Source organism: Jaculus jaculus, chromosome 3 (assembly GCF_020740685.1).
Source record: "Jaculus jaculus isolate mJacJac1 chromosome 3, mJacJac1.mat.Y.cur, whole genome shotgun sequence".
Classification (NCBI taxonomy): domain Eukaryota; kingdom Metazoa; phylum Chordata; class Mammalia; order Rodentia; family Dipodidae; genus Jaculus; species Jaculus jaculus.
In genome coordinates this window covers 172,690,578-172,831,738 of record NC_059104.1, presented here as the reverse complement: position 1 = coordinate 172,831,738, position 141,161 = coordinate 172,690,578, and the positions used below count along the sequence as shown (strand labels likewise).

At 46.0% G+C, this 141,161-nt stretch overlaps 6 protein-coding genes, 1 non-coding gene and 1 pseudogene across 11 annotated transcripts; 2 read left to right on the top strand and 6 right to left on the bottom strand.

Annotated features, from left to right (window-relative positions):
- Window positions 1-32,752: 32,752 nt before the first annotated feature.
- Window positions 32,753-33,216, bottom strand: LOC123459497 (annotated as a pseudogene).
- Window positions 33,217-36,268: 3,052 nt separating this feature from the next.
- Window positions 36,269-47,746, bottom strand: Cckbr (cholecystokinin B receptor). 3 transcript variants are annotated; one of them, XM_012950729.2, is made up of 5 exons: window positions 47,542-47,746; window positions 39,314-39,565; window positions 38,907-39,156; window positions 38,483-38,655; window positions 36,269-38,060 (listed from the first exon to the last, which is right to left on the bottom strand). In XM_012950729.2, exons 1-5 carry the CDS (start codon window positions 47,687-47,689, stop codon window positions 37,522-37,524), a joined length of 1,362 nt encoding a protein of 453 aa, XP_012806183.2. In that variant the 5' UTR covers window positions 47,690-47,746; the 3' UTR covers window positions 36,269-37,521. The 3 variants fall into 3 exon arrangements, with proteins under 3 accessions (XP_012806183.2, XP_004650995.2, XP_045001685.1); XM_004650938.3 differs by having other exon boundaries at window positions 38,498-38,655; XM_045145750.1 differs by lacking the exon at window positions 47,542-47,746 and adding an exon at window positions 45,537-45,668.
- Window positions 47,747-63,326: 15,580 nt separating this feature from the next.
- Cnga4 (cyclic nucleotide gated channel subunit alpha 4) lies at window positions 63,327-68,824 on the bottom strand. Its single transcript, XM_004650939.2, has 6 exons — window positions 68,524-68,824; window positions 68,305-68,406; window positions 68,025-68,131; window positions 67,162-67,807; window positions 65,113-65,462; window positions 63,327-64,450 (listed from the first exon to the last, which is right to left on the bottom strand). The coding sequence occupies exons 1-6, from the start codon at window positions 68,583-68,585 to the stop codon at window positions 63,993-63,995; spliced, it is 1,725 nt and encodes a 574-aa protein (XP_004650996.1). The 5' UTR covers window positions 68,586-68,824; the 3' UTR covers window positions 63,327-63,992.
- A 5,605-nt stretch (window positions 68,825-74,429) lies between these two features.
- Window positions 74,430-101,822, top strand: Fhip1b (FHF complex subunit HOOK interacting protein 1B). Of its 3 annotated transcripts, none has more exons than XM_004650941.2 (13): window positions 74,430-74,522; window positions 75,041-75,183; window positions 88,794-89,122; window positions 89,257-89,895; window positions 90,230-90,388; window positions 90,560-90,646; window positions 90,849-91,016; window positions 94,229-94,308; window positions 94,682-94,845; window positions 95,254-96,045; window positions 98,546-98,724; window positions 98,884-99,046; window positions 101,307-101,822. In XM_004650941.2, the coding sequence occupies exons 3-13, from the start codon at window positions 88,985-88,987 to the stop codon at window positions 101,663-101,665; spliced, it is 2,928 nt and encodes a 975-aa protein (XP_004650998.1). In that variant the 5' UTR covers window positions 74,430-74,522; window positions 75,041-75,183; window positions 88,794-88,984; the 3' UTR covers window positions 101,666-101,822. The 3 variants fall into 3 exon arrangements, with proteins under 3 accessions (XP_004650998.1, XP_004650997.2, XP_045000896.1); XM_004650940.2 differs by having other exon boundaries at window positions 94,682-94,887; XM_045144961.1 differs by having other exon boundaries at window positions 94,682-94,887; window positions 101,224-101,313.
- A 301-nt stretch (window positions 101,823-102,123) lies between these two features.
- C3H11orf42 (chromosome 3 C11orf42 homolog) lies at window positions 102,124-105,883 on the bottom strand. Its single transcript, XM_004650943.2, has 3 exons — window positions 105,812-105,883; window positions 102,504-103,299; window positions 102,124-102,254 (listed from the first exon to the last, which is right to left on the bottom strand). The coding sequence occupies exons 1-3, from the start codon at window positions 105,881-105,883 to the stop codon at window positions 102,124-102,126; spliced, it is 999 nt and encodes a 332-aa protein (XP_004651000.1).
- LOC101607298 (olfactory receptor 52B2) lies at window positions 103,023-133,079 on the top strand. Its single transcript, XM_012950116.2, is given in 7 exon segments — window positions 103,023-103,067; window positions 122,318-122,383; window positions 132,036-132,232; window positions 132,234-132,617; window positions 132,619-132,809; window positions 132,812-132,916; window positions 132,919-133,079. Coding segments are annotated over 5 exon segments (1,008 nt in total). The 5' UTR covers window positions 103,023-103,067; window positions 122,318-122,383; window positions 132,036-132,065.
- LOC123459637 lies at window positions 106,468-106,574 on the bottom strand. The gene has a single exon (XR_006636396.1). It is a non-coding gene; the product is annotated as a U6 spliceosomal RNA (small nuclear RNA).
- Window positions 111,494-112,471, bottom strand: LOC101617657 (olfactory receptor 52W1). Its single transcript, XM_004650944.3, has one exon. It carries the CDS (start codon window positions 112,454-112,456, stop codon window positions 111,494-111,496), a length of 963 nt encoding a protein of 320 aa, XP_004651001.2. The 5' UTR covers window positions 112,457-112,471.
- Window positions 133,080-141,161: the final 8,082 nt, after the last annotated feature.

The window sequence follows — 141,161 nt, the reverse complement described above, 5'->3', positions numbered from 1 at the left end:
TCATAGCCAAATAAAATACTTAAAAAAGGGCCTGGAGAGATGGCTTAGTGGTTAAGCGTTTGCCTGTGAAGCCTAAGAACCCCAGTTCAAGGATCAATTCCCCAGGACCCACATATGCCAGATGCACAAGATGGCACATGCATCTAGAAGTCATTTGCAGTGGCTGGTGGCCCTGGCATGCCCATTCTTTCTCTGTCTGTCGCTGTCAAATAAATAAAAATAAACAAAATTTTAAAAATATTTTAAAAAGATGTCTCCCTTAGTTCTAAATATTCCACTATCACATCTTGTCAGCACCATGGTCAAGACAGGATTCTTTTTTCAAATTTATTTATTTCATGTATTTGAGAGACAAATAGAGAGAATGGGCCTGCCAGGGGCTTTAGCCACTGCATACCAACTCTAGGTACTGGGGAATTGATCATGGATCCTTTGGCTTTACAGCAAGTACCTTAACTTTTAAGCCATCTCTCCATCCTGAGACAGGATTCTTAACTGACTTAAAAGACTTCTCTCCACCTTATTTTCTCTCACAAGAATCTATGTGTGGCATAAACGGTAGTTGTTTTAAGTTTCCTTATTTTACCCCTGGCATGCTGCTTGACTGAGCCTCTTATCATACTGGCTTTGAGAGAAGAGTCCTAGAAAGGAATTCTGTAGGAAGGTTATGAAGTGGCCGTGGTACCCATGGTATTCATGGTCTCACAGTGGCTGATGCTACCTACACAAGACTTGCGTCATAGGAGGAAAAGATGATGACCTCAAAATAGAAGAGAGACTATTTGGAAAGAAGAAGGGGTTCAGTGGAGAGCGGACTTGGGAAGGGGGAAAGGAACGGCTGGGGGACAATGATCATGCATATTGTCTGTCTGTATTGAAGTTATCAACAAAACGTAAAAAAAAAAGAAAAAAAGAAAAAAATCATGGTGACATTTTACCTTCTGTGAATGGAGTTAATCTCATTACTTCAGTATCCATGAAGATTATACAGATTAACATAATTAGTAGTTTACACTTTTTTTAAAGAGACAAATCACACATTTAACCAGAAGCCATAAGATTTGCACTTTCTCAATTTCTCACATATAAAATCACACATTCATTCTGGTCAAAACACACTCTTCAAAAATAAGTTAGTTATATTCATGAATGAACAGTTCATGTTCCAAACTAAGTAATTTTGAACATTTGCATAGAGGAATCTATCCAAGTCAACATCTTGAAAATGCTGTCATATAATTCAAGGTCAGAATCTATCTCTCCCATCCCATGCTCCAGCTCCACTTCTGGGAGACATCTTTTTCCTGCATGGATGGACTGAAATACTAAGCATACACATCTCAAGCAGAGTAAGTCAGAGTTAAAAGCATCAGTTTATAACCTAACAAGTGTCTATAATGTCAATGCTTTAACCTTTTTACAATATCTCCCTTCTTCCTTTCTTTTTTCCTCCTTCCCTCCCTCCCTCACTCCTTCTCTTTCTTCCTCCCCCTCCTTTCTTTCTTTCTTTTTTCTTTCCTTTACAGATGGTCAGTGAATTTGGAGAAAATATATATCTCCATTACAGTTACTCTCACATCTAAAACTTGATTTCTATCCAATTCCCTAGGGTTCTTTATTAGTTTCAATTCTGTTTCCAAGTTGTGATATTTTGCACCAGACATAGATTATTTATTCTTTAATTTGGTAAATTTCTCTTTGAAAGTGGCAGATTACTATAAGGATCTCAAGTAATTGTTACGTCTCAAAACACACAAAGAAACAAAAAGGTATACACAGCATTAGCAAAAAGGCAAAGCCAAACAAAACAACTAAACCCAAAGCAACAACAAAGGAGCTAGCAAGCAGACAAAAAATAAGTATCTGTCAAGAAATACTTTAGAAAAACAATGTCCCTGCCTGGTAATCTCCCAGAGGACATGCTTTGGTACGGGGAGCGTGCTGGTCTGTAGATGATGGCATAGACTCAACAGAGGCCATAATGGAGCCTGTGGGGGGTGTGAGATACAGCCGCTGAGGGGTGAAAAACTTCCCCACACCAAAGCAGCTTCTGGTGATCTAGTGAACTGCTCAGAAAAAAGTTGCATAGGGCCTTCCATGTGTCTCAACAAGAATACTCACCATAAGTGTTAGCCAGGGAGGGTTTATTTATTTTTTACTGCTATTATTATTTTTTCAATAAGGTGTCATGTAGTTCAGACCAGTGAATTTCCTGTGCAGCCAAGAATGATCTTGAACTCCTGATCCTCCTACTTCCTAATACTGGGATTACAGACACGCATGTACCACCATACTCAAGACAGGTGGTATTTTTGCTTGCTCGCTTGCTTTTGTTTTTGAGGCAAGCCTTTATTGTAGCTCAGACTGTTTTAGAACTCCCTCTGTAGCCCAGGCTGGTCTTGATCTCATGGAGATCCTCATACCTCAGCCAGGGAGCTCTAACCAATTTAATAAAATAAGAAGTTAGTCTAAATATTTGAAAGCATGTCAATAAAGTGTAGACTTTGAGAGAAAATATAGAATCATATGAATTACATGGATCTACTATGCATATACATATGAATATACTGTTATATACATGTACATATATAATAGAAAAATATTTTGGTAGGGAAATGGGGATATGTATATCTAATATTATATACTTCTCCAATTGTTGGCACACATACATATTAATTTTAATAAAAAGAAAATGAAAAACTACCTAAACCAAATCCAGAAATCCTTAGGCTGCAAGAAAAAAAACAGCTCTCTGTTTCTTCCTAACTTTTAAATTTAAATAAATATATCATGTATTCATTGTCAAAACAAAATTACATTTTTCTTTTAAAAAGACATATCAGGGCTGGAGAGATGGCTTAGCAGTTAAGGCACATGCCTATGAAGCCTAAGGACCCTAGTTTGATTCTCCAGGTTCCATGTAAGCCAGATGCACATGGTGCATGCATCTGGAGTTTGTCTGCAGTGGCTGGAGGCCCTGGTTCACCCATTCTCACTCACACTCTATCTCTAATAAATAAATAAAAATAAAAAGTATTTTAAAAAGACAGGCTTTGGGTATGTGATCCTCTTGTTTTTATCTTCCAGGTGCTGGGATTGCAGACATGCACCACCATGCCTGGCTCAAACAGCTTATTCCTTAATCAACATGTATAGATATTTCATAGTAGAAATATGAGCAGAATATTTGAATCAAGAATTACAGGGCTGGAGAGATGGCTTAGCGGTTAAGCGCTTGCCTGTGAAGCCTAAGGACCCCGGTTCGAGGCTCGGTTCCCCAGGTCCCACGTTAGCCAGATGCACAAGGGGGCGCACGCGTCTGGAGTTCGTTTGCAGAGGCTGGAAGCCCTGGCGCGCCCATTCTCTCTCTCTCCCTCTATCTGTCTTTCTCTCTGTGTCTGTCGCTCTCAAATAAGTAAATAAATAAAAAATGAAAAAAAAAAAAAGAATTACAGCATAGGGCTGGAGGGATTGCTTAGTGGTTAAGGCATTTGCCTACAAAGCCAAAGGACCTAGGTTCGATTCCCCAGGACCCATGTTAGCCAGATGCACAAGGTGGCATATGCATCTGGAGTTAGTTTGCAGTGGCTGAAGGTCCTGGTGCACCCATTCTCTCTCTCTCTCCCTCTTTCTCTCTGTCAAATAAATAAACAATAAAAATAAAATACACCATAAAATAAATCCTTGCTTTTACTTTCTGTTGCTGTTGTTTGTTTTCAAGACAGAATCTCATTCTAGCTCAGGATCACCTGGAACTGTGTAGTCCCAGGCTGGCCTCTGTAAGGGTCTGAGAATTGCTAAAGAAAAACCCCAGATTCAAATAGTATGTAAAAACAAAGAGCGTTTATTCTGCAGAATCAGCCAGCATGCGGGGGTCAACCATTCGTACAAAATGGTGACCCCGAGAGGAGCTTGCAGGCTCCTTTTAAGCACAGCTGGAGGAAGTTTGGAGGGCTTAGTCTTTTCTAACATGGTTGGCTAATTTGAACAGTAACTGTACTTGTATTCTTTTGATTGGTCCTAAGGTTTTGGTGGGCTAGGTCTAGGGGAATTTCAGGTGGGCTAGGTAATTTTTAAAATGATTGGCTAGGCAAGCAGCAGTTATGGTTGTGCATCTCTGGTTGGGGCAGAAGGCACAAAAGGGACATGTCTGGACATGTCCAGGAACTGACTCAGCCTCTGGGTGGCTATCTTCCAGCCACATATCAGGGCAGGCCCTTCCCAGAAGTCCTGCCTGCCTCTCTGGGAAACTGAACCGTAGGCCTAGTTAGAGTGGTGCCTTACTGAAGCCTGTCATGGCATCAGTTTGGTCCCTTCAGCCTCAAACTCACAGAAATCCTTTACTTCTGGAGCTGGAGAGATGGCTTAGTGGTTAAGCACTTGCCTGTGAACCCTGAGATCTCCAGTTTGATGCTCAACTCCCCAGAACCCACTTTAGCCAGATGCACAAGGGGGTGCAGTGCATCCTTCGCAGAGGCTGGAGGCCCCGGTGCAGCCATTCTCTTTCTCTCTCCCTCTGCCTCTTTCTCTCCTTGTCTGTCACTCTCAAATAAATAAATAAAAATAAATGACAACAACAAAAATAAATCCTTTACTTCTTCCTCCTGAGTGCTGGGGTTCAAGGCATGTTCCACCACACCCAGATCTTTTCTCTTCTGTAACTATCCATACCACATACAAAGCTGTCATGGGAAATCTTTTCTCTGGGGTGATGTAAACACATGTCTTCCCCCCCTAGATAGGGCACAGATGACAGACCAAAGGACAATTACTCTAAAACCAGTTTGTGTGAAACATTGAGTGTTTTGGGGTCACTTAGAGAGCAAGGTGAGGGGTTGCTTTCAGGAGCAATAGATGACTCAAACCCAGCCACACCAAGAGCAGCCTCATGGCATCCTGGATGATGACCTCACCGTAGCTGCTTGGACTCAAAGGCAGCTGTATCAACAGAAAGCCCAGTCTAATTCCCCAGGACCCATGGAAGCCATATGCATAAGGAGCTATATGTGTACATGTGTCTGGAGTTCCTTTGCAGTGGCCAGAAGCCCTGGCATGCCCATTTTCTCTCTCTCTCTCTCTCTCTCTCTCTCAAATAAATAAATACATAAAAATAAAATATCTTTAAAAACCAGGCAATCAACATAGGAGACAATACATACAAAAATATCACCTCTTGGCTTGAGTGTTGGCTGAGTGCTTAAGGCACTTGCTTGCAAAGCCTAATGACCCAGGTTTAATTCCCCAATACCCATGTAAAGCCAGATAATGTGACAAAAAATGCATCTGGAGTTCATTTGCATTCTCTGTGTCTCTGCTCAAAAATAAATAAATAAAAATAATTAAAAAAAAAAAAAAAAGGATGGGCCTGGTGGCACACGTCTTTAATCCTGGCACTCAAGAGGCAGAGGTAGGAGGATCACTGTGAGTTCAAGGCCAGCCTGAAACTACATAATGAATTCCAGGTCATCCTGGACTACAGTGAGACCCTACCTCCAAAAACCAAAATAATAACAATAATAACAATGTAAAAAACCACATGTACAATAATGGAATTTCATAAGATTTTCAAAATAATTTTAATAATACAAAAAAGTATCAAAATATAATAGTTAAATATATCAGGAAAGTAAAGTCTTTACACAGAATGGTACCAGCTATGTTTGAGAATCAAACTGCAAAACAGGGAAAAGACTGGCTGAAGACATTGGCAGTGATGAATCACACTCTTGTTTCTCGATCAAGTTATGTTTCCAGTAAGTATATATTACTTTCATAAACAGTGAAGAGTAAATATTAAAAATTTTATGCAACACTAAAAAGTAGGCCCACGTAAATAAAACCTGCCAGAAAATGAAATAAAATTTGAAGAGCTCAAGTCGATAGAGGTTGAGGAATTTCTCTGCTGACTCGTGCATAGTTCCAAGAAGAATTGAAGAGACTTAATTTATTGAGTGCCTCAGTGGATCTATAGAGGCTGGCAAATTGAGACGGAAAGTTTTATTTTCCTAGTACCCACATTAGGAATTTTCAGATTGTGCTGAGAAGCCCCAAAAATGCTGAGGCTGTGTGCTATGGTCTGCCATTCCTCCCTGACAGAGCTTCAATAATGGAGTTCTAAATCCCAGCTGGGCAGGCTCATCCCAATCACATCAGCACACACAGGGAAATAAAACTACAGGCGCCAGAGTTACTCACAGGGAGCTAAAGCTAAATTAGGAGGTGACGGGATGGGGGCGGAGATGATGGCATGCATCCCAAGCGCTGCTTTGCAAAGCACAAAGACGGAGGCTGCTCAGACCAAGAGCGAGAGCGAGAACAGACAGAATGTCACATCGGGTGTCCTCACTGGAGGAAAATAAGGCAAGATGGCAATGTTCACCAACCTCTTTTATCCTCAGAGTGCCACCCTATAAAGTCACCACCTCTTGAATATTCAGTGTATCATTCCTAAGGCCATCACTCAAAAGGAAGCTTACCACCTTAATTCATTTTCATTATTTCTTCTTTTTGCTTTGTGTGTGGGTGTGTGTGTGTGTGGCACCCCATACACTTGCGTATAATGGGAGGCACTGGCCTCCGTTACAAATGAGTGTGGCCATGCCCAGCTGTTTACATAGGGTAATGGAGATTGGAACTTTGACTGTCTCAAGACCCCTTAGGCACTGCCCTGCTTGAGTTATCTCTCCGTCCTTTTTTCATTACTTCTATTGACCCTGGATGCATTGTCTCGGTTCCTAATATTCAGATATGTTTTTTCGTCCCTCCCAGATGTATCCCATATTCAAGTAGTTAGCACATCTTGAAAGCAAGCCATCCAACAGTCTATGAATACATCTGCTGATTTCTGCTTAACTGCCATTGTCATAGTTTAGAATCGTGTCATCTCTGAAGCCATTTCTATATCAAATCTATTTGATACCGAGTTAGTCAAAATCCTATTCCTTTTATTTCAGTTTTTTAAAATATATTTTATTTTTTATTTTTAAATTTTTATTTATTTATTTGAGAGAGAGAGAGACAGAGAAACAAAGAAGCAGATAGAGAAAATGGGTGTGCCGGCCACTGCAAATGAACTCCAGATGCATGGGCCACCTTGTGCATTTGGCTTTACATGGGTACTAGGGAACTGATCCTGGGTCCTTTGGCTTTGCAGGCAAGATACTTAACCACTTAAGCAAACTCTCCATCCCCAGGAGGCTCTTTAAAAATGTAGGTCTTGGGCTGGAGAGATGGCTTAGCAGTTAAGCGCTTGCTTGTGAAGCCTAAGGACCCTGGTTCAAGGCTCAATTCCCCAGGACCCGTGTTAGCCAGATGCATAAGGGGGCGCATGCATCTGGAATTCGTCTGTAGTGGCTGGAAGCCCTGGCGTGCCCATTCTCTCTCTCTCTCTCTCTCTCTCTGCCTCCTTGTCGCTGTCAAATAAATAAATAAATAATAAATTAAAAAAAAAATAAAAATGTAGGTCTTACTGGGCATAAAGTAGCTCATGCCTGTAAGTTCAGCACTTTGGAGGCTAAGACAGGAGGAGTGCTGTATGTCTGAGGCTTTCTTGGGCTACATAGTGAGTTCAAGGTTAGCCTGGGCTAAGGAATGAAACCCTGTCTCAAAAAAATAACAGAAAACCAAACAAAAATGGAACTGATGTATCCTCTCTAAATCATAAAATCTACCTGAGAATCCCTGTTTCCCCTAAATTGCCAGTGTGACAGAAATACATTAATAGGGATGGAGAGATGGCTCAGTAGTTAAGGCACTTGTCTGCAAAGACTAAGGACTTGGGTTCGATTTCCCAGTACCCACATAAGGCCAGATGCACAAAGTGTTACATGCATCTGGAGTTTGTCTACAGTGGCTAGAGGCCCTGGAATAGCCATTGTTTCTCTCTTGAATAAATAAATCAACATTTTAAAAAGAAAGACATTAATATTCAGTCTATTCAAAATGCACTGGGATGATCCACTGCTTTTTTTTTTTTTATAACTGCCTGATTGCTGGTACCTCTGCCTGTCTATGAAGTGTTATTTTATTTTATTTTTTTAATGAGGCACTACTTGTGTACTTTCAAAGACAGAAGTACTTGACAGTCCAAGTTGAGGATGACTGAGGTTATATTTATGAACTAAAGTTCCCAGAAAAGTGCTGTGTCTGTTGTACCTACTTCCAGCAAGGCTGAATGGACTGATAAAGCTCCTGTGATCACAGAGAGATGGAATGTTGCAAGACCAAAGCCCAGTTACCTCTGGCTACCTTTAACCCCTTGATAGTCATTATCACCCTTCTTTGTGTCTGACTAGCATCCACGGGACTATCAGTAAATCAGGTGAAACCTTTTTGGAATGTACTGACAGATCCCCAGCTTCCACCAACCCAAGGACTAAGAATGTCATCAGAAAGCAGGTACATTTCAGGAAGGCACCAAGCTTTGGAGTGACTGCATATTTCCATACTTGTTTTGTTTAATTTAGCATTATAGAATTGGGCATAGTGGCTCATGCCCTTAACCCATGACTCAGGAGGTAAAGCAGAAGGATCCAGAGGGTCAAGATCCTCCTCAGCTACATGATGAGTTTGAGGCCAGTATGGGCTACCTGACACCCCTGTGTCACTCATTGATGAAGAAACTGTGAAGTGTTACCTGTCCAGAGGAGAGTCATAAGTGCACGCATATGTGCAGATCTGGAACATTAAAGTGAGTGTGCAAGTAGCTAAGGTTTTAAAATTTTAAGTTTTAAAATTTATTTATTTATTTGAGAGAGAGAGAGAGAGAGAAAGAGAGGGAGAATTGGCGCGCCAGGGCCTCCAGCTACTGAAAACGAAATCCAGATGCATGCGCCCCCTTGTGCATCTGGCTACTGTGGGTCCTGGGGAATCAGACCTGGGTCCTATGGTTTTGCTGGCAACCGCCTTAACCGCTAAGCTATCCTTCCATCCCGTAAGGTGGAGTTTTTGGTTGTGTTTTGCCCTGGACAGAAGTCATTTGCATCTCTGCAGACAGGAGTGATTCAGCATTGCTGTCAGACACCCACAATTTGCAAATCTGCGAAACAGCTTCCTCAGAATCAGAACCAGGCAGCCCAGCTGTGCACGAGAGCCACAACACCCAATTTTCCATTTAACTGCAAGTTTTTCCTTCTAGCATCCCCACTTTTGATTTTTTAAAAAAGTGTCTCAAAAAGTCTTGATCACAAAATTAGCCTGGCTTCATTAGAATTGGTATGATTTGCATAGGTGCAGCTAGAATGTTAATTTACCATCTGGGTCCCTTTTATGTTTACTGGAAGTTTCTGTCAGGAATCTCAGCTTAAAATGCTTTTATAAAAATCAGTGTATTTTAATTATACATAGTAATACATTTCAAAAGAATATTTTCATACAACGATATCATGTACTTTGACCTCTTCCTCGAATACACCACCTCTCTCGTTGATTCCTTTAACCCCTCTAGACACTCACTTCTACATTCATGTCATTATATATCTGTAGGAATGTAAATTAAACCAAAAACTATGAAAATCAGTACAGAGACTGCTCAAATCCTAAAAATAGATTTACTACCTGACCCAGCTATACCACTCCTGGGTACTTGCTCCAAGGACATTAAGAAAATTCTACACATCAATGTTTATTGCAGCACTACGAAATCAAACCCAGGCGTCTGCTTGGACTTCTAGAGGCCTCTTACTTTGCTCTCCTGAGGCCGCAGACCAAGCCTGAGGAACTTTCTCCCTACGATTTCATCAGCAGTATGTTGACATTTTGGAACCTCCCTTTTTTCTTTCTTCTAATTCTTTTTTTTTTTTTTTTAAGTTTTCTAGCCCAGGCTGACCTGGAATTCACTATGGAGTCTCAGGCTGGCCTCAAACTCACGGCGATCCTCCTACCTCTGCCTCCCGAGTGCTGGGATTAAAGGTGTGTGCTAGCTACCATGCCCAGCTACTTATCTTTTTTTGTGGGGGGGAATTTTTGTGGTAGGAACTCCTTTTTTTTTTTTTTTTTTTTGAAGACAGGGTCTCATGTACTTAGGTGGCTTGGGACTTGCTGAGTAGCCGGGCCTGACCTGGTCTTCTACTTCAGCTCCAGGGCTGGGATCAAAGGCTTGGCTCCCCTCTTGTAAGTTTTCACAACATTCCACAGCTCATGACCTGCCATGGAAGTGACCTCCTCACCATTTCCAAGGTGGGGCCCTCCCCATATGACAGGTTCAAGATCCATTTTCCTCAAGGGCTTTACCTGCATTGGCTCCATGAAGCCAACCTTCACCTCCTAGAAGCAGCCTATCAGGTCAGGTGCATTACCATATTTGGTCAAGCCCCTGTCAGAGGGAATCTTTATTAAACTTATGAAAATTGTTGAGCAGATCACAAGAATCATCTCACAAGACCTTCATAACAGGAGGAAAAGATGATGACATCAAAATAAATGAGAGACTAATTGAAAGGTTGAGGGGATATGTTGGAAGGTGGATTTGTAAGGGGAAGAGTGGGGGTGGAGGGAATTATCATGGTTTATTGTCTATAATTATGCAACCTATCAATAAAACAGTTTGAAAAAAAATCCATCAGAGCTGGAGAGATGGCTCAGCAGTTAAGGCACTTGCCTGCAAAGCCTAAGGATACATGTTTAATTTTCCAGATGCACGAAGTGACGCAAGCACAAGGTAGCAGATGGTCAGTAGGTGGCGTGTGCTTCTGGAGTTTGATTGCAGAGGCTGGAGGCCCTAGCATACCGACTCTCTCTCTCTTTCTTCTCTCTCTCTCTCTCATAAAAAAAGACCAGTATGTTGGGCTTGCCTAAAAAAAAAAGAAAAAAAAAGAATCAATTGTTTGCAATAAAACCAAACAAGAAAGACCCATAAACTACCACTCCATCCTTTAGGTATAAGAATATTTTAGTTAAGTCACTTTTTAAAAACTACTTTTCTGATTATGTTTTAATTTTTTTGTGGAACTAATGATCAAACTGCAGACCTCATGCATGTTGGGCAAGCCCTGCACCACTGAGCTACAACGCCCACCTCTGCGTTTAGGATTCTTTTTGTTTTGTTTATTTTTATTTACTTATTTGAGAATAAGAGACAGAGAGAGAGAGAGAATGGGCACACCAGGGCCTTAGCCACTGCAAACGAACTCCAGACACATGTGTCACCTTGTGTATTTGGCTTACATGGGCTCTGTGGTGTCAAACCTGGGTCCTTAGGTTATGCAGGTAAGCGGCTTAACTGCTGGGCCATCTCTCCAGCTCCTTTTTTTATGAGAGGGGGAGAGGGAGAGAGCAAGAGAGTGAAAAGAGATTTCAGTTCTTAAGTATGGGACATCGCATTATGGAGGACTGCCATCGTGCCCTGTTTAAGAAACCTTTATATTGGGCTGGAGAGATGGCTTAGCGGTTAGGCGCTTGCCTGTGAAGCCTAAGGACCCCGGTTCGAGGCTCAGTTCCCCAGATCCCACGTTAGCCAGATGCACAAGGGGGCGCACGCATCTGGAGTTCATTTGCAGAGGCTGGAAGTCCTGGCGCGCCCATTCTCTCTCTCTCCTCTATCTGTCTTTCTCTCTCTGTCTGTCCCTCTCAAATAAATAAATAAAAAAAAAGAAACCTTTATACATTCCAAGGACATCTTCCTGACCAGTCTGTGCTCGCCGACAAGAACATGGGCTGTTGCTGAGCTTAAAAATTGAGGAAATTCAGCCTGGCGAGATGGCTCATGCCTTTAATCCCAGCACCCGGGAGACAGAGGTGGGAGGATTGCTGAGAGTTCGAGGCCACCCTGAGACTACATAGTGAATTCCAGGTCAGCCTGGGCTAGAGGGAGACCCTACCTCAAAAAAACCAAAAAAAAAAAAAAAAAAAAGAGAGAGAAATTCAGAAGAAAATGTGGCCTGTTCAGTATGTTTTTGGACCAGTAAGACAGTGCCCATTTGGGGCAATAATGCATAGCCAGAGAAAGGGGCGCAGGGGCTGTCTTCTAGCACTCCTGGGTAAGCTTGGTGTCTCCTGTGAGAATGACAGAAATATCACTCCTGACCTTTAACAAAGAAATGACAGAAAAGCTTTGGAGAAACAGGGTCTCTGTGAACCTACTGTTTATTACTTAGGCTATAGAAGGTTTATCCATTCTTTCCCTGGGTGTTGACTTGAATTAAACTGGACAGATCCTGGACATTCCTCTGATGGCTAATATTATTATCTGTTACCTTACCTTGTCAGGATCTGGGATTACCTGGGAGACAAACCTCCAGACACACCTGTGAAAGGAATTTCTATAGTGGGCCAACGGAGGTGGGAAGACCCACCATAAATGTAGGTGGCACCATTCTATGGGCTGGCATCCTGGATTGAATAAAAAGGAGAAAGGGACTGAGGCCAGGCATTCCTCCTTGCATCCTGACTGCAGGTGCGACATGACCAGCTGGCCCTGGTGTCTTGCTACCCTGACTGTCGCAGCATGGAGCACATGGTGTACTATACTCTCAAACCGAGAGCCAAAATAAACCCTGCCTTCCTTAAACTGCTTCTCGTCCGGCATCTGGTCACAGCAGCAAGAAAAGGAACTCATACCACGTCTATCTTTTTACACCTATCTAAAAGGCAACCGTCTCCCGATGTCTTCCACAGCGGCTATCACAGGGGCACGTTGATCCTGCAGCCTGCTGCTGCTGGGGATGCCCAAGGGTGCTCACTGCGGATCTCAGGTACGTAGCTGCCTTCACCGAGCAAAACTCTCAAAAATAAGCCATGCTAATTGGCTTTCTTCCGTGCGGATCACAGCCAGATGCTGACATGTTTTGAAACGCCTGAAGTACTCTTTGAAGACAATCTCTCCAAACCCTTTCTTCCTGTCAAGTCGGAGGGTCTGTCTTGGGGCTCATCCGTGGAAGACCCATCCACTGTATTTCAAGTCACATACTCTATGTGATTTGCCCTATCCAGTCTGGTTTGAAGTTTACAGAAATGGGGTGCAGGTGATTTAGAACTAGATTAGGAATCCTCAACTACATGGTCACATTTTACTGTGATGAACTTTGTTTCATGTAGCCCAGCTGCGCACAGAGGATATCACAAAAAAGCTGCTCCCACTTGGTTACAAAAACAAAACCCAAAATGAACTTAGGTCTTTGTGTTTCTGATAAAGGATATTAAAGAAGGAGATAAGAATAATAGTACTGGCCTGGAGAAATTGCTTAGAGGTTAAGGCACATGCCTGTGAAGCCTAAGGACCCTGATTTGACTCTCCAGGTCCCACTTAAGCCAGGTGTACCTGGTGGCGCATGCGTCTGGAGTTCGTTTGCAGTGGCTAGAGGCCCTGGCTCACCCATTCTCACTCTCTCTCTCTCTTTCTTTCTCTCTGTCTCTAATAAATAAATACAAATAAAAAAATTTTTTTTGAGGTAGGGTCTCACTCTAGCCCAGGCTGACCTGGAATTCACTATGGAGTCTCAGGGTGGCCTCAAACTCACAGCAATCCTCCTACCTCTGCCTCCCGAGTGCTGGGATTAAAGGTGTGCACCACCACGCCTGGCTATAAAATCTTTTTTTAAAAAAAAGAATAATAGTCCTGCTCTTAGCACCTAATTTAAACAATTGTTACACTAATTGGAGTATAGAAACATTTCTTTTTTCATGGCAGGGTCTCACTGTAGCCCAGGCTGACCTGGAACTCACTCTGACTCCCAGGTTGGCTTCAAGTTTATGGCAATCCTCCTACCTCAGCCTCTTGAGTGCTGGGATTAAAGGTGTGTGTGTTCTACCATGCCTGGCTAGAAAAATGCTTGCCCCCCCCTTTTTTTTTTTTTTTTTTTAGGTAGGGTCTCACTCTAGTCCAGGCTGACCTGGAATTCACTCTGTAGTTCCAGGCTTCCTCAAACTCACAATCCTCCTACCTTTGCCTCCCAAATGCTGTGATTAAAGGCATGTGTCACCGCACCCAACTGTATGTATATATATACATACATACATACATACATACATACGTACATATTTATGTATTTATTTGCAAGGAGAGAGAGTAGGCTTTGCAGGCAAGCACCTTAACTGCTGAGTCATCTCTCCAACCCCCATCAGCTTCTTGACTAATAGTGTTGGAATCATGATTCAGCCACTGCTACTGTCCTGAGGTGGTTTACACAATGACACCAGAAGCCTGTGCGCGAGACACATTCATCAAAGTGCCGATAGGTCACAGTCCAGCCCTTTCCCGAGGCTCTGAGGCCGTCCTTCTCGTTGCAGACAAGGAGGCGCAGAGCCTGTGGTCGACTGCAGATTCCTTTGTATTTGTTGTGGCTGCTGCCCAGCAAGTGCTTGCAGATTCTTGGAGGAGTTCATAGGTGAAAGAAAAGAAGACCTTATCTCTAGATGGCTGAGACTCCACATGACTGGCTAATTGCTGATAATTTTCTCATAGAAAAATATGATGAGGGATGGAGAGATGGCTTAGCGGTCAAGGTGCTTGCCTGTGAAGCCTAAGGACACAGGTTCAGTTCCCTAATACCCACATAAGCTTGATGCACATGGTAGTGCATGCATCTGGAGTTCATTTGCAGTGGCTAGAGGCCCTGGTATGCCTCTCTATCTGCCTCTTTCTCTCTCTCAAATAAATACATAAAAATAAAATATAAAAACATATTGAAAGAAAGATCTGATGAGAGTTCATTACAAAAATAAAATAATTGATAAGGAAATTTGTTTGTCTGTACAACCAAATCTGAGTTGATCCCCTGCTCCCCAAAGCATTAGATAACATGGCTACAAATTTAGTGATTAAGACTACTTTGAAAAAAGCTGGGTGTGGTGGCCCATGCCTATAGTCCCTGCACTTGGGAGGCAGAGGTAGGAGAGTTGCCATGAGTTTGAGGCCACCCTGAGACTACATAGTGAATTCCAGGTCAGCCTGGGCTAGAGCAAGACCCTACCTCAGAAAAAGAACAAACAAACAAATAAACTATTTTTGAAGATAGTGACTATTATACCAGAATCATAAAAACTAACAACTTTTTTACAGAGGAAATATGTGGATATATCACATATACAATTTCTGAGTCATAATATATGTGTGAAAATATCACTACCTGTATTAAGAATATACTAGGAGAATCAAATAAAGAGATACAGATCATACCTTAAACATTTGTACTTTACTTACATAGTTAATTTTTTAAAAAATATTTTACTTATTTGAGAGAGAGAGAGTGTGTGAGAGCGAGTGAGAGAGGCAAATAGAGAGAATAGGTGCACCAGGGCGTCTAGCCGCTGCAAATGAACTCCAGACGCTTAGCACCACCTTGTGCATCCGGCATACGTGGGTCCTGGGGATTCGAACCTGGGTCCTTAGGCTTCACAGGCAAGCTTCTTCACTGATAAGCCATCTCTCCAGCCCCTAAAACATTTTGACACAGGTCTTCATGTAGCTCAGGCTGGCCTTGATCTCAGTACGTAGTTGAGGGCGACCTTTAACTCCCTGGACCCCGACCTCCAGCTCTTGCGCGTCAGGGTCGCTGTGCCTGGTTTCTGAGGTGCTGGGGATCAAACCCAGGGCTTCGTGCATGCTAGGCGAGCGCTGTGACAACCAAGTTGCATTCTCAGCCCCAAGAAGGGGCTTTGAAAGATCATTTGGAAAACTCTGTTCCTTAGAACTTAAAGGAACAAAGTGGCTGTATCCGACCGATCTCAGAAGCTCCTGGTGAAAGGCTGCGCTGAAGTTGGTGCACAGGGAAGAATGAAGAGGTGCGCGGTCACCGTGGTCACAGCACGACGGGGAACCGAAACAAGGAACAGGAAGGCTGTTTCCAAGACCCCCCACCCACGTGGTCTTCCTGCCGGGGGGCTGCCAGGTAGGGCCCAGCAGGGAGGTGTGACCACGCAGTGCTTCCAGCGAAGCGAACCCCAAGGGCGCCTGTGTGCCCGGTGGACACCCGCCGGCGCAGTTAGCTCTGGTGGTGGGGCAGTAAAAGAAACAGCTAATGGGAAGAAGGGCTCATTGCAGCTTAGAGTTTCGAGGGGGCGTTTCATTACCGCAGAGGAAGCATGGCAGGGCAGACCGTGCGCTCACACCTTGTCCCACCTCGGCTGCAGGAGAAGGCGGTCTGAGAGAAGATAACTCTTTATCTTTTATTTTTGTTCATTTTTATTTATTTAGTTGAGAGCAACAGACAGAGAAAGAGGCAGATAGAGAGAGAGAGAGAGAGAGAGAGAGAATGGGCGCGCCAGGGCCTCCACTGCAAATGAACTCCAGACGCGTGCGCCCCCTTGTGCGTCTGGCTAACGTGAGTCCTGGGGAATCCAGCCTTGAACCGGGGTCCTTAGGCTTCACAGGCAAGCGCTTAACCGCCAAGCCATCTCTCCAGCCCCGAAGATAACTCTTAACCCCCAGTGGGCTAATAACCATCAGGACCCACCCTCAGCGATTCAACTCTTCCAGAAAGGCCCCACTTTCCAAAGGCCCCGTGTTGTTCCCAAATTTCCACTGGCTGGGGACCAAGTATTCAAAAAACGCTCGAGAGGGCTGGAGGGATGATGGCTCAGCGGTTAAGGCGCTTGTTTGCAAAACACATGGTGAGCCTGTGGGAGACATTGCTTTCAAATCACCGTGGACCTTCGTGCACCAACACCACCAGACGCCATGGCGCCCCAAGAGGAGTCTGAAGACACAAGGAGCCCATGCTCCATGCCAAACAGGGGAGGAGAGGCAGAAGTATTAGGGGGGACGCCACAGACGCCACCTGAACCTGTGCCAGCCGCCCCTGCCGCCGGCCCCTTACTTCAGTCAGGGAAGAAATATTTGCCTTAAATGAAGTTCAGAGTTTTGATTGTTACTAGGACGTTTCAACTACTGAACTGAAAATAACTCTAGGACTGAAAAATGTTTCAGTGTTTAGAAAAGCTATGAGAAGACACCTGAAGTTTTATTGGGGGGCACAAGGAAAAACTAGCTCCTAAGCAGAGGGAGCAGAAAATAAAGTTACCTTTTCCTTTATTTTGTTTTTTACTTCACTCTATCAAATGCTACCCTCTTAATTTTTTTTTAAATTTATTTATTTATTTATTTGAGAACGACAGACACAGAGAGAAAGACAGATAGAGGGAGAGAGAGAGAATGGGCGCGCCAGGGCTTCCAGCCTCTGCAAATGAACTCCAGACACGTGCGCCCCCTTGTGCATCTGGCTAACGTGGGACCTGGGGAACCGAGCCTCGAACCGGGGTCCTTAGGCTTCAGAGGCAAGCACTCAACCGCTACGCCATCTCTCCAGCCCTACCCTCTTAATTTTAATGACCAGAGAAACAAGCGTTCTCCAGAGGAGACATCCTCTCTCCCTCTCAACCTCCTCTATAGGAGTTTAGAAATTTCTGTACTCAGCTCATCCAACCAGAGAAAGACTGCAGGCTCTGAAAAAACTAATCATCCCACGATGCTCAGGATGGAAGATAATAGTGGATTTCACCAGTGTGTATTTTACATAGTGTGTATGTGTGTGTGTGTGTGTGTGTGTGTGTGTGTGTGTGTGTGGTGTGTACATGCACATTTGTATGGATGTGGGTACACATGTGTGCCTGCATGTGGAGGCCAGAGATCCTCCTCAGACAGGGCCTCTCAGAGAACCTAGAGCTCACCAATTTGGCTACATTAGCCAGCCAGAAGGCCTTGGGGATTCTCATGTACCTGTCATTACAGGTACATTTTTGTGGTTGCTGTGGCTCTAAACTCAGGTCTTCAGGCTTTGGTGGCAAGCACATGACCTACTGAGACATCTCCCTAGCCCTTCCTCTGGGGTGAATTTTTTAAATGATTAGGGAGTCTGCAGTAAATTGATGGTGAGCTAGTGATATGAAATCCCTGTGCAACGGCTGCAGCCAACTCCGGGCCACCGGCTCAGCATCCTGAGTGGCTTCCATGATAAGCAACATGTGAAAGAAGTGAGGAAGGGCTGGAGAGATGGCTTAGCGGTTAAGCGCTTGCCTGTGAAGCCCAAGGACCCCAGTTCGAGGCTCGGTTCCCCAGGTCCCACGTTAGCCAGATGCACAAGGGGGCGCACGTGTCTGGAGTTCGTTTGCAGAGGCTGGAAGCCCTGGTGCATTCTCTCTCTCTCCCTCTATCTGTCTTTCTCTCTGTGTCTGTCGCTTTCAAATAAATAAATTAATTAATTAAAAAAAAAAAAGAACTCAAACATAAAAAAAAGAAAAAAAAGAAGTGAGGAATTCCGTGGTCAAAAAAAAAGAACAATAGAATAAAAATATACTTTATATTACTATATGTCATTGTTTCTGAAACATTCATGTAGGTAGAAATTACCTGAGGATCTTGTCAAAAAGCATAGGTTCTGATTTGGAAGGTCTGAAATGGGTCAAGGTCCTTTATTCCTAAAGACTTCCAAGCTGAATCATATTTTTATTTTAATTAATTAATGAGAGAGAGAGAGAGAATGGGAGTGCCAGGACCTCTAGCCACTGCAAATGAACTCCAGACACATGTGCCAACATATGCATCTGGCTTACATGGGTACTGGGGACTCGAACCTAGGTCCTTGGGCTTCGTAGGCAAGTGTTTTAACGGCTCAGCCATCTCTCCAGCCCATGGATCACATTTTGAAGAAGGGAAGGCATTGAAGATAGAAAACAAAGGGACTTGGAAGGAAGCAAGCTGGAGATTTAAGCAATACAGACAATTTACCCAGTGTGACTAGGCTGGTGAATATTGGTTGAGATCAGGATTTGAACCCAGGCATAACCTCTGGTGGGAACACGGAAAGGGTTTTCAGAATGCAGAAGATTCAGGAGAAGGAGGTGCACCAATACCTTGAGCTAGTAGTTATTAAGGTCACCATCACCACCTCCTTATCTTTTTTAAAAAAATAAACAAATATTAATGGTAACAGAGCTCTTTGGGCTAGGTATCAATTAAAGGGTAGCAAGATCGTAGAGCTTACCATGTAATGGGAGAAAAGAACACATAAGCATGTAGTCTGAGACAGCCGTATGCGCTAGGAAGAAAAATTAAAAGAGCATATAAGAGAAAACGATTGGAGGACAATTTAAGCTAAGAACAGAAAAGGATTCTCTGTGTAAAACATACTTAAATACAGACCTGATGAAGGAAGATAACGAGTTAGTCAAATGGAGAGGAGGAGAAAATGTTTTGGGGAGCAGCACTTGCTTATGGAAAAAGTTGTTTCTGATTGAAGAAGCAACAGGATCTTTGTTTTTCTTCTTTTGAGACAGTCTTGCTATGTATATAGTCCAACCTAATGTTGAACTCACCCAGGCTGGCCTTGAATTCTCAGTTCTCCTGCCTTTGCCCCTGAATGCTGAAATCACAAATGGGTGAAGCCATGCTCCACTCTGAACAGGATTTTTGAGCAGATGGAAGACACCGAATCTGTGCACAGGGCTCAGAGCAGGCGAGGCGGTGAAGCCGCAGGGGAGCAGAGGCAGCTTCTACCCATCCTTTATCGTTGGTGTGTTGTAGTCACCTCCTCCGTACCTGCTGGGGTAAAGCACCTCACCAAAAGCAGCTGATGGGAGAAAACTTGTTTGTTTTAGCTTACAGTCTTGATGGAAAGCTTCATGGTGGCAGGGGGCAGTATTCTATGAACAGAAGCTGGACATCCCCTCTGCCACAGCAGATGGAAAACAGCCGTGGGAGGGTGAGTCCTTGACCACTGGCAAGCTGGGCCTAGTAAGTCTCAGGGTCCACCCAGCAACACACCTCGTCCACAAGGCTCCACGTCCCAAACTGCCATCAGGTGGGGATCAAGTATGCACATCTGATCTACACCACCATAATCCACCAGGGTGAATTATCAAGGGTTTGGGCGCTTGGGGATTCAAGTCTCAGGGTTTTCTGGTCAATTGTGGAGTCATAGAGCGACTCTTGGAAGTGTCCGGACTGTCTGTTCTGGGGAGTGAATGTCTTTTTTGTCTCTGGAAATCCTAGTCTCAAAGTGGACTTCTTGGGTTTTCATTGCCTATTCTCATCCTTTCTTTCCTCTAACTTGACAAGACCAATTGCTGGGCTTTTATTTTTACATTTTATTTTATTTTATTTTATTTTATTTTATTTTATTTTATTTTATTTTATTTTATTTTATTTTTTGAGGCAAGCTCAACAGACTGGCCTTTTCTTTTTTCTTTCTTTCTTTTTTTTTTTTTTTTGTTTTTTTGAGGTAGGGTCTCACTCTGGCCCAGGCTGACCTGGAATTCATTATGGAGTCTCAGGGTGGTCTCTAACTCATGATGATCCTTTCACCTAGGCCTCCTGAGTGCTGGGACTAAAGGCCTGCACCACCACACCCAGCTCTTTTCTTTTTTTTTTTTTTTTAATGAGAGAGAGAGAGACAGAGAATTGGCACACCAGGGCCTCCAGGCACTGCAATTGAACACCAGAGTGCGCCCCCTTGTGTGCATGTGCAACATCACGTGCTTGCGTCACTGTGTGTCTGGCTTATGTGGGACCTGGAGAGCCGAACATGGGTCCTTAAGCTTCACAGGCAAGTGCCTTAGCTGCTAAGCCATCTCTCCAGCTCTTGCTAGGCTTTTAAACCATCCACTCATTTCCACCTGCTTTTTTCTGCTTCCTCATTCTCAGCATAACACTTGGCCTGAAGTTAAGAGAAATAGCTCAATTTTCTGCTATTATTTTACCAAAGCGGATACTTTCTTGTATTCTTGTTTGAGATGGGGTTTCACTGCGTATCTCAGGTTGGCTCTGAACTCACTATGTAGCTCATGTTGGCCTTGGACTCACATCAATCCTCCTGCCTTAGCTTCTCGAGTGCTAGGATTATAGGAATGTGCCACTACGCCTGGATTAAAGCTGGTAATTTCTGCCTTTTTAAAATTAGTGTGTGTGATATGCACATGTGTGTGCAGATGTGGTGCCCTCGTGTACACAGAGGTTAGAGGAGAACAGAGGGTAGCCCCTCTATTGCTCATCCATACTCTCCTTGAGACAGTATTTTCACTGATTCTGGAGCTCTGGTGGTTTGCTGAGCCTCAGTGATTCTCTGGTCTGTGTGTCTCACGGGACTGGAGTTACAGATGTGTGTGGCCACAGCCAGCTTTTTACATGGGTTCTTTTTACATGGGTTCAGTGGCCTCAGGACCTTCTGGTTTTCATGCTTCTCAGGAAGTACTTTTAACCTCTGAACCATTTCTCCAGCCCCTGCTCAAAATGATTTTCCCTTCCTGAAATTCTATTTTCTTTTCCCCTTAAAATATGTATAGTGTGTGTGTGTGTGTGTGTGTGTGCATGTGTTCATGTGTAAGTGTGGGAATGTGCTGTGTTCATGTGGAAGTCAGAGGACAACCCTCAGTTGGTTCGCTGTCCACTCCCTTTTAGGCAGGGTCTTTCCCATCACCAGGAGCTTCTGAGCTTCCAGGCTTCCAGAAAATTCTCTTGTCTCCACCTTTCATCTTGCTGTCAGCATGCAGTGATTACAAAAGTTCTTAACTGCTTCCGGCTTTTTATATGGGGTCTGGGGTTTAAACTCTGGCACTGAGGCTTGAGTGGAAAGCACTTTATACATGGAGTCATTTCCCCAGCTCCTCATGTTCTTTTGATATTCATATGAAGCACACACTTTCCAGAGCTCTGGGTGATGGCTATCTCAGAGGATATTTCCCTCACCAAGCCCCACATCCACCCACCTCCCATCCAATGCAAGCATAGTAAGCTTTCCTTACAGTATTTCACATACATTTATGCCTTCCAAAAGTGGATGAGTCTCCAGGCATGGGTGATAGTACATTTACAGACCCTAGCTTCTTGCCTGCAGTTTCTCCTTCTATAGTAGGGAGCATTTAATAAATATTCACTCGGATTGATCAGTATCTTGGCCAGTTTTGGGACCTCTTATTTCCTAGGTTTATTCCCAGTAGTTGTGAAGGTAAGCATCACTTCAATGTTTGTCAAAAAGTTAGAATCCTGGATTTTTATTTAAATCTAAAGAATCAGTGATTCTTGAAAGAACCCAAAGCTAACCACTGCTCTAGGTCATTCTAAATTTCACCATGATGGAAAATGTGGTCACAGTGCATTGCAGACTGGGCAATGACCAGGACCTCCCCAAGCTAGATGTTTGCTCCATTCACTTTTTTCTCTAGTGACTGAGGAGGTGTGACTGCAATCATGCTCCTCGTCCTGTGGTTCTCAGCCCTTTAAAGCTGGAGGGAGGAACTGCAGGCTTGATGTAGACATATTTCAAGATGCTCGTCTGCAGACCAGGATGAAAAAAAGGTTAGCTTACATAGAACAGACTATAAATCCAAATTTGGAGAGGATAAGCCTAGTATAGGGGTACATGAACTACACCAGGAGCTGTTAGATGTTTTGTGTAGAACCTGATACAAACTCAGCCCTCGTTGGCTATCCTCATAAAGTTGATTTTGTTTCTCCATTTGTAGACGAGGACAGTGAGCTTCAAAGAGGGCAAGTCATAGGGTGAAGTAAGCTCCCAAATGTTGTCCATCCATCTAATAAATATTAACATACCTTTCCTTTTATTTTTTGGTTTTTGAGGTAGGGTCTCACTTTGGCCCAGGCTGACCTGGAATTCACTATGTAGTCTCAGGGTGGCCTCGAACTCATGGCCATCCTCCTACCTCTGCCTCCCAAGTGCTGGGATTAAAGGCGTGCACCACCACTCCTGGCTCTTCTTTCTATACATATTTTGTGTGTGTGTGACAGAGAGAGAGAGAAAGAGAGAGAGAGAGTTGGCACACCATGGCCTCCAGCCACTACAAACTCCACATGCATCACCTTGTGTGAATGTATAACCTGTGCACATGTGTTGCCTTGTGCATGTAGTTTACATGGGTTTTGGGAAGTCAAACCTGTGTCCTTAGGTTTCTCAGGCAAGCACCTTAACCACTAAGCCATCTCTCCAGCCCTAACGTACCTTTCTTTAACTATAATCCATCTTTTTCTCACACAGCTTTGAAGTTGTTTTCCTCTTTCCCTTTGGTTTCCTAGTTTCATAACCCGTGTAAATGCAAGGTGGCTTGCTGGTAATCCCAGCTCATGGGAGGTGGAGACTAGAGATCCTTGGGGCCAAGTTGGTGAGCTCTGGGTTCACGTGGGAGACCTTATATCATTAAATAAGGTGGAAGGTTATTGAGGAAGTCAGCTATTGTTGCAGTCAGGTTTGCATTGCTGGCAGAAATCACCTGACCAAGAGCAGCTTGTGGGAACAAACTCGAGGGGAAGCTTCATGATGGCAGGAGAAAATGATGGCATGAGCAGAGGGTGGACATCACCTCCTGGCCACCATCAAGTGGGCAACAGCAAGAGGAGAGTGTGCCAAACACTGGCAAGGGGAGACAGGGTATGACACCCATAATCCTGCCCCCAACAACACACTGCCTCCACGAGGCATTCATTGCCAAATCTCCATCAGCTGGGACCTAGCATTCAGAACACCTAAGTTTATGGGGGACACCGGAATCAAACCACCACATACTGGCCTCTGGCCCCCATAAACTGATATCCATACATGATGTAAAATACATAATGTATTTAGTCCAACTTTAAAAGTCCCCATAGTTTCTATCAATCCCAATTATGTTCAAACATCCCCACTGTCCAAGGTCTTTTAACTGAGCCATAATACCAAAAAAAATCCCCCCAAAACCTATACTGGCACAGAATAAACATTCACACTGCAAAGGATGGTACTGGACATATTGAAGAAATACTCAAACAATACATGATTTAAACAGGGCAAACACCAAACTCTGTAGCTTCAAGTCCAACAACTTTAGCCAGTGACAAGTCTCCAAGTCTGATAATTCTAGCCAGCAATAAGTCTATGGAGTTGCAATTCTGCCCCTCTAGCTAGGCTACTCATAGTCCTGGAAAACTTCATCTGGAGCTGGCAGCTTTCCTTAACAGCTGTCTCATGCTCCTGGAATCTCCCCTGGATCTCCACTGTAATCCTTGGTTCATCCTCAGGGCCCCATGGGGTCTCCATGCAGGCTTTCAGCAAACCTGCTTCACACTGCCCACGGCCATTTCCAAAACACAAGACTGAGTTGCAAACTCAATGACCCTCTCTTTCCTGCATTTCTTATGCTCCACAATACCAGGTAGGGTGCCAATTTGTTAATCCAGTGGGGAAGGGGAATAAAGCAGATTTTGAAGAACAGGACACTCTTTGAGCACTCAGGCCCTTTCAAAAGAGTCTACATTCTTCCTGTTGCCCCAGTGCAGGTCAGCTGGCCTGATCTTAAAGTTTGTAATCTCTTAATTGCAGCTGAATGGACAGCATTCACCCAAAGATTTTTGTTCTATGCCTTATCTCTCTGTTCACACCAGTTCAGTTCTATGCAAAGAACCCTGCACAACTTCTTAGGACATGGACATAACAGCAAGCTTCTCACACAAACTGCTAGCCCAGTCTAAGCAAAGCTCTTTCTCACCCTCATAACCCAAATATCACAGTCCATAGTTCCTACTGCATTCAGGTCTTTCAACTCTGACCAGAATAGTCCATCAAGCTGTACTTACAGCAGTGCAAGGCATCTCTTAGGCCAAGGTTTCAAATCCTTCTACATTCCTCTTGAAAATCAGCTCTAAAAGGCCAAAGCCACACAGTCAGGTGTCTAACAGCAATCCCACTCCTTGATACCACTTTACTGTTGCAGTCAGGTTCGCATTGCTGGTAGAAATCACCTGACCAAGAGCAGCTTGTGGTTTACAGGCTCAAGGGCAAGCTCCACGATGGCAGGGGGAAATGATGGCATGGGCAGAGGGTGGACATCACCCCCTGATCAACACAAGGTATACCATAGCAAGAGGAGAGTGTGCCACACACTGGCAAGGGGAAATTGAGTATAACACCTGTAAGCCCGCCCCCAATAATACACTCCTTCCAGGAGGCATTAATTCCCAAATCTCCATCAGCTGGGCACCTAGCATTCAGAACACCTAAGTTGATGGGGGACACCGGAATCAAACCACCACAGGTGTTGTGGTGCATACCTTTAATTCCAGCCTTTGGGAGGCAGAGGTAGGAGGATCACTGTGAGTTCTAGGCCAGCCTAGGACTACAGAGTGAGTTCCAGGTCACCTTGGGCTAGAGTGAGACCCTACCTTGAAAACAAACAAACAAGAATATAAAAACAAACAAATAAACAAACAAACAAGCAAACAAACCACCCATAAAACAAAGTCCCAGATTCTTCCCTAGGTTTAGCATTCATGAACTAAATGATCTATTTCTGCCCATCACCACCGCCCACCCAACCCAGAGTCACTATTGATCCTTCTCTTATAAACCATGTTTCCATCATTCTTTCATTGTTCACCTTTTATTCTATTTCTAACTGTCCTCCATCTTCCCTCTAGTCCAGACACTCTTCCTCCTTGCTCCTCTCCCATCCTGCATACTCATTTTAGCTTGTGACCTTACCAGCTTTTTGTATGCCAGCCTCTTTCCCTTCTTTCACCCTTCCTGGCCTCAGCCTGTGAAGTTTTGGGTTCTCACAGTCAAGTTTGAGAAGTTTAAAGTTGTTGGGTTTTCCTGGGCAGAGATGATGTGTCGTGTGTGTGGGCGGGGGCGGCGCAGTAACAGAGCCACAGCCCCTGAACAGGCGGAGCACACCTGGCTTTCCCTGAGACTCCCCAGAAACGGTGACCCACAAGTCAGCATCCCAGGAACCAGAAGTGTGGAGGGCCTCCCTTGTACACATTTGGCAGTTTTGCATTTCCTTTTGAACTGGCTTGAGCTGGTTTCACCTTCAAGCTTTGACCTTGAAACAGCTTTCAAGCAGGAAGTCTTACAAAGCAAGGACCTGGCAGGCCACACCCTGTAGTAGGAGGTTTCTCCTTGCTTATGTTTTATATATATTCTCTGTGCAGAATAACCATTCTATAATTAAGTTATGACTGTTAGGATTATAAAAGGGTTATTTGAGCAATGTAGTAAACTACTGGTTTACTGGTAGTGGCAAGAACCCACAGTAGTTTCTCTTTTAGAAGCCTAGATTTGATCCTTAACACCAACACCCAGTGCTCTATAATGGAAGAGAGAAAGAAAGCAGAGGCAGAGGGCACTTCCTAGTAAAAATTATACCTTGAACACAAGTATATCGTTTTCCCCATGAAAACTACAGAAAAGGGATTTTAATATAAAAACCCCTACAGCATGATTTGTAACATGGGTGAAAATGAAAGGAAGTTGGGCAATAGGGCTTTTTCATCTACCTTAGGCCAAAATATATACTATGTCCCCAGCCCCTCGCTCCATCTCTCCTTGGGCATTATGCCAAGAATTAATTGCTCTGACCACCTTAGCTGTGTTTAAAGGGATTTTTTTTTGTAGTGCTAGTGATTGAAACCAGAGTCTTGTACATGCTTGGCAACGGCTTTACCATTCAGCTATATTCATAGCCCTAGGATCCTTTTTTTTTTTTTTTTTCTTAAAGGGCTCAATCCTCACAGACAGATAAAGTGATGGCAAAATGTTCGAAACTAAAGAGATAGATTTGTGTTTACTGATCTCATAGATTAATATAAGCAGAATCCCAGCACTGCTGGGTCAGCCAGGACTGGGCACCATTAAATGACAGGACACTCAAAAGCCCTAGGAATGTGATGGGTCAAGGTATCTCCACTAATGAAAGTAGCGTGAAAGAAAGAATAAGAGGTTGGTTGAAAACTGTTGAGAAGGCGGCAGATTTCTAGACTTCCTTCCTAACTCTACTTTTTTGCTCAACACACAGAACACTGGCGACATTCTGTCTGGAGAAGGCAAAACTCAGGGTCCTGGAGGCACTGTTGAGAGCAGGCTATCATAAAACGAAAGTAAGCTTAACTGTGCCAATGCATACTAAGTGCCTAGTTAGGCAAGCCCAGTCCCGTCTTCTGCCCCTCACTCCTTAAAAGCCAGAAGTGAGTTTTTAAGCATTCTCTGGGAGATCTGACCAGTCCCAAAGGAAAGACGGGAAGGTCCTGATATTTGAAATTCCTCCTAAGAGCCTGTCTGGTTTGCCCTGTAATGAAGCTTCACGTTGACAATCTCCATCTGTTTTATAGGAATTAATGAGTCACCGAGAATAATCAGGCAAAATCCACTTCAAAGGGAGGGAGAGAGCCTTTATTCATGCTCGGACCTCTGTTGACTCATGACAAAAACCGACAGAGGCCCTGAACTCAGATTGTGCTGGGCTTACACACCTTTCACAATCCTTTGAATTCTCTTGTGCTCGGAGGGTGGCGGTGGCGGTGGCAAGATTTACATCCATGAGTGTCGGGTTCTGTCAAGTAAGGTTAAGTACAGGCAGCTGTCTCCTGAGATAAGGTAGTCACATATTGTCCAAAGGGATCGGGCTCAGGGTCACAGAATTCCTGTTTGCTACTATCAGAGGAATCTCCCCGCTGCAGCTTCAGAGGAGGGATGTGTGACGTCTATCACTTCACTGGAAGTCCTAGGAGCATTTACATTTCTTATAGCTACACTGATTATATTCCCTCTAAACTAATGTAATCTAGAAGCATTAGATATATGGCATTCCTTCAACACATCCATGTCTCAGCACTTCCAGTTGCTATTCAGTCTTGCGCCCTTGAACGACGCCTCTCACTTTGTGTAGGACTGACGCATGGAAACAGCGAACTTCCATCGCTGACAGTGAGCTCATCCTGGGTCCTAAGTGAAGGAGGGATGGGAAGTCAAATCACTCTCCCTCACAAAAGCAACACTTCCCAAACGCTGGAGAAAATGAAAACCAAAAACCAAAAAACAAAACTCCATCTAGAATTCCACACGCATCCAAGTTATGAATCTAGCTCGAGGGGAGACTTGGGCATGGTCATACATGTAAATATTCATACACGTAAAGCATTAAAACTTCACTTGTCACCCACACTCTTGGCAGAAGCTTCTAGGATTTGTTAGGACCAGATTTATGGCAAAGTAAATGAAATGCTTGCCTTGGTTGCATAATTGATACCCAAAAACACAACAATCATGATAAAGAATATTTTGATTAAATAAATGAAGACATTGGTTTGTTTAATGTGTATATATTTGTTTCTTGGTTGGTTTTTTTTTTTTTTTTGAGACAGGGTCTGGGTATGCCCAGGCTGGCTTCGAACTCATAATCATCCCTCTGCCTCCTGATTGATGAGATTACAAGTATATATCATCCTGTGCTCCTTTCTTTTCCTTCCTTCCTTTGTTTCTTTCATTCATTATTTAGGCGGTGCTAGGGATTGAAGTCAGGGCTTCATGCCTGCCATGCAAAACTCTATCCCTGAGCCACACCCTCGGCCATAATAAATATTTTTAAAAATCAGAATTGAATAAGCTATGAGAGCCAAATGAGGCATCTAGCTGGTAGCGTACTTGCGTACCACACGCAAAGGCCCGAGTTTGCTCTCCAGAACGTCATAGACTGGGCATGGTGGTTCATTTCTGTAGTTCTAGCATTCAGCAGGTGGAGGCAGGAGGATCACAAGTTCAAGGTCATACTTGGCTACGTAGGGAGTTTGAGGTGAGCCTGGGCAACATGAGCCATGCCTTTAAAAATAAGATATGGAAATAATATTAAAAAATGGGAAAAAGCCGGGCGTGGTGGCGCACGCCTTTAATCCCAGCACTCGGGAGGCAGAGGTAGGAGGATCGCCGAGAGTTCAAGGCCACCCTGAGACTACATAGTGAATTCCAGGTCAGCCTGAGCCAGAGTGAGACCCTACCTCAAAAAACCAAAAAAAAAAAAAAAAAAAAGGGAAAAAGATTTGACAGTGATTCCTTCCAGGCCTGGGAAATGGGGTACAGCAAGACGGGGGGGGGGGGAGCTGGATTGCTCTTTATCTTTATGTGCATCTATATTAAAACATACTATAAGTAAATCAGTGTCTGACACGGAGGCTGAAATATTCATGCGGAAGGCGCAAGTTTACTGGGCTTCATTATATAAATGTAATGATTTGTGTCATTTTTACTTTGAAGTGTGTAAGTGGTGGATTGTAGAATTGCCTCATTCCCAGGGCCTGTAGTATTCACACAGAGCTCGCACATTTCCTAAGAGAGACAGCTACTCCATCTCACACAACCCTCACAACCGGTAGCCAGCAAGAATTAAGTATCCACGGGTGAGAGAGATGACAGATGAGGGAGAACAGGTCTCCAAAAGGAAAAGGAATCAAAGAGAGCTGGTCTTTCTGCGGTCGGTGACTGGCATTGGAATAGACTGAGCGCACGATCCTGCGCCAGTGAAGTCGTGTCCATACCAGGACAGTGGTTGAATCAGCTCCCGACACACTAGCCGGCTTCCTGGTGGTCTCCCGAGCCAGGTCCCTTCATCCTCTGAATCATTCTGGTTTGCCCTGTGTCGTCACTCCAAGGTGGTGAGCATAAGTGCTTCCTGACATGCGGAGGCCCTCTGTTTCTCTGGCTGAAGTAATAAAAGAACCCTCTTAAAGAACGCTGTTGTCATTCCCCCCAGTTCTCTTGCCTTGGGGTTGAACTGCAGGCTCACGCTGAAGGCAGCCTGGGGGCTGGCTTTCACATGTTCTGAAGTGGTACCCTGTTACTCCGTGGAGAGCCTGGAGTGCTAAACTTGGCAGTATCAGAGCGTCTCTTTGATTGAAGCAAGACTGGAATCTGTGCCCCACCCCTCCCTTGCCCACAGGCTGAGTCCTACGTGGAACCTAGAAGGCTCTGCCTCTGTCTAGACGGAGTCATTAAACAGCTATCCCTCCTTGCACAAGCTCAGCGCTCTAGCCTTGTTTCTCAAAATGCAGTCAGGAACCCCCATCCCTGAGAAGTGCCTTGGGTTTCCGTCTCTTACACAATGTTTAGAGCCTACTTGCTTCACCCTGAGAAGTTGGACAGCCTTATCACTAACCAACTTTATCGTGAAGTGTACATTAGCCCTCTAATTCTTATCTGTCACTACTTGTAATTGCCTACTTAGGGCTCTGATGCCCAAATCTGTTTAATTAAGACAAAGGTTCTACTTCAGTGGCTCTAAGTGGTTAACTGTTTCCTGTCCTCAAGATGTGGCCATGTGGCCAGGCTAGAACCCTAGTTGTAAAAGCCTGAGCTCTATTCAGAGGGAGAGGCCAATCTTTTTGCAAGATGGAACAGGATTCTGACTCCCCAAGTGTGCCCTGAGTTTGGGAAGCAGTCGCTGAGGCTCAGAGAGCGAGACGCAGTCAAAGGAGCACGGATAGGGTCTCCAGCAGGCGCTGCGGTCTCCAGGAGGGCCCCACAACGCATTTCACGGAGCTTAGACTCTGGATGAGAGCTGCAGGACTTGCTGAGGGAGCCAGGCCTGTGGAACTATGACCTCAACATTCGCTTTCTGCTGTGGACCCTGGAAAGAGTCCCGAGTGATTCTAAACTGCTCCCAACCCAGTTGTTCATTCCTCTCCACCCTTGGATGATCCCTATGAGAAATCAGTCAAGATTTATGGGAAAGACCATGAACTTTGGGGTCAGTCAACCTCCTATTACTATAACAAAACACTTGAGACAATAGACTTATAAAGAGGAAAAGCTTATTTTGGCTCAAAGTCTTGGAAAGTTTAATCCACAATGAAATGACCCTGTTGCTTTTAAGCTTGCGGTGAGGCGCACATGGCATTACAAAGCTGCTCGCCTCACAATGGTCAAGAGAGGAAAGGAAGGGTTGCCATGCCAATATCCTCTTGATGGGCATGGCCCCAATGACCTGAATACTTCCTATGAGGCCCCACTATTTCTTTCTGAGAAAAAGCCAGCAAAAAGCATTTTTATTACAACAATAAAACTTGAGGCTTGTGTGGTTCAGGGGCTTGAGGACAAAAGCAAAGCTTTTTCTCACCAAATCACTACACAGGGTGAGAAAGGACAGAGGGAGGAAAGCCAGGAAACTGAGACCAGTGGAGAGGAAGCATCAAAACCCAGGAGAGGCCAAAGCTGTGACAACCAGCTTCACTTGATTAGAGGACACTCAGGGGTTTGTCGTGATGGCCAGCCTTCCACTGGCGATAAGTCGACAAGCAGCAGCTTCAGTTTAAACTTTGAAGGAGGGGTGTACTTAATAGGTTGGTATTGTATATATGTAAGTAGAATGATTGAGATGGGGAGGTAATATGATGGAGAATGGAATTTCAAAGGGGAAGGTGCGGGGTGGGGAGGGTATTACCATGGGATAATTTTTATAATCATGGAAAATGTTAATAAAAACTGTGAAAAGATAAAAAAATAAAAATTTAAAAAACAATAAATGGCATTTTTTGGTTTTTTGAAAAAAATAAACTTTTGAAAAAAAATTTATTTATTTATTTATTTGAGAGAGAAAGAGAGGGAGAGAGAGAGAGAATGGGCATGCCAGGGCATCTAGCCACTACAAACAAACTCCAGACCCACGCACGGCGATGTACATTTGGCTCATGTGGGTACTGGGGAGTTGGACCTTGGTCCTTAGGCGTCGCAGGCAAGCCCCTTAACTGCTAATCCATCTCTTCTGCCCCAGTTTAAACATTTTTTTTTGCAAGGTCTGGTGTTAAAGGCATGCTACCCCATCATGCGCCACCTAGCACGAGTCACAGCCTGTGAGTGCAGGCGTCCCGGGTCCCCGCTGCTCAGAGTCACACAGGGATTCCTGCTACGTGAGCCCTGGGCTACTACACTCCCCCGTCTAAACTTGCAGTTAAAGTTTTCAACATTCAGGAGGCAGAGCTTGACTAGTTACGAGGTTACAGAAGTCCTGAGGCGGGCCTGGAGGCTCACGCCTCTAGTCCCAGAACAGGTAGGAGGATTGCTGAAAGTCTGAGGCCAACCTGCAACTACATAGTGAATTTTGGGTCAGCCTGAGCTACAGCAAGACCCTACATTAAAAATAACAACAACAAGAAAAAAAGAAAACCAAACAAATAAAAACCAAAATAACCTCCTAAGGATCTGGAGAGACTGCTCAGTGGTTAAAGACATATGCTTACAAAGCTTGATAGCCTGGGTTTGATTCCTCAGTACCCACACATACAACATGTAGCTGGAGTTCATTTGCAGTAGCATGAGGCTCTGGCATACCCATGTTCTCTAATAAATAAATAAAGTATTTTTGATTGAAACAGTCCTGAAAATCCATTAGAAAAACCACAGGATTAAAAAAAAAAAAAATTAGACCAGGTCACAAAGAAGACTTCCAAGGTCCATGCTGACCCAGGGACTGATGATGCCTGTTGTGTCCAACGCCACAGTGACATGGCCTGCTTTAAAGGGCAGAGAGCTTCAGGGGAGGATGGGAGGGGCTGGTGGAGTCAAAGGCCCTTCCTTCCCCTCTCTACTTCAGCTTGAGTAGGGTTGTCAGTGTAACAGAACATCTCTCACACTGGAGAATAACTCAGCCTTCAGCAGTGCCTCAAGTCTTCTAAGGCTTTGTAGCACAGCAAGAATGCCTTAATATAATAACAGATAGAAAAATTCCAGAAATAAAATAAAATAAAAGTTCTTGCTACTCTCCCTCTAGTCAACACCAATTCCTATTCTAAAGTTAACCCGTTGTTTGTGCTATTGATACTAGACAATAAACTTAGTTGGAAGCCTAGATCCTAAAGATTAAAACTGAATCCTTCACCCCGAAACAAGGAACTTGAGGTTGATGGTGTATAGGTGTACACCCGTCCAGGGAGAAAGGGAAGAGGACGTGGGGTAAGAAGCACAAGCTGAGTGATGGAACACGTTGGGTTGTGTGGGTGTCCACACCAAGGATGTAGTGGGACATCAGTCTGGGTTTGACAGTCTCATGGGCAGGCACCTGGAGACACCAGGTCCTTTCATGGTCCACCCATGTGCAGGGAGCTAAGGAGGCCGCTTCTGTCATTCAGTTTCAGAAGGTCCACATCAAGGCTGACAAGTGGTGTGGGGTGGGCTGATGCCTGGGTGCCCAGCGAGTCCTGCGTAGGCATAGACTGTGGAAGTTGTTTGGCTCTCTGACCCCACACTCATCTGAGCCACCCCTTCTTCCCAGCCTCAGATCACCGCCTACTGCTTGCCTAGCATTAACTTAAAGGGGCTGGGCGTGGTGGTGCAGGCCTTTAGTCCCAGCACTGGGGAGGCAGAGGTAGGAGGATCCCTGTGAGTTCAAGGCCACCCTGAGACTACATAGTGAATTCCAGGTCAGCCTGGGCCACAGTGAGACCCTACCTCGAAAAACGAAAACAAACCAACAACAACCAAAAACCTTAAAGGGCTTGTTTCTGTTCCAGAAGGAGGCACATTTGTTTCCATCTTCAAGCATCCTAGGTTTGACCTCGCTTGGGGAAGGTGCGGGGCCGGCTGGAGGGGAAAGGGGTGGGGTGAGGGGTTATTGTTCCGCGGCTCTGCCTTATCCTTGCACCGACCCCATTTTTTTCAAAGACTTTTTTTGTTTATTTTTATTTATTATTTGAGAGAGAGAGAGAGAGAGAGAGAGAGAGAGAGAGAGAATGAGAACGGGCACACCAGGGCCTCCAGCCACTGCAAATGAACTCCAGATGCATGTGCCACCTTGTGCATCTGGTTTACGTGGGTCCTGTGAGCTGAGCCTCGAAACGGGGTCCTTAGGCTCCACAGGCAAGCGCTTAACCACTAAGCCATCTCTCCAGCCCTGACTCCCCCTACCTTTTTTTGTTTTTTGAAAGATTTGCATCACCTCCAACCAGCACCAAGGAGGGAACCGAGTGTTTAGCACATGGACATTTTGGGGGCACATTTAAGAACTGAATGGTAACTCTGCCTGCAGGGCGCGGGGTTCTGGATGCTGCTGCTCAGTCCTGGCGGTGAAGCAGGGCCAAAAGTAGACCTTATGGTGCTGGGTGCCTGGTACGTTGATGAAACCTTCACGTGCATCTCTTTAGCTAATTTTCACTGTTATTATGAAGGTAATGCAGGCATCCCCACTTTACAGCAGAGACAGAAACTCATTGAGGTGACTTGTATAAAATCACACACAAGCTTTAAAAGGTAGGGAGAGTGGGGGTGTGGGGGCTCACGCCTTTCTTTAGTCCCACCACTCAGGAAGGCTTGAGGTAGGAGGATCACCATGAGTTCAAGGCTAGCCTGGTACTACAGAGTGAGTTCCATGTTTGCCTGGGCAGGAGTGAGACTCTGCCACAAACAAACAAACAAACAAACAAACAAACAATAACCAAAAGGTATGGAGCCCAGTTCTGCAAGGGTTGAAATTAGACCCAACACTGCAACAGAAAGAGAAGCAGTTTTGGAGTCAGGTACCTGAGGTTAGCTCTGGCTTCAGGGATTAACCTACCTTCCCGAGCTTCCTCACCCATGCAAAGAAGAGGCAGCTCCGTGGAAGTGTCTTGAGGATGAAATGAATTAGTGTATGTTAAGTGCCTGCCACAGGGTACCAGGAAGCATCAGATTTCTCCAGCACCCCTCCATCGGCCGGCTCAGGCATCTTCCCACATCAACTCATTCCTGGCCCAAGAGAGATACCCTTCAGGACCACGAGTAACTGGAAGAAAGCAGTGAGTATTGCACAGGCACACAAGCTTCCTAAGCCACCAAACCGAAGGTCAGGGGTACAGCGATGTTAAACCAGCACTGGATACGCTTCATCAGGTTTCAGGAAGGACAAGTAGAGATGTTCGTGATTTCACATATGCTGGCCAGATGGGGCCTAGGATTGGGGTGATGAAGGTGCCAGTATTCTTCAGGCTAAGGGGCATCAGCATGCAAAGCGATGTTTCCCAGGCTGTGCCTGAGGGGAGTGGGGTTCTATTCTAGGTTAAGCCTGGGCCTCAGTACTTAGGATCACACTGCAGGCTGGACCCAGGCCTCTCGGTGTCTCTAGTGGTTGGTGGTCAGGAGTCTGTGCCCCAGCTGGAGGGGCTGACAGCATGCGAGTTTAGGAGGGACAGTAGCATGTGCCAGGGAGCTTCCTGGCAAGCCCATTTTTGCCACTGGAAAAAGCTGGCATGAGAGAGTAAGGCCCATCTCTCCCTTTAGCTCCTCAACCCAGCTGGGATTCTATTTTTAACCAGCGCTGTCCTGAGTTGACAGCTTGGAATGCCTTCCCCTCTTTTTCTTCCTTCTTGTAGCCTCTTGCAGCCCAGAACCCTGCAGAAACGATGGATGGGAGCAATCCCCAAGGCGGCAAACAAAAGCCTCGTTCTTCTTTCTTTCTGTCCTTCCCTCCATCCGGTCTTTCTCAAGGGTGGTTGATGGGTGGGCGCTACACTAACGAAGTTCACATTTGAGGGCTCCTTGCTTGTCCAGGCCCTTTTCAAACCCCTGGCCAGGGTCCTGACACTTCTGTATGTAATTTTCCTCTCTTTCTTTCTTTCTTTCTTTCTTTCTTTCTTTCTTTCTTTCTTTCTTTCTTTTTGCAACGAAGTCTTGTGTTTTATTTTTATTTTATTTTTTAATTTTTATTAACATTTTCCATGATTATAAAAAAAATCCCATGTTAATTCCCTCCCCCCCCCCCACTTTCTTCTTTGAAATTCCATTCTCCATCATATTGTTTCTTTTTTAAACAAGGAAAATTTCCATATGTCAGCTCTCACAAAATTTGAATCTGTCCCTTACAAGGTTGTGTCTTCTTTCCCACAGTTCGGTGTCCCTGTGAAGATGGCTCCTTCTAATTTTCTTCAGTTTACTCTATGACCTTGAGCAGCTTTCATTTCTCTAGGTCTCTTAGCCCTGTCTGTTACTAGATGAACTACTAAAGAACTCTCTTCTCCCAAATATTATGCAAGTATTCCTTTATCCCAGTACATCTTAGCCACCATGTCCCATTGTCCCTGTATGTCTCTGTTTGTCAGTGTGAGTGTGCAGAGAGAGCTGACGTTGCTTCTTGCGGTCTTTCTCTGGAGCTGGAGGTGGATCCGTGTGTGTGCGTGCATGTGTGTGTGCGTGTGTTACGATGCATGGTTGTACACAGATGCAACACACCCTGTGTACATGTGGAGGCCAAAGGGGAACAGTGCTGGTTCACTTGTTTTTCTTGAGCCAGAATCTCTTCCCAATTCCAGAGTGTGCTGTTTTTGAGAACCCCAGTGGTTCTCTGGACTGGGGTTACAAATGTGTTTGGACACATGATTTTTACATGGGCACTAGAAACTGAACTTAAGTGGTCTCAGGGCCTCATGCTTGTCCAGGAAGCACTCGCTCTTAACCACTGAACCATCATTCAGAGCTTACTTTAGTGTTTTTTTTTTCTTTAATTTTTTTTTCTTTTTATTATTTATTAAAGAGCAACAGACAGAAAAGAAAGAGGCAGAGAGAGAGAGAATGGGTGTGCCAGGGCCTCCAGCCACAGCAAATGAACTCCAGACGCAAGCGCCCCCTTGTGCATCTGGCTAACGTGGGTCCTGGGGAGGCGAGCCTTGAACCAGGGCCCTTAGGCTTCACAGGCAAGCGCTTAACCGCTAAGCCATCTCTCCAGCCTGCTTACTTTAGTTGTTATAGTCAAATGGGAAGCTGGGGCTCTGAGACTTCTACTAAGGCCCATCTGCCCATCCCCTTGCCTGCACATCGCTGCGGTTATATCCAGTAGAGAATCTCAGTCAGATGCTGACACTGGGGAAGAGCAAGTGTGCAATAAAAAGCTCGCACACGGCCGTCTCTCCTCCTTGTCGTTTCACACATGCACTGAATAATCTGAATCTTATCATGTAGTGTTTCTTCCTTTACATTTTCATCAACAATTTAATAAGCATCCATTAATACACAGCCTTGGCAATGGCACAATGTGGGAGCATGTGCTCAGGAATCACGATGTGTCACAGATACCCCACCCACAACCCCAGCCGCAGCTGCTGTGACCCCAGGGGGAGATAGACCCGAGGCGAGAAGCCAGGGAGGCCGCCCAGCCCCACCCAGCCTCACGCCAAAGCGCTTTTGCACAGACTTTGTACACAGTGGTGCATAGCTACGGAAGGGACTGGACAAGGAGGACTTCACAAAACTCATACCCTTCTTGCTCTCCCAAAGTTCAGAAAGTCCAGGAGGAGGCTAGCTCATCTATTGTTGTCTGAAGAAGTCTGGTGAGAGAGAGGGGGCCGGGGGCACAGTTCCCAGTACAGAGGGGTGAGGGGGCTTTTCAGTGCTGAAAGGCTTGCTGGTAAGGGAGTATGAGACTGGGCTTGTTGGGATTTTCAGTGCGAGCTGGGGAAAGGCTTAGCGAGGTCAACATAGGGACAGCCTGGAGCAGTGCTAAGCCAGGCTCAGTGGCCCCTAAAGAATCAGTGCCATTAGTGTATGCATGAGAAAGGTAGGTCAGGCCTGGCAGGGTTCCCACAGTGTGGGAAAAGCTCACTTCTATGGCTGCCATCCGTGCCCGTCTGAGGTCAGTGCCATGTGTATGTCTAGGGTGGACCTTAGGTCTGTCACAGCAGTGTGCCTCCTTCCCTGTGGGAGGCTCCTTTTCTGGTTTCTTGTGCATCAGGAAAGCTAGCTCTCTTCCTGTGTGTTAAAGTCTCTCCATGCTACGGGGTGTCCCTCTCCACGTGAGTCCTGGTTTATGTTTCTTGTACGTCTGGATGGGTCGGTGGCTCGTAGGAATCACGTGTCCTGCTTCACGCTACCCTCCCCCCACCCTTCAGCCGGGCCCAAGTGTGCTGATGGTGGTGTAGCTCAGCCTGGACAGTGAAGCCACGGACGGGGTGGGAGGATCCTCATCCGGAAGAGGCCGGGGCCGGGCTCGCGGAGGCCGGGGGCAGCAGCGGGCACAGGCGTCCAGGCAGGCCTGGCGAAAGCGACGGTGCATGAAGCAGTAGACCAGGGGGTTGACACAGGCCGAGGCGTAGCTCAGCAGGTGGATGAAGGAGATGGGGGCCCCCGAGAGGGCCCTGTGTGCGCCCTGGGCATCAAAGGCGCGCCAGGTATTAGCGCTGTACACCGGCAACCAGCACAGGAAAAACAGCACGACGATGACCAGCAACATGCGCACCACGCGCTTCTTAGCCAGCAGCTTGGCCTGGATGGGCCGGGACCCAGGGCCTGGTGCAGGCGTGGCTGCTGTCAGGGCTGTCAGCTCCAGCGCGGGCCTGGAGCGGGGAAGCTGCACGTAGCAGCCGTCGCTGTCTTCACCTGCCAGGCTGGTCTCAGGCCGGCAATGCCCATTCTGGTGGGCAGGACCTGAGAACAGAGGGTGAGGGTGGACTGTCGGAGCAGAAGGCAGTCTTCCTAAATTGCACTCCCATCTCCACTTGACCTTCCTTCCTGCAGCCTTAACCCTCATCTACAATCTCCTTTCTTTCTTTTCTTTTTTGAAAAAAAAAATTACTTGTTTATTTGAGAGAGAGAGAGAAAGAGGCAGATAGATATACAGAGAGGGAAAGAATGGACACGCCAGGGCCTCCAGCCACTCTAAATGAACTCCATACACATGCGCCCCTCGTGCATCTGACTTATGTAGGTACTAGGGAATCGAACCTGGTTCCTTAGGTTTTGTAGGCAAGCACCTTAGCTGATAAAGCCATCACTCCAGCCCCTCCTTTCTAAAGGCTTCTTTCAGACAGGCCCACTGGAGGCCTCACCCATCCCCACGTCTCACCCACCTGGTGCTGCCCCACCTGGCAGGCCTCCTTGGCTTCGGACCCTGCTTTGGTTCTCGCTGTCACTGTCCCCGTCAAAACGAAGCCCTAGATAGAGCTCGCGGGAGATGAGCCCGTAGGCCACTGCTATCACCACACCGGGGACCAAGAACAGGAGCAGCAGTAGCAGCACGGACCTGGAGACACCGTACAGACCAGCTGTCAGGCCATGGGCTCGGGGCAGGGAAGACGCAAAGCTTGGCCTTTCTAGGGACGTGGCCGGGTAGGATTTGAGGGTGCTGCCTGGAAGGGCGAGAAAAGTGGCGAGTGTCCTTAAATCTGGATTTCCAGTACTGTGAGTGCGGAGTGGAATTTGCCCGGGCAATGAGCTGATGCTTCTAATGGAGAAGGGAAATTTGTAAGACTGCGTCTCGAGGACGCCGCTCACCAGGTCTGGCGGATGCGCGCACTGGGCCAGCGATGCACGCACTGTAGCACGCGCGGCCCCACGGGCTGCACCGCCGTGTACACAGGGTAGGGGACCATGAGCAGTCCAGACAGCAGCCACGTGGCTAAGATGACGCGAGCTGCGTGGGAGCGTGTCTGCCACACCCGTGCCTGCAGAGGTCGGCAGATGGCGCTGTACCGCTCCAGGGCGATGGCCACGAGGCTTAGCGTGGACACGCTCACAGACACCCCTAGAGCAAGGGAAGAAGAAGAGGTCACCCAGGAAACACGTGCCACACACTCACTAGCATGATTTCCCACACCCCCATGAGGAACGACCCCTTCATTTGTGAAGGCCTTGAGGAAGGGAGAGGGCCAAGGGGGATTGTAGTGACTTGTCTCACCCACCCATGAGGTAGGAAACGGCTTTGCAGATGACAGAGCCAAAGATGAATGTGCCCATGAGATTGGGCAGGAGTGTGAAGGGCATGCAAGCCACAGCTAGCAGGAGGTCGCTGACTGCCAGCGACAGTAGGAAGGCGTTGGTGACAGTTCTCAGGCGTCTGCTGAGTCCCAGGACCACAATGATGAGAACATTTCCTCCAACGCTCATCAGAAAGATCACTGCATAAAGAGTGACTCTGATGGCCAGCTCCAGATCTGGGCAGAAAAAGGAGAGGTGGCACTAGTGAGTCTGAGTCCCACACAGTCAGACCCCCAATTCCACTTTTCCCCAACTGTCATTACCCAGACAGATTCTTACAGCTGCTGAACACTCGTCTATTCTCCAGGGACTACTTTAGCAAAAACAGACCTTAAGTCCTTTACCATCTGGCACGTCAAGCCTTAGTTAAACTGGCCCAGCTTGGCTCTTTTTTTTTTAAGAAAGCCTCTATCTCCTCAAGCTCTGGGGCACACTGCACATGCTTATTTCTCTTAGATGCCAGCTTTCCCAGTCCCTCAATCATTACAGTCCAGGCTCTGTTTCCATCACTGTTTGGACACTTCTTCTCAAGATCATTAGTCTTATAATTGCCAAATCCAAGGGTTCCCTCTTAGCTTATTCTGTTGGCCCTCTCTGTATTGTTTGGCTGTCTGACCACCCACTTACCTTTATGACTGCACCAGATTATGTCTGTGTTCTCTAAAATAAACGTGCCTCCCCACCAACAAAACAACAGAAAAGAGTCATTGGTTACTCTGCACCGTACTTGGTGCGCTCCCTCCTTCAGGACTACCACCTCCTCCCTTCAGTGCACGTAGGGCCCTGGATGATTTAATTTCTTGAATATATCATGAGTACTCGTGACTCTCTCTTCTTCCTATTTGAGCTGGTTTTCAAGCTTACAATAGTCTTTTTTTTTTTTTAATCAGCATCCTGCTTCCACCCCCATCACAAACTTATTTTCTGTATCTGGTAAATTCCTGTTCATCCTGTCTGTTAAGACTCAGATGGACTTTCACTTCCTTTAGAAACTACATGTCGTATTAATCTCCCTTTCCTTTGATCTATGCATATTTCTTACACACTTACTAGAACCCTTTTTGCTTTCTGCTTTGGATTTTAATAATCTCCATACATTCATTCTCATACAATAAAATTTGTAGATGACTCTTTTTTATTTTATGCCAGACACTAGATACAAAAGAGGGGAGATGACAAACTTTCTGTCACCTGAGAACTCACAGTGAAGAGGTGATTCAGAGATTCTTAAACATTGCTACGCTGTGTGGCAAGGAGGGAGACTGAGAGATGTGTAAGAAGCTATGGGAACCACAGATGGGACCACTGTTGTTGGATGTGTCAAAAGGTCTGGGAGACTGGCTCCATTCATCTGTGTCATTGTCTGTTGGAAGATGGATTCATCTTTTGACCTTGAAATTGTAGGCATGCAGACCTTCACAAAATTGAATTGAACTGGACTGAATCATCCACACCATGGTCATGGTGTCCAGGAGATTGGGAGTTGAAAGGACAGAGGGCAGGTGGAAAGATCCACCAAAGTTGTGAGGTGGGAAGGGTCCAGCGATGCAGGTTTCCCTTTAACTCTCTTCTCTTGGCTGATTCTCACCTCAGCTTTAAAAGCCTACTGTTTTCTCATATCAACAACCATCTGATTTTGTAGGTACTATTTATTAGAAAATTTCAAACAGAACTTATCAGTAACATCACTTGCTCAGGACCACACAGCTAGTAGAAGACTGAATCAGAATAGAAGCTAAATTTCTGGATTTCTAAAGTGTTTTGCCTCCCACAGCTCTCTTGACATCTAGCCATTCATCTTCCTACCACCTTCTTTCAGTCAAATCTCAGTTTAAATGCTTCTTTCTCCCCATCTCCATATGTTTCCATGGCATCTCATTCTACTATTGTATTTACTTATTTTTTTCTGCATTAAAGTATGAGCTTCTTGAACACAGGCATTATGTCCATAACGCTTGGTGAGTCTTCAACACAGGGGACAATCAACACATGCCTGTTAGTTGTTCTTGGATTAAATTTTCAAGATGGAAACATAGCTGCTTTTCATTTTCCTCACCCATCCCTCACTTTTGTAAAATGGTTATAATATATCTCTCCTTTCTACTTTGTACCATAGGAGACAAATGTTGGAGGATCAATGACAGGCTGTGAATTTGTACATATTACATTTGTTATTATATATCTCCTTTTCAAGCCTTCATTATCTATAAGGAAAGATTCTGGAAGGTTTATATAAGACAAATATAAGGGGTGTGTGTGTGTGTGTGTGTGTGTGTGTGTGTGTGTGTATCAAGGGCAAATAAAGAATCTTTGGAGGGGAGATTTTTGTTAGGGAGGCCTTTGGAGCTAGGAAGAACGAGCTAATGGTCTCTTTTGCACTCTTTGTCTCATAAAAGTCTAGTTCTTCCACCTTTTATTTCTACCCACCTTAACTTTTTACATTTAATCATTTCTCTTACATCCTCGGAATCTCTCTTCAAATAATTCTTAATGCTATCATCATACTTCAGTTTGATGTGGCCCTGTGAACTGTGAACTGTGGGGATCTCATTTCTCACTCATTTAATCAGCTGACTCACTCCATGTGCTTGTCCTTGGGCTTAGCTAGCTGAGGTGGACCAGAAAGATGCAGTTGGGTTTCACTGTGGTATTTCACTGGGCATAGCTAGCTGTTACCTTATTCACAACCATTGTTATCTCTTTAGGATTTACTGTTTAACAGGCAGAAGACATGAAAAATTCTAACTGAAAGCAATCCTGGAATATGGATGTAAACAGGACCCTGCCTCACAAAACTGAACCAAATAAAACTAACCCACCCACCAACCAAACAAAGAAACAAACAAAAACCAACCTTAGAAACAGGGATTTTGGAAAAGAGAAAGATGGCTGAATAGATGGAGCACAGGGGACTTGGGGGTAGTGATACTATTCTGTTTAACATTGTATTTATCAATACATATCATCATATACTTCTCAAAACTAGTAGAAATATATATAAAAGCAAACCTTAATGTAAATTTTGTTGTAACAAATATGCCATGCCACATAAACATAAGATGTTCATGAGGTAAACTCTCTTACCGTGTGTGTGTGTGTGTGTGTGTGTGTGTGAGAAACCTTCAAGCCTGCACTAAACATATCATATTGATTTCCTTTAAAAAAAACAAGTGCTATGTACCTTGACATTGTATACACACCTATAATCCCAGCACCGGAGAGGCTGAGGTGGGAGGATTGAGAGTCCCAGATTGGGCTATATAACAAGATCTTGTCTCAACAAAAATTACATGCACCCCCAAGCCAGTCAGGATCAGTGTGTGTGTGTGTGTGTGTGTGTGTGTGTGTGTGTGTGTGCACGCGCGCGTAACCACACGTGTTTGTTTGGTGGAGTGAGTCACAGTGGCCTCAGTGACTGGAATATCAAGTTGGAATGGAAGGGTGGAAGATGGAGTCGCCTGGGAAAAAGGCTACTGGTGCCTCAGTACTGTCTCCTTAGGCTGCAGATGGTGTGTGCTGCAGCTTCTCCAGATGAAAGCAGAGCAGACCAAGGGACTCAGAAGACTAAAGCAGTTCAGTTCTAGAATCTGGAAAATCTCATTAGTCTGTTCAGATGATGGCAGAGAAGTATGAGCACAATAATCAAGGCAACATAACATGAAACACAAGCCGGGCTTTTCTAAGATAGGGCTGCACAGCACACTGAGGCTGGGATGCCGCCAATCCCGCCCTCCACTGGTATGATGGATCTTGTTACCCATGGGCACAGACATCAGTGTGATACCCACATATGTCTCTGTAGTGACCCTGGCTAGCGTCCGACTTAGGGCAGCCAAAGGGTGAATGGGAGACATCCAGGTGTCAGTGGGCACTAAGGGAGCAGAGGTAATATGTAAGGGTGTTCAGGTAATAACGGAGTATTGGGTAATACTTTGGTCTGTCAGGTAATATGTGGTAGTGATGGCAGTGTGAAAGTGACCCTCACTTCTCTGGGGCATACTTGGGGAAAGGTAATATCTACACGTCTAAAGGTAATATCAAACTGAGGGTTGGTTATTAAGTTTATAGAATATCTGAGTAGTGTTATAACATTGAAATAAGCCAGGGCAAGATTCAAGTCTGTAAATAACATCTCATTGTGTAGGAGACATCTTCAGGAAGCATGGGTTATGTGCAGAGTTTTGAACATAACTGTAAATGGGGAAATATTCAAGTAATAATGGATTATTAGCTGAGAGATCAAAAGTAATACCCAAGTATGTATGGGCAGTATTTGAATGAGTGCAGATGTCAGGGTTTAACATGGTAAAGTTAACATACTTAGCTTGTTTATGATGTAAATCTTTTTTTTTTTTTTTTTCCTCCAGGTAGGGTCTTACTCTCTAGCACAGGCTGACCTGATCACTCTGTAGCCACAGGCTGGCCTTGAACTCATGTAATCCTCCCAACTCTGCCTTCCTAGTGCTGAGATTAAAGGTGTACACCACCATGCCTAATCTAGGATATCTATCTTAATTGTGTGAAATGACTTAATTGTGTGAAATAGCACTTGAGTGAACTTATGAAATACTTGCGTCTTTGCTGGAAGTATCTGAGTGTATGAGAGTGAAACTGTGACATCTGGAGAAGGGTCATTTAAACAAGTATGGGGACTATGTGACTGTGTGTAGATAATAATAAAATGAAAGTGAGGAACCTTTGAAAGACATACCATGCAAACGACTCTGAGCAGTATTAAAGTAAGTGTAGGTGACGTCTATCTTTCTGTGACAGCACCAGAGAGAACACAACTACTACTCGAGTCACAGGTTTGCATAAAAATAAGATGGTGACATTCAAGTTTGTCTTCTCTGTGCATCTGTGGAGGCAATATTCAAGCAAGAGTGCCTAACATCTGTGTGTGTTGCCCAACCACCTGGGTAACATCCCAGTGTGTGCAAACCACAGCGTCCAGATAAGTGAGGACTGTCCTTGCACCCGGGCTCTGAATCACTTCATATCTTGCTTCCTTGAAGGCTCTTGCTCTACTGTCAGTCCTCTTTCACATTAGAACCTTTAAATTTATTCTTGCTCCTTCCCCATGTTTACATGCCTTGATGTGTGGTAAATCTGTAGCCCTAGCTACAGTCTCAAGTTATCCCACATACTGAGACCCCATTTAAAAAATAACATTTAAATACTCTATGATAGCCCCCCCATACCCTTCCTCATCCCCATGCAATTTCTGGCACTACTTCTCCACCCCAACTTTTTGGAAGTTTCTTATACCTATTCTCATTCACTTCATAACCCCTCTCTGCTGGCCTAATCTTCACCTTACTGTAACTCAGAAGTCAATATCCATATGCCCTCCTAAGGACTGGCTGTTGAACTCAAGCAACACGAACCTGGATGTTTTGTTGTTATTTGACTTGCATTTGCCACATGTGACATCACTACCCCACCTTGCTTAAGCCTCCCTTTTCCCCTTGCTTTCTAGAATGCTGGAGCTTATGTTCTTGCTTTACTGAATCTCCTTCATGGGCTTTTCTTCCTCTTCCAGGATTTTGTTTTGAAATATTTATTTATTTATTTGAGAGAAAGAGAGAGAGGCAAAGCAAATAGCTAGAGAGAGAATGGGCACACCAGGGCCTCCAGCCACTGCAAATGAACTCCAGATGCCCCCTTGTGTATCTTGTTTATGTGGATACTGGGGAATTGATACTGGGTCCTTAGGCTTCGCAGGCAAGAGCTTTAAGTGATAAGCCATCTCTCCAGCCCTCTCTTGCTGGCTTTTGAATATTGGTGTCCTGTAGGCTCCTGGGCCAGGATCCCTTTTCATCTCATTTTATACGTTTCTTTCTTATGATTTCATCTATTCCCATGATTTCCATCATTTCCTCCAGGCAGTAAGTTTTTATCTATATTTCTAGCTCAGACCTCTAAGGTAAATTCTCAACCCCTGGATCCTACAGTTTCTGGGTAACCACCGGCTTTTAAATGCAGTGGGCTCCACACCGAGTTTATGAAAATCCCCTCTTCCAAGCCTGCTTGTGTTCCTTTGTCAGCGAGGGTTGAGTTCAGGGCCTGGCAGCTGCTAGGCAACTACTGTACCCCTGAGCCCTCCTTTGTTACCTTTCTCATGATATGCCATCACCATGTCCTCACCAGAGACCTGGATGACATCCCTTCGCCTTGTCCACCCTCTCCACTTCTAATCAATCATCAGGCTCTGTTGATTCCATTTGCAGAAGGGCTTTCAAATCTATCCACTCCTCCCCATTCCTGCTGCCAGCACCTCCATCCAAGCAAGCATCGTCTTGCAGCCAGATCTGGGTAATGTAATGGCTTTCTTTAGAAAACGTATCCTGCATTCCATCCCATCCTCCCATCCATTCTCTACACGACACAACAAATCCTGGCGACGCTATGGGAGTCGTGCAGTGGATACTACTGCCCGTGGGAGAACATCTACACTCCTTGGAGAAGACCAAGCTCTCTCTGCCCTAGGCTGGTTCCAGAGTGGGCGTTATTTGCCTTCCATGGAACAGGCTCCAGCCATCGAGACCCTACCATAGTGAGAGAAAGTGCAGTGAATTTAAACTTCAGCTTGTCACACATCCTTTCTCTCTGCTTGGGATGCTTCGTGCCCTTCTCTTGGCTGGCTGTCTTGCATATTTTTTTATTTCAAGATATGCTCAGTTTCCTTAGGAAGCCAACCTCAGTTTCAAAGGGTAGGCTAACCGAGAGATGCTCCTCCTGTATGCTCATGCTTTCTCTGTCAAGACACTTCCCCTTCGGGCTGCCATTCCCTGCCTACTTGCCTGTTTCCTGCTAAACTCAATGCCCCACAAAGCAGAAATTGCGTTAGTTTGGTTACACTCATTTTCTTGCTGCCCAGCACAATCTCTCATTCACTAAATATTTCCCAAATGAAAACACCTCAGCACAGTGTGTCAAAAACCAGACCCCAGAAAGCATAGGTTGCTTCATGGGGTAAATAAACACTTGGATTGCAATTCACTCCACTTTTACCTCTGGAGCTTGGACTAATATCCTTCTGTTTGTCATGGCTCCCTCCCCTAGACCCCAACTCCTTCTCGTCCTGCTTACAGAAATCGAGCTTCAAGACCCAGCTCCCAGGTTCCACTCTGGGCAAGGAGACCAGACCTCCTTTGGATGCCCATATTCAGAGCCTCTCGAGGAATTTCCAGGCCGGTGGTTTCCCCCTTGGCTTGTTTCCCCTCTGCACCCGACCATGGACTGTTGGGATTGCAGAGTGGGTCTAGTTCATTGCTGAACCCCCAGACTTAAGCCTAGCAGGTGTTGGGTAAACACTGAAAGTAAGGAAGGGTGCTGGAGGGAGGTGTGTTTTAGGAAGTTCATTGGCACAATGCGGATACCATCTCATGGGAGGAGTGACATTTTGAAGAGAGTGACTGGAACCAGTCTGATTGCGGAGGGGCAGATGAGAAGGGGCGGTTGTGACACGTGCTGACTCTAGGAGAACGAGACCCCAGAAGAGGAGGTTGAGGATGGGGGCTGGAAGGGACATGGAACCATTCTGAGAAAGAGGGAAGGCATAGAGACAGCAGAATAGTCTAAGCCTGCGAGGCAGAGCGTTTTGAGGACAAGTGCAATGGAGACAGGCAGAGCTGAGTAGCATCCTCCAGTGCCGGGCTTCATTCAGGTTTGAGGATGTTTTATGAGGAATGCCGGACTTGGGGGTGGGCGGCATAGATTACAACTCTAACTTTCCATTCAGGTCTTGCAGTGTGCTCCCCCACCCTCCAGCTAAAAGCAAAGCCTTCCTTTCACCCTTCCCTTCCTTATAGCCCATCCTGTGAATTGGATGCTAAAGGAACAGCAATGTGGAGGGCCTGGCAAGAAGAGAGGTCCTTGCCTCGCAGCTGTGCGTGCCTCGTGGGTCCTGGGTTCGGGGATTGCCTGGGATCCTGGGTGTGCAGGAGGCGCTACGTGAGGGGCTCTGCTCAGGTAGTGCGAAGGTGTGAGCGAGTTGCAGGAGTCGTGTATTGGGGGGGGATACGAGTGGGGCTCAGGAAGTACTAAGGAGTCGCTAAGGGCGTTTCATAGCGAACAGGTTGCGGGGGGTGGGGGGTGTCTACCAGTGCCGCGAGAGGAGCTCGGGGCTGGGGCGCGGGGACTCACTCACCTCTGGTCCCCGCTCCACGGCTGCGCGGAGGCTCGCAGCTGAGGTTGCCCGCGCTGCTGCTGTTGAAAAGGCTACCTGGGCGGCACAGCGAAGCCCCGGGCCCGGGGCCCGCTCCCGGGACGCTCCGGTTCAGCTTGAGCAATTCCATGGACCCCTTGGGAGAGCCTCTTCCTCCTCCTCCTCCTCCTCCAGCTCGGCCCGCAGGGCTCGGGCCACAGTTCCACCTGCTCGCGCCGCGCGGGTGGCTCAGGCTCCCGCCCACCCCGCCCCCCGCCCCCTGGTCCCCGCCCCCAGCCCCGGCCGCGGCCCCGCACTCCTCCGCCCGCCGCGCCCCGGCTCCGGACGGCTCGGCTCCCACCAGGTGACTCTCCAGGCGCCTCCCCCGCTCCGGAGTCGGGCACTCCGGTGCGACTGCTTCTCAGGCTCGCCCCCTTGCTGCGTTCGCCAGTCTTCTCTTAGGGATGTCTTTCTTGCCCACTTCTTCCACCAACTCCCTCCCCGCCCCATTCTGGGGAGTGTGTGTGTGTGCGCGCGCGCGCGCTTGATGGAGAGGGTGGCCCGAGGCGGACGGGGCAGAGAGCGGCTGCTGGGGGCCGGGAGCGCGCGGGGTCCCACATTCTTTCTCTGGTGGCTCAGAGGACGTGGAGGTGGTGAAGGTGACCTGGGTCCCGTCCCGAGGTCAGCCGCTGCGGCGCGGGTGCCTTGGCGTTGCCGGCACAGGCGGTCAAGGTTGTGTGCCGCAGCGATCACTGCATCACTCCCTGCGGCTTCGGCCTGGGGGCCGGGCCAACCCTTGCTAGCTACCGTCCCCGCACGTTTCACCTCCTTCCCGAAGCCCCAGTATCCAGGTTTTTGTCCGAGGGTGCCACGGGGCACCCCCCAGCAGCGGGGGTGAGGGTCGCAGGAGGGCGACAGCTGTTAGGGACTCTGGGAAGGAAAAAGGCATCTGGGAGTTAAGAGTGACTTAGGGTGTCGAGGGCTGCTGGCAATGGAGGTGAGAAGTGCCAGGATAAACGGGGGTGGGGGGGTGGGAGGTGGAGGGGAGACGAGGCAGGCAGAGTTCCAATCCCAGCCCAGGGCCCAGGCAAAAGAGGGGAGGAGGCAGCTGCCTAAGTCCCTGGTCTCCAGGCAGCGTCCACCCCGAGCGGACATGTGGACACCCGCTCCTGTTTGCACGCGGCGCAGGTGCGGCCTCTGTGGAGGGTGTCAGGTTCCCACGAGAGGGGGGCAGGAGAGAGCACTGAGTCACTGGGGTGCCGCAGGAACCACATAGGACGCGTGTCGTGGCCAGGACTGATGCACTCGGCTTGCTAGGCGGGACTCACCTCCTCTGCCATTTCACTCGCTTCCTGTCCCTTCTCTTCCACGCCAAAGAAACTCCAGTATGACCCGATGCAGCCAAGCAGAGAGGTGGCCGGCATCCGCATCTGTGGGTCAGAGGCTTGGAGTGGAGTCCAGGTGTGTGGGGAACTCAGAGTCAGTATCCTGGAAGGGTTTTGGAAAGGATCTGGTCCAGCCAACACTGGGTTTATAGGAGCTGAAGCCCTGGGGGAAAGGTTCCACGGCGGCTGCCCTCACCTGCTCCCCTGCCCTTCCTCCGGGCTCTGTTTGCCTGGCTCCTCTCAGAGGCCTGTTCCAGGGCTGTTTGCTCAGCCCCAGCACAGTTGGAGTCTCAGATAACCTGCTGCACCTTTCCCACACCGGATGACGGCAGAGCCCGGCAGTGCCGGTACAAAGAATATGCCCAGGGGAGATAGGGCCGCGTGTACCACTTGTGCTATGTGCTGCGGGTTTCCTGAAACAAGCCAGGGGCTGCAGCGTATCGACATATCCAGTCATAAATGCACAAATCAAGCGTGTAGAAGTCATCCTTCGTCCCTCGCGCTCCGTCACCCCTCTAATGGAGGCTATGACACACAACCCAGACTCCTCTTCAAAAGCAAAGCCTTCATTCTCTGGCTCTGAGTTGCAAGGCACTGCTCAGCTGCCAGCCCAAGGTGTCCGAGCTCATTCAAGGTCATGTGTCCTTTCTGGGGTATATCCTGCATCAGTGTCTGCTCAGCACAGTCCTCTCCAGTGGAGGACAATTCTGAAAGACTTTCACAACAGCGGAGAGCTTCTGGCTTGGAGTTGACGGAGGACCTTGTTGGGACTGAATTGCTGCTCAGCGTCTCGTCTTGTCCAATCCTATTTTCATCTTCCCTTGCACAGGTGCTGGCTTCCAGAGCACTGCATAGCAAACTCCTTCACAGGAATCTCTGTTTTAGAGTTTGCTTCCCGGAGAACAAAAGTACATCATCGTTGCAGACTTCCTTCGGGCACAAGTGCTGTTGGTTTTTAGCTAGTGTGTACCTTGACTCCGTTGGCTTATATAGTTGTCTGTTGCATTACAGACCACTAGTGGCTCTTGACATGTAACCCTTTACCTTATACCCGGAGAACTATGCTCGGAATACAATTTAGATCATGCCAGTCTTCTGACTTTCGCTTTTTCTTTAAAAGTTATTTATTTGTTTGTTTGTTTGTAAAGGAGAGGGAGAGAAAGAGAGAATATTAATGAGAAAACAGGAGTGTCAGGGCCTCCTGCCACTGCAAAGAAACTCCAGACACATGCACCACTCTGTGCATCTGGCTCTCTGTGAGTACTGGGGAATCAAACCTAGGCCACAAGCTTTGCAAGCAAGAGCCCTTGGCCACTGAGCAATCTGTCCAGCCCCTGACCTTTACTTTTACAGGAAATGTTTCAATGAGATCCACAGATCTAGCTTCTGCTGACTGCTCTGTAGCCAGTTTATTTCAAGTCTGTCCAGTTTTTGTTTCTTCCACTGTAGCCACAACGGCCTTCCTTCAGAGCCTTCCCCCTTTTCACTCCAGGCATATGCCTTAAAAAAGTATTTTATTGGGCTGGAGAGATGGCTTAGCGGTTAAGCACTTGCCTGTGAAGCCTAAGGACCCCGGTTCGAGGCTCGACTCCCCAGGACCCACGTTAGCTAGATGCACAAGGGGATGCAAGCATCTGGAGTTCGTTTGCAGTTCTCTCTGTCTGCCTGCCTATTTCTGTATCTCTCTCTCTCTCTCTCAAATAAATAAATAAAAATAATTTTTAAAAAAGTATTTTATTTACTTATTTGAGAGAAAGAGGCAGATAGAGACCGATAGAGAATAAGCATTCCAGGGCCTCCAGCCACTGCAAATGAACTCCAGACGCATGTGCCACCTTGCGCATGTGGCTTTATGTGGGCACCAGGGAATCAAACCTGGTGGGTCTTTTGGTTTTCTAGGCAAGAGCCTTGACCACTGAGAAATCTCTCCAACCTCTGACCTTCGCTTTTAGAATAAATCTTTCAATGTGATCCACAATTTGGGCTCCTGCTGACTGCTCTACAGCCAGTTTATATCAAGTCTCTGCAGGTTTTGTTTCTTCCACAATAGACACACAGGCATAATGGCTTCCCCAGTGCCGTAGACCTTTTCTCTATGTAGCGTCCACTCATGCGTTTTGCACATGCTCTTGGGAATCTCCCTTCCCTACTCGTCTGTCTGATCTCTGGTCAAGGAGCAGTTCCTCATAGGCGTTTCCCTGGCTTCCTCTCTAGCAGTAGGTGGAACTAAAGGATGATCTCCAATCACTCTCATCCTTGTTCAATCTTCTCTTGAGTCACGGTGGACCTGGGACCCCACTGAGGTATTATCTCCATGGGAAACAGGATGGGATTATTGTTAGTGATCAGTTGACCTCAACATAGAGAAATTATTCAACTAGTCCTTGTCACATTATATAAGTCCTTTATAAGCTAAGAGTTTTCTCTAGCTGGCCAGGGAGTAGCAGAAGTCATAGAAATTTGAAGAATTTAAGAATTTAAGGGTTCAGTTTATCATTCTGTTTTTTGTTTGTTTGTTTTGTTTTTCGAGGTGGAGTCTCAGTGTAGTCCAGGCTGACCTGGAATTCACTATGTAGTCTCAGGGTGGCCTTGTACTCATGGTGATCCTGCTAGCCCTGCCTCCCCAGTGCTGCGATTAAAGGTGTACCAACCACACCTGGCCTGTGGGAAGGTTTTGATCCTCTTGCTTCTACCTCCTAAATTCCAGGTTCATAGGCACACACTACCACACCTACCTTATTACAATACTGATGGCTTGAGAAGAGGGCCATGTGAAAGAGAAAAGGTGGCCACTGATAGCTTTAGGATGGAGCAGGTCACAGGTAGGGCACTTATCAGTATTGCTCTTCTGATAGCCAGCGAAAGCACAGGGATTTCATTCCTTCCTGGGACCCCTAGAAGAGGATTTAGTTTAACAGATGTCTGTGATGTCCTGAGCACAGCACTCAGCCAATCAAATAGACTTTTGGCTGAGATATCTGTAAGCTAACAAGTGAGTGTGGCTTTAAGCCACTCAATCCATTATAATTTGTTAAGGCATTTTTTAAAAGGCATACCTTCCAGCTAAGGAGTTAGCAAGTGAGAATCCTTGTAAGACATGCAAGGAAGACATGGGAGCCTTGGGAATTTGTTGAGATTCAAGGAAGATTTGGAAAGAATGTAGTGGCAACTGGTATGGAAAGCAAGGTAAAAGGTAGGACCAATTCAAGTGGCTGGCTTGGAGGGGGTGTTAGAGTTGGATCCAAGATTATTTAGGAAGTATGGAGGCAGGATATAGAGATAGTTTCCAGGTAGAGGTTGAGGATGAGATAAAAGGCCATAGATCTTTGGTAACTGAATGGAAACATTAAATAGCTAATATGTTCCAGGCATGTTAACTTTAATGACACTTTCCCCCCACAGAGAATGATACATGTTGGTTAAGTATTATTGATCACCACCATAGATGGTTAAACTGTGCCTTAAAGAGAATTCATATAACATCTCCAAAGCCAAAAAGTTATTAAGTGAAAGAGCCAGATATCAAAACCAGGGATTTTGGAATAAAAACTCAGAAATTATGCTTGGAAGAATGAGTAGAAGACTCACCAAATTTTTCTGATGATCTTATTTTTGTCACTTTACACAGAAGTTTTTTCAACTTTTTTTCTAGACTCAAAGTATCTCTAATCTCCTGATACCCCCATACACAAGAGAGAGAGAGAGAGAGAGAGAGAGAGAGAGAGAGAGAGAGAGAGAGAGAAAAGAAGAGAAGAAATAAAAAACCTGAACTTCAATTTTGTAGAGCAAATACTAACGAGTGAAAGCAAATTCCACCAGCAAATCTCCTTTATATGTACATGTTAATTCATGTATTACTTACTGCCTTTTAGACATTGTGGTGGTTTGATTCAGGTGTCCCCCATAAACTTAGGTGTTCTGAATGCTAGGTTCCCAACTTATGGAGATTTGGGAATTAATGCCTCCTGGAGGGAGTGTATTGTTGGGGGCGGGCTTATGGGCTTTATAGCCAGTTTCCCCATGCCAGTGTTGGGCACACTCTCCTGTTGCTATGGTCCATCTTATGTTGGCCAGGGGGTGATGTCCACCCTCTGCTCATGTCATCGTTTTCCCCTGCCATCGTGAAGCTTCCCCTCGAGCCTGTAAGCCAAAATAAACCTCTTTTTCCCAGAAGCTACTCTTGGTTGGGTGATTTCTACCAGCAATGCGAACAGGACTGCAACAGACATCTAAGAAGAAAATGTTTTTATAAATAAAATTTATAAATAAATTTTTTATTTTATTTATGTGTATATGATGTGTGTGGATTTTTTTGGAGGCGAAGTTTATTTTATTTTATTTTTAAATTTATGTGTGTTGGGCTGGAGAGATAGCTTACCAGTTAAGGTGTTTGTCTGTGAAGCCCAAGGACCCAGTTCAATTCCCCAGTACCTTTGTAAGCCATATGCATAAGATGGCCCATGGGTCTGGAGTGTGTTTGCACTCTGGAATTTTTATTTTATTGTGGAGAGAGAGAGAGAGAGAGAGAGAGAGAGAGAGAGAGAGAGAGAGTATATGGTCATTCTAGGGCCTCCTGCCACTGCAAGTGAACTCCAGACACGTGCTACTTTGTGTATCTGGCTTTACATGAGTACTGGGGAACCCAACCCCAGCAGTCAGGCTTTACAAGCAAGAATACTTAACCACTGAACCATGAGACAAGGTTCTAGAATGTAGTCCAGGCTAGCCTCAAACTTGAGCTCCTCCTTTCTTAGCCTCCCAAGTGCTGGGATTAGATATGTGATACCATATCTTGCTTGAGAAGACCATTGTTTTTTGGAGGATGCAGAGAGAAGACTAACCTGAAGGAGACCAAAGAAGGGGAAGAAAAGGAGAGAGGAAAAGGGAGAAGGGGAAGAGGGAGAAAGGAGGTAAGGAGGGAGTGAGAGGTAAGAGAGGAGGAGGAAAGAAGAGGAGCAGGAAGGAAGAGTAGGGAAAAGGGAAGAGAATGAGAAAGAGGAGGAGGGAGCGGAGCATCGTAAAGTCAAAGGAGAAGAGATGTGAGCTCTATAGAAAAAAGTGACGAACCCGTTCCCATGGTGCTCCTGGGTAAGAAAACTGAAGACTGAGAAACTGCTCAGAGTTTAATGACCCAGAGATCTTGACAGCCTTGGAAAAAAGCCATTTTGTTGAAGCCACTGATGTAGAAGACAGGGTGGGCGTACCAAAAACCAAATGTGCCTAAAAGAAGCGGAGTGACGGGTTTCAGGCAAGAGTTTTAGGAGTATGACTATTAAGGCAAGGAAAGAGAGGAAAATTAGAGAAGTATGCAGAATGAAAAATTTTTATTTTTAGTTTGAACTCTCAAACTGTTTAAATTTTTTTCCAGATAGAATTACTCCATTATGGAGAAGACTGAAAATACAGCAGGGGTGGTGTGTGTGTGTGTGTGTGTGTGTGTGTGTGTGTGTGTGTGTGCCTTACAGGTAGAGGATAGTTAATGGCTTCAGGATCTCAGAGAAGGTAGGGTCCTAGCATTTGGCAGAGTAAAGAGACACTCCTCTCTACATTTCCTCTAGTAAGAGAAAATTAGTAGAAGACATTAATTAAGATATAAAGCCTGGAGAAGACTTTTTTTTTTTTTTTGAGACAGGGCTTTTCCATGTAGCCCAGGTTAACTTTGAACTCGAGATTCTCCTGCCTTATAGACTTCCAAGCACTGGGATTACAGGCATTGCCAGCATGTCTGGTTTGAGAAGACTATTCATGGCCAACAAGATGATAACTGTATTTTCCTGGACTTTTCTTACAGCTAAGTATAGCTGTTTGACTAGGACAGTGGCTGTGGTAGGAGCAAAAAGTGAAGCTTCCAGATTAGTCTCGAAAGAAAGGAGCAGACCTTCTTCCTTATATCCCTTTCTGAAGGCTTATTGTGGAGGTGAGGACAAGCCACCTTTGATTACATAGTGAGGGCAACATAGAATGGGGTGGCAGCATGCATGGCAGGAAGGGAGGAGCCTGGGTCTCCCTAACTCTGAAACCATTTTTATCATCCTTGGTTATTCTTCATGAAAAAAACAACCTACAATCTTAAGTCTGTAATATTTTCACCGTTGCCATAGCAACCTAACTGGAATCTTCAGTAGATTTTGTAGGCTTTTAGATGTGGTGGCACAGCTATCTGTCGGTTTCTTTCTTTTGGAGATTGGAGGTCCAGTGATCAGTGAGTGGTGCGTGTGTGTGTTTCTGTAAGTGGATCCATGAGTGCATTGGATTGAAAGTTTTAGGAGTCTAGACAAGTTCAAACAATTAAGTAATGAGGGACATAGGAAGCGGGAGACCTGAGAATATGGAGGGTCCATGCTCAAGAGTTGATGACCATGAATTTCTAGTGGTAACAGTTTCTTCAGCAGAGCTTAGCTAGTTGGACTCAAACAGAGAATGCTGATGGTTCAGTTCACCCAAAGCTGGGATTTCACCAGGTGGGTAGGGTAGAAAACCAGAGGGACAGGGGTAAAGTGATGGGTTATGAAATCTCAGCTGACATGGAGAACAGAGAACTATGAGGGACACGACAAAGCTTCAAGGGAGTAGTGGTGTGATGGTTGGAATGTGAATGTATGTCCCCTGTAGACTCAGGTATTTTTTTCCTGGTTATTTGTTTATTATTTTACTTATTTTTTAAATTTTCCCCCAAATTTTATTAACAACTTCCATGATTATGAAATATATTCCATGGCAATACCCTCCCTCCCTCCACTTTCCCCTTTGAAATTCCACTCTCCATCATATCCCCTCCCCCTCTCAATCAGTCTCTCTTTGATTTTGATGTCATGATCTTCTCCTACTCTTATGATGGTCTTGTGTAGGTAGTATCAGGCACTATGAGGTCATGGATATCGAGGCCATTTTGTGTCTGGAGGAAGCACATTGTAAGGAGTCCTACCCTTCCTTTGGCTCTTACATTCTTTCTGCCACCTCTCCCGTATTAGACCCTGAGCCTTGGAAGGTGTGCTAGAGATATTGCAATACAGAGCACTGTGGTCACTTCTTTCCAGCACCATGATACCTTCTGAAACTCAGGTATTTTTGACTAAGCTTCCTGCTTAGTCTTCAGGTAAAGCAGAGCCTTGCAGGAGGAAGTGTGTTGCTGGGGGTGGATCTTGAGTCCAGCGCTACTAGATGTGTAGAGAGCCAGCTGGCGCTCTGGCCATTCATGCTTGCTGCTGCTGGTTCTGTTTTTTCTGCAATGGATGCTGAAGTGAGCCAGCTTCTTCTGCCTTGGTAAAACTGAAAGTTTTAAACTGGAATCTGTAAGGCTGAAATAAGACCTTTCCTCCAATAAGCTGCTTCTGGTAGGGTGTTTGACCCCGTAACAAAAAAAGGTAACTATAACACAGGAGTTTCAGAGTTGGGTAGTTGTCAGCAATGAGCAAGGGAAGCAAGTAACACAAGGGCGAACGCGTGAGCTCCAAGGAGTAAGGGTCTACTGTGACAGGAGCAACATCATCGGTGAGCCCCAGCCCTGAGAAGCAAGGGCTGTGACAAGGTGAGAAGCCATAACTTTCTGCAAAGGATAGGACTTTAGTTGGCACAAAGGTAGGTGTGGTGGTTTGAATCAGGTGTCCCCCATAAACTTAGGTGTTCTGAATGCTAGCTCCCCAGCTGATGGATATTTGGGAATTAATGCCTCCTGGAGGGAGTGTATTGTTGGGGGCGGGCTTATGGGCTTTATAGCCAGTTTCCCCTTGCCAGTGTTTGGCACACCCTCCTGTTGCTGTGGTCCATCTTCTGTTGGCCAGGGGGTGATGTCCACCCTCTGCTCATGCCATCGTTTTTCCCTGCCTCGAGCCTGTAAGCCAAATAAACCTCTTTTTCCCAGAAGCTGCTCTTGGTTGGGTGATTTCTACCAGCAATGCGAACCGGACTGCAACAGTAGGAGAGCATGTTAGTTAGTTGTGTATTGCTATGACAAATATATATATATGATCTAACATCAACAGCTTAAAGGAAGAGAATTTTTTTTTCCTCATGGTTCAGGGATTTGCTGTATCATGCTGGGGATGGTGCTCCACTCACTACAGCCAGGAAGCAGAACAAGACAGGAAGGGGGCAGGGCAAGACTTGCCCTTCAAGAACACACCTTCAGTGACATCCCCCAGCCAGGCCTCACCTAGGGCAATTTCTATCACCTCTCCATAGTCTGTTCAGATGGATATCCTAAACAGAGGATTAGACCATTGATTAGCTTGGAGCCTCCATGATCATGACTGGTTCTGGAAATGTCTTCACAGATGCATGTGGAGGTGCGTACCTTACTGATCTAGGCATCGCTCAATATAATCAAATTAACAGTCAAGATTAAACGTCACAAAGAACGTTCAAAGCATTTGAGAATGTAGAGTTTGCTGATCTTGGGGCGGGGGGGATGGCTCAGTGATAACACTTGCTGCACTAGCGTAAGGGCCTGAGGGAGGCTGGTTTGCCCAGTGTTGGATTCTCCAGTATCCATGTAAACAGCTGGATGTGGCCATACACACCTTAAACCCTGGTCCTATGAGGAAAGGAGACTGGAGAATCACTAAGGCTCCCTGGTCAGCCATTCTGACTACAAAGAGCAGTTCTGGGGACAGTGAGAGACCCCATCTCTCTCTGTCTTTCCTCTCTCTGTTTTTGGATTTTCCAAGGTAAGCTTTCACTCTAACCCAGGCTGACCTGGAACTTATTCTGTAGTCCCAGGCTGGTCTCCAATTCACAGCAACCCCCTTAGCCCTGCCTCCCTCTGAGTACTGGGGTTAAAGGCATGCACCACCACACCTGGTCAAGAGACCCCATCTTAAGGAAACATTTGAACGAGTGATAGAAGGGGACACCCACTGTTCTCCTCTGGCTTCTCCATTCATGAGCATGGAGCACAAACATCTGTGTGTGTGTGTGTACACACACACACACACACACACACACACACACACAAAAGTTCGCAGGATTTTGGGAAAGTAATTACAGGAAACAAACCTCCTCTGAGGGGCTTTTCCAGGTGCTTCTGTAGCACCGAGTACCTCTCAGCAGGGTAGTGCTAAAATCACATGTCCTGCAGCTATCCTTTTGCTCGTCCATATTCCAGTGGGTGGTTTTATTCTTGCTTCTCTGACTACTTGGAGGTAATTAAGGTGACATAAGGTCATCGAGGTAGGTCTCTAACCCAAGAAAGCTGGTGTCTAAGAGATTAGACACCAGCCTATTTCCCTGTCCTCCTCCCTCTCCATAGACAGAAGAATGACCCTCTTAGTAAACGGTGAATGCAAAGGCTTGCAAACCAGGAAGACAGCTCTCACTGAAAACTGAAATTCAAACTTCTAGCTCCAGAATTGTGGGGGGAAAAACCCAACTTTTCTGTACTTAAACATCCCTGTCTATGGTACTTTGGTATGGGAGCTCAGGTAGCTAATACATGCCTTATTCTCCATTAGTTTCTCAAACCACTTCCTACACATCTTTCATCACTAATTTTCTGTCTTTATTTTCACAATCTTGGCTCCAACTGGATGGTTGTACGTAGCTTCAGGAACTTGAGTTGCTTACGATTCCTTGTGCATGCCCTGTTGCCCATCGTCTCGGGATCTTGCTCATCTCTCACAACTAAGTTCGGATACAGATACATAATGGCAGATAAGGACCAGGAGGTGGTGTGTGTACACTGACTTATTAATTTAGGAGTGTTGGGGATTGAACTCGGGGCCTCATTCATGCTAGGCAAGTGGTCTACCACAGAACTATATCTCCAGGCCATGAAAATGGTTACAAAAAGGAAAATAAAACTAAATAACAGCCACCTCGGAGCACAGGAAGATGCTTGAGTAGGAAAGGGAAGGAGAGGGGATGGAGAAACAGGGCCAGAGTGCAGGTGCTCCTTTCTCTAAGTCAGGAAATTCCGTCGATGCCAATGGCCATCCAGGAGCTTTGGGAGAGAATGGGATCTCTCAGGGTCAGGAAATAGAAGGACTTTAGATCAGAAGCAGGGAACTACAAAGTCAGCAGGGAGAGACATCAGTGAGATGCCGGATCCTTGTTCTGGTATAGGCTAGGAACCTAAGAAGTTAAGGAAGCAATTGCAAGGGGTTCTGAAGCAGGAGGTTCTGTCCTGAGGGAACCTTGACCTGCCAAGGCTGTGTTTAGTTTTGAAGTTTTGGACCACCAAACATGACTCTGGCAGTTAGAAAAATTGACGTTTCCTTTGGGGAGGTTTCAGTGACTGCTGTGCAGTTAGCTGCGTATCCAGCATCCTTTTCTCACTGTTTTGTATCACAGCTGAGATAAGAGAGCACTTGTGCCTCAGTAAATGTTGGGGAGAGGCAGCCACAGAGGGGAATCCGGCATGCAATGCTAGACCAGATAACCTGCGTCACGAGGTAGTCTTAGCAGCGGGCGGGTCTACAGAATGTCAGCACCTTACTCGGGGAACCCAGCATTCACTCAGATACTAAGTCACTCAGACAGTCCCTAAGACACTCAGAGGCTTAAGGTCTTGTGATACGCTCTGCTTCCAGCCCTCCTAGTCCACACACACACACACACACACACACACACACACACACACACGGGGTACATCCAGAAGGTGAAACTGGTGGCAGTTTAGTCCTTGGGATGCCCAGCTTGCCCCCTCCCTCATTTCTTCAGCCTTCCCCCTCCCCCCGTGTCTGGTTAGGTTCATCTCTCTGCATTTCTGTGATATGCGGATATGCTTCTGTGCCGAGCTCCTGCCCACGCAATCCCTGCCCACACAGGAGGCTCTTCTCTTGGGATAATTAGACGAAGAGGGAGCCTGCTGCGAAGGCCGGAGGGCTGGAGCTAGAGCAGTCAGGGATTCTGGAAATGAAATCAGGGACAGGACTGGCCTGACAGGTTCCTGGCTTATGAGGGGAGGGTGGACAAGAGCTCTGGCTGGCTGGCTAAGCTTGGCACTAGAGGTGATCCTCCCAGGTGGCTAGGAAGGACCAGGACCTGTCAGATCAGGGTCTTACTGTGGGCTAACAGAGCTAACTAGGGTAAGGTCACTCACAGAGGTCTGGCTTTCAAGGATGTCCCCAAGTTATTAGCCTCTGGGGCTCTGTGGGGAAAGAAAGGGCAAGGACAACGGGCGAAGGCACTAAACTGGAAAGGCAGTGACAGGTAAGGGTCCTTGGGCCTCTGGGTCCATGTATCTGGGAAGGAGGAATTTAGCAGTTTGTACTGAGTGCGGTCCTCAATGCTGTCAGCCATTCAGCAGAGCAGTAGTCCTCAACAGAAAAGCTTTAGGCTCTGAATTGGCACAACTTTCTCAGTGATGTCTCCTAGCACCATCCCTAAGGTATTTTAGTCCTTGTGAAAAAGCCTAAGCAAGGGTTTTCACTGACCAGTTGACATCACAATTCTCCATTATCATGCCTTGTCCCTGGGTAATTCTCCCAGGGTTTTAAAGCAATGCAATCCCGAGGCCGGGAAGGAGTAGGAAGGAGAGAAGGGGGAAAGTGTGCCTTGCGCCATCTGCTGGTCAGTTCTGGCACTGCCAGCACAGCCCAGAGGCTAGGGCCAAGCAGACTGACTGGGCAACTTGAGTCCCAGAACCCTCAAAGGCAAAACCACTGTTAGAAGGACATGAACAATAGTCATAGATGATATTCATTATTGATAAATCACCATCTGCCAGGAACTGTTTGGAAGTTCACATTCATTAATTTATTCATATTTTTATTGCCCAGCATTTTCAGTCAATAACCCCAGAAAGATTTCGTAGGACAGGCTGAATGCTCCCACTTGAGAGTGGTGCTTCAGAACCAAATACCAACTCTGACTGACTCCGGTTACACAATCTTTCCCATTTGTTGTACTTTAAGTTCAGCTTAACACATGCCCTGACTTGGGCCGTGACTGATCCCGGCTTAACATCCATCCATCTCTGGTTGTAGACGCGACGCAAACTCTAGCTCTGCCCCTACAAGAACACTCACCTATGCCTAGTGTGTTTGCACACCAGCTCTTCCCCAAAGGTGAGCAGCCCTTGTCCCTATGAATTTGATTTCCTCCCAAACTTAATATGCAATTTCCATCTGTCTTCCAGGGCTAATAGTCAACACTAAGAGAGAGAATGGTGATGGTGGGGTGGGCCCTAAAAATCTTCTGTAGGAGAGTAGCCAACTGGGAAAACTGAGGATGAAAACATCCCAAATTTCTGCCAGGCTGATGTGCCCTATAGTTGGAGAGAAGAGGATGAAGCCCCCGGGTCCTCTGGGAAGACGCTAAGCCTCACGCAGCTGTGTTCCCAGCAGGAGGGCCCTTGAACTGTCTTGGCACCCCGGTCCAAATGTAACAGCAATTGCCAAGCTCCCTGCCACCTCTCACAGCTACAAGTGTACAGAACCCTCTCCTGCTGAGCTGGAATTAGTGCTTGTTTCCAGAACACCAGGTGGGCCCATGCCTTTGAATGCAGCCCCTGAGATCACACCTCATCATGGTGGGCAGCCTTCCTGGTGAGTCACTAACTTAGCTCTGTACAGCTAGCTGACTCGGTCTCCCCTGGTTACCACAGCGCCTGATCAACACCATCGTTCTAGGCAGAGGAAGGAGCTTGCCTGGCTGCAGCTTCTAGCTGAGGTTGTCCTTTTCCTTATCTCTGCACAAGACAAAGTGTGACACACTTTGGTTTTACTCTATGTGACTTGGGGGGGGGGTCCCTGTAATTTGGAACATGTTGTCTAACCTCAGAGCCACAATTTCCTCATTCCAACACGAAGAGAATGGCATCTCTCTCACATGGTTGTTGTGAGGAATAGTGTAGACACACCCTTGGCCCAGGATCTGGCACAAAGTAACTTCTTAACAAATCAAATCTAGTTCTTTTCTTTTCTTTTCTTTTCTTTTCTTTTCTTTTCTTTTCTTTTCTTTTCTTTTCTTTTCTTTTCTTTTCTTTTTTTGCTATGTTGGCTTCAGTTTCCTGATCTGGAAAAGTTAGCCACTAAGTTCAACTTTTATATGGGTGCTGGGGATCCCAACTCGGAAGCCCCTGCTTGGGCAGCAAGCATTACTGATGGAGTCATCTCTCCCAAGGCTCCTGAGCCATCCACCTTTGGAGGGTTTTCATATCAGCTGTTCTCTTGTACCATTTGAGTGCCTTGCAAAAATCTCTAGGTTTCCTAAGTTATGGTGACTCTGCTATGAAGAATTTACTCTTCTCATCCTAGAATACCAGAGGCAGAACAGAAGGCATATATGGCCCTGACACAATCCCCCCCCCCCGAATATTCCAGTATCACTGTAGGAGCTCCCCATTCCAATCGAGCCATTAATGGAGACAGGGTGCATATCATAGTGTGTCACCAATAAGCCGATTCTCACCTCCCTAAACCCATCAGATTTCACTAAAATAGCCCTCACATCACACCCACCTATTCTTTATGTTCACACACCCATCCATTCTTGAGTTGAGGGCAGAGATGGCAGGAAAATCTCCTGATAAAGTGTCTTCTCCCAATGTTGGCCCTCCACCTGTCTCCACTCTCCTTACTTCGGCCATCACATATCTATTTGTTACCGACCTGCTGTGTGCCGGGCGCACTTTGAACACTGGTGATACAGAGATGAACAAAGGAGACCTGGTACCAGCCTTATGAACCTTACAGTTTATTAAGAAATCACAAGATAACTATATATTTTAAAACGATTTCAAGTGTGATGACCCTCTTGATCTTTCATAGTGACACTTATCACTTAGTTACAACTCTAAGTTAAATCTTGGGTTCATTTTAACATGCCGACTGGCACAGTTAGATCTAAAGACTGGCCATGCTGTAGAGGGCCTGAAGTGCTTAACTAAGGTAAATGTGTTTTAGAAATGACATCAGACTTCCCTCCCCGTTGACCCAACAGTGTCCCTGTCCCCAAGTCAGCAGATCTTCTTCCAGTGTACCAAGGTCACTCCAAAACTCCCAGCATTTTCCCCTTTCAATGTTCCTGATCATGACATTCCACTCCATCCATTTTCTACTCCCTATCGTGTATAGGGAATACTACAAAAAAAAAAAAAAAAAAAAAGAAAGAAAGAAAGAAAAAGAAGGGCTGGATTTCTGCTAGCAATCAACTGGCTGGATAGGACAGGGCCAGGTGAGAGAATTGGAAGCTATACTTCCCCTGGAAGCTTTCCTGAATGGAGGGAAGCCTTGGCCCCAGGCGCCTGGGCTGGGCCAGGAGAGGGATAAAGAAGCAGAAACACCTTCTGTGGACCACTGCAGTAGATCAGACCCCTCACAGCCCAACTCAAGATCATACACTGTGCCATGGGATGCAATGTGAGCATACCTATGAAATCGCGTGCAACTGATCTCTAGTTTTAAGTGCCCCACCTTTTTAAAAAGATTATTTATATGATCTGGAGAGAAACTCGAGTACACCCCAATCTTTTGGAATCCAACCTACCAGCTATATTATACTGCTCATGCTTCTCCCCCCTGCGACTTACAATTCACAGACCGATCCACCACCGGCTTTGCCTTTTTCCTCCAACTCCCACAAATGCTCACTGAGGAGGTAAATACTTTATTGAAGTGCGACTTGCAGGCTGTACTCACAACCCACCCACACGGGGAGCGTCTCAAGGTCATCTTAGGCCAGAAAAGGCTCTAGGTGCACTTTTGTGCTTTCACAAGCATACACACAACCGTGGACGGTCCCTTTGTGTTTGCTAGTGAATGTCCGTCAGCCTCTGAGGCGCAGAGTGTGCATGTAACATGTGGCTATAAGTCACATCCATTCCTATGAGAATGCATGTGTCCTCAGAGAATGGGAACTCCAGAGGATTTTATAAGGAATGCAGTCTTGAGCCAGCATGTGGAATATGTGTGTGTGTGTGTGTGTGTGTGTGTGTGTGTGTGCATGTGTGTGTGTTGGTGAGCAGAAGATGAACTGTGCTGTCCTCCCACATCTCTAGCTTGGCACCTACAGACCAATTCACTTAAGTCTCTGGGGCCTTGTGTATGGGATGGCAATTTCTGCAGGCAGACTTTCCTACAACTCTGGGTTCACTTGCAGCTAGGAGTCCTGGGGACAGGAAGGGGATCACTATAGCCCTGAGGGTCCCTCCTGACCAAGTGGGCCCTCCTCAGCTTTGGAAGTTCCTTCCCCAGGCTCACTCTCATCATCAGCTTCAACCACCCCCTCGGGCATCGGCCATTCTCTCGTCTGCCACTCCAGCCTCTCGATGCGGTAAGCAATCTTGAGGGCGCTGGACTCCAGCTCCGCCAAGAGTCGAGCAAACTTGGTCTGTAGATCATCGAGCTGCTGGTCAAGGCCTTTCAGCCGGGATTCTGTGGCCTCCTGGAGGGCGATCTCGGCTGCCTCAGCATTCACGTCCAACTTGTTCATTTTCAGCAGGATCTCACGACCCTTCTCCTCCATGACAGTCTGGGCTTGTGGGTACTCACTCAGCACCTCCCGCAGATCCTCCTTGCTCAGGCAGAAGAGGTCTGAATAGCCTAGGCTCTTGATATTGGCTGTGCGGCGGTTTCCGGACATGTTCCCTGTGGCCCACGTGGGGAGAGTGAGTGCGGACAGCGATCTGGCATTTCACTCCTGAATCAGTTCCATTTCTCCATACTGATGCCCCTGAGCCTCTTTTTGGCCTCATTCTTTCATTCACTAATCTAGTAGGGGACCAGGGCCTATGCTTAGTGGTTATCTGTGACTTGTCTCAACAGACATTTAATGGGATGGTTATATAATAATACAGCTGGTGCGATGTCATTTTCTTTCTTTTTTTCTTTCTTTCTTTCTTTTTTTATTTCGAGGCAGGCTCTCACTCTAGCTCAGACTGACCTGGAATTCACTGTGTATTCTCAGGATGGCCTTGAACTCACAGTGATCCTCCTACCTCTGCCTCCTGAGTGCTGGGATTAAAGGTGTGTGCCACCATGCCCGGCCAATGTCATTTTCTACTGGTCTGTCAGTACCTCCATCAGTCCCTATGGACCATGCCTGTGCTCTTGCTCAAGAACCCAGCCTGCTCACTGACCTCGGCTCATCTCCCATGGGAACTGTGTTCTGCTCCTCTCTGGAGTCCTATAGTGACTCACCGAAGAGACAGGCTTCCTTACGCCATGCCCTGAAGTACCACTTCTTACCAGCACAGAGTTTTACTCCTGTCCCCTGTCCACCCCTGTTCCCGGTATGCTTGGCAACCCACCTTTGATGTTGATGATGCTGATCTCCCCAAAGTACAGCCCCGCGCCAAGCACGGCGTACTGCGTGACGCCGTCATCCGCCACCACAGCCAGCTGGCCCTCTCGGATGATGTACATCTCTCGGCCGATGTCCCCCTTGCGGCACACGTACTCCCCTGGCGAGTAGGTCTGAGGCTGCAGCTTTAGCACCAGCTCCTCCAGCAGGCTGGCCTCACAGTTCTGGAAGATCTGTACCCTGCTCAGAGTAGACAGGTGTACGGACACAGCCACCTCTGCCCGTAGTCGCTCTGGCAAATGCTGTAAGATGGCCACCTCGTTGGTCATCTTCTTGTTGATCTGCAAGTGCTGGTACCTGGGAGAAAGGCAGTAAGTACCATTTTTCTCACCATAAACCTGGGTGTGCCGGCCTCTCCCCTTTCATCAGCTCAGCCAAGAGCCCCGCCACACTGAGGTCTCAGGGTGGGGAGGATATGGGACCTGACTGCTGGCCTCTTTTCTTGGCTGCAGATATGTTTTGACCTTGTGGTGGTTTGAATAGATGGCCCCCAATATATTCAGTTTTTCATTTGTTTGTAGTTTGCATCTGCAGCCACCTGGCTGGAGGCAGTGTCACTGGGCGGATCTTAAGGTGCGGTGGTGGGTTTCAGGTTTCAATCTAAAGATATGCAAAGGGTGCCTAGCAGGAGTTCCTGAAGTGTGCTGTGCTGCGTGGCTTTTGGCTTTTGGCTTGTGCTTCTCTCTCTGTGTCTGCTTGGTCCTGTGAAGGCAGGCCAGCTTCTTCTGCCATTATGGAACTTCCCCTGGATCTGTAAGCTTCCTCCATCACTGTGCCTGGTCTGGAAGTTCATCTCAGTGAACCTGAAGCAGTCTGCTACAGCCCTCTTCTACCACACCCTAGGCATGGAGGCCCCCACCACTTGACTTCAGGACCTGAGCGTCTGTGACAACATTCTTACTGCCTGCCCGCTAGATCACAGCAGTTTAAAATGTGGCGTGGTGGCACGCGCCTTTAATCCCAGCACTCGGGAGGCAGAGGTGGGAGGATCACTGTGAGTTGAGGCTACCCTGAGACTACATAGTGAGTTCCAGGTCAGCCTGGGTTAGTGAGACCTTACCTCAAAAAAAAAAAAAAAAAGAAGAAGTGGCATTCATGGGTAGGTCTGCAACATGGGGCTTGGCAAGGGGTGTCCTCCACTGAGGGATTAGCATATCGTTTACCTACTGCCAACTCCACCCAGGCACAGCCAATGTCTTGTACCTGAGAGCTACTTCAGCCAGGAAGCGCCCCACCACCCACTCTCAGAGCGGCTTTGCTGGGGCTCCCTGACTTTTTGATACTTCCTTTCATTCAGAATGTAGTGTGCTTTACCCTTTATGACCAATTACACGTGGGCCATCACCTAAGGGCTAGTAGCTCCTCCACTCACTCCTTTCTGAGCTCTCCCAGGCACCGTCGGTTCACATGCTCCGGCCTCCATGTCACCCTTTCCATTCTCACACGTCCCTCATCCTGGCAATCTCTTACCCATCCTCTTGCTTTCAGTCCAGGTTGCCTCAGCGGAAGACACCATTTTCAAAACCCTGTCCAGCAGACCCACCAGTGAATGCATTTGACTTGTCTTAGGGCCAGCAGGCAGGCCATCAGAATGCAGTCACACCCTGCTCAGGTCCTAAGGCACACCTGCCTCTGGCTGGGTCTGCAAAGCCCCAGGCAGGCCATCAGAATGCAGCAGACACCCCCCCTCAGGCCATAAGACACACCTGCCTCTGGCTGGGCCTGCAAAGCCCCAGGCAGGCCATCAGAATGCAGCAGACACCCCCCTCAGGCCCTAAGGCACACCTGCCTCTGGCTGGGCCTGCAAAGCTCCAGGTAGGCCATCAGAATGCAGCAGACACCCCACTCTGAGTCCTAAGTCACACCTGCCCCTGGCCACTGCAAAGCCCCAGGCAGGCCATCAGAATGCAGCAGACAACGCCCCCCCCCCCCACACACACCCAGGTCCTAAGGCACACCTGCTGCCCCTGGCCTCGCCTGCGGGCCACCTTCTCACCAGTCAATGACTCTCCGCTCCAGGCGCCGGTTCACGTGCTGCAGTTTCATGTACTTCTTCACCAGCGCGTGGTCGGGGTAGAAGGCGGCGTCGGCCGTGTTCATGTTGTAGATGACGGAGCTCATGCTGCCCATGATGGTGGCGAAGCCCATGACGGCCAGCAGGAAGTCGCCCACCATGAAGAGGTACTCCTCCTCGCGGGCGGGCATTGGCGTGTCGCCCACGGTGGTCAGGATGAGCGTGGAGAAGTAGAAGCTGTACAGGTACTGGCGCCGCAGGCGCTCGAAGCCCGGCCGGGCCGGGTCCGGGTACACCCACACGTCGCGGCCGAAGCCCAGGTACCGGGACAGGGCGAAGTAGAGGCAGCTGTTCCAGTGGATGACGACGAAGATGTAGAGCATCAGCTTGGCGATGCGGAAGGCGTTGGGGTGAGCCGTGCGGGTCTCGGTGCGGTCGAAAGCCTCGAAGAGCCGCGGCGCGCGCAGGAAGCGGTTCAGCCGCAGCGTGGGCGTGTGCGGGCCGAGGCGCGCGTAGAGCGCGTCCGTGGGCACCAGCGAGGCCAGGTCCAGCAGGAAGCTCCACGTGCGCACGTAGCGCCCGGCGATCCTGCCCTTGTCCACCACCAGGATCCCCTGTTCCAGGAATCCTGTGTGTGTGTGCGCGCGCGCGCGTGCGCGCGGGTGGGGGTGAGGCAAAGGAAATGAGCCCGGATGGACACCCACCCATGGGTGAGGACAGACATGGTGGACAGGGTGCCAGACTTACAGGCGGGACATGTGAAAAGTGCTGCCCCTTCCTTGTCTCGTCTGGGGGGGAATACGGAACCAAGGGTCAGACCTGGGGGTGGGGGTGGGGTTACTGACCCGTGTGGAAGCGCACCCCGATGTCCACTAGGTACAGTAGGTCACTTGTGTAGTCCAGTACGAACCACGCCACCAGATAGCCGTGCTGCAAGTCGGGAAAGCAGGCTCTGTGGGGGAAGGGATTGGCTTAAAGACACCTGGGCAAGGCCTTCAGCACTCTTGCCTTTGGATCTGCGCCTGGGCTCCGTCCCTCCATTGGGCCCCTCCCCGGGGCTCTCCATGCTCCTTGACCTTGCCCCCATTGCAGCTTAAGGCCCCTTACTTGGTGACCCTGCCAAACCTGCACACTATGATGATGAGGTTATACATCACGGGGAAGACCATGGTATTCAGCCACCAGTAGTAGTAATCTCCAGATGGGTCCAGCACAGGCAGCCTCTTCCTGCGGGCAAGATGGGAGGTCTGGCTTCACCGATTCACCCCACAGGCCCCACTGGGGCTGTGACTGGGGTCAGGAAGTGCTGTGGATAGATCCCACACAGAGAACCAGACTCCTCACCTGCCTTTGGGTGGGGCCTGGGGGCTGGACTCTGTTGTCTTGACTTTGCCGTCCTGGCTCATGGCTCTGTGGCTTGGTGCTGGCGAAGGCACTATCCAGAGCCTCTCTGTTGTAGGTGGCTTGGGGAGGTGAGGGCTAGTGCTTGACTTCCTGGAAGAGGTGGCCTTGGGGCTCCAGCTGCGACTTCTGTCTTCTGAGGCTCTTAGCAACACTGCCAGGGATAGCGGGAAGGGAAGGGGTGGAGGCAATGCAGTTCCAGCACCGTGCCCTGTCTCCCAGGGCCTGGGCTGGCTTACACCTGCCCAGCTGAACACCTCTAATGAGATCTCTGGAGAAGGCGCGCTTACGTGGGGGGTGTGCCTTGGAAGCCTGGCCCTTGTCACTATTTCCTTTCTCCTTCCCTAAACTCCAGGCCCAGCTTACATTGGGGGTCAGGAGACAAAGGTTTCAATGGAGGCATGAATACTACTTTGTGCAACTTCTCTGCTTGGGCTTCATTGGTCACTTATTTAACAATGACTTACCCAGTGGCTCATCTGTGTCAGGTGCTAAGTTAGTCTCCAGGGGTGAAGATGCCTCTCTGCCAAAGGTGTTTTTATTATCTACTGTTTCTCCACATGCATCTCCACCTAAGCTCCTTGGGAGGTCATTGTAAGGTGCCTTTGTCCTCATTCCTTCCTTGTCATCTAGTGCCTGATCCCACCAGCTATTTTGCATGTTTTCTGCATCCTCAAGCACAACTTTTCTCTTCCTAGAAACATCTCTTTCTTTTTTTTAAAAAAAATTATTTTTATTTATTTATTTGAGAGAGAGAGAGGCAGAGGGAGGGAGGGAGGGAGAGAGAGAGAGAGAGAGAGAGGGGCAGAGAGTGGGAGGGAGGAAGAGAATGGGCACACCAGGACATCCAGCCACTGCAAACGAATTCCAGACACACACACCACCTTGTGCATCTGGCTTTACATAGGTCCTGGGGACTTGAACTTGGGTCTTTTGGCTTTGCAGGCAAGTGCCTTAACCACTAAACCATCTCTCCAGCCCAGAATGTCTCTTTCATAACAAAACAAAACCTTACGACTTCTCCCTCAAGTTGAGTCCCATCTTAGTCAACAAATTATGTTCAGAATGCTACCAAGTGCCAGGCCAGTACTGTGCTAAGTGAATGGACCACACACCCTGTCCTCCAGAACCTCAGAGATGGGCAAAGGAAATGTTCAGGGGGATGAGTAATTTCATATTAGGTACACGGGCAATCCTGACGAGTACTGTTAGGTGAATATGCAGAGAGCTATCATGGTAATAGTAAGAGGCCAACTGAGCTGGGCTCTGTAAGATAAATAGGATGCAGGTAGAGATGGGTGAGTGTAGCTGATATGAGATAGAGGGTAACAAGTGTGCAAACGTATATAGTCATCAAAATTATTGTGGCCGGGCGTGGTGGCACATGCCTTTAATCCCAGCACTTGCGAGGTAGAGGTAGGAGGATCATCATGAGTTCAAGGCCACCCTGAGACTACATAGAGAATTCCAGGTCAGCCTGAGCTAAAGTGAGACCCTACCTCAAACAAACAAAGGGGTGCCTAAATTACTTTTTAAAAGAAGACGGAGAAGGGACGGTAGTGGTGAGATATAAGGCTGAATAATGGGCAGAGTGTTTTGTCAGCCATATAATAAAGCTTGAATTTTACCCAAGGACAGTGGAGTAATGTGTATTCTACACATTTTTATGAGATAGTGTCAGATTTATGTTTTTGGAAGGAGCATCTATAATCCCCAATCCATTTTACTAAAATTATTTTTATTTTATTTTTTATGAGAGAATTGGCATGCCATGGCCTCCCTCCAGCCACTGCAGTCAAGCTCCAGATGCGTGCGTCACCTTGGGCACATGTGCGGCCTGGCTTGCTTGCCTCACCTTGTGTGTCTGGCTTACGTGGTACCTGGAGAGTGGAACATGGGTCCTTAGGCTTTGCAGGCAAGCACCACAACCTCTAAGCCATCACTTCAGCACCCAGTGCATCTTTTTGAAACCCTTTTCTCCTTGTGATCTCTGGTCCAATCATTTCTTGGTTTTCTGTTTATTTCTTGTCTCTTTTGTAGGCCCTTTTGTCCATCCCTTTTAAGCTGGTGTTTTGTAGGACTGTAGTGGAGGCCTGTCTCTTACCACCTTCCTGTTACTTTCTAGCTAATCTTGGTTACCCACAGACTTTCCTCTGTCGTCTACTGAAAAACTCTCCTTGAGCTTCCGTTATTTGTATGACTAACAACACTGAAAGTCCACACTCAGATATCCCACAGTTCCTGTCAACCCACTGGGTCTGTAACCCGCCTCTTTATCTCCTGCCACCTCGTCTTTTTTCCTATAACCCCTACTTCGGTCCTTTTAGTCAAAAACCCAGGGCCAGTATTTAATAATAATAATAGCAATTATTATTATATAATATGGCGGAAATTTAAAAAAAATTAAAGTTGCTCTGTTTGACTGCTTCAACAAATGGAGTACAGCAAGAACGATGTGTGACTTCTGAGGCTGGATAATACAAAGCCATACTGCTGCCTACTGGGTCTAGTGCTTGTCATCTGATGGTTCCCTCCCAGGATGCTCTCTCTTGCACCTTGGCTAACACATTATGAGAAGGTCTGCTCGGAAGTCTCAGCTGAGCTTAGCCTTTGAGCTGTCTTAGCCCAAACATTGTGTATGTGAAATGAAACCACCAGATGATTGTAGCCATCAGTCTCAAGCCACTCGCAAGCCTTTGAGCTTCCTAGATGACACTCCAGACACCCTGGAATAAAGAACAGCCATTCCTGCAACATCTTATTGGATTCTCAGAATCTGGGAGCATAAGACAACAGCTGTTGGGCTGGAGAAATGGCTCAGTGGTTGAGGGTGCTTGCTTATAAAGCCTGCCATCCTGGGTTCGATTCCCCAGTACTCACGTGTTGCAGTCAGCTACAATGTTGGTGGGAGGAACTTCCAAACCAGGCAGTTATGGGAGGAAGGGATTTATTGAAGCTTACAGGTCCAGGGGAACTTCCATAGTGGCAGAAGAAGCTGGCCCACTTTGACAGACCTGTGCAGAGAGAGAAACCAACACTATCACCACCACAAGCGAGCACACTTCAGGAACTCTAGGCAGAATTCAAGCACTCCATATTCCTTTAGGCTGGAATTCCAGGTCCACCCTCACACCTTAGGGCTGGACCTGAGGATCTGCCCACAGTGATACCTCCTCCTTCCAAGTGACTGGAGATCTAAATCACAAGCTTTAATAAAGTCATGAATCAACTGGGGGACATCCATTCAAACTTCTATACCATGTAAAGCCAGCTGCACATGCATCTGGAGTTTGTTTGCAGTGGTGGTAAGTCCTGATGTTTCCATTCTCTCTCCCTGTCCTTGCAAATAAACAAATAAAAATTTGAAGTAACTGTGAAAAAAAAGTTTAAAAAATATCTGTTGTTTTATGACACTAAGTTGGGATGGTTTGTTACCTAGTGCTGTGGTTTGGATAGTCATATAATAGCCATGTGTGGAAGTTTTTGTAATTTTTCAAGGTAGGGTCCCACTCTAGCTTAGATTGACCTGGAATTCACTATGTAGTCTCAGAGTGGCCTTGAACTCATGGCAATCCTCCTATCTCTGTTTCCCAAGTGGTGGGATTAAAGATGTGCGCCACCACTTGATTGACAGCTAATTGTGCTACTGGGAAGTGGAACTTTTAGGAAGTGAAGTCTAACAGAAGGTCATTGTGGGCATTCCCTTGAAGAGGATATTGGGATCTTGGCTCTTTTCTTTCTTCCTCCTTGCTTCCTGGGAACCATGAGACAGAATCTCAGTCTGCAGGCCAGGATGTCCTGATCTCACTATATAGGCCAGGCTGGCCTTGAACTCATGAGAATCTGCCTCAGCTTCTCGAGTGTTGGGATGATAGCATGAACCACCATGGGTAGCTTTCCTTTTTCACATTCACCCATTCTTCAAGCTTTTCTAATGTCCATGTATCCTCTTTTCTACATTCTTAAAATATTTTTTATTTATTTGAGAGAAAGAAGCAGAGAGAGAGAGAGAGACAGAGAGGAGGGAAAGGGCACACCAGGGCCTCTAGCTACTGCAAAGGAACTCCAGATATATGCACCATCTTGTGCATGTGGCTTTACATGGGTACTGGGGAACCAAAGTCAGGCCCTTAGGCTTTGCAGGCAAGCCTCTTAACCACTGGGCCATCTCTCCAGCCCCATTTCTCTAGATTGTTAATGTACTACTTCTTGCTGAAAAAAGTTTTTTCAAGGTAGTCTCATTCTAGCCCAGTCTGACCTGGAAATCACTCTGTAGTCCCATGCCAGCCTCCAACTCAGTGATAGTGCTACCTCTGAGCGCTGGGATTCAAAGTATGCACCACCACGCCTGGCTCTTCTTAGGAATTCCTGAGTTTTGCAATGGTGTTCTCACTGCTGATCTGACCGTGTATATAATTATTTATTTCTCACTATTGTCCTGAGGATAGAAATCTAAATTCCTAACATGGCCTACAAAGCTCTCCGGTCCGGTCATCTGTCCCTGTCTCCATTCTCATTTGATCTTTCATAGGCACGTTCCCTGGGCTTCAGACACACTGTCCTAGTTGGGGTTCCCAGAGCCAGCATCTTCCCCGTGGTGACCGTCTTGTCCTGCCTAGGTATATGCTAATGCTTTGGGCAGCAACTTCCATTTCCTTTTCCAACTCTTTAATTTTGAGATAATTTCAGGCTTAGAGAAAAGTTGCAGAAATAATACGTAAAATTGTAAACTCTGTATCCACGATAGCCCAATTCTGCCATATAGTCATAGAATAATAATACAGAGAACACTGATATAATACTTTTAACTACCGACTCTATGTGAAACTGCCAGTTCTCTTATGCAAATTCATCTCACAAGGAGTACTAGCGTACTGCCTTAAATCCCAGAATTTGGGAGGCTGAGGTAGGAGGAGGATCATTGCCGTGTTCCAGGCCAGCCTGGGCTAAAGTGTGACTCTATCTCGAAAAGACAAAAAAAAAAAAAAAAAAAAAAAAGCCAGTTCATTTCACGCTTGTTTGCTTCCAAAGACTTAGTGGAGGGAGCCAGCATCTCCTGGAAGTCTTCCTTCACCCTTCCAATCATCTTCTGCACACAGAAATCCGGGGTTAGTGCTGCTTCTAGATGGTTCTTCTGCACCTCTTTTTATGTACTACGTTGCAATTGTGAGACCCATACTAGTTATCTGGGATCAGGCAGGCATTTGTCCCATGTTCCTTGACCCAAGCTGTTAGCCTACGAGGTCACGTGAACCAGGAAGTGGCGGTCAAGGCCGGAGTGTGGAGGCGGAATCCAGTCTGCAGCAGCGCACAGGTGGGGTCAACCCGAACTAGCTGGTTGGCAGTCAGCTCTCCCTAAGGCTCCCTCCTCCACCTACTGACTCCGCCCCTCTGCCGGCATGGCCCCGCCCACTCCCCTACTGTAACCGCGGGGCTCCGCCTCCTCCTGCCGAGTCTCTTCCCGTCCCAGCTCTTCCTAAGCCCCGCGCTGTGGTCTTTCCCCTGACTTAGAAAGTACCGCTGCCTTGGCCCGGCGTGTTCGACCTCTCTTCCCCAGGCTGCACCGCTGCCCCCCGGGGCCTCCGCCTCCGCAGACTCTTCCTCCTCGCAGCGCCCCAGTCCTGCTGGGGGCGGGGCTTACGGAGCGGGGGGCGTGGCTCTCCCTGGAATGCGGATGGAGGCCCCGCCCCTGCGCCCGGCCGTTGCCAGGAAACAAGCGTCGACGCTCTCGACTCGGGCCGGGCCGGACCAATGAGCTGTCGCGCCGCAGCCCAGCCGTGCGTCGCTGGGCGGTTACGTAGGGCGGAGGGTGGTGCGCGGGGGCGCGGGCTGCGTGTGGCGCGGGGCGGGGCGCGGCTGAGGAGCGATGGCGGCGGCCTGAACTCACCTAGCGCGGCCACTACGACAGGGCCCGGCCGCGCTCGGCCCTGGGTACGAGGAAGGTATGCGTGCGCCCGAAGGCCTGGAGACGGGCGGCGGGGCCGGCGTGGCCCCGGCCTTGGGGACCGCTGGGCGTGAGCGCTTGGCAGGTGGCGAGGGGCTGCGAGCGGCTGTGGTAGGGGACCTGGGTGCGAGCGAGCCTAGGGGTGCCTGGAGCAGTGAGAGAGGCTGGCTGGGGAGCCGCCGGGAGGCTTTGGGGGGGGCCGAGGTGTGGCAGCTCCAACACGCTTTCGGGGGCCGGGCGGAGAACTGGAAGGTGAGGAGGGACCGTCCTGGGACACGGGCGCAAGAGAGAGCAAAGGGCAGAGGCGGGAGCGTCCGGGGCTCGGCGGCGGGCTGCGAGCTGAAGGCTGCATGGGGCGGGGGGAAGGGGGCAGCGGGCGCTGGGGTCAGGCTCTGAGGTTGGTGCTGGGGCCTCCTGCCGTGGGGTTTTGTGCCCAGCCAGAGCAATACTTTTAGACCAAGTAGGAGGACGGCTGGAAGTGTTGTGAACTTGGCTTCCCTGCTTCTGTGAGTCTAGATACTTTGGAGTGAGATAGATGGAGAAAAATCGGACCAAAACCAGACCGAATCGGAATCGTGGGCAGTAGTGACTGTGATCATGGAAGTCCTTTCCTAGGCTCGCTCATCAAGAGAGTAATAACGAGACCCCAGTTCCCTCAGGTACCTCCTATGGACTGCAAACTTGAATGTGGGCTAGCTCGTGAAGTTTTTTTTTTCTTAAGTTTTTATTCATTTATTTATAGACGCGGGGGGGGGGCAGAGAATGGCGCACCAGGGCCTCTAGCCAGAGCAAAAAAACTCCAGATACATGCACCACCTTATGCATCTGGCTTATGTGGGACCTGGAGAATCAAACCTGGGTCTGTAGGCTTCAAAGGCAAGCGCCTTAACCACCAAACCATCCCTCCAGCCCCCCTTTTTTTTGAGAGGCATCAATGACTGCTGAGTGTGTTTTCTTTCTGCTTGCTTCTAAAGGAGTTTACTCCTCACCTGTACTTGTTATCTATTCTAGACTGACCGCTTTCACTTGTGAATTCTCTTGTATTGCTTGTCACACACAGCACTGCATTTAGGCTCCCTCAAAGAATGGCCTTGCTCTCATTTTCACAGAGTTAAAATTGAAAACAAAACCCAAACTGCTTTAATGTGCCAGGTGAATCTGTGTACAACAGACTGCTCATACTTAAGCATTTGATGAGTTTTGACATATGTACGCAGTTGTGAAACCACAATACCAAACATTTCTAGCTCCCCTAAAAGTTTTCTTCTGTTCCTTTGCAATTCACCCCTCCTGCCATACCCTGTAATTGAATTCATTTTATTTGTATTTTACAAGTATCTGTTGCCTCACCAACCTACACAGGCACACATGAAAAATTTGGAAAGTTGGATCGTCACTCGGTGGTGATGGTCATTTCCACACCACCAGGTTTTCTACCAACCTTCTGTGATTGAGCTGAGCCATGATTTTCCCCAACCCTTGGAAGAATTAGGTCTTAACTACCAAGCCATTCCTTGAGAATTAGGGGCAGTTGCAATCCTCATTCTGTTCCAGTCTCAGTTTCAGAGCCAGTTTTTCTATCTTGTGATATATTTTCATTATTTTTCTCTGTAGTCCAAATAGGTCTTCATGTTGCAGACCCCTTGGCAGCCTTCGCAGTCATAAGTCGGTCATACCTGTGTGCACAGCATAGCGTTTAGAGTAGTAGTTCCCAGACACTGCGTCAAGGACCCGTCCATGATGGTGCTCACCAAAACAAGATAGGAGCTGAGAAGTAAAAGACAACATAATGAATTTCTCACAATGATAAATTTATAGCCTGGACATGCAGCTCAGTGGCAGAGTGCGTGCTTAGCATGTTCAAAGCCCTGAGTTTGATTCCTACATTGCAAAACTGAAAGATTAATTTATTCTTATATTAACATTCATGTTATTTTGATGTTGTTGCTCTTCCACTGATGAAATAATAAGAGTAGATATTGAGTTTAAATGGTCTTATTAAACAAAATAAAGTGATGACACTTATTTTTAAAACTATTTGAGAGAGAGAAAGAGAGAGAGAGAGAGAGAGAGATTGGGGAAGATAGAGAATGGGTGCATCAGGGCCTCAAGCCACTGCAAACAAACTCCAGATACATGCACCATCTTGTGCATCTGGCTTATATGGATACTGGGGAATAGAACCTGGATGCTTAAGCTTTACAAGCTTAACTGCTAAGCTGTCTCTCCAGCCCCAACACTTTAAAAATTTTATTTTTATTTTTTTATTTATTTGAGAGAGAGAGAGAGAGAGAAAGAGGCAGAGGGAGAGAATAGATGTGCCAGGGCCTCTTGCCACTGCAAACAACTCGAGACACATGCAACTCCTTGTGCATCTGTCTTACGTGGGTCCTGGAGGATTGAACCTGGGTCCTTTGGCTTTTTAGGCAAGTGCCTTAACTGCTAAGCCATCTCTCCAGCCACCACTTTTTAATTAAAAATATTTACAGTGGGCTGGAGAGATGGCTTAGTTGTTAGGGCGTTTGCCTGTGAAGTCCAAGGATCCAGGTTCAACTCCCCAGGGCCCATGTAATCCAGATACACAAGGGGCACATGCATCTGGTGTTCATTTGCAGTGGCTAGAGACCCTGGCATGCCCATTCTCTCTCTCTGATTGCAAGTAATAAATAAAAATTTAAAAAAAAACTATTTACATTGATTCATGAAATCCTGAAATTTAGAATGTTGATGTGTGTGCTGTTTTAAGTGGAGGAAACATAACATTTATGGAGCAATTCTATATAACGTGATATTTGTAAACAAGCACCTTTAACCCACTGGGAAGTCTCCCCAGATCACTTTTGGTATCTGAGTAGCATTCAGGCTTTCATAGTAATGGTTGCTATGGAACTAAAATTTTATACTTCATGCAGAAATCTTATATTTTATTGGATTTATAGGTACATTGCAAAGTAGGAAAGGAAGGCATGCTAATATTATTTTAAAAGTATTTATTTGTTTGTAAGCAAAGAGACAGAGAATAGGTGCACCAGGGCCTCTGGCTGCTGCAAGTGAACTTCAGGTGCATGTGCCACTTTGTGCTCCTGGATTTAAGTGGGTAGTAGGGAATTGAACTTGGGTTGTTAGGCTTTGCAGGCAATTGCCTTAACAAGTGAGCCATCTCTCTAGCTCCAGGAATGTTATTTTTATAGACAAATCAAATTAAGAAGCTAGAGGTCACACAGGGAGCCACTGAAAACATGAATTCATGTTTGGCTTCCTAATGGGGATAATAACTTGGGGAAAGGAAGATTTGTAAAAGAGAGTAAAGGTGATTAAAGACATGCTGTATGTAGGAAGAATTGTGATGTGGAGAACCTCATACTAACAAAAGTGGTTTTTTTTTATGATTTGTAACTGTTTTACTTCCAAAAGTAGGGATGTGAGAGGGGTGAGGGCCGTATTGTGCCAGCAGCATAGTACTGCTAGCTGTGGATGGCATCTGAGTCACCTGTGATCATGACAGGAAGCGATGCCACATGTTAGAGGATGCTTATGAACTGTCCAAATTGTCGGTTATACTGGGGTTTGGTAAGTTTTTGTTTGCTACAGTAAAGTCTTGGTTGAAATAGTAGTACATTAGCTAAAATGGATTTTGACTTACTGTACATAGCTGAGTGGAAGGTTCGAAAAGATGGAACAGATGAGGATAAGGCTGTAAAGATAGAAACCCATTTTTGTTGTTCTAACTATTCCATATCTTCCATATGCCAGGCACTCTCTTAAGGCTAGGAGTACAGATTCATTTATAGGTTCATTTATTCAGCAAATATTTATTGAGAGTATAGCTTGTCCATGTGACACATTTTATAGGATAACAAGGTCAATAAGTTATGGTTGTAGGAAGTTCCATAGTCTGGCTAGGAGAGAGTTTAAGTTTAGAGAGATTTAAAATATAAAAATATATCATGATGAGGTGATCACTTTTTGTCTCCAGTGTCGGTCTTTCCCTGTGTTCTAAATGTACATAGCCATTATTGCCACAGGTATCTCCAAATTAAAATGTCTAAAATAGAATGTAGAAAGAAACCAGAAAGCCTGCTTTTGCACCGATGTGGTACCTTGTTTTAATTTAGGCAAAGATTTCAATGTCATCTTCCATAATTTTTGGTCCTTATCTCCTAAATTCAGTCACTGAAACCTTTTCTTAAAAAAAATATTTGATATGGAGAGATGGCTTAGCAGTTAAGGTGCTTGCTAGTAAAGCCTAAGGGCTTATGTTCCACTCTCTAGGTCTCATGTAAGCCAGATGCACAAAGTGATGCAGGCACGGGTCTGGAGTTCTATTGCAGTGGTTTGAGGCCCTGGAACACCAATTCTCTCTCTCTTACTTTCTCACATTAAAAATAAAAGGCCAGTCTTTTGGGCTTGCCTCAAATTTTTTAAAAAAATTTATTTATTTGTGGGGGGGGGGGAGAAGGAAGGGAGGGAGAAAAAAGCAGAGTGAAAGAGAGAGAATGGGCACACTAGAGCTTCTAGCCATTGCAAATGAACTACAGATGCATATGCCACCTTGTGCATCAATACTGGGGAACTGAACCTGGGTCCTTAGGCTTTACAGTCAAGTGTCTTAACTGCTTGAGCCATTTGTCCAGCTCCCAGTTTCTGAAATTCCCACATTTTCTTCTCTGTTACCTCTCTTTATCTCCATTGCTACTTCCTCACCATTAAAGCTTTAGTTTGGCTGCTCAGCCCAATTTATTTATTTATTTACTTTTGAGATTCCAGTTTATCCACTATGCCATCTAACCAGCCTGTTTTTTTTTTTTTCCAAAACAATCTCCTGCCTTAAAAGTTGATCTTTTCTTATCCTTCCTAGAATGATCTTTCTGAAAACACAAATCTAATCTTGGAACTCTACTATTTAAAAATATTGGCTCTTTGTAGCCTGTAGGACAACGTCCAAATTCCTTATTATGGCCTCAGCTCACCTCTGAGAACCTCATCTGGCTGCCACTCCCTGCTGTGTTCTAGCTTGGATAAATTGTTCACAGCTCCCTAACAAACATGTTACTTTTTTTGAGCCTTGAAATCTTTGTAATATCTGCTTCCTCTCCTTCTCTGTCCAGTGAACTTTCCTTATCCTGGGGGATTCAGTGTCACTCCCGCTTTGACGTTAGTAGAGATAACCATGTGTGTGACACGGAGGAGTCACTGTTGTAAAGGCCAGCACTGTGTGGCACAAGTTCACTGTGTGAATTAAAGGCTAGAGTCCCATGGGGAGAGATGGCTATAAGAAACAGAAGCGGTTTGGGAGGAAGTGGGGAGGAAGATAAATCTGGGAGGAGTGGGGAGACTGATCTGGTCTGACATAGGCCCTTTGTCCGAGGGATAGAAAAGCTGAGCTGAGTGCCACATAAGCAAGGCTATTAGAAATTAGGTAACTTATTTTTGTTGTTGTTGTTGTTTGGTTTTTTGAGGCAGGGTCTCGCTCTAGCCCAGGCTGACCTGGAATTCATTATGTAGTCTCAGGGTGGCCTTGAACTCACGGCAATCCTCTTACCTCTGCCTCCCAAGTGCTGGAATTAAAGGTGTGTGACACCATGTCCAGCCCATTAAACAACTTGTTGTATTTTTGATTTTGTACTCCTGTGAGTTTTAACCAGCTCTTTATACTTTCTGTATTTGATGTAACATCCATTGCTTTATATGCCACTATCAGTCTTGCTTAGGAAGAGACTTTTATTTATTTATTTATTTGTTTTTTTGAGGTAGGGTCTCACTCTGGTCCAGGCTGACCTGGAATTAACTATGTAGTCTCAGGGTGGCCTTGAACTCATGGCGGCCCTCCTACCTCTGCCTTCCAAGTGCTGGGATTAAAGGCGTGCACCACCACGCCTGGCCCAGAAAGAGACTTTTGTTTAAAATCTTAAGGCAGGATCTCTAGGCTGGCCTGTAACTCACTGTACTCCAGGCTGACCTCCAACTCATAGTGATCCTCCTGCCTCTGCCTCACTACATCTGGCTAGAAAGAGACATTTTAGTGAGAGATAAACCTTAGGGCTTTACTGATCCGTTCCTGTACAGTCATTTTGGCCTCTCCTTGTCTAATAAAGGTATTGCACATGTATCCCTTCCTTCTCTTTGCCTCTCCCAGAGCAAAGGTTCATTTGTGAGGCTGAGCCACTTCCTGTCCAATGTTTGCTGTTTTGAGGTTGCTTGAGACATTTTGATGACTGTAAAACTGTGTTTTGGGCCATGAGAGGCTGACGGTCTTTTGTGGGTATGAGAGCTCAGCTTCTTTCCCCCTTTCCCTGTGGCTGAGCCTGAAGATAAATCTGGGAGGAGTGGGGAGACTGATCTTGTTTTGGTCTTCACTGTGGGAGGAGAGGGCGTCTTAAGTGTGTGGTGAGTCTGCCCTCAGTCTTCAACTTTAGAAAGTTGTCAGGAGTCCAAGTAGGTGACAGGAATACCCAGACATCAGCTTTTATATTTTTCTCATTATGTGAGCAGGCCTAGGCTGAGTGGTGGCTTTGGGATTCTGAGATGCTGTTTCTGGTGTGGCTCTTCTCTTTGAGGTCTCTGCAAAGGGGAGATGGGAGGCGATGAGGGAAGGTCCTGGAGCTGGTCTTTCTCAGATCTGTAAGCCGTGCTCTGTGGTAGTTAATCAGTGGAGAATAGTGGACGCCACAGACATATCGCAAGGTCGGAACAGTTTGTTACTTTTCCAGAACATGGAGGGCATTTAGCTTTGGACATGATAAAGTTTTGGTTTGCTAAGTGTACTGGGTTCATTTCTTCAGCTTTCTAGGGTATGAGTGTTAGGTGGACACATCAGAGCAGGTAAATCTTCACCTCAGAGATGTGAGCACCTTTGTCATGCAGGTAAGAGAGGGGAGGAAAGATGCAGTTTATAGAGTACTCACTGTATGGCTGGAGTGCTGCGTAATTATGTCTTTTAATTATTAAGACTAATAACTTATTCATTAGGAATTTATTAATGAGGAAATTAGATTTGTGTTTATTTATTTTTTAAATTTATTTATTTGAGAGCGACAGACACAGAGAGAAAGACAGATAGAGGGAGAGAGAGAATGGGCGCGCCAGGGCTTCCAGCCTCTGCAAACGAACTCCAGACGCGTGCGCCCCCTTGTGCATCTGGCTAACGTGGGACCTGGAGAACCGAGTCTCAAACCGGGGTCCTTAGGCTTCACAGGCAAGCGCTTAACTGCTAAGCCATCTCTCCAGCCCAGATTTGTGTTTATTTAAGGCCGCATAGCTGGAAGATGGTGAGCTGAGAGTCCCACCTTTGAGGGATTCCAGAGCCTCAACTCTTACTTACTGTTCTGTGTTACTCTTATTTGAGCATAGGGTTCTATTGTTAGTGTTCAAATGAGATACGCTTCAGAGAGTATTCTATACACAGTAATATTCTTACATTAGTCAGGCGACTTGGCAGGTGGCAGATGGCCCATGCTGGGTATGACAAAATTTTAATTAATGGCACTATATTTACAAAGATATAGGCAGAGATTAAAGAAAACAACAAGGGCTGGTGTAGTATCCCTGAGTTAATAACAGCAAGAGCTTGGTCCCGGGAGCGTTGTTATCACTTAACTGTTGGCTTTGCTTCCCTCAGACTGTGCCTGCTTGTGATCTTAACTACTTACTTAGACTATGGGTAAGCGCCTTTTCTCGTGCATTCGTCATAGCTACTAGTTCGTGTGGTTGTATTTGATGACTTTTAGGAAACTGTATGAAAGACTGCATTTTCGTTCTGTAGCTCTTCATCCTTCCCATCCCTTCTTTTCTTCCCTCTCCACTTCTGTCACTCCTGGGCTAGTGAGACTGAGGAGGGGTTTGCAGGGTGGTGGTGGTAGATATTTCTGTCTTTGCTCTCACATTTACCTGACTTGACACCCATCCCTTGATACTGCTTTCCTCATCTCTAATAGGAGGAAACTTTTTTTTAATTAAGGACTTTACTGTGTAAATATCTTGCCTGTTGGTCATATTCCCATCAGGTTACTTTTACTGTCTTTTTTTTTTTTTTGTAGCTGATTATTGACTGTATTTTTCCAGCAGTTATCCTTATTTTATTTATCTATTAACCTCTCAATTCAGACTTATTTTTGTCATTTGACAAACTTCCTTGAGGCTTCCAGCTAAAACCCAAACAATAATAAAAAATACTTTTCTGGAGACAGGTCTTACTGTAGCCCAGGTTGGCCTCAAACTTCAAACTCATGGTGATCCTTCTGTTTTAGCTTTGAAAGTGCTATTGGGATTATAGGTATGACAACCCATGCCCAGCTCAAAAACACAAGAATACTTGAATCCTCCCCTATTTCTTTAAATTATTTGTCATATTTTCATCCTAGAGAATTGAACCTGGGTCCTTAGACTTTGCAGGCAAGCGCCTTAACCATTAAGTCTTCTCTCGCTAGCTCCCAAAATTGCTGTTCTTAAAAATACATCTTTATTTATTTATGAGAGAGAGAGAGAGAATATGAATGAATGAATGGGCACATCAGGGCATCTAGTCACTGCAGACGAACTCCAGATGCATGTGCCACCTCATGTACCCAGCTTTACGTGGGTACTGCATAGTTGAACCTGGGTCCTTTGTCTTTGCTGGTAAGTGTCTTAACCACTAAGCCATCTCTCTAGCCTGTCACTAGTTTTCTTGATGATAGCCATTCTGATGGCTAAGGATGCTGAACATTTTTTTTATCTTTTTCTTCTTCTTTATCTTCCCAAGGTAGGGTCTTGCTCTAGCTCAGGCTGACCTGGAATTCACAATGCAGTCTCAGGGTGGCTTTGAACTCATGGCGATTCTCCTATCTCTACCTCCGGAGTGCTGGGATTAAAGGTGTGCGCCACCATGCTCAGCCTAAATATCTGTTGGCCATTTGTGTTTTTTCTTTTTGGAAATCTGTTCATTTTAGTAACCTATAGTTTATTGATTGGCAGTTTTTTTAGTGTTTAATTACTGCATTTCTTTCCATACTCTAGATATCATATCCCTGTCAGAGAAATAACTGGCAAAGATCTTCCCCCATTTTGTTGGTTTCCTGTTTACTCTTCTGATAGTTAACCTTTGCTGTGAAGACACTTTAATTTCATGTCCCCCTTTTGTTGATTCTTGAGACTATTTTCTATGCCATTAGATTTCAAGTTTTAGGCAGTATACTGGCAACTCTTCTTAGCTTCTTTTTTCATCTACTGACTTCCTTGTATTACTCCATGTACTTCCATCTTGCAGGCATGCCCATCCTTTGATGTCGTGACATAACCTCCAGAGCTCATACTTGAGAACTGCACAGTTGAGTTACAAAAAAAAATCTCAAAAAATCTCAGAAGTTTTAAGTAAGTTTATAATTTTGCACTGGGCCTCATTCATAGCTATCCTGGGCCAAAAGCAGCCTATGGACTTGTGGGTTGAACACTCCTGATTGCCTTTCTACTGGAAGTTTTTGAATTTGTATCTAGTTTTAATTGAACTGTTGAGCTTGAAGATAGTTCTTGTCTTCTGGATTTTATAAATATTCTGTAGGTGTTTCAAGGCTTAGCATGTCTAATGGTATTCATTTTTAGATTTAAATTTAAATTTATTTGAGAGAGAGAGAGAGAAAGAAGGAAAGAAAGAAGGAGAAATAGGCAGATAGATAGAATGGATGTGCCAGGTCCTCCATCCACTGCAGTCTGCTGCAAATGAACTCCAGATGTGTGGACCCTCTGGCTTACGACTGGGGATCAAACCTGGGTCTTGTGGTTTTGTAGGCAAGCGCCTTAACCATGATTAAGTCATCTCTCCAGCCCACATGTTGGCCTTTCATCAGCAATCTTGCTTTAACCTGATGCGAGGATACAGGCATGCACTCATGCCTGGCTTTCATTCTTTTCTGACACACAGTCCCCTTGATATGTGTCCTCAGATGATTATGGCTTTATCTTTCTCTATTTCCTGAATTAGTCCATTAGGATCACCTCTCATCCTCTTTTTATTCGCCAAGTTTTGTTACTTTTACTTTTTTCGTGTGTGTGTGTATGTGTACGTACATACACACATTTGTATACGTGTACATGTGGAGGTTGGGTGTATTTATCACCCTGTGTCTTACCGTCTGAGACAGGATCTCTCACTGAATCTGGAGTGCCCTGATTCATGTAGGTTAGCTAGCCAACTAGGTTAGTGAGCTCCACCTCCATCTCTGCCTCCCCATTGCTGGGGCTACAGCACCCAGATTTTCTGTAGGTACTAGGGATCCAAACTCGGGTCCTCATGCTTGTACCACTTTACCTACTGGCCCATCTCTCAGCTCACTTTGACTTTTCATTTAAACCGAGAAGTCGACTGTCGTCATTGGTGTCACAGCCTGGGCATTTGCTAGCTTGCTAGCTTTGAGCAGTTTGCTTATCCTCTCCAGGCTTTGACTTCCTCCTTTGTGAAGTGGGAATTCTAGTCAGTGTAGTGCTTTGAACAGAGCCTGGAATGTAGTATGTGTTCAGTATACATCAGCGATTACAATTATTATTAAGCTAGCATGTAGTTCGACAGACATTTCTGAATGCTGGACACTACATTGGCACTGTGGCTGCAAAGATGAATGATGAGACTTTGCACAGACATTATAAGTGTGATTCATTTCACTATTTCATGGAGCATGTTAAAATAGAGGTGATCTCAGATTTAGTTTTCTTTATTGTTTTTGCCACAATATGTCATTACTTTTTTTAAAAAAAGAGATGATTGAAACAGCTTATAACTTGCCCACTGCCATCTGTCTCCCTCTGCTCTACTTTATACTGCCATCTGACATATTTTTGTGTGTGTGTATAAATATGTGCAAATGCGTGCACCCTGTGATCATGTGTGCAGAGGCCAGAGGAAGACGTTAATGTCCTCCTCTGTCATTCTTCCACCTTATTTATCTGAATCAGAGTCTCTTACTGAACGTGAAGCTCCCTGTTTTTGTATAGATTGGCTGACCATGGAGCCCCAGTGATTCTCTGGTCTCTGCCTCCCCACAGTACTGGGATTTTAGGCATGCATGGCTATGCCTGGCTTTTTGTGTAGTTGCTGGGGATTGAACCCAGATCTTCATGCTTGCATGGCAAGTGCTTAACTGCTGAGCCATCTCCCCAGCCCATGACATACATACATATATATATATGTATGTATGTATGTATGTATGTATGTATGTATATGTGTATATATATATATATATATATGTATATATATGTGTATATATATATATTTTTTTGAGGCAGGGTCTCACTCTAGCCCAGGCTGACCTGGAATTCACTATGTAGTCTCAGGGTGGCCTCAAACTCACGGCAGTCCTCCTACCTCTGCCTCCCAAGTGTTGGGATTAAAGGCGTGCACCACCATGCCCAGCTGCATGGCACTTAAAAAAAAATATTTATTTATTTATTTATTTGAGAGAGAGAGAGAAGGAGGAGAGGGAGAGAGAGAGAAAGAGAAAGAGAATGGGTGCGCCAGGACCTCCAGCCACTGTAAATGAACTCCAGATGCATGCGCCCCATTGCACATCTGGCTTATGTGGGTCTTGGAGAGTCGAACCGGGATCCTCTGGCTTTGTAGGCAGATGCTTTAACCACTAAGCCATCTCTCCAGCCCCCATAACATACTTTTAAAGGTAAATCTGATTTTGTTTGAAAACTGTTTTGTGTCTAGTATATCAGTAGATAACACTCAACTTGCTTAGCATGATACCAGTGATGTTTATAGTCTTCTCTTGCCTGGTTTTACTGATTTTGATATGCAGAAGACCTTTCCCTATGCTCTACCTCATTAACACCTAGCTTACATAAACATGGCATCCTCTTAGAGATCCTCAGGCAGAATTAGTTGCTTTCCTCATTCCCCTATGACACTTTGGTAAATATTTCTATTTATAATATTTGTTGGAGTTTATGCCTCCTCCCCACCAGCTGCTGCTTTCTCTCTCTATTTCCATTGCTTGCTTAGCAAGGCCCACCCAAGACTTTCATCTATACAGTATACATTGAGTTAGTGAGCAAACCTTGCCTGTCTGTGGGACTGGCCCTTCCCTTACAGCATGGGCACTGGTCCTACAAAAGGTCTCCTTCAGCACAGTTGCTGTCTTGCTTTAGTTGTGATGTAGTAATTGTGAAAGTATCTGTGCGAAAGGAGGTGTTGGTTTATAGATCCTTAATGCAGAATGTGGGGCTAGTGTCAGGTTTCTGTTTCTTCAACTCTTTGTGTATGAAGAGGGAGCACACCTGAGCCCCATATTTCCTGTGAAGACTGCATGCTCTTCAGAGGCCGTCCTGGTGAGATGGTGGCTGTGGTGGAGAAGGAACTGAGGGTCATGGCCTGGGCCAAAAACTAGCTTGGTATTTGTTCATCTGTTCAGACATGGAACAAATAACCTCTAGGGACCACTCTGGCATGGGACACACAAACACAGATGAGATCCATAGATTCCTGCCCTTAAGGAACGTGTTTAAAAATTTTATTTTATGATTTTTGTTTATCTGCACATGTGTGTGCGGGGTGGCATGCGTGTGTCATAGCATGTATGTGGAGGTCAGGGGTCAGTGTTCAAGTCGATTCTCACTTTTCCACCTCATTTGAGGTGAGGTTTCTCCCAGTGTTTCTCTGCCATCTGTTATCTTCCAGAAGTTTTCTGTCTCTACCTCCCATCTCTCCATCAGAGTGTTGGGATTCCTGAATTCGCCCACAGCTTTTGGTCTTTTAATATATTTTTATTTATTTGTGAGTGGGGTGGGGTTGGGGGGAGGTAGGAGAGAAAGGAAGAAGGAGAGGGGCGGGGAAAGGAGGGAGAGGAAGGAGGGAAGTGAGAGGGAGAGGAGAAAGACTGAACTGGCATGCCAAGGCATCTTTACACCGTAAATGAACTTCAGACAACATGTCCCACTTTGTGTGCTGGCTTTATGTTGGTGCTGGGGAATCGAACCCTGGCCAGCATAGGTTGGCAGGATTTACAAGCAAGTTTCTCCACTGAGCCATCACCTCAGCCCTGGCTTCCTTTGTTTGCTTGTTTACTTTTATTTATTTTATTTATTTTTTTTTTTGAGGTAGGGTAGCCCAGGCTGACCTGGAATTACTATGTAGTCTCATAATGGCCTCAAACTCCTACCTCTGCCTCCCTAGTGCTGGGATTGAAGGTGTGCACCACCATGCCCGGCCTCAGCCCTGGCTTTTTATCTGGGGTCTGGAGATTGAAGTTAGGTACTTGTGCCTAAGAGGCAAGCACACTATCCATTGAACCATCTCCCTTGCTCCTAGAAGAGATTTTTTTTTCTGGGCAAGATAAATAAGAGATAGGTGTATAAATAGATCAGAGAATAGAAAATGATAGAAAATAGGATTAAGAAGCTAGAGTGAAGGTGGAAAGATGAGCTATTTAGATAGCATTGCTGAGATAACGTTAAAAAAACACAAACTGTACAACTATGAGAAGAGCAGGAAGCATTCCAGTCAGAGCAAACAGAAATCACTCAAGATGGACTGTCTGACAAAAGTAGAGTGAGAAAGAGAAAGATAGGTCATAACAAATTACATTTACAGCCTCCTTATAGGCCAAGATAAGGAATTTGGATTATTATGGGTATTCTAGGAAATAATTGGAAAATGTTCAACAGAGGAGAGATGTGCTATGATTTAGTTATTAGAAATGTCCCTGTGGTTGCTGTGTTGAGAACCCTCTCTCAGGAGGGCAGGAGTGAACCAGGTGTGGTGACACGCACCTGCGATCCTAGCACTGGAGCAGCTGACAAGACGAGCCCGAGCCCGAGACCAGCCTGCACAGAGCAGGACCAGTGAACTATAACCCATCAGCCTGGAGGGAGAGCTGTTGCAGTAGTGAGAGAGGATATTGGTTTTTTTTGTGTGTATTGTTTTTAGTTACTTCTGTTTGCTTGTTTTTTTGAGACCAAGTCTTCGTTTGTAGCCCAGGCCTGCCTTGAACTCATTATCCTCTAAAGTGAGGTTGTTTGGCAAACTGGCTACTGGAAGGAAAAGGAGAAACAAGGGAGATGGGTATTTTTGCCTAATCATATAGGTGAATGTCTGAATCATTTAGTGAGATAGGAAAGGCTGAGCAAGTTGCACATTTGCTGACAGAAGTCATGAGTTCTGCTTTAGGCATGTTAGTTCCATGCATGGGGTGTGAGGGTACCTATGGGATTTCTAGTGGAGCAGGGGTTCTGAGATCTTCTTGCTGGGGAGTTGAGAGAGGTTATCTTTTATCTCTTTCATGTTCTTTTTTTGAACCAGATTTGCAAGTCTGGACTAGGCAGTGACCTCTGAGCTTGCTTCTTGAGTCTGGTGTAACCTCTGGCTCCATGGCCAGCTACTGGCTCCTGCAGACCGGATGAAGCAGACTGGAGACACATGTGGAGAAAGCCTCCAGCTGGCGCATCCTCAGAGTGTAGCCCCCTGGCTGCTGGTCCTGCCCAGCCTGCCTCATGGAGAGGATGAACTGGCTGAGCAGACTGGCCTCCCGGGTCCCTGGGCACCGAGTACCTCAAGGGGCCAGTCTGCAGACCCCTGTCATGGCTGACCCTGAGACCTGCCTCATGGTCTTCAAGAATCACTGGTCTCAGGTAGGAGACTCTGTGCCAAAGTGGCTAGTCCATTAGTTACCTGAGTAGTTCAAACCTTGTGAGTTCTGTGTTCTTAGCATCCTGTTTGGTTACCTTACCTTATGTTCCCTCCATCTTCTGTCCTTTTACCCCAGGTGGTGCGCATCCTGGAGCGGCAAGGCCCCCGGGCAGCTGCTGGAGGTGCAGATGATCTCAGCGCTGTGCGCAACCACACTTACCAAATGCTAACGTTGCTGGCAGAGGACCGTGCAGCCCCCTCAGCACCCCTGGGCCCTGGGCCCCTGCTGGAGTTTGCTCTGCGCGAAGATCTGTTGACCCGTGTGTTGGCATGGCAGCTGCAGTGGGATGAGCTTGGGGAGGGGGTTGAGGAACGGCGGGCTGAACAGTTGAAACTATTTGAGATGCTCGTGAGCGAAGCCCGCCAGCCCCTGTTGCGGCATGGCCCAGTTCGCGAGGCTCTGCTTGCCCTGCTGGATGCCTGTGGCCACCCTGTGCCTAGTAGCCCAGCGCTGGACGAAGGCCTGGTGCTGCTGCTCAGCCAGCTGTGTGTGTGTGTTGCTCGGGAGCCTTCATTGCTTGAGTTCTTCCTGCAGCCACCTCCTGAGCCTGGAGCTGCCCCGCGTCTTCTCCTTTTTTCTCGCCTTGTCCCTTTTGTCCATCGAGAGGGCACCCTGGGTCAGCAGGCTCGTGATGCACTACTTCTGCTCATGGCTCTGTCAGCTGGGAGCCCCACTGTGGGCCGCTACATCGCGGATCACTCTTACTTCTGCCCGGTTAGCAACCCCTAGGACGGAGGGTGGGGTGTGGCATGGAACATTGGGCAGCACTCCTCTCCAGGAGATGGCAAGGCTAGGTATCAGGGAGGGCCCTTTTCTTCAGGAATTCTCACCTGATTTGCAACTAAAGTTGGAATGGGAGTGTAATCTGGGCATAGCTGGGTAGGGCAGATAACTAGGTTCCTTATGAACCATGTTCCAGGTGGTACTTGCACAGTGGTAACTAAACACTTGCTGTAGTAGTAACTCTTACCTCTACTCCCATCACATGCTTGGATTCATAGTTCCCCTCCCACTCTGTATTATCTGAGTCTTTGGCAACCTCCCCTAGGTGCTGGCCACAGGGCTGAGTGCCCTGTACTCCTCACTGCCTCGAAAGATTGAGGTTCCAGGGGATGATTGGCACTGCTTACGGCGGGAAGACTGGATAGGTGTGCCGGCTCTTGCACTCTTCATGAGCTCCTTAGAGTTCTGCAACGCAGTCATTCAGGTAGGATTGGGGTTCCTAGGAGATGTGGCCACTGGTCATTTTGGGACATTTGAATTAGAGGTGCTTTTCCTGGAGTTCAGCTGTTCTGGTTTCTTGGGGTTAGGATGCCTAGCACTCGTATGTCCAGACTGGGCTCCTCATAATCTTTTGTTTTCTCTCGTATCACTGTAGGTGGCTCACCCCCTGGTGCAGAGGCAGCTGATTGACTATATCCATAATGGCTTCCTGGTGCCTGTCATGGGCCCTGCCCTGCACAAGGTGAGGGGCACCGGTGGCAAGGCATTTTAGGGGCTGGACTGCAGGGTGGTGACATCAGAGAAAGGACTATTGTGGAAGGCAGTGGGTAGGGCACTTCCCCGTTTTCCCTGTCTGAGCCTTGTTCCCTAGAACCTAGGGCACATAAATTATTATATGTACAGGGAAGCCCTGAGCTTCCACACCTCCCCTTGCCTTCGTCCAGACTTCCGTGGAGGAGATGATCGCCAGCACCGCCTATCTGGAGCTTTTCCTGCGCAGTATCTCGGAGCCCGCCCTGCTCCGCACCTTCCTGCGATTCTTGTTGTTGCACCGCCACGACACCCACACAATCCTTGACACCCTCGTTGCTCGTATTGGCAGCAACTCCCGGGTATGGCTCTTACCTCTGCCTTGCTTGCCTAGGTGATCTGATATTTGGTCTGGAAGGATGCTCCTGTTCATTGGTTTTGTCTCTGGTAGTCCCTTCAAAGTTAGGTGGCACTTTGTAACGTTAAATTTTTAACATTTGTACACAGAATTACATGGACTCCTGTTTTTATAATGTGTGAAAATCTACAACACAGTTACCTTTTTTGGTGACTTTGGCTGCTCATCATGGCTATAGGCTTTGTAATGTTCAGTACCTGTGATGTAGCCCTGCCCTGAAGTTCTCTTCAGCTGAGTGACAGTCTGTGGCCTGATGTGGGGGTAGCTTGAGGTCACTTTGGGTTTTCTGTCTGTTCTAGTGTGTTTCCCCTCTGCTTCTATCAGGGTACATTCTGTCCCCTGGGGCTTGGTACGTTTGAACTGTCATCAGAGCATACCCCCAAACCTGCCTACTTGCATTTCCTTCTGCAAGTTTGTGTGGCATGTTCACTGTGCACCCTTTCTGTTTGCTGGTGCTGGGGACATACTGGTTGGCATTGTTGCTGAGGTCCTTTGTGAAGAACTTGCTTTATGGACAATGTAGACAAGAAAATTTGTTATTAGAATACATGAAAATTGTGGTTGGTGTTATGAACACAAAACACAGCAGAACGCTTAGAAAATAATGAGGAAGAGCTCTCTGAGTTGGAGGTCAAGGAGCCAGCTATTGGGTATTAGGAGAACAGCAGTCTGGACACAGGAGCGGCACACAGAGGACATGCCGTAGGGTCAACGAGTACATGCTGATGTGTTTAGGAAATTGAAGACCCGGTGAGGGGAGGGTAGTGAGCAAGTTGGGAGGTAGGTGAGATCATTTATGCAAGTACTTGGTGGGGGGAAGAATGAGGATGAAGGGGAGGGGAATGTTGTTTCTAGAATTAAGGGCAGTATGGTTTTAGTTGGTCAGTGAGGTTCTTGTGTAGTAGTTTTGTCTAGGTGTAGTTTCTGAATTGCTAAGTTGAAACCATGATTAGACTAGTGTCTGAACTGGATGTACATGTCAGAATCGTGTGTGGAGCTGTGGAAACAACAGTCTATACTCAGATCTTTTGTATAGTATATAATCTTTGGGGCCCTGGGCTTGTCCATTTTCAAAATGCTCCAAAAAGTATTTATGCTATGCATTGGGTTGAAATTTTATTGATAAAAATTATAAACAAATAGCAAATGCATATCAAATGTTTTCTTTTATAATGATACCAAAAAAGTTTTCTAAAGGTGGGCCACAGGCTCAGGTCTGTTCAGCCTTATTAAATGTCCTATTCTCTTAGAGAAAGTTGGCTTTCTTACTTAGGTTCATTTCCTGCCCCACCCCTCACCCCTTGGGCTTATCTATTGTTTTTTAAAATTATTATTTATTTTTATTTGTTTATTTGAGAGAGACAGAGAGAGTATGTGTGAATGGGCATGCCAGGGCTTCTAGCCATTGCAAATGATGCATGTGCCATCTTGTGCATCCGACTTATGTGGGTCCTGGGGACTCGAACCGGTGTTCTTAGGTTTCACAGGCAAGTGCCTTAACCAGTAAGCCATCTGTCCAGCCCCATTTTTTGTTTTGTTTTTAATCTTAATTTCATCCTTAACACTCTATCCCTCATTGTTTCTCCAGTTTGATGCTTTGGTTTTAGGACCTTTTCATGTTCTTGAGGTGTTATTCTTGGTTCTTGGGGGACCCAGATCTTTTGTGGTTACAGGATGCCTGTGTTAAGGATGTAGTGGATGTTTTTCTTTCCACTGTCCATCCTTTGAGGATGAGGTTGGCCTGGCTTTGTGGTCTTGTGCCTTGAAGTGAGTCATTCAGGCTAACCTGTGGCCTGATTATTTGTGTTAGTTTCAAATTGTTATCGTAACTCATTACAACAAACTTAGCCACTTAAAGCAAATTTACTGTCTTTTAGTTTTGGAGTACATACTTGGGTTATTGGAAGAATTAATTTCTTTGTAGTTTTGTGATTGGGATAGCTATCTGTTTTCTTTCTGGCAGTCCAGTGAAGACCATTCCCAGCTTATAAAACAAACTCCCCCACTCTTGTCCTCTTGTTTTATTTTTAAAGCCAGCAGTGATAGATCAATCCCTGGCATGTTTTAATTTTTTTCCTTCCCCCCTTTTCCTTCCTTCTTTCTCCATCCTTCCTCCATCCTCCTCTTTTCTTTCTTTCCTTATAAGCAGTGTCAGGGATCAGTGGAGAGCCTTGTGTATACTAGGCAAGCATTCAGATTAGGATCTTTGAAGAAATACTTTCCCACTACCCACCGTTCTTCAACGGGTCTGAATTTTTCACTGCTAGTTAAAGGGGTCATTGAGGATAAGCCTGCTGAGCCATGCTATCAGAAGTGTGAATGGCTCTCTCTTCCTTTTCCTACATAGGTTTGACTTCTCTTACAGTCATTGAGCAAATAATTAATGCTAAGACTGTACACGTAGTGCCCTAGAGTAGGATCCACTAGTGATCTTGATGGAGAGGAAGATACCGACACTTGCTGTAGGGAGTTATAAGTGCCAGGGGGTTCAGGGTGAGGGTTGGCTGACGTGTGCTCTTTTTTATCCTCGCCGGAGATGAATGAGTTTCTTCCCTTTCTAAAACAAAAGGTTTCCCCTGCTCTGGATCCACCTACTTTTTCCTTTCCTGTCAGCTGCCCTGAGCTTTTCTTTACCTTCTGACAACTCAGAGTCCATGTCCACTGCCCCACCTACTTCCCAGTTGGGATTCTTCCAGGTTTCCTCTGGTTCTGTATTGGTAGGCATTCAATGACTGTGTTACTTCAGTCCCTGTGAACTGGCATTTAGTTGGTTATCATGCTGCTGTAGCTTCCTGTTAGTTACTTACTCTGTTATAGTATTTCTCATGTCTCTTTTCTTGGGGTGTCATTGGAACATGGCTGGAGCCTTAGTAGACAGGTACATTGTAAGCAGAGAGTCTGCTGGTATGTGTGTGGTCTGTAGAAATTCACTGGGTCTGACACGTGAATATTTTCTGTGAGTCGTGTAGTCTTGTTTACAGAGGTTTTTGATCATCTAGGTAATCCGTGTGTGACAGTTATGTGCTGGGCCTTTGTGCATTTGTTGTTCCAGAAGTGGTTGGTTGGGCCTGGGGCTGAGGGGAGGTGTTTCCATTTGGTGAACAGCTTGGAGGTTAGAGAGCTCTCGTGGTGACTCCCTCCCTCCCTTCCCCTCAGCTCTGCATGGTCTCTCTGAGTCTCTTCAGGACCCTCCTGAACCTCAGCTGTGAGGATGTTCTGCTGCAGCTGGTTCTCAGGTACCCATGGGGGCAGGGCTGAGGGATGGCTGACCCTCAGGGCCTTGCTTTTATTTAATTATTTATTAATTTTTTTTTTTTTTTGAGGCAGAGTCTCATACAAGCTCTAGCTGACCTGGAACTCACTTTGTATCCCAGGCTGGCCTCGAACTTACAGTGATCCCTCTACCTGAGCCTCCCAAGTGTTTTGGGATTGAAGGCGTGTGCCACCATGCCCGGCTCGGGCCTTGTCTTTTGCTGGAGAGATGGGCTATGTTGGGGTTGCTTATGAGTGTCCTCTTGGAGCCTGGCTTAGCCAGTCTCGTTGGCCTGGTGTTCTTCCAAGTACGTCCTTTCCTGAGCCAGCCCGTGTCTTGTCTGCTGTCTCTCCCAGGTATCTTGTTCCGTGTAATCATGTGATGCTGAGCCAGAAGCCAGCTGTTCGCGATGTGGATCTGTATGGACGAGCAGCAGACAAATTTCTCTCCCTAATCCCTCGCTGCTGTCGGCACCGTGCCACCAGCCCACCTCGTCCAGAGCATGCCTCATGGGCACGAGGTGGGCCTGGCACAGAGGCAGGGAAAAGGGAGGACATGCCGGGTATGGCCTGGGTTCTCGGGTGAGGGAGGAAAGTGACCTGAGAGGCCTTGCTTCCTGAGGGAGGTTGAGGAGAAGTCTTGCCGGGAGCATCCTTAACTTTCCCAAAGAAATCTGATGTGGGCCTCGGGGCAGAACTGCTCCCCGTCTTTACTTAGTCCTGCACTCTGCCTGCATTTTCTCCTTGGCAGTGGTGGTGAGAGGGTGATGGGTTTGGAAAAGTCGGTCTGGGGGTTGGAGAGTCAGCTGTCTCAGCCGACTCTGTTTCTGCTTCTCTGTGCTTTCCCTTTTAGCCCTCCCTAGGTGTCCTGTACTGTTCTTGGGTTTCTGTCCTCTTGATTTCTCCTTTTCATTTTTTCCCCTCTGTAGGCCCTGGAAGCCCGAGTGTTGATTCCTCTTCGGTGGTAACAGTGCCTCGGCCCTCCACGCCATCTCGCCTGGCCCTCTTCCTTCGGCAGCAAAGCGTGGGTGGTTCTGAGTCCCCAGGTCCAGCTCCTCGCTCACCAGGGCTCACTGCATCTCCCACTTCTAGCCCTAGCCGACGGCCCTGCCCTACAGAGGAGCCTGGTGAGCTGGAAGACAATTACCTGGAGTATCTGCGAGAGGCACGTCGTGGTGTGGACCGCTGTGTTCGAGCCTGCCGGACCTGGTCTGCCCCCTATGATGGCGAGCGGCCCCCTCCTGAGCCCAGTCCTTTTGGCTCCCGGACTAAGAAACGCAGTCTACTGCCAGAGGAGGACAGGGACAATGTGCGGGGAGGGGAGGAGGAAGAACTAGGGAGTAGGGGACTGGCTAGGGGAACAGGGGAGGGCCCTGATCACCTGCCCCCACCCCAACTCAATGGGGTAACAGGACCATGGCCTGAGGGGGCCAAGAAAGTTCGTCTAGTACCACGACTGGTGCTACAGGAGGGAGCTGGAGAACTGTTAGAGGGCACCTCTGAGGGCATGGCAGGACTAGAGAGCTTTGGGCAAGAACTTCAGGAGTTGGAGGTGGCACTGAGCAATGGTGGCGCTGGCTCTGAGCCTTCCCTCGAGCCTCCACTACCTCTTGAGGAGGAGGAGGCCTACGAGAGCCTTGCCTGTCCCCCCGAGCCTCCCAGTCCCTTCCTCAGCAGCCCCTTGCGGACTCTGAACCAGCTGCCGAGCCAGCCCTTCACTGGTAAGCTGCTTAGCTTAGGCCTTCTCCCCGTGTGCTCTGCATGTTCTCGACATGTTTGTGCTGATCCCAGAGACCTTTTGGCTTTTTCATTTCTGTGTCCTTGCCTAGCTGCCATCCATCTTGCTTTAGTCCCTTCCACATGTCGTATCATACTGTGTTCTTCAAGTTTGCCCATGTCTCTCCATGCTTGCACTGGTGTGGACATGGACTTACGTCTGAGCCTTGTATGTCTTTCCTGTGTGCACGTTCTCCTCCCCCTTCTGGCCGTTTCCTGGGATTTGGAATTAGGCTGTTCTAGGGTTTTTGTGTCTGTGTGTGTGCATATGTGTGTGTGTGTGAGAATTACATATCTAACCACATGGAAGACATTTGTGTTGTCCTGTGTGAAAGGCACCTGTAAACCTGTTGAGTATCATTCCTACCAGTGTGTATATATCTGGGTATTGAGTTCTCAGTCAGATCATGTATGGCCTAGGGTCAGCTTCTTCCTCCTTGCTTCTTCATTTTATAAATGATATTTTTATTCATTTATATGTGTGTGTAAGAGAGAGCAAGAGACAGAGAGATGGCACACCAAGGCCTCTAGCCATTGCAAGTATTCTCCATATGCATGTGCTCCTTGTGCATCTGGCTTATGTGGGTTCTAGAAACTCAAACCTGGGTCCTTAGGCTTCACAGACAAGCACCTTAGCTGCTCAGCCATCCTTCTAGCCCCTCCCTGCTTCTTCAGAGAAGGGCTTGATTTCATTTCTCCTTTCTCCTGCCTACTGCCCTTGCACCTTCTTGGTTGCCACGACTTTTGTAAGGACTTAAGACTTGCAGTTAGGATAGAAGCAGAGACCTCTGAGGGTAAACCACGAAGCACGACTCTGAGCTCATCAGACCCTTTGAATTGATGCCTCTCTTGTTTGTTTTCATTTGTGAGTTAGACTGGCCTTCTGGTCTAATATGCATCCCATGCATGTACAAACAAAAATCCATCTCTGCGAAGCAGTGCAGTGGCTAGAGCTGAGACCACAGACTATGGATTAGGCACCCTTAAGTTAGTATCCTATGTGCTGTGATACTTGTGAATCACTAGGATATTGGCACATCATATAAACAAGTGGTAGCTTTTCCATAGGATTATCATCTCTGAGTCATGCAGATTTCAATTGACCAGGGCAACTATCTGGTAGTTGGTAGTAAAGCTTTTATGCCTTGTGTCTTGATAGGGCCTGGGATATACTTACTGTTCTGCTCATATAGCATCGAGGCTTCTGCTCTGGCGCCAACCTTTTCTTGATGTAAATCTTCCCATACATTTCACATCTACTCCATTCCCTTCCTGCTCAGTACCACTAGGAGGAGGTGTGCAAGTTTTGCAGCAGTTTTGAAGTATTAATTTAGTTTCATTTCAGTCCTTTTCCTTCTTTGTGAACTCATTTGAGCTCTTAGCATTGTCCCTTACAAGCTACCACCAGGCAGTGAAGGAACAGAAGGACAAAGTATGGATTAATTACTTTAGGACCCTGCTCATATAGCTTATTTTGAGCTAAGGTTGGTTCTATGGACCCCTAAAGCAGATGGCAGTGTAAGACTGTTTGTAGGGTTCACCTTGCCCTTCATTGTTCTTCCAATTTCTGATATTTAGACAAACTTTCTTTTTTTCCACCAAATCCCTCCTCTGAAAGACTGTGATGGTTCCAGAATCCTCATACTGAAGACATGTCGTAGTTGAGGGCATTTCTCCTACAAGGAAGTGCTGTCCCTTTCTGTTCTCTTCAACAGAGCATCTGGCCTGCATCAGTTTGCTAGGCTCTGAACCAAGCCATACTTTCTCTACAACTTCTCTTCTACCTTCTTGATTCTCAGTTCTCAAAAGACAGAGCTGATGTCTTCTCCTGTCTCCTAAATATTACTCCCTAACTTTGAAGTTTCTGCTACACTTCTTGCTGACAGGTTCAGTGCTATTCTTTCCTGTGTGGGACCTGACTGTGTTTTGGTTGAGTCACCTTTTCTGTGTGTTCTTCCATTGTCTTCTTGGGTGAAGCCTTGTACAAACAGGAATACAAGGTCGCTTTTGGTTATAATCAAACAAAGTTCTCTAGATTTTAGACTTACTATTTGACATTGATTGCTCTTAGGTGCTCTTAACTACCTAAGAGGTAGGTATGTTTTCCTGTTTACCAAGTAGAAGATGGAAGATTGGAGAGCTTTTACTTACCCAGTCATATAACTAGTAAGGGGTGAATCTGAAATCTGAAACGCGATCTCATACTCCAGAGTACAGAATCTAGCCCTTCAGCTCAGATGTGTATGTGTGTGAAGCTGGTAGCTGACCTTATATGGGTCCATGTGGTGTCTGCCACCTTCTTTGCTCCATAATAGGTGGTCGTAGGCCATTTAAACACACTCAGGACTGACATACAATTTCTGTGTAGTGGGAGTCTTGTCGGGAAGGAATGTGTGCACTGTGCACTGTGTTCAGGCCTGTGTCCTTGTGCCCACCTCCTCCCAGGCCCCTTCATGGCTGTGCTCTTTGCCAAACTCGAGAACATGCTGCAGAACTCCGTCTATGTCAACTTCCTGCTGACAGGGCTGGTGGCCCAGCTGGCCTGTCACCCCCAGCCCCTGCTCCGCTCTTTCCTGCTCAACACCAACATGGTCTTCCAGCCCAGTGTCAAGTCCCTGCTGCAGGTGTGCGATGCATGCATGCATGGGTGCGTCCAGGCTCCATGGTGGGCCAGGCCCACAGCTGGAGTGACCCTTGGGTGGGTTGGGAACACGCCCAGTGGGAGTAGAAAGGCCTGTGTTAGTGCAGAGCCACCAGAAATGTCATGAAGTTGTGCTTCCTAGGTGCTGGGCTCTGTGAAGAACAAGATCGAGAGCTTTGCGGCCTCCCAGGAGGACTTCCCTGCTCTGCTGTCCAAAGCCAAGAAGTACCTTATCGCTCGTGGCAAGTTGGACTGGGCTGAGGGTCCTGCAGCAGGACCTGCACCTCGTCGCTCTGATCCCCTAGGTGAGGCCACTACCACCACCCTTTCTTTATCTCTAGACATCTCACTCGCTCAGGTTATTACAGGTGAAACCTAGTGCCAGGACCTGGCGAGTTGTAGAAACCTGAGCCTTCACTTTCATCATCCAGCATTGGGTCAGAGGCTAGAATAGTTTCACTAAGAGCCCCATCAGCAGTATCAGCATTAGGGTTTAGGGACAGGCAGAGAGACAGAAACTCAGTCTTTAGGTTGGTATTGTGAAAGCTTAATAAGGGACAGCATTTCACATGGTTCTTTAGAGATGGGTAGAAGTTAGATAGGCTTAGAAGTAGAAGCTCTTTATTTTACTCAGGAGACATTGTGGACTGTCTAGTCGGAGCAGGAGTTTAAAAGGCTGTGGGATAGTTGGTAAGAAGGCAGGAAAGATTTGGCTAGAGTAGAAGGTTCTCAGAGTAGAAATTAGGATAAGGAGAAGTGTGATCTTTTAGGCAGGAAGAAACCAGGAGAGGTTTTGGAAGTGGAGACATGAGTGATTACAGGGAAATGGAAGCTAAGAGAAGGGGTTCAGGAAGAACATTCAGGAGGCTTCAGTCATAACATGTACGGACCAGGGAGGCTTGAACTAGAAGAGTGGGAAAGAAAGGATGCACTTGCCAGGTGGAAATGGGAAGGAGGCATTGGCAGAATATGGAGAGTGGCTGTGGGGAAAAGTAGGAAGAAGGAAGAATTAAATATGACTTGAATCGTTGACTTTTAAATCTTTTAAAGTTTGCACACTGCTCATCTGTGCTAGTCACAGTCTGTATGGGGATGCGGCAGCGCAAGCTGTGGTTTCTGTCGTTAAAGGCTTACAATCTGGACAGGGGATAGACTGTAATGGAGCAAGCTTCCAGAGGTGGTGGGATCATCTAGAGTATCAGGAAAGGGTTAACTTTGGGCTTGAAATTTTTTTTTTTTTTTTAACCTGTTTGAGGCAATTCAGGAAAGCACAAGAAGAAAAGTTCCACTGCTGTGGCAGTGAGACTGTGAGTAAAGTGTGAGGGATTTTTTTTTTTTTTTTTTTTTGGTTTTTGAAATGGTCTTACTCTGTAGCTCCAGTCTACACTAGTACTCGCTGTGTGGCTCTAAGTGGCTGCAATCTGGCCCTGAAAGCAATTCTAGCACTGGGATTGTGGAGGGCCAAGAACATGACACTAGAAAAAACAGTAAGTTCTTAAGCTTACAATACAGTATGTGAAATAGAAGACCCAGAAAGCGGTTACTAATTTTGACTTAAAGACAGGAAACAGGAAGTCAGCGGAGGGCAGATCACAGGTTGTTTTCCAGAGGTTCTCAGACGTAGAGATAGTAAATGAAGCCAGAAAGGATTAAAAAGTGGAAAGAACAAGAGGTAACCAGGGGGGCTGTGGACACATGTAAGGTGCCTGTGGAGATCCAAGAAGCTAGGCGTGGCAGCAGAAGCAAGAGGTGAGTGTTGAAAGCTTGAGAAAACATTGAAGAGGATTTTGATCCTGGTTGTGAATGTCAAGTTAATTATCTGAATAGTGTCTTTGTCACCAATTAGAGGTTGAGAGTAGAAGCTTATCATAACCTAGGGACTAGAGTCTAGGATAGGTAGTGAGTGATCATTGACCCAGGAGTTTGCCAGAAAATTAGAGAGGACAGTGTTTGAAGTAGCTCATTTGAGTCTATGCTGACGCAAAGTCGTTTGGGCACACCCGGTGGGAGGAAGGTTTTGGTGAGAACAGACAGGAAGTGGTGGCACAGGACAGTGGGTATGACAAATGAGATCATACAACCTGTGTCGTTGAAACGGAGTCAGGTGTAGATAGGCAGGGGAAGGTGGACGCGGTGGTTGCCATTCCAGAAGATGATGGGAAGCATGAAGAGAGGTCATGGTATTGGTTGAAGAGAAGTATCTTGTAGTGGTAGACTAGTGATTGGAAGGAGGTGACGTCCCCATGATGGTCAAGAAAGGAGTCCTTCCTTCGAGGTGGGAATGAAGTGGTTCAGGAGTGAGTGGTTAGGACTGAGGTTGATGGTTGGCTGGTGGGGAAACTGGACAGAGGAAAAGGCCGAGCAGGAATTGTGTTGGCGTTTGAATGAGAAAGAGCACCTCCCTCTGTGGTTTGCAGAGACAGACAAGAAATGGAACCTGAGGTTCATTTCTGTTCTGTCTTGTTCTCTTATCTTCCCCAAGCCCGTAGAACCTATAATCTCCTGTCCCAGATAAGGTAGGTCCTCTGATCCCAGCAGCTTCTTGATACCCCTGTTTATTCCCAGTGAGGAGCCGGAGGCCATCCTTGGGGGAGTTACTCCTGCGGCATGCTCACAGTCCAACCCGGGCCCGGCAGGCGGCACAGGTCCTTCAGCCTGGGCGAGATGGAGCAGGACTTGGACTAAGTGGGGACTCCCCTGGGGCTTCAACTCCCATTCTCCTCCCCCGGGGCGGGGCGTCTGAGCGCCAAGGTGAGGCTCTTCGAGTCAAGAATGCTGTCTACTGTGCCGTCATTTTCCCTGAGTTTCTCAAGGAGTTGGCTGCCATCTCCCAGGCCCATGCTGTGACTTCACCTTTCTTGTTGGATACTTCAGAGGAGGTGTCTGGGCTTCCCATCTCAGGCCTTGGGCCCCTCAATCCTTAATTTTCTTCCACGGACAATCAGGGCCTCATGGCCTGGGCTGAGTCCAGGGCACAGGCTCCTTTTTATGTTTGGAGGCAGTGGCAAGTGGACTTTTTAATTTATTTCAGATGAATGTTTTATGAGAATTTGTTGCAATATGTATAAAAGGGAAATCTCTCTTCTGTGCTCATTTTTCTTTCTTACCCTTTGTCTGTGAGGCTGGGGTGGGGGCCTCCTGAAGGTTGTACAGAGATGGGGAGACAGTCAGGGAGTTTCAGGATAGCCCTTTTGCTCGTGCAGAGTGAGAGGACTTGAAGCTTAGGGAAAATAGTGGAGACACTCCCCCTTTTCTGGACCCTAGAAGGAAGATGCAAACAGGTCTGGGATGTTTTGGGGGAGCAGCAGCTGATGTTTATTGGGGACCAGTACCCCTATGCCAGATCTTGAGGGCCTTGCCCCCTGCATCTCTTGCCTCGGCCTCAGTCGTCGCTGTCGAACTCTGAAGACAGACCCTGCAGCAGGGGCAGGGACATGGAGTGCCGGTCGGGGTCCCCGGGGCCCCCACCCTGGGCTCCTGGTGGGGGGCTGCGGGGGCTGAAGAGCCAGTTCTCTGCCAGGGTTGGGGATAGTCACAGCTTGACTTATGCCCTCATCTTCTTCCCTAGCCCTCCCTCTAGTCCTCCACTGCCCCCATCTCCTTACCAGGGCCATACTTGCATCTCACCCTCCCTTGGCTCCCTCACTCCATCCCTATGCAGTCTTGGATCCTCCCTTCCCGCGTCTTCCTGGGCTGCACCTAGTACTCCCGTGCCCTCCTGCATCTGTCTCTCACCCTCCTCTTCAGTTCTACTAGTAGTACCTGCAAGCACATGAGGGCCCCTCCGGAAGGGATTGCGGCCCTTGTGGGAGAATCTCGTCGGTCTGCCTTCTGGCCCTTCTTGGGGAGGCGGTGTAGGTGGGGCTGGGGCAGGTGGGGCCATGTCAGCCTCAGGGGCATCAGCAGCTGCTGATGAGGGAACCAGAGCTGGCATGATGCTAAGGTTGGGTCTGACCCAGTTGGCCCCATGGGGCAGTGGGTCTTTGGTGAGAGGCTTCTGTGGTCCCAGCACACCCTTGGGCTGCAGTGAGAACTTGAGGCAGGAGAAAGCCACAGGCAGTGGCTTGTGTAAGTGGAGCAGCTGGGGCTCACGGGCTGGGGGTAACAGCCCCAGTTGCAGCCAGGAGCAGGAGAAGACCTGGTAGATGACGTAGATGCTGTGGGTGCTTCGTAGCCAGGGAAGAGTCTGCTTTAGGCTCACCTGCCCCGGTGGCAGCAACAGGAAGGCAACCTTCTTGCGCAGGCCACCCATATGCAGGCGGATCCGGCAGGGCTGCCCATCCAGCATTCGCGTCTCTTCGTAGGCTATCTCAGCTCGGCCATTTGGTGAGTATTCCCGAGTGCAGTGGGCAAAGGCACCCTCAGAACCTGACTGTTCTAGAAGATTTGGTAGCGGCCCCACTGATTTCAGTGCCCTTCGGCCCTGCCGACTTGGAAAAGCCAGGCGTGTATGGGCTGGCCGGGACTGTTTCACTAGAACGCAGAGTAGGTCATAGCAGGCTGCATCTGACAGGAAAGGTACGGCCACCACGTTGGACCCAAAGCGCTCCTCGATGACCTGCAGGTGGCCAGTTTGTAAGTCAGAGACTGAATTAAGGTGAGGAGGTTAACCTGTGTCTCCTAGATCAATCTTCCCACCACTTTTCACTGTTCAAGTACACGCCTGTAACATACCCAGACTTACAGTCCCTTCATACTTCCCAGTTCCCTCCTGTACCAAAACCTTGGAGATGCCTGTTCTAGTCAAATCATGCTAGATACGAGGAAACAAGAACAAATGAGACTCTGTCCTTGTCTTAATATAACTTAGTCTGAAGACAAATGTAAGCAGTACTTGAAAAAGCAAAAGCAAATAAAAACAAAATGAAAAGTGATTTTTCAGCTTCTTTTGATAGAGAAGCAAAGGTTTCAAGGTGGCAGCACTTGAGCTTTGAAGGAATTAAGCAGGTTGGACAACCTCCTTACCAGCAGACTAGACAGCCAGGGGAAAAAAACATGAACTTCCCAATCATGTGGGGCAGGCCAGGGCCAGGGTGCACACATTCAGAAGCATGTCGCTTCAGATGGCTTCCGTGGAAGAGGGAAAGGCGCACACAGGAGGTAATAGGGAAGCCTGGGGTAAGCCTTCCGTGCTGCGCAAGTGATTGCATTTACCCTGACGGCAGTGAGAGGTCTCTAGAAGGGCTGGTCTGGGCAGGAAGAGGACTGGAGTGGTGTTTAATCAGCTGAGTTTTAAGTGCATAGGATGAGAAGAGACCATTTAAGTCTATTTTAATATCCCAGGCAAAACATGACGACTCCATGAACAAAATAATGAAGGGGCATGGAGATATTTAGGTAAAAAGCTCTTGATCTCTTAAGGGATATGGAAAAAGGAATCTTTAAGGATTGTTCCCCTGGTGATTGGTTACATGGATAATATCATTAACCAAGAATGGGCACACACAAATTGGGTTTTCATGCCCATTCTCTGACTTTTAAACTGTGCCAGTCCCCTTAGTGTGTACTTCCCACCCTAGCGGCAAGGGGTAGGAAGTCCTCTCAGCGAGTGTGAGGCAACACTTGTAATATTAGTGCCAATATGCTTTTAAATCCTTAGGTTTTAATTCCATTTTCTTAGGTTCTGCCCATTTTTAAATTTCTTGTTTTTGTTTGGGGTGTGTATGTGTGCTTTGTAACCCAGTTCTGTAAAGTAGCTGGGGACTCTAGAACATACTGTAGGCCTTGTGGGCTTGTAAATTTTAGGTTTCCCAGAGGTACCACAAGAAAGTAGTGGTAGAAGATTGTCTTCCTAGACAAACCTTGGTTTCTCTGAATTATATTTATTTTATTTATTTGTGTGTGTGTGTGTGCGCGCACGCGTGTGTGCGTGTGCCAGGACTTCTTGCCACTACAAACCAATGCTGCTGGATGCATGTTTGTGTCTGGCTTCATGTGGATACTGGGGAATTGAACCTCGGCTGGCAGACTTTGCAAGCAAGCACCCTTAACTGCTGAGCCATCTCCCCAGTTCTAATTTCTCTGAATTCTGAATAAGGAACTGTCATTCACATTTTCTTTAGACAAATGTTTTTACAAAGTACCTAGTAAATTGTTAACAGTTCTGAAGACAGAAAATTAGATCAAAGATTCCCTCTTCCTTTGAATTCTCCACATTTATCATCATGCACATCTCTATCCTGACTTCACTGAAATAATGTAAGATTTTTTTTTTTATGCCCAGAAATGGTGTAGTTGTCATTTACTTTAATTCTGATTAGTCTTTAGTCCAGGTACAAACTTTTGCGCTCTTGGAACCAGTTACTCTTAATTCTTGGGGGAGGACTGCTTTTCTTTTTCTGCCTTCCTGGTCTTTGTGGTGAGCTGTTTCCCAGGGGATGGGAGTTAAATGCCATTGAGACATCAACACTGAGTCTGGTGGCTACTGCTTTCAGATGTGTCATTTAAGATTAGAAGTACACATTTTTCTTTTTCGTCTGGACTTTGTATGTTCTACCTTTAGTATGCTAGTACCCATCCAACTGCTTATTAGTTCATTCAGTTTTTTACCTTTTATGTGCCTTTTCCTCTTACTACAACCATTTCTACTACCACCTCCGCCATCACGACCACCTTCCATCTTTACCACCACCACTTCTACCATCACCACCACCTTCACCACTTCTGCCACTACCTCCATCATCTACCACCACCACCACCACCTCCATTACCACCTCCACCTCTTCCCTCACTACTCCACCACTGCCACCTCTACCACCTCCGTCTCCACACCACATTCATCTCTGCTGACACAACCTCCACCTCCACCACATCCATCTCCACTACTTTCACCACCACCTCCAACCCTCCACCACATCCACCTCCAGCCACCACCTCCAACCCTCCACCACATCCACCTTCAATTACCACTACCATTTCCTCCACCTCTGCCACATTCACCTCCATCTCCCTACCACCACCACCACCTCCACCATTGCTTCTACAATTGTCTTAGGCTGTCCTCATTATCTTACACACCACCTGCCTAAGAACTGCCCAGATCACATTTTGTCACTCCCTGCTTTACCCACCTTATCCTTGATGAGGGTCCAGGTGGCATCTGCTTCATCCAGTGTTAGGAGGTGAGAGGTACTAACCAACATGGTGGGGTAAGGGAGGGGTTGGGCAGGGCAGTGGCTGCTGCAGGAACCCCCAAGTTGCCCAGGAGTGAAGCCCCAGACCTTAGGCTATGACCTACTACAGCATGAGGTCATAGAGGTCCTGCTAAGTGACAGAGTCTTGGACAAGGCCAGGATTGTAGCATTTGTGGCCTCACTGCAGCCTGTGCTCCATATTCTTCTTTTCCTCTTCCTTTCCCCTTTCACTCTTATTTTCCTGATTTGTCCTCTCTCCTCTCTACTTTCATTTCCACCTCTTCTCTTTCTCCTTTCTTCCTTCCCTGGTTTCTTCCCCCCTTTTTTTGCACAGGCTCCTATTACATGGCACAGGTGGGCCTTGAACTCGTGACACCCCTGCCTCAGCCTCCCAAGTGCCGAGTGGTTCTCTCTCTCTGTCTCTGTCTCCCCTCCCTTTGTAGTTCTTAGTCTTTGTTCTCTAACAAGATCAGGCCCGTCCTCTTTCTACTGCCTCACGAAGGCAGTTTGCCCTCTCGTTAGTTGTAGATGAATTCTTTGTGATGTGAGGTGGATTGGGGCTCTCAATGACAGGAAAGCTTTTCTTTTTTTTTTTAAATATGGAACGCTTCATGAATTTGCGTGTCATCCTTGCACAGGGGCCATGCTAATCTTCTCTGTATCGTTCCAGTTTTAGTATATGTGCTGCCGAAGCGAGCACAGGAAAGCTTTTCTTTAAAAAAGCAGTAGTTCTCAGCTTTACTGCTCATTTAAACATTACTGATACCTGTCTCTTACTTTCAGATACTCTGATTTGATTGGTTTAAGGTGTGCCTTGGAATCACAACTTCTCAAAGTTTCTAGCTTGAGACCCATTATTAATGAGCTGGCTATAAATGTAGTAAAGCAGGTGTGTGTGGGAGGGTGCCATGCTGAGCCGTGGCAGTGTGGAGGGTGAGCCTCTAACTGGGGTAATGTTCTCTTAGCAACTGGCAAGGACTTCTAGGAAGCCAGAATTATCCAGGTAAGCTTGAAAGTTTTCTTTCAGCCCTGAGCTGGTTTACGTGTAGTGGTTTCTCTCTCTTTTTCCTCCCCTTTGTCTTTGTCCCGAGATCTCAACTGAATATTCTTTGTGGAGAATGATTCTTCAAAGAGTCACCCTAGAGAGGCTTTTTAAAATAATAAAAAAATGGTTTAGTTTTATTTATTTATTTGAGAGCGACAGAGAAAGAGGCAGAGAGAGAATGGGTGCACCAGGGCCTCCAGCCATTGCAAACGAACTCCAGACGTGTGCACCACCTTGTGCATCTGGCTTACATGGGTCCTGGGGAATCGAGCCTCGAACGGGGGTCCTTAGGCTTCACAGGCAAGCGCTTAACTGCTAAGCCATTCTAGAGAGGCTTTTTAATACTTTGGCACTCATAGCTCTCCAGAGACCTCTCCATTCTTCTTGAAAGTGTCCTTTGTGCTCAGGAAGACCTTTGTATGTGGGGAATATCCTCTGCCAGCTTGGCCCAGTGTGTGGAACTCCTACAAAGGTGGCTGTTTTGTGAGTGGGCTCAGGTGAGTGATAGGAAAAGTGCGTTCTGGAGAAGTTTCTGTGAAGAGATGTACTTAGTCACTGAGGGGATCAGGCCTCCTTAGGCGGTGCTCAGTGGGAGCTAATGTTTGACAGTGGGCTTGGTCCTGTTCTCCAGGACAGGAACTGGTCAGATACTTGAGACTAGGATCTGTGTTAAACACTCAAGTGCTATTATCTCAGACATGTCCTTTTAGGACCACCTCCCCATATTCCACATTTTTTTCTCCCCCCCCCCCCCACATGAGGTTATGTAGTCTCAAGGGTGGCCTAGAACTCTTGGTGATCCTCCTACCTCTGCCTTCCAAGTGCTGGGATTAAAGGCGCCCACCACCATACTCTGCTATTTTCATTTCTTTTTTTAGTTTTTCTTTTTCTTTTTGAGGTAAGGTTTCAGTGTGTCAGCTAGGCTGGCTTTAAACTCACTGTGCTTGTCTAGAATTGACTCACAGCATTTTTCTGCCTCAGCCTCTTATATTTTGGAATTCCAGATGTGCACCATAACCGGCTTCTTTAGGACTCTCTTGGAGTAAATATTGCTTCATTTTACAAGTTCAGAAAAGGTTCTGAAAAGTTTATTAACCTGCAGTGAGTTAACAGAAAATCTAGGAGGAGATCTGAGTGTTAGATTCCAGCTCTGTGGCTCAAACAATACCTCCCGCCCCCTTTTGGTTTTCCGAGGTAGGGTGTCACCCTAGCCCAGGCTGACCTGGAATTCACTATGTAGTCTCAGGGTGGCCTTGAACTCATGGTGATCCTCCTACCTCAGCCTCCCGAGTGCTGGGATTAAAGGCATGCACCACCACACCTGACTTCAACACCTCCTTTTGGTGAGGAGAAAGCAGCATGCTCCTTGTGCTCTCTGTCTGGGAGGCTGCGGGGGAAGTAGAGCATGGCTCAGTGAGGAGGAAGTGGGCAGGATAACAGAGAAGCCACAGCAGATCAAATGAGAAACCTCAAGTTTCTCGTTAAGGCAAGTGAAACCAAGTTTCTTCCTTCTTGATCCTGCGTAGCGTCCCCACCCGTGGTGTGGTGCTAGGGGTCTCCTGCAGAGCCGTGTGTGAGTGTCAGGCTACTCCTTGCCATTTGCTGTTTGTAGACTTCTGAGGACTGGGATTCCATCTGTACACCATCATGCCTGACTTAGCACGTTTCTTCCACTTTGGTCGATAAATTGACACCTCTCTTATCACCAGAAAGGAGTTCTAATGAGGAAGACAGACAAAGGGAGAAGAAGAAAGATGCTCACAAGAGCAAGAGACAGGCCAACATGACGGGGACGCAGGTGACGTAGTCTAGAACAAGAAGTGGGTGGAAGAGGCTGGTGCAGGGATGGTGGGCTATTGGTGAAACAGGAAGCAGAGGGTCTTTGGAATTTCTGCTCATGGACATGGACTCAGAGGGGAATTGGATATTGATACACTCCCTAGTCAGAAGGCCATACCTTCAGCTTTTCTTGCTTTTATCACCATGATTCTCTAAGCTCCCAAAATCCCTTTAAGTAAGCTTGTCTTTCCCTTTGGAGTCTGAGGGGGAAAGATACTGAAGGAAAGTAGATGACAACTGAATCTTCTGAGTTTGTGAGCCCAGAGGTTGGGCTTTTAGGGTCATATCTTGCTGGTATTTGTCTCCAGTGTGGCACCATTTCTGTCTGCTTGGGAAAGAGCTGTTAATCATCTGTGTAATACCAAAGGGTATCCCAAAAGGAGATTGTGAGGGGAAGCAACAGACAGGCTGTTTATGCAGGCGACATGAGAATGTATAGACCTCTTGGACATTTTCCAGTATGTTGATGGTAAAGACTTTCAAGAGCCCTCATAAGTCTCTACTTGTTTCCAGTTTCAGGGATAAGTACTTTATTTGAAATTAGTGCTTTATTTGAAATTTTTTTGGGACAAGTAAGTGTTGGAACTGAGAATTTTTCAGGTTATAGAAAGAGAATTTAGTGCATCTATATTAAGGTATATCCCAATTGGGATTCAGGGCAGTGCCCTGTAATGAAACATAGCAACATTTGTCAGTTACATATTTGAATATTTACACTAAATGAGAATGGCTGTAAGTAGGATCATAATGGGTTAGGGCCAAAGTTGTAGGAAAAAAATAACTATCGTTTATTCAGAGTCACTTTATTTTGACATGGTAGGCAGTGGGTTGTGGGCAGGGAATTCTCAGGTTATTATGAGGAATGAGCGCATGCTGGTGGTGAAGCTTTCCAATCATGGCATATGTGCAATCTCAACCCAACAAGACACAAATGCCCAAGGTGGAAGATTTTTGGCATGAAGAAAGAATGTTATTACAATGGACAACATACAGCTTTGGAACAAGAAATCTTGGGAACTTTATGACCCGGAGCTGACGGTGCCTTTGAAGAGTTCCTGTGGCGGCAGGATGGCGGGATTCATTGCTCGTGAGCGCTGCTGCGCATGCGTCCCTTCCCTTGTGTTGGAGAGAAAAAGGCAAATGTGGTGTGTATGTGTGACATGGATTGCCACCCGGGAATTTATATTTCTTTATAATGATATTGTAATAAACATCTTACTGCATACATCTTGCTCATCTGGATTTTTTCTTAGAATAGATTTATGACACTTTTCTTGAAATTTTTGGGTCTCCCTGTGCAGACTGCAGTTTACGCTCACCTCATAGTCATGACTAGGGCCTCTATATGAGGTTGTTCTTATCTTGAACTCTGCTGGTGTGAAAGACCAATTGCTATACAATGTTCTTTCATTGTACAGTCTTAGTTGAAAATGAATCTGTTGGGCAACACCTTGACACTTCCTGTTTCATATATCTATGCAATGGCAGCGGCAGCAGTGTGAAATATTCCTGTTTCCTCACGTTTCAGCAGCATCATGTGCTTTAGTGATGCTGACCAGGACATATAGGGGCGCTGCTGGGAATTTCACTGGGGGGTTATACATTCTTAGCTGTGGGTGCGCAAAAGGACATTGTGACGACGACCTTAGACAAACAAGTCGATGCAGGGATTTTCTGGGGTAGAGAATGTTGCAGCGGGACCCTTGGTCTCTGAAGTTGCGGCCCAAGGAAAGAAGTTCTGATTAGTTTGAGGGAATTTTGGGGAAAGGGAGGAAGGGAAGTAAGAGACCACGCGTGAGACTGCCACTCCGAATTGGGAATGTCTGAAGAACCCACATGCTGGCCAAGTTGGCACCACAAGGCCTATTCTGAGAATGTGGAAGATAAGCCTCTAATCTCATCCGTTGAGAACAGGCTGAAAAGAATCTGCTTCACTTACAGAGGCCTGTGATCCTAGACCACCACCCAGGCACTTGACTCCCAAGGCAGTGCCCATCGCAGTGTGGGTGCCCAGTCTCCATGTTTGGAATCCATAGAAGAACATAGTCCTAGTTGAAATGGTGGAGGTGGAAGCAGGAAAGGGAGATTTCTTTCAGTCAGATTTTATTATGATCCCACCTAGTTCCTTCAACTCCTTATTTCCTTTGCATGGTAACGTGGAGCACCCTGCCCCTGCTCCCACCCAAGCAAGACACACGGCTAGCTCAAAGTTTCAGATGCCAGGGATGTGCGCAGGGTACAGGGGCTTCACAGCAAATAGCTGTTTCATGATTATCAGTCATGTGTAATACACAAGACAAAGACAGTGTAACCCACATCTCTAGACTCTAGACTTTGCTCCAAATGCACCCCGCCCACACTTCACTCTAAGTCTCCTTTGCTTGTTTGTTTGTTTTTTCCCCTCTCCCTGAAGTAGAGTCTCACTTTAGCCCAGGCTGATCTGAAATTCACAATGTAGTCTCAGGGAGGCCTCAGTGATCCTCCTACCTCTGCCTCCCAAGTGCTGGGATTAAAGGCCTGCGCCACCACGCCCGGCTGTCTCCATTGTTTTGACCTCTGTTTCCAACCTAGGACTACTCACTCTTCCTGGTGGCACCCTACTCCCAGGAGGTTACCATATTGATGCCGAACCTTGGATAGCTGTGCACGACTGCCCAGAACTTCTGGACTGAAGCAGTGCTCCCCAGCAGTTAGGTGTGTGCCACCACATCTGGCCCCATTGTTTGTATTGTCCATTAGAATTGTTTTTTTCTGAACAAGACCACTTCGAGGAGTCGGTCCCTGATCTGCTTGGTGCGGGCTCCGTAGACGATGGGGTTGAGAGCAGGTGGCAACAGCAAATAGATGTTTGAGAGAACGATGTGCACAGGCTTTGGGACAGTGTGCCGGCCAAAGCGGTGTGTGAGGTAGGAGAAGAGCCCCGGCACGTAGAAAGCCAGAATGACACAGATATGAGAACCGCAGGTACCGAAGGCCTTGGAACGGGCCTCGTGAGTGCGTAGTCGAAGCACAGCATGGGCAATGAGCCCATAGGAGCCAGCGATGCCCACAATATCCATGCCTGAGACAGCCAGGGAAAGGGCCAGTCCATACAAGTTGTTGGCCCGTGTGTTACCCACCACCAGCTCTACGACCGCCATGTGTGCGCAGTAGGCATGGTGGATGACTCTGGCATGGAAGTGCTCAAATCGGGCCACCAGCAGAGGGAAAGGCACTACAATAGCCACAGCTTTCAGTGTCAGGGCCAAGGCTGCGTAGCCCACACGGGCTTTGGTAACTAAGGTAGGGTAGCGCAGTGGACGCCCCACAGCCACAGCACGATCGCAGGCCATAGCCAGAAGCACACCGGATTCCACGGCAGTCAGCGCGTGCACAAAGAACATCTGGACTAGGCAGGCAGCATAAGGCACAGGCCGGGGCCCAAGCCACAGCACAGCCAGTAGCTCCGGGGCTATAGATGTGGCTAAGCCCAGGTCTGTGGTTGCCAATGTGGCCAGGAGTAGAAACATGGGCTGGTGCAGTGTGCAGTCTATCCACAGCACCATCAGCAGTGCTCCATTACCCAGCAGTGCCAGCAGGTACATTGGTCCAAACACCAGTGTCAGCCAGGCCTGTGCAGCCCCCAATCCTGGGATGCCGGTCAGTATGAAGAAAGCGGGGCGTAGGAAGGTGGAGTTGAACTGCAATGTTTCTGTCATCCTGTGGAGAGGATGAAGTTGTAGGGCTCATGGAGGTATGGTTCCTGACAGGGCGGGACAGGATGAGAGAGTTTGGAGATGTCACAGGGGCACAAACCCACCCATGGCGCATGTGTGGGAGTAGTAAAGGTCCAAGGAGGTTACGGGAACATCACCTTTGGTTGGGGTGAGGTCTCTGGCTGCATCGTTCAGGTCAGAACCCTAGCTGCGAGGGAAGCAAGGAAGGACTGCAACAGTGGCTGGTACAGGGGGAGCCCCCCCTTGGAGGTCACCTGAGGGTGAAACGGAGATAAATGCTTTTCTCTTTCAGGGTCCAAACAGAGTCAGTCTTAGTCTCTATATATGGGGAGAAAGCTGGTGCAGGGTGGGGATCAAGTTTTCTTGTCCTTGACTATATTTATCTATCTTTCGGAGGGACCTCTGAGCCTCAACATTATTGGTTCTATAAATAGGACGAGGCACAATGATCTTAGGCAATAACTCTCCAGGAAGTGAGGAGTAGGTAGAAAGTTAGAAAGAAAGGGAGAAACTGTGAGGGTGAGGGTGGGATCTGGACTGAAGGTAGGAGCCTGGACTGACAGGAGAAACTTTGGTGGGCTTTTGAGGCATAGGGTGCTTACGTCATTCTGAATTCTGGCGCCGAAGCTGTAAACTAGAACGCCAGGCTGAGAGCTGAAATTGTGGCTGGGCACTGGCAGAGAAGGAAAGACGACAGCAAGCAAAGAAACGTCTCTGCCTCCATCCATCTTTCAGGATCCAGAGAGGGGGGAGAACCATTAGAGTCTCATTGCTGGGGTACCGCAGAGGGAAGGTGATAGAGGGAGGAAAAGGCAGCCAGTCCAGAGTAGAAGTGCATGAAGAAGTGTCTCTGATGGGGGAGGCTGGATGAGTGGACGGGAGTTCCTGCCGGGAGTCCAGCCAGCTCCCAGAAGAATTGCTGAGCGAGGAAGAAATCTCCAGGAGTAGGATTGACTGCAGCGAGCACCGTGGGTGGCCGCCCCTGTTCTCCCTGACCAGTGCCTCTGGGGCTCCTTATATGGCTGTCCTACCTGCTTCCCTCAGGGCCCTTGTCCCTCCCACCTGTGCCTTATTAACTCTTCCCTGATCTGCCTCTCTGCTCAGTACTCATGTGCTCAGTAACACAGCCGGTTTAGTAAGGACCCAGAGAAGGGGACAAGGCACGAAAGGTTATGGAGTGGAAAGACCTGGGAAAGAGGAACACTCCCTATGGGAGGTCTTTGCTGACTCCCTGACATTGGAGAGAAGACCTTGGATAATTCTTTATCAGCATCCATGCCACTCCACTGTAATGACTGTACTTGTCTCTTCTCAATAGAGTAGATGAGTTATAATTGCTTATTAACAATGTCTTCCCTGCTTACCCCAAGATGTAGCATGCATTTGTTCATGAATCGATAATTACTGCTTTTAACTGTGAGGTCCGTCTGCTAGACCAGTAGCTTGTGATGACAAATATAGGCTACTATAGTTTTAGGAGCATTAGGTTTCCATGGAGAAGAGAAAATGTCTCCAACCAGAAGACTAATGAGTGCATTTCTTTCCACTGCAAGGAGCCATACTTAAAATGACCGTACTGCAAAATCCCAGTGAAAATCACTGGACTTTGGAAAATTAAGAGGAGGGACATAACACTTAGAAAGCTCATCAGTGACACATAAGAAAAAAAATAAACTTGGGCTGAAGAGATGGCTCAGTGGTTAAAGATGGTTGCTTGAAAAGTCTGATGGCCCAGGCTTGGTTCCAGTACCCACATAAAGCCAGATGCACAAAGTCACACATGCCTCTGGAGTTCATTTGCAGTAGCAGGAAGCTCTGCCACGCCCATTCTCTCTCACTTTCTCCCTCTTCCTCTCTCTCAGATAATAAATAAAAATAACCTAATAGGGCTGGAGAGATGGCTTAGCGGCTAAGCGCTTGCCTGTGAAACCTAAGGACCCTGGTTCGAGGCTCGATTCTCCAGGACCCACGTTAGCCAGATGCACAAAGGGGCACATGCGTCTGGAGTTCGTTTGCACTGGCTGGAGGCTCTGGCGCACCCATTCTCTCTCTCTCTCTCTCTCTCTCTCTCTTTACCTTTTTCTCTCTCTACCTCTTTCTCTGTCTCTCTCAAATAAATAAATAAATAAATAAAATTTTAAAAATTTAAAAAATAACCTAATAAAATGGCAGACTTGTTTTAAACGTTCATTGGTTAGGAAGTATGAAAACACTACATGATACTTCACCTTGAGTTTCCATTGCAGCAGTGAGTGTAGGAAACAGCTTGGGAATCACTGTGAGTCGGGGCAGAAGGCCTGTCTGAAATTGGGTTGAATGTTGTCAACACATGTGGATGGGGCAGTTCATCAGCAGTGGTGGTCAGAGGTAGCTGATGGATGTCAGGTGTACACGTGTTGGGCGTTCCTACTCAGCCTAGTCACCTGGGTGCAGTTGTCTTTATTTCTCACACATGGAATCACATGTAAATCATGAAATTTCTATTAGGCTCAGTTCCCTAATATGTCAGTTGTGTTTGAACAGATTTGCCTTTCAAAACCATCACTGTACTAGAACTGGTTGAATCTCTTATTCTTGGCCCTGTGTCTGCATGGTAATCACAAAACCCTGTACCCCTAAGGAGGAATCTAGTGGACTCAAAGAAGTAAATAGTTCTTGGAGTGACTCAGGTCAGTACTAGCTATAAAGACAATAAAGAAACCTTTTATTATTCCCATGTGAGTTAGTGGGAATCTTTAAAATAATATTTCACACACACACACACACACACATTCATATACACACAGAGAATGAACATGCCAGGGTCTTTTGTTACTGAAAATGAACTCCAGACACTTGCATCACTTTGTGTATCTGGTTTTATGTGGGTACTGGGGAATCGAACCTGAGCCAGCACACTTTTCAAGCAAGTACCTTTAATGGTTGAGCCATCTCCCCAGCCCTCAGTGGGAATCTTTAAATCATGGTAATAGTTAACAAACAGTCCCCTAGCACATTCCTATCTGTATGCGCTGCTGCTCCAAGCCCTAATCTCTTATAAGTCACTCATGAGAGAAGTACAAATCTTTCCTGTTTTAAAGACAAAGGGCAAATTTAATATCCAGTGAGATTAAATTACCTGCCCCAAATCACACATCCAATAAACAGCAGACTTAGAGTACTAACTCAAATAGTTTGGTTCTAGCATATTTGCCTTAGCCATTACATCAAACATTTCAGATTTAGGGTTTGGTGGATGGTCTCTGGCTTGCCCAATGGAAATGTGGAGAAAAAGCAGTGAATAGTGATCTCTCTTGGCTGAGGAAGGAGAGGGATACTTACAAGGCAGGAGCAACAGATTGACGGATTGATGAAGGAGAGAGTTGGGAAAAATGCTTTTGGCCTCAAGAATGTTCATGAGACATTTGACCATCTTAAACACTTGCTCTGTAGCAAAGACTGATAGTCACAGACCTCTTAGGTCTCAGTTCAAAACTGAAGTAATTGAATTCTTAGAAATCTATATTTTGAGTTTCTACTCTTCAGTAATCTAAGATACACTGGAATATTTGTTTCTGGAAGGTTCCTTAATTAGTATCTTAGACCTTAGCCCATATTTATAAAGTGCCATGAACACATACAAGGGTCACCTGGCTGGTCTTTCCCTGTGACAATGGCCACTAAAGGAGGAGATTGACAATACTTCTATGACCTTGTGAGGTTTTGTGCCAAAGCCTGATTCCCAGAGCAGGATGCCAGACTTCTACAGGGCGTGGGTGACCTGGGAAGAGAAGAGCAAACAACCTTCTACTGGCATGGAGAGCAGGATAGGAGGGCTCTCCTGGGCCTTCACTCTGACTCTCATCTTGGCTAACGTAGCCACCATCATCTTCCATAGAGTATGTTCTCGAATAACAGCATGCACCCGCCTCGTCCTCATGTAGCGGTTTTTTGCTTTGAATGATCCATGAGCAACATTACATACCACCCATTTACACCATGAATGATCCATGAGCAACATTACATAGCACCCATTTACACTATGGCTTCAAATCAGAACACTGAGCTCTCATGGTGCCACACTACACTGACTCTTTTTCTGGAATCTTGGGGCAAACTTAAGAGTGATCCAATGATTCCCAGGTCAGTATGAGACCCTGGGTGACTAGGGGCAGCACAGTAGTGGCGACTCCAACCCTTACCCCTCAAACTCAGCAGAAGTGGAGGGACTCTGTAAGGTCAGGTGACACCCCGGTATGGAAATGTGGAAGGAGCCATGAACCACCACTCCATTCGGTGTAATAGCAGCACTCACTCCAGCCCTTCCATGTGAGGGCCCTTAACACTTCATAGGTCACTGGGATTACAAGTCCTCAATCCTTAGGATAGTAGATGTGGTGACTGAGGCCCTGCAGTTAAAGAAAGGAACTATTTTCCATTACAGGAGGATCTGGTGGAACTAAGGTTCTGATAAGGGTATGGAATAGACCACATCTAGTATTACTACTAAAAACTTTTTTTTTTTTTTTTTTTGGATTTTTGAGGTAAGGCTTCACTCTAGCCCAGGTTAACCTGGATGGAATTCACTATGTAGACTCAGGGTGGCTTTGAACTCACTATGATCCTCCTACCTCTGCCTCCTAAGTGCTGGAATTACATATATGTGCCCCCACGCCCAGCCCAAAATATTTTTATTTATTTATTTATTTATTTATTTATTTGAGAGCGACAGACACAGAGAGAAAGACAGATAGAGGGAGAGAGAGAGAATGGGCGTGCCAGGGCTTCCAGCCTCTGCAAACGAACTCCAGACGCGTGCGCCCCCTTGTGCATCTGGCTAACGTGGGACCTGGGGAACCGAGCCTCGAACCGGGGTCCTTAGGCTTCACAGGCAAGTGCTTAACCGCTAAGCCATCTCTCCAGCCCCCAAAATATTTTTTTTTATATGTGAGAGAGAGATAGGGAGAGAGAAATAGAGTATGGGCATGCCAGGGCCTTCTGCCACTGCAAATGAAAGTCTAGACGCATGCACTATGTGCATATGGCTTTATGTGGGTATCAGGGAATTGAAACTGGGCCATCAGGCTTTACAATCAAGTGCCTTTAACCACCGAGGCATCTCTGCGGCCTCTCACATCTTGTACTCATGTGCCTACTTTTACTTTTGTCTGCTGAAACACTGCAGGTTGAAGCCAGGGCTCACACATGCTAGACAAATCCTCTACCATAAGTTACACCCCAAGGCTCCTTGATGTTTTTAAATTTTATTTTGAGACAGAATCTCACTAAGTTGCCCAGGCTGGCATGGAACTTACTCTATAACTGTAATCCAGGCTGGCCTCAAAATCATGAACCTGTCTCAGCCTCCTGAGTATCTCAGATTATCAGTGCTTGCTACCCCACCTGGCCACATCTAGTGTTCATCCGACTTGTGAATCCTGTGGTCTCCCTATGTATTTCTTCTTTCTCTACAATGGAATCATTCCTTCTAGTCTCAGCATCTGGAGCTGACACTGCCTTTGACCATACTCAACCTGCGACTCCAAAGTCTTCCTGCATGCTGAAGCCACGACTGCCCACTTGTCTCCTAGGCAACACTATGGAGGACTGGATGAAGACACCGAGACTCCTTCAACTTAACAGAATAATTTCAAAGTGAGGCTTGGAAAGTTTTTTTTAAAAATTTGTTTATTCTTATTTATTTATTTGAGAGTGACACAGAGAGAGAAAGAGGCAGATAGATAGAGAATGGGCATGCCAGGGCCTCTGGCCACTGCAAATGAACTACAGATGCATGCGCCCCCTTGTGCATCTGGCTTACATGGGACCTGGGGAACTGAGCCTCGGACATGGGTCCTTAAGCTTCACAGGTAAGCACTTAGCTGCTAAGCCATCTCTGCGGCCCAGAAGAGGTAATTAAAAAAAAATTTTTGTTGTTATTGTTCATTTTTATTTAAGAATGACAGAGAGAGAGAAAGATGCAGATAGAGAGAGAGAGAGAATGGGCACGCCAGGGCCTCCAGCCACTGCAAATGAACTCCAGATGTGTGCACCCCCTTGTGCATCTGGCTAACGTGGGTCCTGGGGAATCGAGCCTCGAACTGGGGTCCTTAGGCTTCACAGGCAAGCGCTTAACCGCTAAGCCATCTCTCCAGCCCCAGAAGAGGTAATTTTTGACCAAGACCTTCTGACATAATGACTGGGGAGAACGATCAGAGCTCAGGTGGTTTTTCAAGGCCCTTTTTCTAGATGTTCCTGTAAGGGTCTGCTGGTGTTTAGAAGACTTCTTGAAGTGACTCCCCTTATTGAGATATGGTAAAGATCATCTCTTAAGAAATTGGTTCCCAGCTGTGTATGGTAGCTAATGCCTATAAGCCTAGCATTTGACAGGCTGAGGCAGGGACTTGTGGTCAGCTTGGCCCACATGGTGAGTTCAAGGTTAGCCTGACCAACAGAGTGACAAACCTCTTAAAAACAAGCACAAAACCCTTAAAAATATTTTTTAAAAAAATTTTAGAGAGAGAGAGAGACAGAGGGAGAAAGAGACAGAGAGAGAGGGGGAGAGAGAGCTGGTCATCAGGGCCTCAGCCACTGCAATCTAACTCCAGACGCTTGCACCACTTAGTGGGCATGTGTGAGCTTGCATTTGCCTCACCTTCGTGTGTCTGGCTTATGTGGGATCTGGAGAATCGAACATGGCTTTGCAGGCAAGCACCTTAACTGCTAATCCATCTCTCCAGCCTCCAAACCCTTTTTTGAAAAAAATCTGTTTTTGTTTTATGTTTATTTATTTATTTGAAAGTGACAGACAGAGAAAGAGGCAGAGAGAGAGAGAGAGAGAATGGGCGCGCCAGGGCTTCCTGCCATAGCAAACGAACTCCAGACACGTGCGCCCCCTTGTGCATCTGGCTAACGTGGGTCCTGGGGAATCGAGCCTCAAACCAGGGTCCTCAGGCTTCATAGGCAAGTGCTTAACTGCTAAGCCATCTCTCCAGCTCCCCAAACCCTTTTTGCAGTACTAGCTAGTATCTTGTTTTCCCTATTCTTTTCTCCTTCCTTCTGAACTCAACTCATGGATGACTCTTACAACCAGGAAAAATATTAATATCATTCGCAGAATTTGGCAAACCTTCAGAATGTGTCAAGTACAGCACTACACAGATGGATAGCCAGCTTCTTATTACATTCGTAGACTGCAGATTTGTGGACTACATCACATGCAGCCCCAGTGCCCACGGGAACAGTATTTAGAGATGGCAGCTTTGGGAGATAACTAGGGTCAGGTGAGATTATGAGGGTGGGCGTCTTGAAAAATGAATGAGGTTAGTGTCCATATAAGATAAGGAGGAGGGCCCCAGAGGTGGCTCAGGGGCATGGTGCATGCTGCTCAAGCTTGATGATCTGTGTTCAGATCTCTTAAGAATTGACATAAATGTGGGGTGGTATGTTCCTGTAATCCCAGTGCTGGGGAAGCAGAGACAGGGAGTCCCTGTGGCTATTCTAGCAAACTAGTGATTCAAAAAATAAGATGGAGAACAATTTTGTAAGGCACTCTGTTGAACTCTAGCCTCCATGCACACTAGCATACACACATATAAACACACACACACACACACCCACATGGGGAAATAGGAGGAAGGCAGCCAATTGATTCTAAGCCAGGAAGAGAACCCTGGGAACCTCATCAGCTGGTTCCTTGATCTGGGACTTCTCCTCCACAAGGGAGGTAGAACGGTCTGTGATGCTTTGCCGTGGCAGCTGAGTGGAGCTCAGCCGGCCACTGAGGCCATCTCATTAGGAGCAGGGGATGTCTGGCTCCTCCCTGACTGGAGCAGGTCCCGTTTTATCCCTCCCAGCCCTGATTTGGAGTGGTGCAGCCGTTGTAGCCGATCCCCCTCGTCTAGTGCATGTTCTCTGTATCTTGCCTTTTCCCATACTTTTGTTTGGAAAGTGGACAATAGATGTAAAAGTACAAAGAGTAAGAACGTGCACAAGTATCAACAGACCCTGAATTGCCAATTATGAGCATTTTATCCCATTTGCTTTTAGCTATTTTTTTTAATAAAGGCAATGAGATGACAGATATTAGTCTCTTTTAAGCTCTATGATGTCCCATTCTTTCACCTTCAAGAAGATAATTGTCACTAATTGAGAGTTTTTAATGCCTTTGCTAACTGGTGCTTTAAAATATTTACATAAATTATTTCCTACTGCATATAGGAAATTATATTTTTAATACTATTTATACAGATGAACAAATCTTTATCACCCCTTTTAATTGCTACATAGTTTTATAACCTATAATTATGGTAAACATTTATTATATTTAAAATAGTATCTGGCTATTTCACTCTATATACTGGGATTGACATCTTTGTGCATGTCTGTATAAATGAAGATGTGAAAATTTCACATATATTTCTCTAAAGCATGTATCTCCTGGTGGAATTGCTGTATTATGAGATACGCATAACTTCTGTAGCAGACTATTGCAAAACTTTTCTCAAAGTTGTTCTAATTTGGTTTTCATAGCAATTTTATGCAAGATCTTATTAATTTATTTTTATGTAAATGGTACATATGCATGTGCTTTTTAACATGACAGTGCTTTCCATTGTCGAACTTATACTTTTGTGATTATGACTAATGATATGTCCTGCTGTAATGCTCATTTTACATGGATCTGTTTGTCATTTAGAATTTCTCTCCTGGAAGTTGCCTGGTTGTTTGTCTATTTTCCTAATCGCTTGTCTGTATCTCTTTCTGTATTTATATGTAGAAATTCTCTAGGTATTCTAGATACTGGTCCTTTGTTTGATAATAGAAATTTTAATGTCCAGCCTAATATCTTTTAATATTATTTACAGTGCAGTTTATCTTGCAGGAAATTTGAATTATCATAAAAACATATTTAGAACACATACTTTTCATCCATTATTTATTAAATTCTTTGCAACCCATTTTCTTTGTTACCATGTGCAACTGCCGCAACACGAGTTACTGCTCCCAAGGTGTGGTTTACTATTGGACACTCTGATGCTGGTCTGCGTGCTTGGCATAGTTGATGTCATCAGCTTGATAGGAACTGGAATACCTAGGAGACAAACCTTTGGACATGCTTGTGAGGGTCTTTCTAGATTGGGTTAATAGAGGTAGGAAGACCACCCTAACTGTGAGCAGTACTACCCCATGGGTTGGGGTTCCAGACCTAATGAAAAGGACAGTGGAGCACCAGGATTTGTTTACCTCTCTCTGCTTCCTGACTTGGGACACAGCATGATCATCTGTCTCCTGCTCCAGCTGCCATGACTTCCCCACCACGAGAGACTGTACCCTTAAACTGTGAGCCAAAATAACCCTTCGAAGCTTCCTTAAGTTGCTTTTGTCAGGTATGTTGTCACGGCGACTAAAAGTTAACAGTATAGCCCTCTTCATATATTATCTCACTCAGTGTAAGAACCTAGGCATTAGCTTTACTTTACAGATAGTATAACTGGGGCATAGGTAGCTTACCTGTGATCAAACAACCTCTAATGACAGCATTTGGATTCAGGTCAGTGTGAATCCAAAGTGCATTCTGTTAATGTCACCATAGCCTGGGTTATGGTGACTTAATGAAACTAAATCAAATTATTTTTTAGCTGTGTGTGTGTGTGTGATTTTTTGTTTTTTTTGAGGTAGGGTCTCGCTCTAGTTCAGTAGCTCAGGCTGACCTGGAACTCACTATGTAGACTCAGGGTGGTCTAGAACTCTTGGTGATCCTCCTACCTCTGCCTCCCAAGTGCTGGGATTAAAGGCGTGCGCCACCATGTCCGGCCTTCAGCTATTTTTTTTTTCCTGCTGTATAATTTCATTTCTCCTCAGGTTGCATTTTCCCAGGCTGCTGCAAACGAACACCAGATGCTTGTGCTGCTTTTTCATCTGCCTTAGGTGAGTGGCTTGTGGATTGAACCTGGTTGGCAGGCTTTGCAAGGAAGCACCTTTAACTGTGGAGCCATCTTTCCAGCACCCTTAAGATTTATTTATTTATTTTAATTTTTTTAAGGTAGGCCCAACAGACTAGCTCTTTTTAATGAGAGAATGAAAGTGGAAGAGAGAGAGAGAGAGAGAGAGGGAGAGAGAATTGGTGTGCCAGGGCCTCAGCCACCGAAATCAAACTCCAGACACTTGCACCACCTAGTGGGCATGTGCAACCTTGTGCTTGTCTCACCTTTGTGTGTCTGGCTCACATGGGATCTGGAGAGTCGAACATGAGTCCTTAGGCTTTGCAGGCAAACACCTAAACCGCTAAGCCATCTCTTCATCGCTTTAATTACCTTGTCATATTTTATGGTATTGATATAATGGTTTGTTTCTTCATTTATCTATTTTAGGACCTCTGAGGTATTTCTGGTTTGTGTATATTGCTAATAAAGCTTCTATGCAAAATTATGTCTGATTTTTTGGGGGAATAAATATTTTAATTTCTTTCTGATAAATGCTTGAGTACAATTGCTTGGTCATATTTAGATACTTAGTTTTATAAATTATGTATGAACTGTAAAAATTTTGGGCATAGGCTGATTGTTTATGATCCCTTGCTCCTAATCCATTTGTCAAAACCTAATGCTCAGTGTGATTTGAGCATGGGGCTTTGACAGATGATTGGTTATGAGAGCAGAGCCACCATGAATAAAATTCATGCCATTTATCAAGGAGACCCCAGAGACACCTTCATTCCTTTCTACCACGTGACAAAATAGCAAGAAGATAGCTATCTATGAAATAGAAGGATCTGTTCATGCTTGCTTTTCCTAGCATTGGAACTAGACTGAGAATGGTGAGAAACATTTGTTATTAAAGCCATCCAGTTCATGATGTTTTTGCCTTAGCAGCCCAGGTTGGTTAGGTACTGCCTTATATATCCCCATCAATATTTTCTTATCTCATTAAAAAACATTTTTTCTCTTGTCTTATTTAATGTCCAATCTGATGTCAAAGAATATTGTTGAGAGTTGATACATTTTTGTAGTCCTGACCTTGAAGAAAAAAAAAAAATCAGTCCTTCATGATTAGAGTGATATTAGTGGTACCAATTTTGTAGATGATAATTATTAACTTGTGATCCATCCTCATTTTTTTCTAAACTGCCAAGAGCTTTAATCATTAATCATGAATCGATGTTAGATTTTGCCAAAAGCTTTTTTTCTGTGCTTAAACTGATAGAATTTTATGACCTTAACTTGCTAATGTGATGAATTGTTGAGTGTTGAATCTTGCATACCTGGACTAAATCTATTTTAGTCATACAGCATAATTCTTTTATATACTACTAAATCTGATTTGCTAATGTTGAAGATAGTTTCTTTGGGGTATGGTCTTTAGATTTTTAAAAATAATTTATTTATTTATTTGAGAGAGAGAAAGAGGCAGTGTGTGTGTGTGTGTGTGTGTGTGTGTGTGTGTGTGAGAGAGAGAGAGAGAGAGAGAGAGAGAGAGAGAGAGAGAGAGAAAGAGAGAGAAAGAGAGAGAGAGACAGAGAAAATGGGTGCACCCGGGCTTCTAGCCACTGGTGACAAACTCCAGACACATGAGCCACCTTGTGCATCTGGCTTTACATGGGTTCTGGGGAATCAAACCTGGGTCATTAGGCTTTGCAGATCAGCACCTCAACTGCTGAGCCATCTCTCCAGCCCCTCTTTAGATGGTTTTTGTTCAGGTAATATTGGCCTCATAAAATAAGTCTCTTATTTTCTGGAAAGAATTATGTAAAATTTGGCTTTAATTATTTTTAAAGTCTAGTAGTATTCTCCATTGAAACAACTTGAACATGCAATCTTCTTTTTTTTCCAGAAGCTTTTAAAGATTCAATTTTTAACAGGACTATCTTGAAATTATTTTTATTTTTGTTTGTTTGTAGTTTCTAAGAAATTGGTTCAATTCTTCTTAATACTCAACCTTATGAGCAGAAAGTTATGATTTTTTTTTAGTTGAGAGAGAGAGAGGCATTATTTATTTATTAGCAGTTGTAATAGTCTACATTTTATTTCCAATGTTGATCATTTACATCTTTATTTTTGTCAGTCTTCTTAAAAGTTCATTAATTTTATTTATGTTTTGAAATGCTAGAGCTTTGTTTCATTGATATTTTGCCTTATTCCCCACTAAACTTCATGAATTTCCAGTCTTTTAAAATTTTATTTATTTATTTATCTGTGTGTGTGTGTGTGCATGTTTGGGCATGTGCGTGCGTGCGTATGTTTGGGTATGCCATGAGCCACTGCAAACAAATGCCTTTTAAGGTTTATGTGGGTGTCTGGGAGATTGAACCTGGGCTGCAAGCAAGCCCCTTCAACTGCTGAGCCATCTTCCCATCCTCATGAGTTTCTATTCTTTTTGTTATTGTTGTTGTTTTCCACTTAGTGTTTCATTCCAGACCCACTCTGGTTTTGAACTCAAGTAATCCTCCTACCTCTGCCTCCCAACTGCCAGCCTTAAAGGCATGTGCCACTATACCCTGAAATGAATTTCTGTTCTTAACTTCATTATTTTCTTCCTTGGTTCATTTTGGGTTTATTTTTCTATTCCTCTCCTAGTTTCTTGGGTCTTGAAATTTAGACTAAAGGTCTGAAACCTTTCTTTTTCAAAAGTAGACATGTGATGCTATAAAAATCCTCTTAGTTTAAACCACATCCCACACAGTTTTCTATGTAATGTTTTCATTTTTAACTAATTAATTTTTTTAATTTTTGGTTTTCCAAAGTAGGGTCTCACTCTAGCTTAGGCTGACCTTGAATACACTATGTAGTCTCAGAGTCTCACGGCGATCCTCCTACTTCTGCCTCCCAAGTGCTGGGATTAAAGGCATGTGCCACCACACCCAGGTTATGTTTTCATTTTTATTCATTCAGTCTTTTTCTTGTATGGTCTCTTCTTCGACATACTGTATTCATATAAGTGTTATTTAGTTCCATATATTTAGAATTTTCTTTGTTTCTGGTATTGATTTGCAGTTTGAGTTATTTATGTTCAGAGAACACAGTTTGAGTGAATTAGTCTTTTAAATTTGATGATGTTTGTTTTATGGCTCAGAATAAAGTCAGTTCAGGTGACTGCCCATGGGTGCTTGGATGGAGTATTTTGTATATGGCTAGCCTGCCCTGTTGATTAATTGTGTTTATCATTTCTTCTGCATCATCATTAATGTTCTGTCTAGGTGTTCAGTCAATTACCAAGACAGAACTTCAACAACGAGAGGGCTGTCAGGATTCCAAATTATACAATTGTCCTTGGTCTATTTCTCCTCTCATTTTATCAGATTTCAGTTCATCTGAGTAGAGGTTCTGTGCTTGGTGTGTGCATACTTGAGGTTATTTTGTCTTCTTGGGGAATACGTAATAATTGCTTTGTCACTAGTAGTTTTCTTTGTCCTGAAGCTTACTTTGTTCACTCTCCCCTGCCCCAAAGGCTCTCCTCTTTCAAGGTTTTCTTCTATTTTGTTGTTTTGTTCCTTTGGTCCTTCTCTGTCTTCCATGTCAACATGTTTCTGGGTTCAGAACAGTGCAGGTTTTGTGGGGTATCTGTATCCACTGTGGAGTCACGTATACACCAGTTGGTGCCTATTGGGAGGACAGCGCCCCACAGTGTGCCCATAGACCATGTGGCTCTTACGTTTTTCCCCACACCCTTTCCTGCAATGTTCCTTGAACCTTCGAGAACATGATAGATGTCTCCGTTAGTGTCGAACTCTCAGCAACCTCTTAATTTCTGCTTTCATGAGTTTTGAGACTCCCCAGTTTCTACTGCCATGACCATAGAGAAGGTCCTCTGGCTAGCATCTCTCACTGGATTTATGTTCTGTCTTCAAATACTTTATGTACTTTTTGTCTAGGGTCATTAATTTTCTTTGGAATTAGTGCTCCCACTCGGCACTAGTGAAAGGGTTTTCATTTCTCCTGTGGTTCACTGACTGCATACTCAGTGATCCCGGGGCTGGCCCTGGCACCTGCCTCTAGGAGAAGGAAGCTGATGGCTTCTCTGTCTCTAGATATAAGAGTCCTGTACTGGCCAGGAGCAGTGATACCCCCTCAGGCCAACACAAACAGTTTCTGGTCTTTTTTTTTTTTTCTTTTTCTTTCTTTCCTATTCTCTCAGAATAGCTGGGTTTTGTTTAGCACTCCTCTGCCACTTTCTCAGTCTTTTTGTCTGACACTGTGATGTGGCAGGTGAGTTGACGAGCATTGGTGGTGGCAGGAGGCGTTGACAGGAGGCTGTTGCACATGTGTGCGTTTAGGAGCATCTGCGAGGGACAGAAACCGAGGCTGGGAGAGGAAACGAAGACCGAGGATGGGAAGAAAGTCAAAGCGACAAGTGCGACAGAGCATTAAAGACAGATTACACCAAGGCAGGCCCCGGGGAGGGAGTGCCGACATACCCAGGGATCTGGGTGGTGGGCACCGAGACAGCAATAAGAATACAGAGAGGGGCCTAGAAAGTGCCGGGAGGATGTGGGTGAAGACAGAATTTTTGATGAAAGATCTGAGGGCAGCTTGAAGAGCTGGTGGACTCAAGGAAGGGGATTTTGATCACCATTGTAATTTTGGTGGAAGAAGGAAAGCTTTTGGGATAAAGATTAACTCACTAATCCCATAGCTCTTTTCTTCATGTACTGAAATGCCTATGATGTACCATGAACTGTCATAAAGTGAGAGCAGTTGAGGATTTTTTTTTCTTGTATTGAGAGTGTCAAGTCTTCCTAAGCCTGAAAAATCCTCCCCATTCCAGTTATTGCATTTGGAGGAACAGCTTATAGACATTGGGATAGGAAAAAATTTAATATGGATTCTCTACATTTTTGCTAGTTCACAAGAACACAACAGATGATATTCACACATGACACATTGTCATCATATTCTTACCCAAATTTGGACAAAATCCTCAAAATATTTATAGAGAGTGAAATGAATGGGTATGTGGTTATTTTTCTTGAATTGTTTATTCATGATGAGACATAGTGATTGTCAGAGGCTGTGGGTGCTGAGGTTGAAGAGGTGCTGGTCAGAGCATAACTGAAGTTTTCAATTAGGCAGGGAAATAAATTCAAGAGATCTATTTGTATTATAGAGGCTATAATTAAAAATACTGCATAGATTAAATTGGCACAAAAGTATATTTTAAGTATTATCACTTGAAATGATAAACATGTGAAACATGCTAATTATTTTTATTTAGCATACACACACATATAAAATGCTGTATTCTCCAACTATACACAATTCTTACTTGTTAAATAAAATGATCTTGGTGCCTCTGCAGCACAGCAAATACTGGCTTTAGATTATGAAAACAGTTTATATGATATTAGTAAGTTCCTGTGAGCAGGAGTGAGGAGTAAATATGAATTTTCTCCCATACATCAGGAGGTAGACCATTTTCAAAACTGGGTATATTCTACCCCTACCACGTGCATGTGTGATAACGTCTCCATTAATGTGTACAATTAATTCATATTAGTGAAAAATAAAAGAAATGCATTTCTTGAAACATGCCTCACAACAAACCCTGCTATAAATTGTGCTGCAATCAGGGCACCTTCATACCTGGGTGTTGGGGAGCAGCAGTTTCTTCCGTTAGGTGCATGGTGTCAGTGTGTAGAGCTGGGGCATCCTGAAGTCTTGATGGTGAAACATGCTTGAGATGTGAAGTTCATGTACAAGAAACATGTCCAAGTAAACCGGCCACAGTGGTGCCCACCTTTCATCGCCACACTCAGGAGGCAGAGGTTGGAGGATCGCTGTGAGTTTGAGGCCAGCCTGAGACGACATAGTGAGTTTCAGGTCAGCCTGGGCTAGAGGGAGACCCTACCTCAAAACAACAACAACAACAACAAAAAGTAAGATTAATATTTGCATGAATAAATGTTTAGGTTATGCAATGAGGAAAAAAAGGAACTCCGGTAGTTATTTGGTGATTATATAGGATAGGATTAGTGAGTACATTTTAATATAGTTGTATTAACAGGTTCTTCCAAATCAAAATTAAATAAAGACATAATAGCTGTTTCTAGAGCTCCATAAAGATGGAATGGGCATTAGAAAGACTATAGCTGGACAGGACTTCATGGGAGAGCAGAGGGCACTAGGAGAAGAGCAGAAAGGAGAAGAGTCTCTGGACACCAGCAGTCATGACTGTTGCTCTCCAGCCTGCACGGAATCCGACCTGTGGTCTCTGGCAGCTTCAGCCACTGCAGTGGGTCCCTGGGGCTTCTGTCAATCTAGCGCTGCTTTCCTTTGTTTCTGCCAAGACAGAGCCAGATGGGTGTCTGTCAGAGCACTTGGAGAATGTCTGTGGGTCATTCTGCGACAGGCTGAGCCCATCGCCGGTCGAATTGAGTATGTACCATGAGAACTCTTGGGTCTGAGCTCTGAGACACCAGGCCTGTGTGAGAGATCTGACCACAGGCTACTCTTCTGTCCTGGGGACATCTTTCATTCCTTTCTTCCTCTTTCCTCCTAGGAAAGGAATTTCTCTTGGTCATAATTGGGTGAAGTAGAGGACTTTATTATGGTTTAAAGATGTTTTGCCTACTGGAAAAATGCAGTAGGATAATGGCTAAGGAAATAATACTGTTAAAATGATAAGAATGGCCCATTTCTGAGCACTTTACATACCTTTTTTTTTTTTTTTTTCCCAGGCAGGACTTCACGAGGCTGATTTTAAATGCACTCTACAGCTGAGGATGGTCTTCATCTTGTGATCTCCCTGCCTCCCATCAAATGCCCTCTGTTCTCTCTCATCCAATATGACCTCTGGCCCCCAGTCTACCATCCTGTCCCCCCTTTTGAAAATAAGTCTGATGAATATTCCCTGAGATTTTTGTGAAATACTTTCTGTGAGGTTTGTTCCTGGGTGTTTCTATTCCTGCCTTCTACCTGTGCGGGGCCAGACCTCTCAGATGGTGTTTGGTAGAACAGCAGCGGGGTTTAGCTGGAGACCTCGGGAGGCCCTGAGAGAAATGAAAACCCTACTTTCTACTCAGTAGCCTGTTTTACAGAACCTCGCTAACAGCTGTCCAGGCTTTTGGACTTTCACTAGTATGATATTATCACAACTCTACACAGAGAGCAGGAATTGTTTTATGAGGACTTGTGTCTGGTATCATACCGTTTTGTTGAGAAAGAGATAAATTGATAACTAGTGAAGTTGAGAGAAATAGTGAGAAAATAAATGTTCGATATATTTCTTTTTAAGAAAAATGAGTTTAGCCAGGCATGGTGGCACATATGTTTAATCCCAGCCCTTGAGAGGCAGAGGCAGAGGCAGGAGGATAACCACTCTAAGACTACATAATGAATTCCAGATCAGCCTGGGCTAGAGTGAAACCTTACCTCAAACAAACAAACAAAAAAACCAAAAAAGCTTTTGTTTTCTGGTGGGTCCTGGAGAATCAAACCAGGATCCTTAGGCTTTGGCAGGCAAACGTCTTAACCGCTAAGCCATCTCTCCAGCCCTGTGTATCTGGTTTTTATGTGGGTACTGGGGAATCAAACCTAGGCCATCAGACTTTGTGAGCAAATGTCTTAACCATTGAGCCATCACTCCAGCCCTCTGGTGGGTATTTTGTTTATACATATTTGAAGGTCAATGCTTTAGAATAGAACAGTGTAATGCTAATAGTGGCCCTTCTTTTCTGTTTCTGTGCTTTTGCAGAAAAGCTCAATTTCCCCTCTAAGTAGAAGCTGGGCCCATGTTTAAAATATATTGTCTTGGAAAGTGTCAAATTACTAACCTTCCTGAGGACTTCACTTGTTGGAATATGGCTCTGCTCCTTTCCTTGTACCCACTGGGAGTCCCATTACTTCCTCTTCATAGCCTTCATGCTTTGAGGTAGTGCATTTAGATAGAGGCGGGAGATGGACTCTTAATATTTCATTTCTCTGCAAGGCTTCTTCCATGGGACTCTTGGAAAACCCTTACTAGAATATCTGGCTAATATTTGTTACCATTATATTCTGGATTTTCTCTGGATTTTATCATGGTCTCTCTCTCTCTCTCTCTCTCTCTCTCTAATTTCTTTCTCTTTATTATTTTACTTTGATTTAGGGTTTCACCCTATAGCCCAGGCTGGCCTAGAACTCACTAGTAAAGGCCAGCCTCACACTGGTTGCGTTCCTCCTGCCTCAGTCTCCCAAGTGTTGGCTTATAACCATGCATCAGCATGCCTAGTTCATGGCGCCTTTTCTTCATGATCCTTTCCTTTTGTTTATTATTTATTTATTTGAGAGCAGCAGACAGAGAGAGAAAGAGGGAGAGAGAGAGAGAGAGAGGAGCGGGAGAGAATGGGCGCACCAGGGCCTGCAGCCACTGCAAATGAATCCCAGACACGTGCGCCCCCTTGTGCATCTGAACGTGGGTCCTGGGGAATCGAGCCTTGAACCGGGGTCCTTAGGCTTCACAGGCAAGCGCTTAACTGCTAAGCCATCTCTCCAGCCCCTCATCATCCTTTCTTGATTTGTAACAACTTTTGCATCAGCATACCCAGTTCATAGTGCCTTTTCTTCATGATCCTTTCTTGATTTGTAACAACTAATTTTTTCCCCCTTGTCCTAAAAAGCTGATAGAGAGGTGGCTTCAGAAACAAATGCTACATGAGTGGTGGGAAAGCTCAGACACAAAGGGCTCTAGAACAGTTTCTAGCATCCGGGGTGAAGGAACATTTTAGCAGAGGACTAAGGCACAAGTCAGTAGAAAACAGGGTTGTGATGCTAGAGCTAATGGAAGACAGAAGGGCAGAGTGTGTTGCCTCTCTCTTGTCTGGATAGTTTTATTAGGGTGAGGGGTGTGCTTTGCTTTAGGGGTTCTACGGATAAACAGATCTAGACTGCATTAAGAGCCACCTGTATGGATCTGTATGGGAAGAAGCATGAGGGGTTCATGCGGAGGGTGATGCAAAATTACTCCATCAGTTTCATTGGCTTCCCCCTCATTCACTGCCTTTAGGGAAGATGTGAATCTGAGACAGAGTGGATAAATATGTCCCTTGGGCTCCATCCAATTTCCACTGAGTACTCTCTTTCCATCATAGGGAGTCATGAGGGCAAAAAATATTTGGAGAAATTTTCAGGGTAATAGCCATGTAAACTTATTATGATCAAATATAATCAAGTTAAAAGATAGTTTACCTAATAGGTCTTCAGGAAGGATATAGATTGTTAAGGACACATTACCAAGTTGTATGTCTTAAAGAGATATTTTGAGGTTAAGATTTGGGTAAGCAGAAGTGGGAAGGGAGAGAAATTTAAGTAAGTACAGAGGAGCAAACCATCAGGGCAAGGAACAGGTAATGTGGGCCGTGAGCAAGCAGCACTTAGGGGGAAATGGTAGAATGAGTGGTGGGAAGGTAGGGTAGGCCCACCCACCGGGGACACGGTGATTGGAGGCGGGTGCGGCTTCTGCTGGTTCTTGAAGCAGTATTGCTTAGAAGCTCGTTGTGTAAAGGAAGCTCCCATACCATAGCGAGCATTCTCTAGACTCTCCCAGCAGATTCGAGATCTGTGCTCTCTTTCGTGGTCCCTGCACACACTCAGGGCGCTTTCTCTTCCAGTCGCTTCCAGTGGGCTCAGCAGTGTGCACAATGAGTCACACCGACGGTACCATCTCCCACCCTGCGGTTTTCCTGCGCGGCATCCCTGGCCTGGAGGCGTATCACATTTGGCTGTCTACACCCCTTTGCCCCTTGTACTTCTCCGCAGTCCTGGGGAACAGCATCCTGATCGTGGTCATCGCCACAGAACGTAACCTCCTTCTTTCTATCCACGCTGGCCATTACAGATATCCTGCTGCCCACCACACCTGTGCCCAAAGCCCTAGCCATCTTTGGGCTCCATGCCCGTGACATTGCATTTGATGCCTGTGTCACTCAGGTCTTCTTGGTCCGCACAGTGTTTGTGGGGGAGTTGGCCATCCTGTTAGCAATGGCCTTTGACGGCGTTGTGGCCCTCCGTGCCCCGTTGAGGTACAGCACGGTGCTAACATGGACTGTTGTGGGAAGGATTGCCCTGGCCATCATCACACAAAGCTTCTGTATCATCTTTCCGGTGATTCGCTTGCTGAAGCCACTGCCGTTCTGTCGAACTGACATCGTCCCCCATTTGTACTGTGAGCATATCAGAGTAGCCCGCTTGGCCTCTTGACATCACTGTTAACATCTGGTATGGCTTCTCAGTGCCCATGGTCATGGGCATCACGGACGTGATCCTCACTGCTGTGTCTTACTCGCTCATTCTCCGGGCAGTGTTTCGTTTGCCCTCCCAGGATGGGCGGGACAAGGCCCTCAGCGCGTGCGGCTCTCATCTCTGCGTCATCCTCATGTTTTACATTCTTCCTTTTTCACCTTACTGACCTACTGCTCTGGGAGAAGCATTCCCCAGCTCGTCCATATCCTGCTGGCAAATCTTTACTTGGTAGTGCCACCAATGCTCAACCCCTTGTCTATGGCATGAAGACTAAGCAGACCCGGGATGGTGTGGCCCACGGGTTCCTGGATGTCAGCGCTCGGTGCTGTCCGCCCCCCCCACCCCACTGCTGGGGTGACGAATCCTTGGGGATCTTCATGTTCAACCTCATCAGAAGTGCTGCGATTTCCTGAACCCTGAAGGCTTTGCCTTTTTCCTTTGGCTCCAATCCTTTCTCCCTACCTTCATTTCTGATTCTTACTCCTCCTTGCCTCTTTCTTCTGGTTCTGTTTACTCTTCACATGTTTATCCCACTATGTTGAAATTATAACTAAACTACATGTATTTCAGAAATGCAAGGAATTGAAAATCACATACAATTATAAACTAATGAATTAAAAAATGTATTTAACATATGAAGGGGTTCTGCTTTTTTCAATACCCAAATATATGCTGGTTCTTTGTAGAGAATCAAGGAAACTGGGTATTGGGGTGCATGCCTATAAGCTTAGCACTCAAGAGGCTGAGGCAGGAGGACTGCTGTGAGTTTGGGGCCAGCCTGGGACAAACAAACAAACAAAAAAAGCCAACCAAACAAAAAGAAGTAGCTTTCCACACCAGCAAGTATTTTTCTTAATTTTTATTAACATCTTCCATGATTATAAAAAATATCCCATGGTAATACCCTCCCTCCCCCCACTTTCCCCTTTGAAACTCCATTCTCCATCATATCCCCTCCCCATCTCAATCAGTCTCTCTTTTATTTTGATGTCATGATCTTTTCCTCCTCTTATGATGGTCTTGTGTAGGTAGTGTCAGGCACTGTGAGGTCATGGATATCCAGGCCATTTTATGTCTGGAGGGAGCACATTGTAAGGAGTCCTACCCTTCCTTTGGCTCTTACATTCTTTCCGCCACCTCTTCTGCATTAGACCCTGAGCCTCGGAAGGTGTGATAGAGATAGTACTCGAGTCCCTAGTCCCTTCTTTTCCAGCACCATGATACCTTGTGAGTCATCCCAAGGTCACTGCCATCTGCAAAGAGAAGATTCTCTACCAAAAGTGAGAGTAGTATTAATATAAGGGTATGAACATTAAGAGAAGTGCTTTCTGGGCAGTTTGATAAGCATAGTATATACATTTAGCCAGACACCAGCAGACATTACACCCCTAGGGCTCATGACTACCCCTACAATTAGAGGGCAGATGGTTTCCACCATAATAGACATACCACTATTGCACCCATTGGCTCATTTGGACTGGCTGGCCAAATATAAGGCTTGCAGTGTCCACTGTTAAGTATCTTCAATGGTGATATCTCTTTCTCCCATTGAACTACATGCAGAATGGCTTCTTCCAGCTTTCTGTCAGCTGGTCTACATGGAGGAGGTTATCAGCTCAGTTCCAGCAGGATTTCTCAGTGGCCTTGCAGCACAAGTATGTGAAGTCTTCAGCAATAAGCAAGTATTTTTGAAAAATAGCCATGCATACTTTTCAGCCATCCGGAAAACTGTCATTCTCTAAGTTTCAGTTTGAGAACTGCCATCTCAATGAAGTCTTTCCTCTTTTCTCCAGGCAAGCTAAGGCTCCTAATTTTTACATGTCTGGTTCATCATTTTACAAGTCTATAAGCATGCATAATGAGTTATAATAAGCTGGGTGTGGTGGCAGAGGTAGGAGGATCAGCATGAGTTCAAGGCCACCCTGATACTACATAGTGAATTCCAGGTCAGCCTGGGCTAGAGTGAAACCCTACCTCAAAAAAAGAAAAAAGAAAAAAAAAAAAACTATAATCAGCCATTTATTTGTAACCCTAATTGACTGCAAACTCCCTGAAGTCAGAAGAGTATGCATAATTCATATTTGTACTCTTAATATACTAGAATGCATGGAACTTAATAAATCTTTGAGAATTAATGAGTATGAAGGCATATTTTATTAATACTAGTTATTGCTCATCTTATTTTTAGTTTTGCTCATCTTATTTTTTTTATAATGTATATATTTTTATTGACAACTTCTATACTTAAACAGACAATAAACCATGGTATTTCCCTCCCTTCCCCAACTTTCCCTCTCATAACTCTGCTCTCCGTCAGATTCCCTCCCTCTTTCCATTAGTGTCTCTTTTAATTTGATTCATCATCTTTTTCTTCTATGATGAGGGTCTTGTGTAGGTATTGCTAGGCACTGCGAGGTCTTGCATATCGAGGACAAAATCTGTGTGGACAGTTGTATGTAAGGTGTGGCACCCTGCCTTTGGCTCTTACATTCTTTCTGCCACCTCTCCCGCAATGGACCCTGAGCCTTGGAGGGTGTGAGATATTTCAGTGCTGGACACTCCTCCATCTCTTCTTCTCAGCACTATGTTGCTTTTGGGTCATCCCAGTGGTCATTGCCATCTGAAAAGGGAAGCTTCTCTAACCAGAAGTGAGAGTAGCATTAATATATAAGGATGAATATTAAGCATAGTGCTTTCAGGGCAATTTGGTGAGTAATATATGAATTTATCCAGACAAGAGCTAAGAGACCCCTAAGGCTCATATACCACCCCTGCCATAGGCTTTTGATTAGGTTTTCAGTACTACCAGGCATGTATTCCCTCCCATAGAGTGGGCCTTCAGTCCAATTAGAGAGTGGTTGGTTCCTCCCCAGAGCAGACATGCCACTATTGCACTCATTCAGTCATTTGGTCCAGTGGCCAGTATTTTCACCACTGATGATTTCTGTCTCCCATAAGGCTGAATACAGTGCAGGTTTTTCAGGCTTTCAGTTGGCTGGGCTATAAATAGAAGGTTTTCTGCTCAGCACCAGCTTGATTTCTCTGTGATTTTGCTGCACAGGCATGTGAAGTCTTCAGCAATAGGGTCTTACCATCTCTTTCTCAAGGGAAACCAAGGACCTTGGCAATAGCCTATGATGTTTTGGAGGTAACAGGGACCTCCCTGGCCAACAACTCACTGGAAGGTTTTCCATCCCTGGCACTGAAAATTTTCTAGTAACAACCTATGGCTTCTGGATGTGCCATTATTCAAGAAAGTCGATTTTCATATGTCTAATTCAGAATATCTTAAATTTTGATTGACCCCCCCTCCCCACTTTTCTTTTATACAATCTTTTCCCCTGACCTCACTTAGGCTTTTCCCCTCCCTGTAATCTGCTCTTCTACTTACATACATACAATACCATCCCCTTAAGACCTTCCCTCTCCGCCCTCTCTTATAGCCTTTTTCTAGCTTATGGGCCTCTACTATCAATTTTTGGTTCCAGATCACACAAAAGTTAAAATAACAAAAGTTAAAAAATTGTGGCTAGGATCCACATTTAAGAGAGAACATGTGACGTTTGGCTTTCTGGGCCTGGGTTACCTCACTTAATATAATCCTTTCCAGATCCATCCATTTCCCCACAAATTTCATAATTTCATTTTTCTTTGCTACTGAATAGAACTCCATTGTGTAGATGTTCCACATCTTTATTATCCATTCATCTGTGGATGGACATTGTTGCAGTCCGGTTCACATTGCTGGTAGAAATCACCCAACCAAGAGCAGCTTCTGGGAAAAAGAGGTTTATTTGGCTTACAGGCTCGAGGGGAAGCTCCATGATGGCAGGGGAAAATGATGGCATGAGCAGAGGGTGGACATCACCCCCTGGCCAACAGAAGATGGGCCACAGCAACAGGAGGGTGTGCCAAACACTGGGATGGGGAAACTGGCTATAAAGCCCATAAGCCCACCCCCAACAATACACTCCCTCCAGGAGGCATTAATTCCCAAATATCCATCAGCTGGGAACCTAGCATTCAGAACACCTAAGTTTATGGGGGACACCTGAATCAAACCACCACAGACATCTAGGCTGGTTCCATTTCCTAGCTATTGTGAATAGAGCAGCAATAAGTATCTCTAAGGTAGTGAGAAGAGTCATTAGGATATATGCCTAGAAGTGCTATAGCTGGATCATATGGCAAATCTATTTTTAGCTATCTCAAGGACCTCCACACTGATTTCCACAATGGCTGTACAGATTACATTTCCACCAACAGTGCAAAAACGTTCCCTTTTTACCACATCCTAGCCAACATTTATTGTCATTTGTTTTCTTGATGGTAGCCATTCTGATGGGAGAGAGATGGATTTCCCTGATGGCTAAGGATGTAGAACACTTTTTTAGATGCTTATATGCCATCTGTGTTTCTTCTGGTGAGAACTCTGTATTTAGTTCCATAGCCCATTTTTTGACTGGGTTGTTCGATATCTTATTGTTCTGTTCTTTGAATTCTTTGTATATTCTGGCTATTAATCCTCTGTCAGATGTGTAACTGGCAAAGATTTCTCCCATTCTGTAGTTTGTCACTTTTCACTATTCACAGTGTCCATTGCTGTACAAAAGCTTTGTAATTTCATGAGATCACAATAGTTGATTAATGGTTTTATTTTCTGAGCAATTGGGGTTATATTCAGAAAGTCATTACCTATGCCAATATGTTGAAGGGTTTCCCCTACCTTTTCCTCTAGCAATTTCAGAGTTTCAGGTCTGATATTAAGGTCTCTGATCCTCTTGGATTTGATTCTTGTGCATGGAGAATGACAAGGACCTATTTTCATCTGTCTACATATAAATATCCAGTTTTCCCAGTACCACTTGTTGAAGAGGCTATCTTTATGCCAGTGAATGTTTTTGGCATTTTTATGGTCAAAAATAAGATGGCTGTAGCTGCCAGGATTAACATATGGGTCCTCTATTCTGTTCCATTGATCTACATGTCTGTCTTTGTGCCAGTACCATGCTGTTTTTGTTACTATGGCTTTGTAATATAGCTTAAAATCAAGTATGGTGATACCACCAGACTTATTTTTGTTGCTCAAAATCGTTTTGGCTATTTGAGATTTTTTTTGTGCTTCCAAATGAATTTTAGGATTGTTTTCTCTATTCCTGTGAAGAATGCCATTGGAATACCATCATTTTCTTGAACTCTTTGTCAGGCATTTCATCTAAAACAGTCTCATTGGTGATCATTTCTAATGGATTTATAGTTTTTGGTGGGACTGTATTGTCTTGATTCTTTGAGTTTCTTGTATTATATTGTAGTGACTTTTGCATCCTAAATGGATTTGCTGCTTGGGTTTTCTACTTATCTGCAGTGTTCCCAGACATGGCAATCCATGTCTATGTACCCTCAGGATATGAGTTCAAAGTGTGAGGTGTAGCTCTTGTCCCCCAATCAAGCCACAGAAATAATCCTAGGAGTTGAGCTTGCTTGCTAAGCAAGTATTCTAGTGGACTGGGTGGAATAATTTACTGGAAAATTCTAAACTTCAACCAAGTAACATATGCAATCAGTAAAAACCAGCACAAAGTATGCAATTGGGGTGATTAAAAGAAACAGATAGTTGTATAAAGCCAAAATCCCTAAGGGTGTGTGTTGTTCTGCACCCTTAATCTTGTCAGCTGGGAGGTAGAGATTTCTGTTCTGAATTGGGTGCCAGGTCAACCTTGATCTGGATCAAACCCTGTCCCCAATAATGACAGAAGCAAAAAAAACAAAAGCCCTACATATATGAAAGCACCAAAGGTATCAATATTCAATCCCCAAATACAGGTTATTTGAAAATGGTAAAGGCAACCAAGAATATATATCCCATAACCTGCTGACAAGGAAAGAGAGATTAGCTCTTGCAGGCCTGTGTACCTGTTTTTTTTTTTTCTTTTTTCTTTTTTTTTTTGTCAGTCAGCCTCATTACGTTTTGGGGTGGCTTCGGGTCTCACCAGCGCTGAGTGCCCACCTCGATCCCTCCGTGCTGTGCTGTGCAGCCGTACCTCTGACCGGCTCTGCCGGCTGCGCTGCCACTGGGGGCTGAGTGCTGGAGGTTCCCCATTCGGATGATGGGGGACGGGAGAGTTCAGACTTATGGAGCTGCTGGCACTTTCTGTAGCTCCTTAGTTGAGCTCAGCTGTCTTTCCTGCAGATTTCTTAACTTTGCGAGAAGGCTGATGGAGTGGAGACATCTGTTGCTTGGCCTCTGCTGCTGCCCGGCGCCTGGTGGATGGCGCAGGGAGCGTGTGCGGAGCATGGATCGCGGGCCGGAGCACCACAGTGGGAATTTTCCTCCTTCCTGGTGGATCTTTTTCTCTCAGGTTTCTCTGCTGTGTCTAAGAATAACGCACACTCCTTCACTTTTCAGAAGAAGAGTGTACTTTGCTGGGCGTTTTATTAAATCCCTTCCTAGGCTGCTTTGGCATGGCTCCTATGCCACCATCTTACCCAAAGTCCTGCTCAGTCTTATTTTTGTTGTTCATTTATTTATTTATTTATTTGAGAGCAACAGACAGAGAGAGAAAGAGGCAGGTAGACAGAGAGAAGAGAATGGGTGCGCCAGGGCTTCCAGTCACTGCAAACGAACTCCAGACGCGTGCGCCCCCTTGTGCATCTGGCTAATGTGGGTCCTGGGGAACCGAGCCTTGAACCCGGGTCCTTAGGCTTCACAGGCAAGCGCTTAACCGCTAAGCTGTCTCTCTAGCCCCTCAGTCTTACTTTTTTAAATTTAATTTATTAGTGTTCTTTTCAGTAAATACAGGCAGTTTGGTACCATTATTTAGGCTCATCTGTGATCTACCCCTTCCCATTAGACCCTCCTTGTTAATGAAAATGGGTCGTGCATTGTGGTGTTAGCCCCCAGTTATTGGTATGATAAATGTCTCTGCAAATCATGACCCAACATGTGACTCTGACATTCTTTCCGCCCCCTCTTCCGCAAAATTTCCCTGAGCCATGTTGGGTTTATTTTTGGTCTGTTTCAGTGCTGAGGTGTTGGGGGCCTCTGAGGCTCTGGCTCTCTGATTTGGTAGGAGTTGATTTTTCTCTGTGTTGATCTCCTTCCCCTTTGTGCTGGTATCCGGTTCACAGGAAAACATCACCCTTGCTTATTTCGCCAGTTGTCCTTAGTTTCAGTTGGGCCCCTTTTGAGGTATGTTGGGGCTGCTCTCTTCTTAGGATCTGCATCTATCTGGAAAAGTTTTTTTTTTTTAATTTAATTTATTCCTCTTATTTTCTTATTTTTAACAATGCTTCTGTTAATTACTTGTGAACTTTATCTTATGACACCATAAGTATTGCATTGGTTTCTTGATTGACTTTAATGTTCTTTTTTTTTGTTTTGTAATTTTTTTTTTTTTTTTTTTATGAGAGGGAAAGAGAATTGGTGGCACGGCAGGGCCTCCAGCCACTGCATTTTAACTCCAAATGATGCACCACCTTGTGCACATGTGTGACCTTGCAAAATTGTGTTACCTTGTGCATCTGGCTTACATGGGTCTTTAGGCTTCGCAAGCAAGAGCCTTAATTGCTAAGCCACATCTCCAGCCCATTTTTCTTTTTTCCTACTTTTTTTTACTTCAATATTCTTACTCTTATATCTCAACATGATTAAAAGTGGCTCTAAGTTAGGCATCATAAAAGACAGAAAAGATCAAGTTGCTACTTTCTGTCAAATATCTAGAGGATTCTTTATTACTTACAGAGTGTTTTTACAGAATGTTCAATAAAAGTAGACACTGGAATATCAATGATTTTATAAGAAAAAAAATTCCACAATAAAAAGTGTGGAAAATGCTGATATTCTATGAGTCATACACATAGTTTTCCAAGAGAAGGTTAGAGTTTAGTGTTCCCCACAATTCTGTGACTATAGATGCCTGTTTTCATGTCCATATAACTTTTGTTGGCAACACATCAATTTATATCTCTAATACAATATAATTTCCATTAGCTAGAGTTTGAAAATTATAGGGCAACAATAAATCTTATAAGCTAAGCTTTAGTTTAATAATATATTTTTGAATTAGTTTTCACTATTTCAAAACATAGCACTGTTACATTAATACATAACATAATAATATTAATGGTTGTAATAACAATTGTGATTTGGTATGTATTTGAACTGCCCCCTTCCCAAAGGTTCATGTACTAAAGGCTGGGTGGCCAGGACATCATGTTCAGAGATGGATAACGAGTGGTCTGGGTTTACTGAGTCATAATTGGATGATGTTGCTGGGAGGTGGTGACAACTTTAGGAGGTATGTCCTAGTCAGAGGAAGTAGGCCACTGGGACTATGTTCTTAAGGGCTATATTTTGTCCCTCATTCCGGCCTATTCTCCATGCTTCCTGGCCTAAGAAACTTTGCCCTACTTCTTAGTCTATAACATGATGTTCTCTATGGCCCAGAAATAACAGAGCCAAGTGATCATGGACTAAAACTTTTCAAAGCATGAGT

What these genes read in the sequence shown, in the direction of transcription:
- Cnga4 (XM_004650939.2), bottom strand. Translation starts at nt 68,585, where the DNA reads ATGAGCCAGGACGGCAAAGTCAAGACAACAGAGTCCAGCCCCCAGGCC. An exon ending in CGGGGTGCGCTTCCACACGG is followed by an intron (nt 67,808 to 68,024) that starts GTCAGTAACCCC and finishes ACACACACACAG; the next exon opens with GATTCCTGGAACAGGGGATC. An exon ending in CAGCATCATCAACATCAAAG is followed by an intron (nt 64,451 to 65,112) that starts GTGGGTTGCCAA and finishes CGTGGGCCACAG; the next exon opens with GGAACATGTCCGGAAACCGC.
- C3H11orf42 (XM_004650943.2), bottom strand. Translation starts at nt 105,883, where the DNA reads ATGTTGGTTAGTACCTCTCACCTCCTAACACTGGATGAAGCAGATGCC. An exon ending in GGACCCTCATCAAGGATAAG is followed by an intron (nt 103,300 to 105,811) that starts GTGGGTAAAGCA and finishes GGCCACCTGCAG; the next exon opens with GTCATCGAGGAGCGCTTTGG. An exon ending in GGGCCCTCATGTGCTTGCAG is followed by an intron (nt 102,255 to 102,503) that starts GTACTACTAGTA and finishes CAACCCTGGCAG; the next exon opens with AGAACTGGCTCTTCAGCCCC.
- Fhip1b (XM_004650940.2), top strand. Translation starts at nt 88,985, where the DNA reads ATGGAGAGGATGAACTGGCTGAGCAGACTGGCCTCCCGGGTCCCTGGG. An exon ending in TCTGCAACGCAGTCATTCAG is followed by an intron (nt 90,389 to 90,559) that starts GTAGGATTGGGG and finishes GTATCACTGTAG; the next exon opens with GTGGCTCACCCCCTGGTGCA. An exon ending in TGGGCCCTGCCCTGCACAAG is followed by an intron (nt 90,647 to 90,848) that starts GTGAGGGGCACC and finishes GCCTTCGTCCAG; the next exon opens with ACTTCCGTGGAGGAGATGAT.
- LOC101617657 (XM_004650944.3), bottom strand. Translation starts at nt 112,456, where the DNA reads ATGACAGAAACATTGCAGTTCAACTCCACCTTCCTACGCCCCGCTTTC.
- Cckbr (XM_012950729.2), bottom strand. Translation starts at nt 47,689, where the DNA reads ATGGAATTGCTCAAGCTGAACCGGAGCGTCCCGGGAGCGGGCCCCGGG. An exon ending in CCGTGGAGCGGGGACCAGAG is followed by an intron (nt 39,566 to 47,541) that starts GTGAGTGAGTCC and finishes TTTTCTGCCCAG; the next exon opens with ATCTGGAGCTGGCCATCAGA. An exon ending in GCGCGCATCCGCCAGACCTG is followed by an intron (nt 38,656 to 38,906) that starts GTGAGCGGCGTC and finishes CGGTGTCTCCAG; the next exon opens with GTCCGTGCTGCTACTGCTGC.